Source organism: Platichthys flesus, chromosome 19 (genome assembly GCF_949316205.1).
Source record: "Platichthys flesus chromosome 19, fPlaFle2.1, whole genome shotgun sequence".
In the NCBI taxonomy this organism is placed as follows: domain Eukaryota; kingdom Metazoa; phylum Chordata; class Actinopteri; order Pleuronectiformes; family Pleuronectidae; genus Platichthys; species Platichthys flesus.
The window spans coordinates 5,854,619-5,977,976 of NC_084963.1; the positions used below are offsets into that span (position 1 = coordinate 5,854,619).

General features: G+C 44.1%; 5 protein-coding genes across 7 annotated transcripts; 2 read left to right on the forward strand and 3 right to left on the reverse strand.

The window, feature by feature from the left end:
- The first annotated feature begins 2,432 nt into the window (after positions 1-2,432).
- Positions 2,433-52,733, forward strand: LOC133974613 (matrix metalloproteinase-17-like). The gene is made up of 10 exons (XM_062412246.1): positions 2,433-2,968; positions 21,858-21,990; positions 22,107-22,242; positions 30,931-31,217; positions 40,942-41,118; positions 42,222-42,324; positions 44,709-44,791; positions 45,551-45,703; positions 46,198-46,455; positions 50,799-52,733. The coding sequence occupies exons 1-10, from the start codon at positions 2,831-2,833 to the stop codon at positions 51,122-51,124; spliced, it is 1,794 nt and encodes a 597-aa protein (XP_062268230.1). The 5' UTR covers positions 2,433-2,830; the 3' UTR covers positions 51,125-52,733.
- A 13,244-nt stretch (positions 52,734-65,977) lies between these two features.
- On the forward strand, positions 65,978-68,548 carry LOC133975382 (T-box-containing protein TBX6L-like). The gene is made up of 8 exons (XM_062413310.1): positions 65,978-66,136; positions 66,346-66,448; positions 67,060-67,224; positions 67,318-67,464; positions 67,575-67,651; positions 67,749-67,819; positions 67,952-68,165; positions 68,341-68,548. The coding sequence occupies exons 1-8, from the start codon at positions 66,003-66,005 to the stop codon at positions 68,546-68,548; spliced, it is 1,119 nt and encodes a 372-aa protein (XP_062269294.1). The 5' UTR covers positions 65,978-66,002.
- A 2,841-nt stretch (positions 68,549-71,389) lies between these two features.
- Positions 71,390-81,177, reverse strand: crkl (v-crk avian sarcoma virus CT10 oncogene homolog-like). Its single transcript, XM_062412655.1, has 3 exons — positions 80,106-81,177; positions 79,073-79,547; positions 71,390-73,623 (listed from the first exon to the last, which is right to left on the reverse strand). Exons 1-3 carry the CDS (start codon positions 80,411-80,413, stop codon positions 73,489-73,491), a joined length of 918 nt encoding a protein of 305 aa, XP_062268639.1. The 5' UTR covers positions 80,414-81,177; the 3' UTR covers positions 71,390-73,488.
- Positions 81,178-83,525: 2,348 nt separating this feature from the next.
- si:ch211-222n4.2 (uncharacterized protein LOC101885505 homolog) lies at positions 83,526-87,327 on the reverse strand. Of its 2 annotated transcripts, none has more exons than XM_062412192.1 (7): positions 86,762-87,327; positions 85,778-85,825; positions 85,249-85,366; positions 84,837-85,032; positions 84,654-84,754; positions 84,495-84,554; positions 83,526-84,316 (listed from the first exon to the last, which is right to left on the reverse strand). In XM_062412192.1, exons 1-7 carry the CDS (start codon positions 87,084-87,086, stop codon positions 84,190-84,192), a joined length of 975 nt encoding a protein of 324 aa, XP_062268176.1. In that variant the 5' UTR covers positions 87,087-87,327; the 3' UTR covers positions 83,526-84,189. The 2 variants fall into 2 exon arrangements, with proteins under 2 accessions (XP_062268176.1, XP_062268175.1); XM_062412191.1 differs by having other exon boundaries at positions 84,837-85,035.
- Positions 87,328-88,217: 890 nt separating this feature from the next.
- Positions 88,218-116,953, reverse strand: ulk1b (unc-51 like autophagy activating kinase 1). 2 transcript variants are annotated; one of them, XM_062412516.1, is made up of 27 exons: positions 116,355-116,953; positions 115,329-115,421; positions 114,860-114,901; positions 111,905-111,937; positions 110,567-110,603; positions 109,280-109,453; positions 107,429-107,502; positions 106,942-107,043; positions 106,300-106,358; positions 105,700-105,782; positions 105,287-105,337; positions 97,437-97,528; positions 97,109-97,271; positions 96,741-96,795; positions 96,470-96,556; positions 95,788-95,919; positions 95,548-95,696; positions 94,429-94,688; positions 94,150-94,337; positions 93,664-93,785; positions 93,350-93,475; positions 92,718-92,902; positions 92,248-92,432; positions 91,729-91,847; positions 91,490-91,647; positions 91,209-91,344; positions 88,218-90,982 (listed from the first exon to the last, which is right to left on the reverse strand). In XM_062412516.1, the coding sequence occupies exons 1-27, from the start codon at positions 116,442-116,444 to the stop codon at positions 90,927-90,929; spliced, it is 3,051 nt and encodes a 1,016-aa protein (XP_062268500.1). In that variant the 5' UTR covers positions 116,445-116,953; the 3' UTR covers positions 88,218-90,926. The 2 variants fall into 2 exon arrangements, with proteins under 2 accessions (XP_062268500.1, XP_062268499.1); XM_062412515.1 differs by having other exon boundaries at positions 97,109-97,274.
- Between the last annotated feature and the right edge of the window lie 6,405 nt (positions 116,954-123,358).

A 123,358-nucleotide genomic window follows, 5' to 3' on the forward strand; every position in this document is an offset into this window, starting at 1 on the left:
TGAACCCTTCAGCACTAAGACAACAGTGAGTGAAAAACACACTGTTTATGTTTTTATAGTCGTTCTTCTCAGGACCAATGATGTTTTGTGTTCTTCTCAGATGTTCTGTCAAACATGGAGAAAAGAGGAATGCATCATGGGGGTACAACAAAATAAGCCTCTCTGGTTTAAAAGGGACATTTGGAGTTTCTCTACTTCAGCGACCCAGCTTCTGCTGATTTGTATATTTAATTGAGTACAACGCTTGAAATGCTCATTGCCTAATTTTAATTGAAGGTCTATTATTAGTACAGTATCTTTAGCAGCAGTAGCAAAATTGTGTCCCAGCTTTTCCTTCAAACGCTTCAGATTGACGTCTTTATATTTCCTTAAAGGGCACAAAGAGGATTAAGTATATATCGATGTATGTTATTGAATAAGTGAGGTTTTTTTTGGGAGGGGAAATAGAAAAGTGACCTTTTGCTTTTTGGAGGTTTACATTTTCTCACCAGTGATGCAGTGAAAGAGCCACAGAGACATTTCACTGGAGGATTCATTCAGACACTCAAGACAGATGCTCTCTCTCCTCTCTTTCTCAGTCCTTCCAAGCCGTTAATCTTAATACCTTGTCTCCAATTGGATCAGAAAAAAATATAAACCTTAACAGACAGTTATTGAAGACACACCTCCTCATACATGGTGACTTAATGACTTGTGGTTGCATATTTGTGGCCAGGATGTAAAAAGTAATGCCTGTTTATTGGAACGTGTCACTGAACATGGGACAGTCGCACTTCAGGGACGGAGCTTAATTAATTTATTGATCACCATGTGAGGATTTACATGACTGAGGTTTTAACATTGAAGGCTCAGACGTGTCACTTAAAACAATAGTACAAAGAATCAGAGGGGGCATATGGAAAACATGTATTAAGCATATCAACCTGTCGAAGAAGGATTTAGTCCCAGGACGTGGGACATATAGGGACACAACGCATATCATGTCCACTTTACATGTGTTTTGTGGTAATTGATTTATTTCAAATGTGTGATATAAAAGTCCTTTAACCAGGATCTGTACTATTAACTAAGCCCGAGGCCCCAACTTGTGGGAAGACACAAAAATATCTGAGAGGCTCACGCTATCAAATGGTAATTACCTTATAATTTGCTTCCTATCCATCCATTCACATGCACACAAATACACCACAATGGCAGCATGTTGTTGTCCTTATCATAAGCAGCGATTCGGGCTTCAGAGTGTGTTACCATCGTCCTTTATTAAAGCCAAAGCCACAGGCAAGAGGAAGTTTTGACCTGATGGTTCTGCTGCTGCATGAAAACCAGAAGATCACCAAAGTTATTACAGTTCATCCAACAGGGATCAGGATTCCATTAGTGGAGATATTTCACTCAAAACCTCAGAGTGGAAGACAGGGGAAATCACTGAAGTCAGTGTTTGTCCTCTGGGGACCATGAATATAAACAGGACTGCAATATTTAGCTGTTGGGATATTCCAGTGTAGGACAAGATGGTGACTAATACATTCATTAAACCATTATTATATGTTATGCTGACGTGATGCATGTTCCTTAATTACCTCCACCAACAGGATGACACAAAAACTGCAGGTTATCCCAAAGTCTGAAATCTTGTGTGTGTACTTTCATGTGGCTTGATGGGATTTAAGGGGGCTGTTGGGCCTTGGTGGAGGTGTGTGCTCTTCCGAGTGCCATTCTAGTTTATTTGTTGTTTGTTTGCATAATACATGCACAGTGCACTGTCATGGCTTGGGGGGAACATCAACACCACATTTGATTTTTGCCCCGGGGGCCCCTAAGTGTGTTGCGTGGCACTGGGCCAACTCTTTGGACACAACAGCCACCAACACATGAGAAGTTGTAACGATGGGGATGAGCATGAGGATCAGGTTAAAGTCTAAACTCTGAACTTAAATGAACACAAAACTGTAGCCTGCAGCGAGTCATGAAAAATTCCTTTTTGTTTTAGGGGGAAAATGAAAGATTAATTCATTCAGCTTCACTTTGTATCATTTCTCTTTTTGTTTCAAGTCCGGAAAGCAACAAAAAAAGACCCCCCCCCCCCCAACACACACACACACACAGACACACAGACACACACACACACACACACTAAACACGGACTCTTCTCCTGTTCTCACACAACCATAACAGAGCAACGCTGACAAATCGCGCGTAACGTCTTTGCTCTCAATCCTCCGAGACGTGCAAATTACGCACGACGCGCGTCATGGAGTGTCCGAGGGGGCTGAGTGCGCTTCACACCCCCACCTCCCCACGCTGATTCCTCTTCCTCCTCCTCCCTCCTCCTCCTCCTCCTCCCTACTTTTCCTGAATCACTCTGTCCAAACACACGTTCATCCACTCTCACTCTTTCGGTGTGTGTGGGTGTGTGTGTGCGTCAACGAGCGGTCTCCGCTGCTCGGGACTAAAGCGCACGCAGCAGCTTTAATTTTCCAGTGCACGCTCGCTCGCTCCGCTTCGGGGAGGGAGGAAGGAGGAGAGCTCGGGCTCTTTACAGCACGGATACCACCTCCGATGGACGCCATATAGGAGCAGATAACACTCACATCTTACTGTTTCTTCTCCTGGAGACTGTTACGCATGCGAGTGCAAGTTTCGTGGGGGACAAACTTGCAAACGCGTCCTCGTGCGCCACCGGGCTTGATGTGTTTTACGTGTCTGCGCTCGACAGTGAGGTAGACTGGCACGGCTTTCTTTTTACCGGCGTGGGGTCGAGCCCGTGGATGCAGGTGCCGGGGTCGGTGCGTGAACCCCATCGCAGGATCAGCCGGGACTAGGGGCGACCATGGTTCCTCCAGTTGTTCTGAAGTGGATGAGGAATATGTCTCCGGAGATGCTGCTGCTGCTGGTGCGGATCCTGTGGGTTTTACCTGCGACCGGAGCGGCTCCTGCCATGCGCACAGATCAGCTGGACACCGGGGTGGTAAGTTTCACACCTTCCCCACACGAGTTTTGCTACTTAAATCAGTTTCGGACACGATGGGAAGATAGTTCATCCACTTGGTGTTCCAGCTGGACGCAGGGATGTGCGTCTCTACCCGACCTCTCCATCAGAAAGCGCAGTTTCCCTGACTTTTCGTGCTCGGAGGCGGACTCGACTTGAATGTTAACACCTCCAGTGCACGGCTGAGTCCGGCTGTGCAGGCTGCATGTGACGGTCGAATTTGAACAGGAATCCCTGTAGTGGCTGCAATGCAATAAATGAATAAATGTAAATGTATTTTTGCTCATCGACCTGGTCCACTACTCGGCTGCTGACATTGTATATGCGCTAAGCTGATGAATGGCAAACCAGGCTCAGTCACTTCCATAACAGTGAAACACGCACACCCACACGCACACACACATACACACACACACAAACACACGTTATTGGCTGTTTCCATTTTCTTGGACATGATGCCTGAGGAAGACTTTGCTCCAATATGTCTGTTTAAGACAAGTTTAAACCGTCACTGGGTTTAATATGTGGTGTTGACTGAAAATGAGCAGATGATCCAGGAAGACAGATAGAAAGAGATAGATAGATACATGGATAGATGGATATATTGATAGATGGATATACATATAGATAGATGGATAGATGGATGGATAGATAGACTGATAAATAGATAGATAGATGGATGGATAGATAGACTGATAAATAGATAAGATAGATGGATAGATAGATAGACATGTACTTTGGCAATATGGCCCCAATAATCACGATAATATCTCTCGATATTGATAATTATCACAATAAATGTCATATTGATATTTATTTTTATAGGGTAGAGAAAAATATACTTGATAAACAGCACAAAATTTTACCAATCTGAGGTTGATCAATAATGTTTGACTTTTGTTGTTTCGCAGTTGATAAAATCATATTTTAACAGTCAGTAATGCTTAACATGATGTCAACACTTAAATGGAGTGGAGCTGTGAACATAGTAGTTTTTATCAATGTGATTTTAGTAGTAAACAGTAATAATGAAAAACGTGGCACAGAGAAATCCATTTGAACGATATTGGTGTAAGGCTTTGCAGCGGCTTAAAACCAAAATAATTATTCCAATTAACTGCATCCAAGCAGGAAATGAAGCTGTTAAAAAATAATGTCGCCGGTAGCTTTAATGAGCAAAGCACCTGCAGATAAAATATGTATTAATTAGGCACAACGTCTTAATTAACTGTTTAGCTGTCAACACAAGGTCCTCATTTGCTTGCAGCTCTTCTCCACATTCAGTCACATCCACATCTATCTCTCTTTTTATCTTTTTAACCATCTATCTATCTTTTTATCATTTTATTACTCAACCACTTCCACCGTCTCCCCAGTGGTTGTGTCTCCGGCTGCAGACAGCCACTCATCTCCTCGGTCGTACTTGGGTAGCCACTCGACAGCAGACATGAACAGCCCTCCTGCTTATTGGGGACAGTCACGTGGAGTCGGAGCCTCTGAGTGCACGGAGACGAGCACTGACTCATCTACAGACCTCATCAGGAAGCGGTTACGATGTGCAGGACGTACGCGTGTGGAAGATGACGAGGTGGAAGGGCAAACGTCTGCGGGGCGAGCTGGTGGAGTGTGCAGCACATCGGCTCATTTGAATAACAGGATTATTAGTCAAACACGAGTCAAATCAATGGCTTCAAATGTGAAAACAAAGCGGCCAAATATATATTTGATAGTTTCCATCATCATTTAAGTCTTTTGTGTTTTCGCAGTGGAGATCAACATGTTGGGCGGACGGCTGCCTGTGAGCTGGTGTTTGGTCAGGTGATCCTTAAAGCTGCCTTGATACTATGTCATCCCTTATCAAGCTGTGTGAGAGCGTGTGAGCAAACACGTGGCGTCTTTCCCTCGCAGCAGTTACAGAAGCTGTTTTCAGACGTGCACTGAAGTCTGGGCTTTTGCTTAAATTGTCAGAAGCGGCTGTATGTGAGAACGCAAATGTCCAATTTGTGTAACTTTTCTCACGCGTTATCCAGCATAATTCTCAGTGGGCGAGAACAAATATGAGACTGAAAGAAAACAAATGTCTCCGGATTGGAAAGAGGAGAATCCGGAGCGTTTCCCAATATGGGCCAACTTGGGCGTCAGTGTGCTGTAAACAAAAACACATGATTTCTACCCAGGCACCACTCCTCACCCCAATGTAGCGGACCATTTCCTGTTGGTGTGAACACGTCTGACTCAGACAATCTCCTTTTGCTTTCTTCGTAAATGTAAGTCAAACTTTCGGGCAAAAGGCCCGGAACAAAAAATCCGGACATTTCCCTCTTTCTTGTCTGAAAATGGGCAGAGTAGCGTGGGCCCCTCTGGATTTCTGCTCCTCACCACATGTTGAAATTGTGAATTTAAATTCATGGCTCTCTCTTTCATTCCAGGCTGTACCACTGCTGTCTGTGCTCGGAGCAGTTGGCCACAGTTTTCACTCCATATGACAGGAACCAATACAATAGGCTGCAAAAGGCTTAAAGCTGCAGAGAGCTGCGTCAGATTAGCAGCAGAATCCAACCTCTTACTGGAAATCATTTGATCCTGTGTTCCAATTCATCGCTTTACGCAGGTTTTAACTGATTTGTTTTCACAGCTTCAGTTTGAAAAGTGACAGAGTAGCGAATATCACATTTTCTAAATCAGTTTTGCTTGTCATCTAAATTTAGCCTTTCTTCGAAGCATCTTTCAAACTGCAAATCTGTCTCTGCATTTTTGCAGTTGAGAAGAATGGAATTTGATAGTTGCCCCGACTAATGAGTGTTTTCATTAGTGGCTAACCTGCCAATCATTTACTTGAATAATAATTCCGTAATGGAAAATTGTCACAACCAAGGAGAACTGTATTTTCAGCTCTCCGATTAGACGAGCCAATAAAAGTGTGTGAGTGTGTTTTTGATCAAAAACTTTTTCATAAGGACTCATTATTAAACCACGATCTCATAAAAGGTCACATCAAAGGCAGACGCAGATTTTTTTTTTAGGGTAGTGTTGAAACTGGACGGGCAGACAGCTGAACACCATCGTCCCCTGTGACCCCCCCCGATTGACTTTCAAATAAGACTTCTCCTGCATTAAAGAAATCGCTCTCAGCTGCAGAGAGCAGGTGGATAATTTGTTGTTGATTTGGATTCCCCCCCCCCTCGTCTCAGCCTCGTGGTCATAACACCGACACGTCCGGGACCTAAACCACAAAAACAACTGTCTACCCGTCGAACCGTGTCCTGATCTCCGGCCCCGCTGCTCCCGAGTCCCATCACACTTCAGAGCCGCCGTCCTGCATCTCTTCTCTTCTCCTCTCTCTTGAGCTCATGCGTGCATCCCTATCTTTTTGAACTACTGTAGGCGAAAGTGTAATTAACCGGAGCACAAACTGTAGCACAGCTCTGAGGCTTCCAGTTTTCAGTTTTGCTGTTATCTGGCGCAGCAATTTGCAATTTAAGCATCGGAGGGAGCTGCTACGTCACAGCTACGATGCAATCTGCGCCTTTTTCTGCTCGTTGAATCATTTTACTCCTGATGGCTGTTTTCTGCATCACCAGGGAATGACTTACACTAGATACTTAAAGGATTATTTGCCTTCCGAAGAAGTACTGTGCTTTAGAGTGAGGTGAAGCGATCGGCTGCTGATGTAAAACCCCATAAATACTATTTAATCTTGCAGAAAGTGACCTTGACGAGTGTCTCCATTGCACTTAATCTTTCTTGGTGAGGACAATTTAATTTTGCTTGTGTTTCTAACTGTCGTAGGAAAGAAAACCAGATGAAGAGAGAGGTTCACAAGCGATTGGACGTCTGCAACCGTGGCAGTCTGTTTCTAATCCTCTCCTCATTTTGCTCTACAATTCCTCCAATGAGGAAACCATCTGGTCTTGCGTCCAATGAATTGGAAGAATAAAAAAAAAAGCCTGGTAGTCGCCACCCACCTCCAGCCACTCTCCAGACCTCATAATACTGTCTTCTCAGGCAGCTACAGCCTGGTTCCAATACCACCGCCCCTCATTAGCTCCCTCTTGCCTCTCAGGAGTGCGTATTTTGCCAGTATCCTATTCTATCTCCTCAGTCTTTCAGTCGCCCCACCCTTCAAAAAAATGATAGGAGGCTTTCTTCTACCAGTGCATCACGGTTTCTTCTGATTGCAGCCGGAGGCTCCGGCATAGAAGGGGCTCAAACAGAAAACTGGATGCAGAGTGAAAGTCAAGGGGAAAGATGCAGGGATTGTTCCACTGAAATAAGTAATGACCCAGAAACAGTCAAGAGAAGAAGTGGAGTGAAAAGGGAAGATGATACCTCAGAGCAGCTCGACTCACAGCAGCGTAGTGATTCAGGTGGAGATCTCACAGGCTCCACATTTCTACCCTAATTGTTCTAAGCAGCTGCAGAAGCATGAAAGTTAACTCGTCTTTCTCCTCTTTCTCACATGGTGTCGTACACTTGGCACCCCCATGTGACCTTTCTCGCTGTGGCAGCCTATCACGGAGCTTAGATCCAGGGCATGTCGCGGAGATGGCAGCTCAGCAGCATCGAATATATCACTTTGGAAAGATTGACAGAGAGGACATGAGACAGGGCGGCGCATAATGTACATCTCGCTTTCGGGCTTCTCAGGCAGAGGGAGATGATCTGGAAACCGATGAGTCTTTCAGTCCTCTCTTATCGAATCTGTCGTCGCAGCTTTGCAGGTTACTGAGGAGATTGTCAGACTTTATAAGGTCTTCACCGAAAGAATCAATGAGGATGTTAATGGCTCCTGGTTCTTTATTGGCTGCGAGGGACAGATGTGCAGCGGCAACATTTCTGCTCGATATTTTCAGCCGGATCCCCCCGTCAGAGTTGGTCAATGTGGCCCGGGAAAGGGAAGTCTGGGGCCCCCTGCTTGAGCTGCTCCCCCCGCGACCCGACCCCGGATAAGCGGATGAAAATGAGATGAGAGATTTTCAGCCGGTGACACCAGCAGGTACATTTGGATGAAAACACGATTTTGTTGCTATAGACAGACGAAGGATTTGTGGGTTGGTAACCAGTTTAAGCATGTCCTGGATTCAGGGCCTCCCAGTAACACTCTGGCTGCCCCGGTGCGTTCTTTTCTTTTAATGTCTAAACAACCCAGGTGAGGTTTTCTGATATGTACTCAGGGTAAAAACCTGAACTGATGCTTTGACTCTTCCTGTCTTACAAATATTTCACAATAAACAAATGAACGGACAAGTGTTTTTACTTTGATACAGGAAGTGTTGAAAATGTTTATGTTTGTGACATATTTGACAAACATTCAAACTCATCATAGACCCTGTCTATCTAGAGGAGCAGTGTCTGGGCATGTCTGTGATGTTTCCCACAACAGAGCTGCACGCGATGGTCCTGTTCCATTGGCTTGAGCTGACTTCATCACTGGTGCAGGCCCACTGCAGGGCTCCCCATATAGAAAACCTCAAATCAGCTCCATGTGGACAGTTCTATTTTAGCCCTGGGAGCCCGGCCCCTCGTCGCTGTCTTCAACCAGATCATGGTTTCGGCTGCCGCTGCCGCTCAAAGGCCCGACTACATCTTGTAATTACGGTGGTTTCTGGTGTTGCACTGGCCTGCACGCTGCAGCCTAAAATAATCCACGGCGCTGCCAACTGAACTGCCAATAGACGGATTTAATAGTACGATCAAGAAAACCCCAAAGCAGCAACAAAGCTACTCTGAAATTGCTTGCAGAAATTGGCAGCACTATAATAAATGTGGTTTGTGTGTGTGTGTGTCTGTGTGTGTGTGTGTGTGTGTGTGTGTGTGTTCAAGTCAGTTTCTTCTTCTTTGTGTGTCACTTTAAGATGCATGTATGCAAGAATGCATGTCAGTGAGTGTGGTTGTGCATTACTGGCCACACTGGTGATCTCATAGCTTCTCTAGTATTTGCCATTTCTCAGAAAGTCCCAGCAGACAAGATGATGGCGGTAGGAAAAGAGGGAAGCGGGAGATCGCTTATCATCTTTGGACTCAAGTTCCAGACCGATGTGTGTCCGTGATCCAGTTTCTCTGCAGGTCCGAGTGAAATGAGGAGAACTAGACCAAGAGAGATTGAGTGGGTGGCAGAGACAAGCGTCTCCCCTATCACTGGCAATTAGGTCCACTTTCCTTTGGGTCTGTGTTGATACTCAACTTCTCATCAAGTGAATATAATGAGCTGCTAACCGGCTGCAGGACTTTAAGTAGAACGCACAATCTAGACCGGGTGATATCCTGCAGTCGGGTCAGAGTGAGGGATATAGGACCATGCTTAAAAATAGAGTCAAACACATACAGAGACACATGTGAGCGAGGACATGCATGTGTCTGTGTGTGTGTGTGTGTGTGTATGTATTTTTGCATGTGCAGTGTGGACATGCCAGTTGGCAGCATTCCTCCGCTAACACCACAGAGACATTGTCTTGTTTGTGGGGATCACTATAGCAGCACATGGCAGCGCTGTCGTGAACTTCATACAAGGACAGGACATAAATACACACTCATGGGCAGAATGTATACAGTGTAAAGCTTTGAACTGTGGATGGAAGTCACGGAAATAGAAATCAGCTCTAAGATCTCCGTGTTCAGTCTCAGCTACAGAACATGAGTCTATTATTATTATTATTATTATTATTATTATTATTATTATTAATAATGCAAAAATACAAGTTTGATTGAATTTGACCTGACACAGGTTTAATTAGAATACCAGCACTCCCACTCGATCCATGCAGTCTGAGGAGGTTGAACACTCCACTCGTCTGTGGTGGCTCCTCCGCGGCCTCACACTGTGGAAAGCTAATAGATGAGCCTGCAGACTTGTTGTTGTTGAAGAGTTAGACAGTTGCATGGTTTCGAATTCAAAACACAGCTTTTCCTTATCCGTTATGTTTACCCGCCCTTGGTTTCTCTAGCTTGGATTTCATTGACATTTTCCACATTATTAAAGGTCACTGAGGTTTAAACCAATCTACGTGTGATATTGATTGGCTGTGTTTTAATATGACTAACCTTTTATCTGGATTTCTTAAAGCTCATGCAGTGAAAAACTGCAGAAAACAAGTGGCATTCACCTTGATTGAACTGCAGATTTTCTCTATAAATTCATAAAAGACTTCCTAAAGTGTGAGTGGGGGGGAAACAAAATCCAGCTCAGATGATCAGGAAACATTTGTTCACATAAAAGCGGCAGAAAACTTGATCCTTGTCCTTGGAGTCACCAGGAAGATGATTCCAAACAGATAAATATCCACCGCGATGGTTAGGGGGCTTCCACGTGTGTGTACGCATGTTTGCCGACGTGTTGTTGTGCGTCTGCCTTCTCCTTTAATCCTCAGTATCAGGAGGGCGCTGGGCGAGCTTTATTCGATCCTTGTGTCTGTGGGCTTTGGCTGGATGCCACGCCACATGACCGCCCACAGAGAGAGAGCAACATCAAAGAAGGTTCGGAGGCTCCTTCCCTCAGTGGAGCCGCTGGAACTTAGGGGGACGTTGTAATTGGCCCCATCGGTTTGTTTATCTTTAATCGCTTGCCGAAAAATGTCCCCAAAGTAGCCCACGCTCGTGCATTCAGTCACAAAACATGATCAAACCCGTGCAACCCACACATTAATGTCGGATTTATGTCCTGACATAACCTACAAAGGGGTTCGATTACACGTCTTGTCTTTTTAAAGGATGGATTTTTCCGGGAAGTGGGGAAGAAAAGGCCTTCTGTGCACTTGGGCTCAGTTGCAGTTTTGCTTCTGTGGCTTTGAGTCATTAGCCAGGACGTATCCCTTGTCTCCAGCAATAATACACAGGTTAACTTGGGCACAGCACGGCCGCCTTTGTGCCAAAATGAGTCTCTAGTGCATGTTGTGGGCCTGTGTGAGAGGGAAGTGAGCTGCTGATGGCACAGATTGAGACAATGTTACCCGTGTTGAACAAAACCCCCTCAAACAGTTGTCAGCAGACTCGGCAAAGTAAATAATAAATCAGCCCCAAAAAGGAAAAGTCTGAACAATATGTAGATGCGCCTGTTAACTGTTTTACGAAGGAAAACCCTGAAGCGTGATTAGCAATTGTACAATCTGCATATTTTGCTGATTCATGTTAAATTGAGGGAGCGCTTATGAACACACTCTCTCTAACACACAGGTCGGAAAACACATAAATCATCTTTGATGTGTACATTTTGAGCCTGAACAGTTTATAAACAAACCAGCGGTTAACATACTTGATTAACAAGACTCAGGGGCGGGGTGGGGGGGACGTCCGGCCTCCAGGCTGCTTGTGGCTCACGAGACAGTTTGATCAGGCCCACGAGACAATTTATTAATACTTTAAAAAAGCAACCACTCAGCAATACCTAAAGATTCTCTAAAACAGTAGACTCCCGTGTTTCAGGGTGGTCCCCCGCTGGCTGTGCTCCGCCTGTCAGGTCACGGTCAGGCTGAGGAAAAACACACACTGTTCTGTCAAGAGAAGGAAAGGAGGTGAAGAATGCTCTGTGTTCCAAAAGAGGCTTTTACAAGTCATTACTTCATCATCGAAGTAAGAGACACATCAGTGTGTTTCGATCGTGGGGACGTGCTCGCAGTGATAAAATAAAGGCCAATCTCAAATGTCATTGCAGCAGGAAACATTAAGTGAAGCCGGATGAGTCACTTGGACGGTGATGAAACAGTTAGTCGGTGTTTGGGTTTAGAAAAAACATGTTCTGAGCAGCACAGGGTTACACAGGCAGGTTCTGTGGTTAGTGGGCTAGAAGCTTCTGATTCTGAAACCTCAGAGGATTTGTGAAGGACTCGTGTGGAAGTGAAATTGTTCCCATATACGTCAATTCGTCTTGAGGATCTGACATGTTTTTGTGTGTGGGATCTTTTCAAGCCAATTCACGGCCGGATAAAAGTGAGTATTTGTATTAGAGAGCTGTTTTGATAGCAGCGAGTAGCATCATTTTCATCATCACTACCATCTGACACCAGCCGCCTCTCCAAAGAGAAGCAATTCCAGCCCTTTCATCAGAGGGTTGGTGTGATGTATGGCTTCAATAATTTGAGTATGGCCCTCAAAGGGGGGTTTTAAAAATTGAAATGGCCCTATAAGTACAACGTTCCCCCCCGCTCCTGGTGTCTTATTGCAGTGGATGAAGAATATGTTCTGCAACGTCCAGCTTCAACCCGACTCTCTTCTCCTCTTTCTCCGTGTTCTCTCTGTTTCTGCATGTTTCCTTTCAACCATTAACTTCCTCTCTCTTTCTTCACCCATCTTTTTTATTGCCTCTTTGTATTGCTCTTCCCTCTGCTTCTGTTTCTCGACACCCCCGTCTCTCAACCTTCCTTCCGTGCCGCCTGCAGGAAGAGGAACGGGGTTGTGTCTCAGCTCTCTCTGTACGACCAGCTGTTCCTGTAAGCCCCGGGATTAAATGATTCACTTACAGTCATATTTTAATCCTCGCCGTCACGCTCTCGCACAAACAAACATGCAAATTAGGACCGATTTTTCCTCCCGAGTGTCTCGAAAATGACAGTCGCACCTCGACCTGAATGGGAACCGGGAATGCTGTCAAGTTCCTGCTTAGGAGGGTTTGTAACTGAGTGAAAGGACTCAGGGGGGGGGGAGAAGTGTTAGCCATCAAAAGGCTGCTGGAGCTCTCTAATCACTAAAGAAAGGTGCGTCAATACTTCCTTTCATATCTCCTTAAGCAAAGGGTATGTTGGACCTTCCCTTAGTAAAGGAATTAAGAAATAACGTCCCACCGATCCTTGCAGCAGCAACATTTATTGACCCATGATGCATAATCATGTATCCTGATTGAAGTGCGGTTGGATCGTCTTAGCGCTGCAGGTTTCTTTCCTTTCTCGAGCACCTCACACGCTCCATCAAAGTCAAGAAAAAGTGGATGGGAAAGGAAGTACTTTTTTGGATCATTCAACCACAGCAGGGCGTCAGAAGAAAAGGCTCATCCGTCACGATGCACTGTATCGTTTCATCAAGTCAGACTTGTGTCCCATTACATGCACATTGTATCTGCAGCCGAGCAAAACACTGCCCGTGATTGAGTGTTTCAGCAGGTGGCGCGGGTGCCATCTGCTTGTAGCACAGCGAGCTGGAATCTGAATGATGACTTCTCGTTGTATTCCATCGTTTTTACTTTCGCCTGCGTGAAATCGATGGAAAATAGGTAAATTGTAACTCATTGCAGTCGAAGATAAAGTCTGGTTACACGTTATACCACGATGACACAAGAATCTCAAATGCCAGCCTCTGCAGCTGAAGCAGCAGTTCCTTCCCCCGTTTGGATTGGGCCTATTTAAAGTTTTATTTTCAAGACGACATGTCTCATTTATATATTTTGCATCAGAGCTCCTGCTAAGAAACGAGCTGACACCAGATTTCTCCTCTCATCTCTTTCTGCCTCGCTGCAGACATCCTGATAGCTGCTCCGAGAGGAAACCTGGGCAGTAAACGAAAAGAACACAGAGCACTTTTGTCAACAGAAAGCATGAAAGCAATTCCTCCCTTCTACTCAGTTGATTATATGTTCTGTGCTGTCAACTCCGAGGGATGTAAGTGATCATGGATTGAATTCTTTGTGAAGCCTCCTTTGCGAACGCCTCTGTCACGTCTGTGAAGCGGAGGCAACAATGTGAATCCCCTGGAACAATTATATCAACTTTGCAATAGAGCTAAATATATCAGGATTGTTTAGCGTATAAGTCCAGGTGTGGTTGGAGGTCCATGATAATAAGGCTTATTGTTTTGCTGCATGAAGTAATGACCAGTTTTGAGTGACGTCTACTTAATGGTGAGGGGGCTGTACAGGCTAACTCAGTTCCATGGCCATTAGCCAAAATGAATGATACATGAATCACACATTTGCAAGGAAAAAATTGGGATTTTTGTTTTAACCTCTATTCATTTCAGGGTGTTTCTGTTGAGCGAGTTGTTGTTTTGACCTTTGTGAGGCGACGTTTTGATCCCAAAACCCAAAACAAAGTCTGAAGGCAGAGAGAGAGAGAGAGAGAGAGAGAGAGAGAGAGAGAGAGAGAGAGAGAGAGAGAGAGAGAGAGAGATAGAGAGAGGTCATGTTTTAAAGCAGCGACAGCAGAGGTGAGGGAATTGCATCAGAGCGTATTGGTGAATTCTCGGCCTGGATTAATTCTCCCTCTTTTACCGCCTGCACGGCAATCCAAGCCGGTGTCATTCAGGCTGCATGTCACAGCCAATTTCCCTCTCCTTTCATTCCCCTACAGCCCCCCCACCCCTCTCCCCTTTGATCTCATATGTGTGCACAAATGAGACTAAATCCTTCATTTCTTCGGTAAATTGTGTTTACGCTCAGGATGTGGCATTGGAACGATTTCAGGAGCTTCTCAGTCAAACACACTTCAGTGAGTCTTCACTCCTTGGATCCTACATCATCCCAGTGTAAGGCTTTAAGTAAACCGTCTGCCTGGCAGCAAGGCGCTGATCTAAAATGGGAAAAAAGGCTACCACCGCTTTGAATAGCGATAAGATCTTTGTGCCGACTGCAAACGACCAGAGATGTTCTGATAACATTTCTCCTGGGCGCAGAGCAACATGAGAAGTGGAGGATCGCTTGATGTGAGACATTTTCATCTGTGTGATTTGTGTTTATCGAGTTTTGTGCCATTTAGACGACAAAGAAACGGTTTCAACTGATCCGTGGAAAGAAATCTCTGCTCTATGTAGGCGTGATGATTCTGGTCTGATCTTTATCTGCATTTGCAGATTGTATGGCAGATGGCAGATACCTCATCAGTTGTGAGATTGGAATTGTCAAATAGATCGGAATATTTTTCATTTACAACATTTCAGAGCATGTTTTGTGGTTCTACAGAGACCTGGGGAATATTAGGGATTTGTCTGAGATAACACCTGTAAAGACAAATGTCAGGAATATAAAAACAAAACGGAGAAACTGAAAGAAAACCCAAAAGCGAAGTATTGTCGCGATCTGCTGCCTTTCTGGACGTAAAGTAACTTTTCTTTGGTTATCTTTATTTCTCTATGTCTATATTTCTCTTGAATTGAGCTTTCATAGTCACCGTATTATTGGCCTGAAGAAAAGAGAACCCTGATTGGAAGATTTTAGCAGAATTCGGATGCTATTTAAGAAACTGGGACAGTTTCCGAGAGATAAAATTAGTCCGGTGATAAGATTAAAAACTATTTATTAGGAAGACATTGAAGCTGAGCATTTGTAGCTCTGTGTCTTTTTTGTTTTCCTCAGCAGTCGAGCACTTCTTCTTACGTCCATGGGTGAAAACAAGTGTCTTCATGTTTTTTTGTCAGCTGCCGGGAGGAAAAGAGAAAGTCTCATTCGTAACTGGCATTAATTAATGGACTCGGATGACGGATTCTTTTAATACATCACACACAAGGTCCACTTCTCAGACTCCCTTTCTGTTCCAGCGCTGCCTCACATTCTTCGACCTCATCCTGGAGGTAGGGAGGAACAATGTCAACACTATAACGGACTCCGCTACTTCGTGACCCAGTGAGAGTCACTGGGGTCGCCGGGGTTAAATGTCTCCGTGTGACTCATTTCCTGCCCAACATGAAGGGACTCAGCAGCTGCTCATCGGGACTAAACAGGGAGGTATTGTGGGACGGAGGAGGTCACAGTGTTTATCACACACCGCTTTTGAGAATTGTTGCTGTGGTGGCACCAAGGCGACAGAACTCATCACGTGTGTGTGTGCGTGTGTGTGTGTGTGTGTGTCTGTGTGCGGGTGGCAGCTGTCTTTCTATTTGGAGGTCAAAGTTAAACAACAGTGAACTTTGACCTGTGAGTCTCAGGCGGAGTTGCAGTGAAGCTGGTGGAGAGATGACTTGTCGCCATCTCTGGACCATTTCCCGAGATAAAATCGACCCGAGCCCGACCTGAACGTGGAGGGCGAGGTTTTTTTGTCGGAAGCTGAAAGAAGCCCGATGTTTTCCTCAATTAGCGGCACGGGCAGAGAAACAAGTAGATAGCTCATTGAACATGACTGAAACGTTTCCCAAAACCTTGGGAAAAATTTGATATGTTTGTCCCAACTGGTTCTGACAGGTTTAAGTTGTGTATCTACACTCATACAGAGTTTGTACTTCAATAAAATCTAAGTCTAAAGACCTTGAGTCTATTCTGTTCCCTTCGGCAGTGGATTTATCTGAAACATTGTGGTTTTACTGAAACATTTCCGCAAAAGTCTTATTGTGAAGAAGACCAGATTCTCATGAGCCACTGTAATGAAATATATCTTTTCACTGAAGGCGCTTCTTTTCCTTACCCTCTTTTCCAGGCGAGAGTCAAATCAATGCAGACAGATGTCGGTTTCTTCTCTCCCACATCAAGTTATCACGTACAAGGAAAATTGATCCAATCAACATAACCTCTCACTGACTTATCCTTTGTCAAACTCACGCACCCACACAAGCAGTTGAGAAACACTTTACATTAATCACTGTCCTGTATGTGTGGCTTTCTTCTTCAGAACTCTGTTTTCCTTGGCTTGAACGAGACGCACCGAGTTATTCTCTTCACTAAACGTTGCCATTCAGTCATTCAAACGTTTATTTAATTAGGTAATTTTCTATTCCCGACACTGACGCCTCCCATCTCCAACAAGCCCAATGCTATTCATACACCATACCATAATATACTCCAAGTTCCATACCTTCCTTTAAATACCATCAGCTCTAATGAGGCGAGGAAAGACGTTGGCCTGCCTTGAATCTCTGGACGGACGATTCTGCTCTTTCTACTTCACGATCTCAGTGCATGATCTGGTTCCAGGGACCGGGATGAAGAGATAAATCATCCTTCACGTCCAGATACTGTAACAGACACTGGAAGTTACTCAGATGCTATCGTAGTCCGTGCACGCCTCAGTGATGTGTGAATGTGCGAGTGGGGGAGATGCAGTGTGTGTGTGTGTGTGTGCGAGTGTGTAAGTCGTCCTTGGTGAATTAATGGTCCAACGTGGACATAAATAAATGGCTTGTCTGTGGTTGTAGCATGTGCATGAGATGTGGAAGGATTTTGTGTGTGTGTGTGTGTGTGTGTTTGTGTGTGTTTGAATACTAACTTAATGAGCCATGTCTTGTAGAACAGGGGTGGGGAACCGTTTTCCTATCAAGGGCCATTTTTTATTTTTATAACATCCTTTGCGGACCATATTCAATTATTATCTTGATCGCTGGAACCGTTTTATCAAAAACAACTTGCTCGAACAGAAGCGCTCCACAACGGCAGGTTCAACTTTTTCTAACCATCACAGCTCTCACCACTGAACTCATCTTTGAACTGGGTGTTGAGTGTTCGAAGTCTACCTTTAACTTTTATGTCCTTGAGGCTCATCCTGTTCAGCTGCATGACTCCCACTGTACCGATGCTTTAGATTGACGTTTATCACCACTGCAGGGACGTCCCTACGAACTAGGAGCCGTGGCGTGTCTCTTAGTTCAACGTTTTTGAAGCACGGGTTTAAGGTCCAAGCACATTTAGGTTGTAAATCATTAGAAAGAGAGTAAGAGAACAAACTAAAACTAGACAACTAATTTGGTTAATTTTTGAATTCCAGCAGTAGAGTCCAAGGACAGTCATCAAATAAGAGCCTCTACAATATTGAGTCAATACTTAGTCGGACACTGCAGCTATAAAGCTAAAGTGTCTCGTGCTCCGTGCAGCAGCTTGAGTCTCTGGATTCCTGCTTCCGACAAAATGGCACGTGACCTCTTCAAGGCACTTTCTCTAAATTCTAGCGGAACATGTTTTCTTCCTCGGGAGGAGCCCTGAACTTACCAAGTGATAATAAACAAGGCCCGGTGCGGTCATTTGAGCAGCGTGTCGGCTAAGTGGTAAAGACCCCCTGGGCCTGAGTTGGGACATGAGGTCAAGCCCCCGTGTCAGCGAGCGTTTGACCTGCAGGAGTCACCGAATACTTTGGGTTCAGGGCTTCTGGGCTGCAGCCGAGCCACCGCCCTCACTTCAGTGTGAAAGGAAAACACAACTAGAGGAGACAGTCGGTGTTTGGACGTGGAACTCACAGCAGTACGGTTTTGTGTGTTACTCAATGCAGCCACATTAGTCAATACTTTTTGTCTCTCCACTGAATCACAGCTTGTTTGGAGATTCCTCTCTCCTCTATGTTCTATTCATTTCAGAAGGATAACACACAAATTGTGAATAAATGAACAACAGAGGACCATCCTGTACATTTTATCAGACAGAGGGTGTGAAGTTTGGACTGTGACCTCATTCAATCTGACTTGTATGTACAAATACAGTCCAGGTTAATTCATTCTCGGTAAACTAAGCATATGTCATATTCAAAACAACTTGCCAATATCCATACATGCAGAACACGTCAAGCTATATTGTAACGTGCACAAGTGACCACAGACATTTATTGACACACAAATATCAGGATTGAACTCAGGTAATCATACAGCTTTAGAGTCAATGCACATCTCACATTTGCTCTGTGTGAAATTGCATGTGCAGAAAAAACAATCAATAGTAAAGTGTCTCCTCGACTTTTCTTAAATTATTGTGACTTTACAGAGAATTTCCCCACTTTTGTAGTTTTTGTTTGTAAAAGCCTGTCGTCCTGTTTATTTTGACGGCTTTGTCTCTTCTCTAACTTTCTCTCTCATACTCAAGTCTTCCCGAATAAATAGGGTTAGGGTTAGTACGAGCACATCAAAACGAAAAAAGCTTGATCGTCTTTAGTTCTGCTTACGAGTCTTCACAGGAGAAGTGGACGTTCCAACACAACACGGCACTAGAAACACAGCCGAGAGAACGAGTGAGCACGGTGGCATCAGAGGCTTTTAAAGAAGGGAGCTCTCATTGTGGATTCAGAATGCTAATGTACAGGTGTTGGAAATCAGCTGTAATGCATTCAGAATGCGTGTGTATGTATATATGTATATATACACAGGGGGACCAGAAGTCTGAGACCACTCTCCCATTCGTGGTGAACCGGTTAGACCCCACTGTACATGTGTGTGTGTGTGTTGTGTCAGATTGGGAGAGGATGATGAATGAAGATGAATGCGTTCAACACACAAGACTCTGGCCTGTAGATGGATAAGGACCCCAGGAGAAAGATTAGTTTCTTTCTTTATTTAGACCCGTAACAACTTGATCAATCTTTTGAACCTAAACCCAGTCTCACCTGAACACAGGGACCTCCCTGTACAGGATTTCAAAGAGCTCAGCAGGTTCCTGGACTCGCTCCCTCTGAGCTACGATGTCAGATTTAAATTAGCTGCTGGCTCCACAGAAAAAAAAAAGTTTTATGTGGTGACTTTATGGGCGGTGTGTGAAAACAGGGGGTTGAGGTTGTGTCGACAGCGCAGATGTAATCAATCACTGGCTCGCCTTCCTCCCGGGGAGCGACAACGGGAACTTCCTCTTGTCCTCGAGGACGCATTGGACATTTACACACCGCACACAGATGGGCACACACGTTTCTGGCTTTATTTACAACTTTGGTCTTATTTTCATTATTTATGGTCTTTATAATATCATTCAATGCAGTATTTTCCCAATGTACAGTATTAACCGCCATATTGTACTGTTTTGTCAGTTTAAATATATAATCAATATCAACATTTACTACCTTATACTAACAGGAAATCATACATGTGATACTGGATGTCAATCATACCTCAATTTCACTTCACAAATACACATTTTGTCTTCATGTTCAAAGCTTTTTGAAAGAACAAAACTGAACAACAGTTTTTTATATAGAAATTGAACACTTAACCCACAACACTATAATTATAGATCTTGTATTAACACTGATAATGGCACCATGTTTCTCTCAGTAATTTATATTCCGAATCATCTTAGTCAGTGTAGGTGGAAGATGCATTTAAACCCATATATACAAAAGAACAGAATATTATACCCTTGAAATAAAACAGTAGCTTTAAAATTACATGCTGTGCACATTGCTTTTATTTTCATTGGAGCTGTATCACCCACATCCACTGTTTTGATTTCCAGCCACGAGCAGCGCCTCCATTTCCTTTGTGCATTGCCTTGTGGGGCCATATTTGTTTGCATATTGTCTGGTTCGCAGAAAATTTCATTTTATCACTGTTCCAGCATGGACACAACCTGCTTAGAATTGCTGTGCAGTGAAGGTTTTGAGCACAAAAAACAGATCCAGCATCCGTCACCATTCACTTTCATTCTCTCCTTTAAATAGCTTTGGCTGAGCTGTTTGTTGAAACCTGGATGTTCATGTTTCTTGTTGTGCTTCTCTCAGCCATGTTGGTGAGAACAGTGTGACCACTCATGAGACAAAGATAAGACCTCAGATTGAAATGACCATTTGCTTCAATCTAATTTCACTGGATTATTTTGAGGAGCATTTTACGTGACTCCAGAAAACTGTGTCACCGTTTTTGTTCTTTGTTGATTCAGTCTTTTTAAATTCTCTCACCACTCCCACTTGCCCCTGTCGTTCAGGAAGAGGTTGTTGTTATGGGTCACTTCCCCTCTACACTTGCACTTCTCCCGAGCTGACTGCAGGGATGGCAAAGACAAAGCATGAGATGGCAAATATCAACCAGCAGAGAGCTCACTAAAGCAGAGTCATTCAGTTAATGGGATTTCCCCTGCCTTGTCAATAAAGGAGGGATGCCTGGCCATCGATCAGTTCACCTCTGATGAGCGCCGGTCAAAAACCTATTTACAACCCGCCGTCTCCCATTGGCCGTCAGATCGGGAGGGAGGAGGAGGCTTTAGCGGAGCCGAGACGGATGAAGGGAATAGGGGGAGAGAGAGAAACCAGACAAAAAGAGGGGCCTCGGGAGAGAAAGGGTTAGAAAGAAAAGAGGAGAAGAGCTCAGTGCTCAGGTTGCAGCTCAGATGCTTCCATCCATCAGATCTTATAAGATCTAAAACCAATCAATGCTCTCCGCTGGGCTGCTTTGATTGACAGCAGCTTCACAGGCCCCAGATGGAGACGAGAGCTGCAGCTCTACCTTTTCATATACACAGGGCGTCTGTCTCTGCTGGTGTGTGTGTCCTCATGCATCCACAACATTCTTTCAAATAATCTTGTATCTATTATTTTGAAATCTATACAGTCACCAGTACAGGCCTGAGAGTTATACTTACCTCAACCAAGGAGGTTATGTCTGTGTCTTAATATTTAATGGGATTATTCAAATAAACTACTTTCCATAAAGGTTTATTGGAAGGATGTGGTGTGGGTCACCAGGGGATTGTTGGTATACATCACACACTGAGTGACGTTCCAGTTACTCATCAGATTTTAATCAGGAGACCTGTCAAGACAAGCTGTGATTGGCTCCAGCCCCAGGAGACCCTCACAGGATAAGCTGTATAGATAATATGGACGCATGAATTTTAATCAGGAGCCGGGTATGAACAAATAAATACGTATATATCTATATCTACCATCTATCAGCAGCTGTCTGTGGCTTTGATGAATGCAAATGAGATAAGATGGAGAGAATCAGAGCGTCAGGTACAGGTTGGAAAGAAACTGTTTTCATGGCACAGACGTGTACCTGGGCTCACGGAGGCTGAGACAGGATCAATATATTTTGAACCAGAGACATGATCTCCTATCTATCCATCACTGTCTTTTGCGTCTAGCTTGTTTGCTCAGACGTACACACACACACACACACACACACACACACACAGCTTGAATGCAAACATGTAAGGACACTGAATCCACAGAGCGTAAACACCAACAGGTGTCTCGACCGTCTCAGCGGCTGTGGGATACTTGGAGTCATTGAAATGCCTGCGATGACCCTTGACCTCTGTGTCTGCTGTTTCCCTCTGCAGGACTGGCTGAGCAGGTTTGGCTACCTCCCGCCCCCCGACCCAGTGACTGGTCAGCTGCAGACCAAGGAGGCCCTGACCAAGGCCATCAAAGCCATGCAGAGGTTCGGAGGCCTGAAGGAGACCGGAGTCTTCGGTACGTGGGCTGTGTTTTGTTTGTTTGTTTGGATGGAGGCAAAATGAGTTAGGAATAATCAACTATAACCTCTGTCAGTGAATCAGCCACTTCTCTCCTCTCCCCTCTTTATTTAGACCAAGCCACACAGGGTCTAATGAAAACACCCAGATGTTCTCTGCCAGATGTGTCTGAGGCCGAGGGGACGATGGGCCGCAGGAAACGAAGCCTGATTCCACAGAACAAATGGAATAAAATGCATCTCTCCTGGAGGTAGGAGCCAATAAGACATAAGAAGAAGAATTATTCGGTTGACTTGATGTTTTGTTTCGTACAATTTGTGTGTCAGCTCAGTTTGTTTGAGATTAGCAGTTGATCTCATCAATGCAGGGTCGTTTGCTCAAATCCAAGGTAATCCCAATTTTTCCCCTCCTTCTGTTCTTCCTTCGGTAGATGAGATTAGAGGATTCTTCCTTCAGCTGGAAGTCGGATCAATTCTGGCTCAATAATGTAAAAGTTGTGAGGTGATTGGAGAGAGACTTTGTATAAACAACAGATTCAAAAACACCTCCCATTCATGATTCCTGAACACATCTATGAAAACGTGAATCATCCAAAATAAGACATTTGTTTAAATGATAGAAACTTGGCTACGTGCCGAACTTTCCTCCTCCGTAGTAGAACATGGTGCATAATTGATAAAAATTGCATTTATTGCAGGACTAAACCTTTAATTTGTATAGGTGCTCTTACAAATGTCTTCCCATCGTGCGATGATGTGAGAGACCACAGTATAGTCGTCAGAAAGCCGAGTGGGAGGCAGAGAAACATCGGGTGGTCTGGTCTGATTCAGACGGCACCGGTCCTGATTCAACAATGAGCTGCCATAAGCCGCATGTGGGCCAGTGTTTTGTGTGTGCGCTGAATATGAATGTGTGCATGAAATGAGAAAGGAGGAAAATCAAACACACAACTCTATGGAGCAGCATATGCACATATGCACTCAGGTGTGTGTGTGTGTGTATGAGTGTATGTGTGCACTGCTTCCCTCCTGGTGGGCTTTAACTTTCTTTCTCCTCTTTGTGCTGCTGCCAGTCAGCCGCCACGCTCCTGTCGGCTCCCTCCACTCTGGAATAAGACGGGCTTGTCTTCAGTCCAGTGAAGCACGTTTGTATTCGCAGCACTCCGATTTGTAGAACAGTGCACGGGAGCAGTTGTGGATTATGTTCTAGCTTCAGATCCGGTGAGATTTCCATACAGAGCAGATTTTTCAGGGTAAAAACGCCATAACAAAAACACTCATTTCCTGCAGAGGTTGGCCTCCGCTGTAAATCTCCTGTGTGCTTTCTGTTTCTGTCTCCAGTTGATGTTCCACCACTCGAACACAGCGATTCCCTCCTGCCTGGTTCGGAAAAAAATCGTTTTATTATCCCATATTTCACAGTATCTCGGCTTCATTAGATTATATGGGCCAGTAACAAGGCTGACAGAATGGAGATAATGCGTGGAGGTACTAATGAATCAGATGCAATGTGACAGGCATATTAAATGTGTGCTAATCCGACAGAGAGATCCAAATATTTATATCGCGGAAACACACATTTTGTGTAAATACATCAATTCTAATTATTCTGTTGAGCAGCCAAAACAAAAACAGTCATCAGGGGACTGTCATGTTCAGATCATAGTCAGGTTTATGAGTCTCAGGGCTCAGTGCATCATGGGAGTTGGGCCATTGCATCATCCGAATTCCAAAAAAGAAGTAACCTCACCTCACCTCACGCTCTCTGCTTCCTGCTCACACACATGTTAATCATATCATTACATGCAGAGCGGCTGGAGTGGTCACTTCTTTCATAGAAGGAAGAAAAGATACAAAACCAGACTGGACTTCCAAGTAGTTTAATAATTCTGTTCCCACAGTCGAACTATTAAATGATTTCATGATGATGTGTGGGAGAGTTCGTGGCAAAGGCTGAGCCCTGAATCCTAGTTTAGCTCTGTCCTACCTTTTCTCTTGTTCTGTTAAACACACACACACACACCAACACACACACTGCACCGCACTCAGCCTGTCTGTAAGTGTGTTACAGACACTAACAGCCGAGTTGTGTAACACCCCAGTGTTTGCTCATTATCTCATATTGTTAGCCCATTATCACAGCAGACAGCCCAGACTCATTAGCAGCCCGACTGACAACTCAAAGTGATCGGTGTGGCGCTCAGTGGAGGAGTGGAAAAGATCGGGCGGAGGATGAATAACGATAATGGCGAAGAAAGAAAGTTAACACGCAGGAAGGAGATTGTATCTTTTCCTCCGTGCGTCGGTTTAATCTAATAAAGCAGGTGAGTTTTACACAGTAAAGCCGAATCACAGAATCACCAGCTCTCATCCGTCTCTTTAGGCTCGTACCGTTTCCTCTAATGACATAAATGAAGCGAGAATGAGAAGTTATAATGATCCATGGAAGCAGGTCTTCATTGGCATCAGCCTCTCTGAAATGTGTTTTCATTGTATTAACATTTAAGCTCCGTGGTTTCATGAGACCTTTGCGGTGAAGCAATCGGCGAACCCATTGAGGGTTTGGGGAAAACAGCAGAGCTGCATTTAAAGTGGAATTTGCTTGGAATTAAGAGCATTGAGTAAAACCACAGTCATAACCCAGCAGCGGGGGTCCATCAGAGTCTAATTATAGCCATAGTTCATAGCTGTTTTCGAGCGTTAAGAAATTCCGCTGCTGAATCCGAGGTGTTGTGAGGTTTAGTCGTAGAAGTAGCTCCGGGACAATAAGAAGTAATCACACAGAGCTGCTCACAGGCATGGCAATTTGTTTTTATTCTCTTACTCCTTTGGCCCATGTGGAATAACGGGACATGTATAGTGCTGAGTCTTTATCGGGTTATTTACCGGATAAAGCCAGTTGCTTTTTATAAACTGATAAAAGCAGGTTTTAGTGAAATTAGTTGAATTTATCTTATTTCCAGGCCTTTGCTCTTTTCAGACCTCAGACCAGGCTTGCTTCATCTACAGGGAAACAGAAATATCATCGTTCATAATAGAGAGTTCCACAGCTCCATAACCCTCAATAAAAAAAAATGGCGTGGGAATAAAATTGTTAAGGAAACAGGAACTGCTCTTATTATTTATAATTGCATTTTCCGAAAATACATTCTCGTTAACATGCAGTTCGGATAAGCCGGGGTAATCACATTAGCGCCTGACTCTCTTTGAATGGGCTATTTACTTCTAGTCAGGGAATCGTATATCAATCACAAATCCATGATTGCATCTGAATCTCAGAGAAGTTCAGCCACACAGTTTATTGACGGTCACTGAGTTCAGCTCCTCTTTGCCATTTGAAGTCACCAACCTGTGAAATTGCTTGGTTGGACCTTGAGGCCCTTTTATTTACTGTTAACTCATTACAGCCCATCATTATTTATTTTTTTATCAATTCACCTCACCATCTCAACATCGGTAAAGATCTTTGCACACTAAGTTTGTCCTCAACACTGAGTCTGATGGGTTTTTTTTAAGTTGGCAGTTAACGATAAAATGGAAATCGAGCAGAGATATTGATTTTTGTGGTTGTCTCACTTCTGGAAAAAAGAAAAAGAAAACATTGAGTGAATCGAGAAGCTGTTAGTGACAAGGAGGATTCCTTGCAAAATGATCCCAATGGCGACTGAGTCTGTTTGTAGGATGTCAGCTGTCCACGTCTATAAGCTACTCGCTCTTAGAACTCAGGTTTAAAGGAAATAAGACAAACTCTCTGTGATCCAGTTGATCCCCGATCAGCTTAAACAACTCTCTGCAACACCTTTGATGGCTGTTCCACTGACGGGAGTTTAATGCGTTAACGTGATGGACACACTGTGAGGTCGTATTTATTTACAAGTGAGTTTAAATTTGCTCGTGAGAAGACCATAAGTGTCCAAATCAACTGAGGATGAGTGAAGAGGAAGATGCTGACAGAGACTTGTGGACAGAGGGGAGACTCATGCTGCTCAATTCAGTGTCTTTCACCCACAGCCCCACTGACAGGACGTGCATGCTGCTGTGTGTGTGTGTGTGTGTGTGTGTGTGTGTGTGTGTGTGTGTGTGTTCAAGGAGGTTTTGATAATTCACAGCCTGAGTGTCTGTCAGCAAAATATTTTCAAATATGTGAGTGTGTTTTCGCATACGAGCGTATGAATCACCATCGGCATATGAGCTTTCATTTTGCAGGGTAATCAGCTTATGTCTACAGAGGGTAGCGCAGCACAGGAGGTGAATATTTTGGCATGAGTGTGTGTGTGTGTGTGTGTGAGTGCGTTTCCGTGCACCCGCACTTGTAGCACAGTTTTCGATGTCAGCTCATGTCTCTGTGGAGCAGCAGAGCCACGGGAGGTAAGAGCCTGCTGGGGAGCTGAAGGCGGGGGGGGGGTTCTCTTGATCTCTTTCTCTCCCTCTCTCCATCCCTTTCTCCTCACCTCTCTAATAATGAATCATCACTCGGATCCCACATGGGGAAAAGCTCTGTGAGGAGTATGTGGGGAACTTAAAAGCCAAAACAGGTAAAATGTAATTGTAATTTATGTATGTGTGTGTGTGTGTGTGTTTGTGTCTTCCCACATATCCGATTAAGCTCATGCACAACTTGCATGCCTGCCAACACATACACAAAAGCCCAGTGTGCTCTTAGTCATTCATCAAATGCGAGAGGTAATTGTGTCATGAAATTAAATAGGTCGAGAAAATGAAGTCCCTCTTAATCATCCCTCCGTCTGCACAACTAATTTAAAAGTCGTTTGAATCTTCGGTTGCAGTTTCCCTCCAGCTACAAAACAAAAAAATAGGTTCCAGTCCGGTTTCCTGCTTGTTCCCTCGACTCTGTGCTCTGTCATCGCAGGTGAAATAGTGACCTGAAATATGACTTTGAAATGAAATTGCTCCTTGAGCAGAAATGAAAAACCTTTTATTGCCCGAGAGGAGGTTTGATTTACTGTAACTGTGGCAGATGTGTTGTGGAAACACGGTGTCCATGAATCAGGCCAAACAAAAAGTGGGAACAACTCCGGTTGGCAAAGTGAGATAGTCACTTGGATGGTTTATGATGCAAAAAAATATAAACACACTGAATCAAAATCAAAAGTTTGCATTACATCTTCAGCCTTGAAGGTTTCTCTCATTTCTCCTGTGAATTTAATGTTTTTACAGTTATTCTATGTCAAATGCCGACTTTCATTGCTGATCTGAGAAGTTGTGAGCACTTGGAGATACAGAAAGTTATGGATGTTGCATGAAACGCAACCAGCTCTTTAGACCTGCAACAAAAGACATTCACTTTTTTAAATAAAGTATATTATATACTCCATACACAGTATACATCCCTAACCATGGTATTGTAGCTGTGTAATCCTACACATAATTTAGTCATAGTTGTTCCCCATGACCATTATCTTTACTTAATCTGCCTATGTCTATGCCAAGTGACTTATTCCCCTTCCCCTGTCCCAGTTTTCTCCTCCCTACATTTACAATTTGCAGTCAGCATTAAAATTTCAAAAACAATATATTCCATTTATTATCTTGTGCTTAAAAGAATGAAATTGTAATTAAAGATGGACGCCCTAGAGTGAGTCTCTCTGACCTTCCCACCTGATGGAGCTCAACTGGGCTTCATGCAGCCGGACGAGGCTCTAAACCACACCCACCATGATCATTGCTTGGTTTGTGTAGTTTTTTTTTGAAGGTGACAATGTGCAATTGAGCAATAGCATTCATCTTAGAAAAACAAAAGCTGAAGGCAACTTTGGGTTTAAGAGTAAAATCTCTGCTTGTTGCCAATCGATGAATTTATATGTAATTTTTATCAAGGAAGACATGATGACTCATTCAATATAAAGTGCTAAGATGATGTCTATTGAGGAAAGAACATTCACAAAGTTGTATTCCTTCAAACAGTGAGATCTTCGCCTCCCACATACACTCGCGTGTCCTCAGCATAAAGGCGCAAACTTCCGCTCTTGTCTCTCTCTCTCTCTCCCTCTCTCTCTCTCTCTGCTTCACGAGTCTGCAAGAGAAGACATTTTTAAAAGCTTTTCTAACAAGGAACACATTCTTTGGGTGGGGGTGGATAAGGAAAAGGACACATCAGACACACTGCCGGGGATGGAACTGTGTCTGTGGGATCCCTCATCTCTGAGTGTAGTAGCCTGGAGAAAAGCTGGAACTTAAGGAAACTTGTGATTCTTATGCGATTGTGTGATTCTGCAGTTAGAGCCGTGGAAGACGGAGCCATAGGGAGCTGTCAGAAATATTTCTGAAGTGTCTGTGCTTCTGCCTGCTAGCCCCTCTTGTCTCACCCTCCCTCATGCTACGCCTCTGTTCTCCGACAGGTTTTATCTCCCTTTCCCTGCGTCATTATCGACTCATTGCCTTCTTCGTTTCATTCATTCTCTCCCCGGATATTTCTTCGGGCGATTGGACACGTGCACCGAGTTCCTCCGAAGTGAAATTGCTGGTGTCACCGTGCCGCGCGGCCTCGCTCGGCTGAATTACAACTGGGGCTGTTTGTAGAGGGTGAGCATTAACTTTCAAACCTCTGGGAGCTGGGAGCTGTCAGGGTCGGCACAAGTCCACAGAGCCAACGTCGGTGATGAGAGGCCGGGACTGAAGTGAGATAATCCCTCTGTACTCCCGTTTCAACAAGCTGATGGCACCTCACACTCTTTGGTCTTCTGCTGTGTTTCATTTATCCCCCCCAAAAAAAACTGAGGGTGAGGCTCCAGTCAGAGGAATGAGTCACCAGCTCTCAGCGGGAAGTCCTTAATCAGAAAGATTTCAAGTTTGATTTGAAAGAAATGTCATATACAAATAGTTTGCTTGACAGAAACTTGGCTGGAGGAGGTGGGAACCACAGAGGGCTTTTGTGTTCAGAGTGACAGGGCTTCTCTCTCTGAAGTTATTTGTGACCTGAATGTTGAACGTGATTTGCTCAGACCAAGTTTGACGTCCTGTAGCTGGAGCAGCTTGTCTAAACCAATCAAAAATAATAAGGCTTTTGTGACGTTAATGTTGCGGAGGGAGATTTTCATGAAGGGGGAATGCAGTGGTTCCCAAACTAAGGGTCGGGATCTCCTGTGGGGTCACGAGATGCAGGGACGGGTTATGAGTCAAATTCATATTTTAACCATAATTGCTCCCAAAAAATTTATGAATAGTATTTCAATTAAATCTGAGAAATGCAATAAAAAAAATTCTCATTACCTCCGTCAAAAAGATTATGTTTTGATCAGAGTTTGTTTTATTAGTTAGCAGGATTACGCAAAAAAGTACTCAACCAATGCACATAGTTTTGTTAACTAGCTTGATTCAATATCCTTTGAGAAAATCTGGGTGTAAATCTCTGTTATTTTAGAAGTTATGAGCTGAAAAGTTCGGGCCTCTCGCTTTAATGAACCAGCTTCACATTTTACACCCAAGTCAGTTGGCTCCCCTGTAATGTCCTTTGTTCCAGGTTGAGAACCACTGGGTTTAGAAGATTCTAGTATTCGAATACAATCACATAGTTTGTGCAATATTCTGATCTTTTGCACCAGAAGTTGATTATGATAATGTTTGGGTGTTTTAATTGGAAATAAGAAAAAAACGTGTGGCATTCCTTGAGTGGGAGAGAATTCATTCATAATCCTTTTTATCCAGGATTTACTGAAAAGTCACCTCCCACTCACCTCCCCCCCAGAGACTTCACGCTCCTTGTTGCTCACGCTCCATTTGCCGTTTCGCCCAGTTTTCAAGTGTTTGTTTCCTTTTTCATGCAAATTGCTTCACAAATGAGCAGCACAGGTTGTTTACAGGTTGTCATGACACTTGAGAGCGATGTCAATAAACCCTGTAGTGTAGTAATGTGATGGAAGCTCCCAGAACAACCTTGAACACATACGTTTATTCATTATATACAATAACACATAAGGGTGTTGGTGGAAGAAAGTCATCAGAAAACAGGCATTTCCCTGTATTATCAGTTTTTAATGTAAAGCAACAATCAATAATATATCTGTTCCGATGTTTTGTTCACTTGATATTTTGGTTTTAAGAAGATGCTCCCTCAGTATCCCACTGGTTTCTATCACTTTGTGAGCTCGGTGTGGAGGTGAGGCGAGGCGGCACTCTCCAGGCTCGGAGCCCTGCTTTGCTACAGATGAACACTGATTGAATTTCCATCCTGCAATGGCCAAATTGCTTCTTGTTTTTTGACAAATTTCGCGGGGAGAAAGAAGTCAAGTGCATCACAGAGGAGAAGGAGGAGGAAATGGACGAAGGGTAAAAAGAACTCCTGTCGATTCTCGTCTGAGAGAAATAGCTTGAGAGATGTTGAAATGATGCGAGGACGGAAGAAAATTAAACAAGAAGGTATGAAAAAGGAAAAGACAGTGAAAAAACTGATGAGTTGTTTTCTTGGGAGCTGACGCGGTAATCTCTTCCAATTCGGGTTGTGGCCTCGACTTATCTGCCCAGTGAGCGGCAGGAGCAGCAAAGCATGAAATACAAAAACAGATTCACATAAAATATGCAAACAGTAACTTTGGTTTGTTCATGCAGGTCTGTCCCGGTGGCAAACATGTCTGATCTCTATGCCTTGTGCTTCAATGCAACTCAGAGCTCAGCGTCCTGCCAATACCAACCTCTCCTGAGCTCCTCCTATCATTCTTCTTTTTCCTTTCTCGTCTCTTCACCGTTTCCATGTTCATCTCGGATGTGTCACCCTTGTACTGGGCCGACTCCTTCTCTTCTCTTATCTACTCCCAAATATTTCAACTCTCTTGACCTTTCCTCTCACCAGCAGCTCTCTTCTCTTGTTTTCACGTTGTTCTGTCCTGTCTCCTGTCGTCTCTCTCTCCGTGACCTCCTTCCCTCTTCTCTGTCCTTCTTGAACGGAATATATCCCTTGTCTCTCTCTCCCTCTCTTCTCTCAGAGTGAGGACCTTCCCTAAGGATTCAGCCGGACTGGGCAGGGACACCGTTCGAGCCCTGATGTACTACGCCTTGAAAGTCTGGAGCGACATCGCGCCGCTCAACTTCCACGAGGTGGCCGGCAGCGACGCGGACATTCAGATCGACTTCACCAAGGCCGACCACGACGATGGGTATCCGTTTGACGGGCCGGGGGGCACCGTGGCACATGCGTTCTTCCCCGGGGAGAGGTTCACCGCCGGGGACACGCACTTTGACGACGACGAGGCGTGGACCTTCAGATCGCCAGGTGAGGCACCTTGCTATGAGATCAAGGAAACCAGTTGAGTGTGTGTGAACAAATCTAAAGCATCAATTTGGCTTCACCAGCACAGACTGATAGAAAACAAATTTCCAATGACATTCCTCTGACGGAAAATATATCTCTGACGGAAAATATATATGTGTGTGATTCAGATGATTGTGTACATGCTGACTTTCTGAAATATCTACAAAACAGTGGAAATTGATGGAAGAGCTGCAAAACTCTGGAACATTGTTTTCAAAGCAAAGCTGCTGCTGTGTGTTTGTGATAGAGGCAACAAATATCTGTCTGAACCCGACCATATATATATATTTATTTATATATAAATATAATATTTTATTTTAAAGGTAAGCTGTTGATCAAAAATGTTGGTTGAAAAAAGAAGAGATCGATCAATCAATCTTCTTTATTTTACAAGCCAATAGTTTAAAGCAAATCCCATTAACCTTTAATGTGCAGGCCGAAGTCTCATAACCTTGTCTAATAAACCATATGTGTACAATAAACTATTATTATTAAGTCTGTCTTTATTATAGTTCTGGGCACACAGGCTTGTTTGGCCCATTCTCAGTGTAACACAGTCACCCCCTTTGGGTTGTGGCTAATTGATCCTGCCTCATGTGGCCAAATTTCTTTCATCAAACAGTTTTCAATGAGCCTGATTACACGCAGAGGGAAATCAGCGAGTTAGAAAAGAGGACAGGACGACCGCGGCTCTAAGTGGAATTCAATCAGCTCTGCCAATCGCAGCTCATATTGGAAATATCTGTCATTCTCGGCTCAACAAAACACACTCTGGCTGCTTTTTGGACTCACGTTCACTGGTTCATTAGTCCACTTGTTCGTGCTTTCACTCCCTCAAAATGTGAAATCTATCCCCTCTGCAGACATCATTATTCACTCGCCTCCTCTCTGCACTTTAGCTGAACTGTGCATCTCCTTGAATGAATAATTGTGAATCCAGAGCTTTTACTGTGTGAAAGTGAAATTATAAGCGGCACAACAGGACAGCTTTTACCAAAAAGAGTCCAAATGGGGACATTCTGGTTCTCTGAAGCTCGGCCGTCCTGTCACTTAGCGTCAACCTCATTTTCTCCCGAACCTCATTTAAAAAAAACAAAGGAAGGAGGGAGGTGGCGAGCGGGAAAGGGCGAGAGGAGTGGTGCAAGTCCACTCATCCGGTTGAAATGAGCGGATGGAAGGATCTGGTCATGCTGATTGGATCGTCAGGCAGAGGCTGCCTCAGTCGCGGTCAACCGGATGACAGCATCAATCATCTCCGACTTGCTTTCTTTATTCGTTCCTTCATGCGGATGACTTGACTTTAAATGACATCACTCACTCCTCTGCTCGGCACCTCCATTCATCCCCTTCTTTTTGAACGATGGCTGGACAGAAGAGGAGACGGGACCCGGTGATGAGAGCGGTAGAGGTTGATGTGAGAAATGTTGAAAGTAAAACATTCCTCAAAAGTCAAAAATAAAAGAGGAGGTTGAGCATGAAAGTTCATAGTTGACCCTGGAAACAGCTGTATGACCAAACTTAACTGAGGTTCAGAGGCGTTGAGGCACGGTAGGGAAGCCAGGTAATATCATGGGGCCCCCAAGCTGAGGGGGGGGGGGCCCTGAGAACAGGTGATTGCACTAGTCCACAGCAACAACGATTTGTACAAGAGACTGCAATCACCCCATTGCTGGAAACCCACTATAAGGAGGCCCCGTGCCGCTATAGCGCTCTGCCAAAAGTTCTGTCTTTGTAGAGGTAGATGGTGGTGGAGTCCTTATGTACCACATGGAGCCTGGAGGATTGAAATGAGCGTGAAACAAACATGATAACACAAAGTTGTCACAGCGTCTCTCAGGGCAGAAATGTTTGCACCGGTGCGAATGCCATTTCTCTCCGAGTGAGCAACCCTCCGAGCTGAAAAGGACAGGTCCTGATGAAGTTTTGGGTTGTGCAATAAGACGAGCCTGCCCGGTGCTTTAGGTGAACGGTCGTAATGCATCTGCAGATATTATGTTTTCACCATTTTCCCGTGTGACAGTGACATTCCGGCATGTTTGCCCAACGGTCATCAATAAAGTGTCATTTTCCAAAACATAGTTTATCATCTGCAGCGAGCCTGTGATGATAAATCCCCCCAGAGACGATATGAATACACACAAAACTCGGTCCAAGCCTGTAATGAGAGATCCAATGGTGTATGCCCAGCCGTGTAAGCACTTATTGAAACCCCCCCCCCCTGTGGTCACAATAACAGAGGACCGCGTGCATCATCCATTCCAATGACAGCGATCTCATCCCCACATGCAGATGTTCTATCAAAATGAGTCTCGACCCAGACTAAACTCCTGCGTCCTGAGTTCAGCGGCGGCTCGGGGAGATGGTGATTGTTTTAAAGAAATCAATGCTCTGTCGCGGCAGAAAGAAAAATGGAATCCAGCTCTGACAGGGAATCAGTCACAGGGGAATGACAGCTGCGTTATTGAAGGCTTAATGCTAATTTCATACGCTGCTCGTGAGTGGCTGACGTCTGCATCAGGTCTTTGTTCAACTGAAAATAGAACCAGGACTCTTTGTTACTCTGTGTGCTGTTTACTCCAACCCTCTGCTGAAAAGTCCCCGAAAACCAAGAGATGAAATAAAGTGCTGCCAAAAGGCGTGTGATATGTGGGGTGGCCGTAATTCCACATCTATGACTGTAAGTGCCTCTTTCCAGTCCCGGAGAAAAGAATTGCTCGACTTTGCAGCCCGGTGCCTATTTCTAAGTACATCTCTTTCTGCGACATCCCAAATAACAGGGCTTTTTTCATCTTTCAAAGGTGGAAGAAAACCGAGAGAAATCCAGAAGCAGGCAAGATTTTATTTGGTGAAGCAGCAGCTCAGATACAATCAAGACGGACAAAATATTTTTACAATTACATGCACATTATCTCGTGTAATGCATTGTATGCCACAGCTCAGTTACAGCACATGCACATTACGCAACAATACAGAATCGTCACCAATAGATATATATCGCTGCAAGAAAGTTCTATTCAATAATGTTCCGTTCTAACTTTACACAAAGAGAAGAAATCTCCTGCTTTCTATGTTTTGTTTGGTCATTCTGCTGTCGTGCTCCTTTGGGTGTGAGGTTACATGGTTTCCGTCGTTGCCACTGAACCACGCTGCTTTTCCGACTCATTTTCAAACTTTGAAGTTCAGAAGCTCGTTAACATTTGCGTCACGAACGTTGAGAGTGAACTTCCGAACTCAGAAATCTGCCCAGTTGTTTCTGGGTCAGTGTTGGAGCTCAGGTCAGGTCGTGGAGGGTTCAGCACATATTGTAACAGTGAACCCAGTCCAAACACACACACACACACACACACACACACACACACACACACACACACACACCCCTTTCACCCTGAGAGAAAGGCACACAAACACACACACACACACTAACACACACAGACAGTTAAGGCACTGACAGGGCTGGTAAATACTTTATGGATTTCTGTTTGTCTTTGACACCGATGTGGCGGGCCGGTCCGCCTGAAGGCCAGGACGCCGCTGGGTTTAACTGACGTCCACAAAACAGAAAGATCCAGAGCCCCATGTTGCATGTTGACCTCGTGTTTTAGATTCAACTCCAGCCTGGAAGATGGAGGGTACAGACGGTGTGTGTCTGTGTGTGTGTGTGTCTGTGTGTGTGTCTGTGACGGAGAGGCTGTCTGTCCCAGCTGCTGAGTCTGTGATGGGGCCAGGACCTGCCTGGATCTCCCTCCTTTGTTTTGCGCTGTCGGGCTGTGAACCATATGTCACGGGACAGCGGCTCAATCTGCTCCAATTAGACCTCCGACGGGGGGGGCAGCCGTGGCAGGGCCGGCAGACGATGCTGCCGCTTTACCGGAGTGTGTGTGTGTGTGTGTGTGTGTGTTTGAATAAACGTATGGGGGACAATGGCGCGGGGGGGGCTAACAACAGCTGCAAAGATATAGAATCGGCTAATGGCAGCGGGGGAGCGAAGGAGAAAGGGGTCAGAGGTCAGATCTGTATGACTGTAATTGTTGTGTCATTGTCTGCCTGCCTCCATCATCCAGCGAAACCCAAAACACTGTTGTCACCGAGCTGCAGTTAAATATCACAGCTCCATGTGCTGAAGGTTAATGTGTTTCCATCTGAATCACCACACAGATGTGAGATGTTCCTCTTTTCACAAATCTTAAAAATCGTGAAATCCACATCCTGCACATGAGACTTTATGTTTTTGATCCGTAAAGCACAGGCTGCTATTTTTAACTGGTTCAATCTTCTGAAGACAAAAACAATCCCTCCTCCGTCTTTAATGACCTGGTAGGATCTGCTCTCTTCTTCTGTGGAGTCGAGGGTGAACTTCAGGTTATGTTTCCGTCTGTCTGTCTGTTAATTAGCAGACAAAAAGGATTTCCACGAAACATGGAGGAAGGATTTGTTCCGGGTCAGCGAAGAACCCATTATATTCTGGTCTGGATCCGGATCAGGGTGCAGATTCAAGATGGGTTTTTGTTTCACTTTGTTAACATTAGTTTTTTTTTATATTTTCCGTAGATTTTCATGTATAACAGAATAACTCATAGATCTTGATGAAAAGGAAATGCATGTTTAAGGTGACTGAGGGTGCTGATCTGTGGTTGATTGCTTATCCTTGGTATCCCTGGATGTTGAATCTGAATTTTTTTAACTTTTAACGTTTTGAATTTTTCCTTTAGAATTTGTGAAGATAGAAATACAGAGGTTTCTTAAATTTCAAATCTGCTGAGACAGATTTTCAAACAATCCAGATCTTGTGAATTTGCATGTGGTCTCATTCGGGGGCTGCTGGCGGAGGTGCTCACTCTGCCACTCCATTTCCCGCTGTTGAGTTTCCCTTCTCAGTAAATCTGAGGCTGTTAGACTGACGCACTGAGGCATAGAGGAGGGAAAAAGTTAATTAAACAACTCTTAATTTCTTCATGTCACACTCCGCCGGCTTCACCTCGCTGTTATCTCACAACTCCTTCCCCCGGCGTCTCTCAGGCATTGTTCAGCAAATGTCAGGGTCTGCCTCTGTGCACGGTGTGAGCCTGTCGGACGGGGCGACACAGCTATCGGATCAATCAAGTGTTGGTTCTTTGTAACTTTTTCAAGGTAAACCTGTGAGGTCGGGCCCACAGGGTAAAGAGCCAATGTCGACGCTTCGGCAGATTGCGGACGCTCTGTAATCGTCTTTTAGAAAAATGAACGTTATCAGAACAAATCCGCGGCTGAGTAATTGCCTTGGCTAATTCCCCGGCCCCGGCTCCCGGCGCACTGCTCTCAGCAGGGCCCTGGATCTGGGTCCGCAGAAGGCCATCTCCTAATGTGCACGATGATGCTGAGCAGTGGAATATTAAGCACCACGTTTAGCGGACCAGTTCACCCCACGCTGTGTGATGGATGGTGCTGGTGTCCATTAACCAGCACTGAGAGGTGGAATCTCATTGAGATCAAACAAGCGAAGGCCCGTAAGTGCTGTTTTCTTTTTTCTTTTTTTTTGTCTTTGACAGGCGCCAGATTGCGTCTATTAATTATTATGATCACAGCAATCTGCCTCTGCAAACTGATTACTCTGACTAAAACAAAAGCATCATTAAGCAGGTGAATTTTTCATGATGTTCAGTTTTTTTCTTTCCATGCACGCGCTCCTGTGGTGTGCACGCAGCCTGGTGTGTTTGTTTATCTCTCAGTCAAGATGTGTTCAGCGTCTAATGTGCTTCCAGACTGTATATTATGAATTTGAACAGGTTAAATAAAAACAATAAAGGTGCTCTCACACAAGATTAATGAATCTCCAATCTCGCAACAGAAAGCAGCAGTAAATCAGGAGTCTTTATTATAACTTAAACGTTACTGCTTTGACATTTTCCTCAAGTTCACTGGCTGACTCTACATTTTTTGATTTGAAGACCTATAAAATGAAACTCATGTGAGATCAAGGCACCGACAATGTGCAGAATTTTGGAATTTCTCTCCGGTTTCTTCACATAGTGCATAAAATATGTTGCTACGGGACAAGTCAGGCTCCGGGACCGTGGACAGGACAAATAACCTTGTTCGTCTGTCAATCTCTTTTTTTTCTCTGTGGGTGTAGGAGAATGAGAGAGTGCTGCTACAGCCTCTAAAAGAACAGGGACCATGTGGACAAAGGTAGACTTCAGTCACAATGGGCTGTCATGCTGTTCCATGTTCCTTTATAAGACTTTATTAAAGTGCAATGTCGTTTTTCATTCGTTTCAAACTCCCATCACATCCTGTCTCCTTCCTGGGTTTCACACGACGGCCGACCAGTTAAGCCAACAGAGCAGACGGTAAAATGTTTAAATACATACAGCGAAACAGTGGCTGTTTTGGAAACTTAAAATTTGAACTGTTCGGCCTAAGTTAAACATTAACTTTGGGGAATTTGAGATGAACAAATTTACAGTTTCCCAGCCTATTATTTAGGATATGTAAATTAAAAAGGTGCAAAAAACTACTTGAGATTCTGTAATAGTTACAACAAAAATTCACATCAAGTGCAAAGATGGATTTTTTTCATCTGGCCTCAAAGTCATGTTGCACTTGTCGACCCCCACAACAAATGATGCTTACCTGGAGAACGAGTCTCTGATAACCAAGGTTAGTTCATCACACTGTGGTAGAATCAATGGACACATCTGTAGTGAGTGAACAGCATTCAACCTTTAAGCAAAGATACAGCATGAAGAACATTTTGTTCTTCAAAATTTGATCTCCTGCTAACTAACAGACAAACGCAGATGAAGACCTTGGCCAAGGTAATAACCTTTTGAGGGGACTCACACTAACAAGCCACACTAACTACTTTAGATACATTCTGTGTCAGAAAAAAATGGAAAAAGCTATGAAATACAACTTCAAGTACTGAGTAATTGACAATGAAGGAAGGGCACCAGCACAAGGACAAATTGGTTCTATCATATAATTCTGTGCTTTTCATTATTCTGTCCACCGGTTTATGGATCAATGAGGAGCTCTGGTCAAGGGAAGAAGCAGGTTTTGGTGCCTCGCTGTTTCGAGTGTCCCTCGGTTTGCCTGCTGGAAGGGAGGGTGGAGATAATGTGGATGGAGGAGGTTGTTAATGATGTCGAATGCACACGGCTGCAGCCGGGAGAGGCAGACATTTCAGAGAATGAGCAAGTCGTTGCTGGTGATCTCCGGTGACTCTGATTTTTATTTGTGTTGGTCTTTGTCCCAGTGTGTCGTGGCCCGGTGGGGCTGCAGGTTGGCTGTGGTCCAGGCAGCTTGTCCTCAGCTGGTACATTAATGCCCCCCCCCCCCCCCCCCCCAGCTGAGCCTTAAGAAGAGAATTGAAGTTGTGATCTCAAAGGGAAAGGCCGGTTGAATGATTTCCATTGTGTGTCTGGTCACTGAGTCACCATGTGTCATGTTTGATTCAGTTTTGCTTCTTATCGCTTCACGTCAGGTTTCTTGACTCAGGGAGCGGATGTGTTATGGACGTGGCTTCAGTTGCGCACCTCAGCTTCTTCAAGTGTTTCGGCCTTTTAGTCAACCAGCCTGTAGGGTCCATACAGTCCAAATATCTGTGCAATAGACAGGGCACAGGGGGGTGGAGCAGGTCTTAGGGTGCAGGTGACCATATGTGATGTTGGTGAACCCGCTGGCCCACGTCCACCAACATCTCCCAGTCTTGGGCTTTCTCCAGCTGCTCACTCCTAAAAATAATGTAAGAAAACCTAAAGACTATGTTTTTCTAAATGATTCTGTGATTCTAAAGAGATTTCTCACTCATCCTTCCATCCAATATCAACTCTTCATATCCTTAAATTGTAACGACGGGGCTCCAGCCAAACCCAGAGTCGTGTTACACCCCTGACAGGTCGCCAGCCCATCACAGGGCCAAGTTACAAAGACAAATAAATGTAAATGCAAATTTAGAGTCTCAAATTATTCTAACCCCCGGAAAAAACCAAGGCAGGGAGAATAGGAAAACTCTTCCCCTGGCTGAACAGTTATTCTAACTTAGGTGTAAGAAGCTTGTCAATATCTCACTCATGAAATGAATAATTTATTCTCGAGAACTAATATTTGGAGGTTATGCTGCAGCCTAAAATGCCCAAGTGACTTCTCGTTCCTCATATGAGTTTGAGAATAGTTCTGCAACAAGTTTGCCGGTTAGGAAAACTTCAGGGCTTCCAGGACGAGCTGTGTGAAATGTTTTGAAGTAGCCAGACAGATGATTAGCAAATCTCCAGAGTTTAGAGTTTCTGGTGAATCAAGGCCTTTCGTTCAAATCATCATCACCATGCGATGAAAGCCTTCAGCTTGTTAAGAAGCTAATGGCTCACCGGTGAGTCCTGCAGGACAAATAATGAACCGCTGAACACAAAAGGATTTCAACAGTCTGTCGAGCTACGTGAGTCTGCTCTGTTGCTTTCGGGTTCAACCAGCGAGTTCTCTCTGCTCCCGCTTTGTCCGCAGGCATCACGTCTATTCTGTCTGACGCCCGTGAACCGTAGAGCTGATGACATGGTGCATATTCTGTTGTGAGCCCCTCTTCTCTCTCTCTCTCTCTCTCTCTCTCTCCCTCATTCCTTTTGTTCACCTTTCCTCTCTACTCCGTGTGCTCCTGCAGATTAGAGCTGGCATTGGCCTCCTGCACACCCCAGGTGGGTTCTGTAGTGTGTGTGCAAGGTTAACTGAATGCAGACTTGAGCTAAGCCACCAAGGAACCCTAAGCTAGCTCGGCTCGACATGCCAACTCTTTCTGCAAATCTAAATCTCCTTGCCCCTGGTTTTGTCTTCCTCTGCAAAGCCAGACAAGGAGTTTCTGCTGGTTTTCTCAAATGTGCTTTAATAGCCCAGAGGCTCTTTAGGTGTCTTTCCACTCTCAGGTTTTGATTGGCAGTGCAGGGACTCAGGCAGTATTACCATAGTTATCGCACCACACCACACGTCTAACAGCCCTGAAAGCCCCCTGAGCTGTCATGCCTCTTAATTTGCAGATGAGTTGAGAGAGGATGAAATACCTGAGCAGGGGTTGGACAAGGTCATCTCAGGACACAGACGTAGCTCAGAGGTGATATCAGAGAGTTCAGCCGCAGGGTCAACCCAAGGTTATTCACAGAGAATCTTGCGTATTCTGCATATGTCACAATGTATTAAACAACACGTCTGACCATTTAAATCAGGTTATTAGTGACTGATATTGAGCAGTTTACCCTACACCACCTTTATCTACTATATTACAGCTGAAATAACCACTAAATTACCTCAGTCAATTAAGGAGGTTCGCCTCTGTCAGTTTGCTGGTTAGTTTGCTTTATTCGCAAGATTTCACAAAAACTACTTGGCAGATTTCCAAGAACGGGTCACGTAAAATAACTGTTTTAGTTTTGGCATATATCGAGGATTTTTTGTTTCATTTTCATTTGCACATAGAGGCTCATGTAACTGGTGTGAGGGGGTGAGCATGAGTTCGCCGTGTCCGTGTTAAAAGCAGGTTGAAGTGGGTTCGTGGAGCCAGCTACAGTTTAACAGAAAAGTTTAAACCATTCAGTGACATGAACTTTGACCTTTGGATTGTGCTTTAATGGAGTTTGCCTTATGTTTTATTTTTATTTTCGTCAGTTCATGATCTTTTTGGACATTTACCCATGTGCTCTCTCTCTCTCTCCTTCTCCTCCAGACTCCCATGGCATGGATCTGTTTGCGGTTGCAGTCCATGAGTTCGGTCACGCCATCGGCCTGGTCCACACCTCCGCCATGGAGTCCATCATGAGACCGTACTACCAGGGTCCTGTAGGAGACCCTCTCAAATACGACCTGCCCTATGAGGACAAGGTCCGCGTGTGGCAGCTCTACGGTACGAGGGAACTTACCAGTTTGTGTGTGTGAAGGGTTATTTTCATTTACACCAATGTATCTGCTTTCAGTGTTACAAAAAGCACACACACATTATTACACAGTATTCTAGTGCCTGATTTTTTGGCTGGACCTGAACCCAACAGGTACAGGAACCCGATGCAGTCAATATAAGCTGCACTTAGGTTCTGTGCATGGCCCGACCCCAATTTCAGATATCAATTCAAAGTGATTTGTCCTCACACGGCTTGGGCTCAAGTTTGGTCTTCACTCTCTATCTGTATAAGTACTGGTGTCAAAAACAGCCAAGTGGTTATATAACTATGAAGGAGCTGTGACTTAAAATGGAAGTATGACATTGATCAGAACATTTTCTTGTGTCTCCACCTCCCTTGCCCTTTAAGGAGATATTCATTTCCAACATTATCTGCTGTATGATCTCATTATAAACATGGAACTTACAGTAAATACTGGTTAATTCTGATAGATCGTGAAATAAATCTCTGCTTCTTTTCTGATAAATCCTCTTGTCTGTGTGAAACCCCCGCGGAGACGCACACATCTGCATTCTCTGACACCTCCTCCTCTCCTCCACTGACCATGACTCAAGAGCCTCTGCTGTAATTACGTGTGTGTTCCCGGTGCAGCGGCGGAGGCAGCTGCTCGCCGGTGGCAGCTCAGAATACTGACGATACAGAGACCTCCTCATGCAGGAAGCAGTTGATGAGCTCTGTAGAGCGAGGTTATTGATTTAATGAAATCAGGGATGGAGTTAATTGGGCTTAGCTGTGGCATTTGACCTTTTAACGCCGCGCCCTGATACAGGAACGCGGCGGGGTTGAGAGAAGAGAACGATAAACATGAAGAGAGAGAGAATGAAGTGAGGGAATGAGTGGCGAGGGCGAATGAATTGAATCAAGTTGAGGTGGAGTGAATGGAGGTGAAGTGGAGGTAAAACTGCAGGAGAGGAACCGCACACAGTATTCACTTTGTAATACTGCGGTACAGAAGAGGAAATGAATGACATTGCAAAAGAAGAGAGACACAGAAGGTAACTATGAATCAGCAGAATTTGACTAAATATGTTGTGAATTCTCTTCCCAGGTGTCAGAGACTCGGTGTCCCACACAATCCGACCGGGCGGCACCTCGCAGACGCCTGAGCCTCCCGTCCTCCTCGACCTTCCTGAGAACAGGTCCAACGTTCTGTGAGTAAAAAAAGTCATGCAGATAAAAGTTACTGAACTGTGCTCGCCCTAAAAAGTCCACTCCAGCCTCTTGGACACTCCCTCAGGCTCTAACTCGAGGACCTGGACGTTTGAGCCGAAATCAAACGCAGCGACCCAGTGGCACCGGAGCTGCAGTTTAACAGATGTTTCTGAGGCTTCACTCGCTGCGGATCTCATTCAACACGACACTGCCTGTGCTTCAATGGCCAGAGGAGCGCTGGTGGACCCGTTTAGACCTGAGTGATCCGATCCAAGGTGGTACTTCTCTTTCCGAACTGGATATAAAAGTAATCGATCGTGACCCGGACCCGACAGCAGTGGTCTTTGTGTCCGTACCAAAACCGAGGCCAATGTTTCCCCCGAGTACAGATACATGGGGTGTGAAACTAAGTCGAGTAGAGAGCCCAGCCAAACATGACCAAACCCAACCTCAACCCAGATATCATTTCAAGGTTTTAGGCCAAATCCCTAAAATGAGCCTGGCACCAACAGGGCTGGGGTCGAGGATCCACACCCACAAACCCCCAAGATGCATCAAGGACGCTTTTAAGATCTGATCACTCGGACCACATTTGGAGGTGGTTTGGGACCCGGGGCCTAGTTTTAACATCCGCCCTGTGTGATCGGATCGAAAGTGGTCCAAGCTAAGTACAGGAGCGAATGCGTCCTGATAGCTGGGACACTTTCTTTTGACTCCATAACCTCAAATAAGTCGTGAGCCACATTGAAGAACCGTGAACTCAGTTTCACTATGAACCAAAATTAACTTTACTCTTCTCAGTGTTTCCCAAGTATTGATTTAACATGCTATTTATGTGGACCGATAAATGTTGATTTTCATTTTCTTTGTTCAAGCCAATTTCAAACATGGTCACTTCGAAGAGGGTCAATAAAATCAGCTGTATCTTGGTACCTAAGAGATTTCTCCACACACACACACAACTTAGAGAGTGCTGCTCTATGATGGCTTACGGCTAGTGCACACAAACACACATATACTCCTCGACTGTGCATGTTTACACTGTAATAACAGAGGTTCAGCTGCATCAAATAAGAACGCTCAACTTTTAGTAGGCCTCGCCCAGGTGCTGTTTATTGCAGGGAAACTGTAGTTCACGTCCTTACTGAGATATTTCTATTATTCTGGATTGTTCCCTGTACGTCAGGATGATTAAGTCGTGATTGTATTTTAATTTTCTTACTGTTTTTTACCACTTCCACTGAGAGATGATGTTACAAATCTGGGCAGGAATTCACTACATGTGTTGTAAAGAAGAGCTTCTTGCCTCCTGATATGAAATCATGAGGTGTCAACAAAGCAAATTGGCTCAGTAATTCGGAGCCTGCTCGTCTAATTAGGTAATTCCCTGCAGCAGGTTGGGCGGCTAAGAGGCAGAAGTATTTTTTTATTATCAAGGATAATTAGACTTAATTTTGTCTATCAATGTATTTTGAACGTGCACAAACACGCACACGCTCCCAAACCACCGAGCGCTAACCTTAAAGACGTCCCTCAAGAGGCCCGAGCAAAACAACTTTCTAAACCTGTCTTAATTTGGATTTAAATTAAAGCTTCTTTCCTTTTCTTTCCCTCCTCTCCACGAGGCAACGTTTCTCCCCCTTGTCCACATGTTTTTTCTGCAGGATTACGCAAAAACTACTCAACAGATTGCACAAAACTTTGGGAAAGGGTTTTGATTGGGTCAGGGCAGAACCCATTGATTTTCGAGCTGTTTTGGTTTAAGGGGATCTGTTTTCATTGAGGTGACACAGATATTTCACCTGACTCTTGTTCATGGTGACCGTCACTGTCTGTACGTCGAGTGTCAGAAGATTTTACTGTTTCATTCTTGAGGAAATCCAAGGCAGAGTTGGTTACTTTTTCATTACGATACTCATAACTTGCCTGTATTAAATATTGCCTCATCATGCCACGATGAGAAGCTCTGACCCCTCCTGTGCTGACCACTGAGCAGTGGTGTGGTGCTATTAGAGCTCTGAATAGAGATCTTTGTTGGTGATACAAGGCCTGGCAGCGTCGTGGGGCTAATGGATTCATCATTGACAGGCCGACCACATCGGGGCTTTAAATCAGTGATAAATGCACAGAGGGACTTCACCAGGTCGACTTGGTAGAATCTCATCTTTAGCCTGGTGTCACCGACTCGTGCAGGTATCCAGAAGAAGTGAGAGTGAAATGTGGATAGGTTAAAAGATGTGGGAGAATGTTTCCTCCTCCATCAGCTGCAGAAAACATCATAGTTTGTTGTTGTTTTAAAGTTTAAAGTGTTGAACTGGTTTGACCAAGACGCTCTTCTCCCCTCGTTTCTAATCCTCTTCCCTCTTTCTTCACGTTCTTCCAGGCTGGCGCAAGATGCCCCAGACAGATGCTCCAGTCACTTTGATGCCGTGGCCCAGATACGAGGGGAGGCTTTCTTTTTCAAAGGTACAGCAGCTCAGAGGGAGAAGAGCGGGAGACGCAAAGCTGCAGAGCTGCGTGGGAAAATAATAGATTTTTTAAAAAGAGAGAGAAATTAGCTAAATGAGCGGAAGTAAGATAGCAAGAAGAAAAGAGGAGGAGAGAGAGAGAGAGGAGCTGGGGGCGGGGGGGAGGGGGGGTAGCAGCTGTGCAGACACCCAGCTGAGCCGGTTGAGCCCGGCTAACAGACCCAAAAATTACATCAGGCTTTCATGCCTGCGCCTCTGGAGGGATCCCCCCCCCGAAGCCGTCCACTGAGGACCCAGACGAGCAGCTCGACTCGCAGACGCTCAGCCGCAGTGTGAACAGTGCTGACCTTTTATTGACATTTGGAAAACGTCTCTCATTTAAAAAATCATTCAATGTTCAAGAGATCATTTCTACACTAGCTTTAGTCTTTTCTTTTTTTGTTATTTTCAGCCATCAGGTTTTAGGAGAGGATTTGTTTGAATCGAGGCCAAATCATTGTGTAAAAGTAATGTCATGTTCCAAGTTAATAAAAATAGAGAAAGAATACAAAGAAAGAATACAAATGAGAAGACTGGGAAACAGTCCAGAGCAGGTTAATGTCGATAAGATATTGACACAATACCAGTGACAGCACATTAAATGAATTTTCATCTGCGCTGTTAGGAAATGAACAAAAGATAACCAATAACAATATCTCTGGCCTGCAGCCTGAATATGGCTGCTCCCCCGTACTCACACCCGTACTTCTCCTCGTAGGAAAGTACTTCTGGCGACTAACTCGAGAGAAGCACCTGGTGTCTCTGCGTCCGGCTCAGATCCATCGCTTCTGGAGGGGCCTGCCGACCAACCTGGACGGCGTGGACGCCGTGTACGAGCGACCAGGAGATCACAAGATCGTCTTTTTCAAAGGTACAAAACCATCTGCATTTCCATTATGTTGTCAAATTTCAAGTTGTTCAATAGTGAGAGCGAGAATCTGGAATCATAGAAGCGTCTCTCTCTTGTTCATACTTTGGTACAGACTGTATTTTTAGTGACAGTGCTTTAGGTATATTTTTAAACTGCCGATGACCTCGTGTCTTTCTGAAGAGGCTGTTCCCACCTTCCATACAACGTGACTGGGACTGTGAGAGAAGATTAAACACAGGAGTTATAAACTGAATAAAAAAACACAGGTGCAGGAACAAGGGCACAAGTAGGTGGGAGAGTTTCAACAGTCTTCCAGGCAGAGAACATTCGTGACTGGCTGCAGATCAGAAAATAAGTTTAAACCATTTTAATGTATTATCTTTCCGTCCTTCACTCGTCCTACTGGTCTCTCATCTTTTCACACGTATCATCTCGAGTGGAAAACGCCGCCTGTTATGTTATCTAAGTCGATTTTCCGTGTTCTGCCTCTTCAGGTCTCAAGTACTGGGTGTTCAAAGACAATATCGTGGAGGAAGGTTACCCCCGTCCGATCAGTGACTTTGGTTTGCCGCTGGAAGGCATCGACGCGGCGTTTGTTTGGCTGCACAACGAGAAAACCTACTTCTTCAAGGACAACCAGTACTGGCGCTACGACGACCACCTGCGGCGCATGGACCAGGGCTACCCCAAAGACAGCTCGCTGTGGAAGGGGCTGCCGCTGCACCTGGACGACGCCATCAGGTGGTCGGACGGTGAGTGGACGATTGGGCGGAACACATCTGACCATTTTCCAGCCACTTCACGAGCCACAGTTGAATCTTTAAAGACACTTCCTGTATGGTGCATTCATCCTTTGTTGGTTCAGCTTTTCGTGTTCTCCTCAAAATAAAACCGTCACGCCCATGGGGATCTTTTAACATCATCATCAGGTCAAACTTCTTTGTCCAAAACATACTATTTCTAATAAACAAAAAAGCCTACCATGCTCAAAGAGAGAAGATTCAGGGTTGCTTTCAGTATAAGACTCAAAATACAACAGACTTTCACACCTGGAATACTTTAGACACTCAAGTACAACTTTCTTTATTTACTCGTTTAGGTCTACTTCTGTCACTCCAAGATAACACATTCCACCAGATGAATATATTCCCTATTTCAGTATTTGCTGTGACTCATACAGTTTGTTCTATTTGAGTTTATTTTGGCAATCCCTGTCTGCATCCATGCTCATGCTTTTGTTTGGCATAGCTGCGGTTTCCAGATTAGAGGCACATTTGCATGTGATTGTTTTTTTTCCTTCTTCTGTTTGTGTATTTTTTTTTCCTGATTTGAAAAATATTTTATTTGAAACATTTTTATCAGGCGAACGCGCTCGAACCCTGGAGCGAACCCAGTGTAATCACCGCGTCAAGGTCACAGCGCCTGCTCCCCCGTCAAGCAGCCACACTCATCTGATCACGTGTGCATGTTAATGGAAAGGTCTAACGGGGGGGCAATTGTGTGGCATTTTATTTTCTGTTAGAGTCTCATGACGGTGTGTGTGTTTGTTTGTGTGTGTTACAGTTTTGGCTGGTCCTCACTGTTTCAGAGGCTTGTTTGAGGGCTAACACCTGCTTCTAGGGATATGGTTAGAATTCGGTTTAGCTAGGGTACGGGTTAGGCATTTAGTTTGGATAGTTACGGTTTGGGGAAGGGGTTTCCAAATGCATTGTGCCGATTAGTGTCCTCACTAAGATAGAGGTGCAGAAATCTGTGTGTGTGTACGGAGCTCTGGGTGGTGCTGAGTTTAAAAAATACCCAGAAAAGGAAAAGCAGCCCCTGACTCTTGAAATGTGAGATCAATCTCAGCTGGAGGCAGGTTGTCCCTAATCCCCCCCCACACATCATGTGAATACAAGGAAGCTCTTTCCCTGTCAGGTGTTTAGTGGCCTGGGTTCTGTCTCCTCAGCTTGTAGACTCAGAGGTCTCGCTCCCAGCTCTTTGATGTCGGTACGCACATGCATGAGCGTACATGAGCGTGCATGTGTGTGTGAGAGAGATAGAAGAGGCCAATCGCAAAGTCCCAACCCTGCTGCACCCCCGGCTGTTATCAGCACAGAGCCTGCAAGGGTAAACTTGGAAACCTATATGCACAGGCGCACACATAGGAGGACCATGGGGCCTGGGATCTGGAGCCACATCAAAGCCGGCCCTCTCTGTTTGTCTCAGCAGCTCAGGATGAATATGAAGAGAAAGGAGACAGAGGCGGGGGGGGGGGGGGGGGAGTGATGCGACAGCACGGAGGAGAGACTGCGACACCTCTCGATGAAAGATGAGCAGAGAGATGTGAGGGATACCTGAGGAGAAAGATGGAAAGGACAAGGAAAGGGAAGAGAGGAGATGTGTTAGAAGGATGGATGACTTGACTCAGAGGACGAACAGAGGAATGTAAATAGCTGCTACATCTCTGGAAAAAGGGAGAATACAGATTCACATTTGTCAAAACAAAGTTACGACATCTGATGCCACAAAGTTCGGAAGTGGACGCTGCATTTTTCATATGAGTTTTAAAATAAAAGAGTTTACAAATTTAGACAAGACCTCGGTCCAAAAATCTGGCTGAACTTCCTCTGAACCGAGACAGTCCCCCGGTGGTTTCCACGGTGGCAAAAAAAAAAAAAAGGGACCAGTGAGTAAAACTGACTCCGACAGAAATCTCTCTACAGCCACAGATTTCCCTTCAATCTGTTGTTGTCTTATCTGTGTGTGTGTCAGTGTGTGTGTATGTGTGTGTAGCCACAGCCTTAAATAGCTCATTCCAATTCCATTGTCCAGAAACGAATACAAACAGTGAGCCACAGTCTCAGTCACATGCTCCGTTATAACCTGGATGTTGGGAACTGCTGTAAATTAGGAGTCGGTCCCATACGCCATGTACAGCAGAATACTAACTGGCATATTAATCAAAAACTAACTAGTGCAATAAATGCAGTATTTAACCCCGTTTCCTTTTATTTACCTTTGCAGCAGCAGGCAGGAGATTAGAGATGTTTGGTTCCTGGAATTATTAGACAAAGACAGAGACATACAAAAAAATCCATGATACCTGCACAGTTAATGTAAAGAGCTTAAAGGGATAGTTCACCGGGAATTCACTCATCATCTATTCACCACTATGCAGTTTGAGTCCACAAAACACTTTTGGAGTTTCAGCGCTAAACGGTTTTGCAGTCTAATCCAAATACAATTGGATTATTATCCCCCGAAAAACAAAAGAGCCCTTTGTTTACCTGTTTTCACACATGAGCTCTAGAAAACATCCGTGAAAGCAGCTTTTGTCGACTGCGATTTATCTTTAGCATCAAAAGACAAAACTCTTCTCAAACTGATTCGGGGATTTGTTCAGCAACCTTGACGCCTCCCTTACTTCTGGTCCCCGAGGAAAAGAGGGATGCTGGAGAAGACTGTGTCATTCAGGCCTCTGGGCTCTGTCCTCCAGTAACGATGACAGATGGATACGGAAAACACCAAAAGAGGGAAAAGAGCTTATTTGCAAGAGATTGTCGAGTCAAGTGAGATTTATTCATGCAGCACATTAACAACACCAGTTGAGCCAAATTGCAAAGGGAATAATTACAAGTGTGGAGAAGAATTAATAAGATGGAATGAATATGTTTGCAAGAGAAAAACAGTAAAAGATGAGGTTAGAAAGAAGGAATAAATGTAAACATACCAATGGAAGATATTCAGGAGTGAACTGAATGCTCTGATTGGTCCGTTTTCAATTTGCTCTGATTACATCACCTTTGCTTCTTTCAACACCTTCAACTTGACACCTCGGAAAAAATTGATTTAAGGTCTTTAGACTTTACTGAACTAACACTAGCCCCAACAAAAGGAATGTTATGACTGCAGCTATCACACCGAAGCTATTTCTTCACATGGACTTTGAAGGCTTTGTTCCTGAAACGTGGTATTTCCACAGCGTGCAGTCTTTATCTCCAGATTCTGTCGGAACCTTTTTTTGTATTTCGGTGACACTAATTAACTTAAATACACTACAGTGAAAGGACAGGCGCGGTAGGGGGAGTGTCGGTGCAATTACGGTGTCAAGAACGCCCACCAGGCGTTTCTGTGATCTCGGCTGTCCAACAGAGAGCCGGCAAAGTTACCACACACTCACATGTTTTTAAACCCTTTTATGAATGTGAAACTCATTTGTTGCACTTATTTATTTGTAAAGAATTTGACATTTGTGTCCGTGCAAATAAAACTAGATTTGAATCAATTAAAGCAGCTGCTGTTTTCATGTGGAGAGAAACGAGTCAACCTTTTAGGTCCATCAGGAGGTTTTAGTTTTAAGAATCGTTTTATTAGGAGACTCAAAGGTACATTTGTATCAGAGCACATCAAACAAACAAAGTTACACAATGACAAATACAACCAGAGTCGCAATGATCATTGGGTTCTCATGCCACTAAAGGAATAGAAACCATAATGTCTTCAGTTGAGGGAATGTCTTCAAATTTGGTACCAAAATGCAGTTGAACTCCAGGATGAATTTGATTTCAGTGGTCGAAGGTTGAAGGTCACGTTGACCTCTTGTTGTAAATGCAACGTGTCCCTGGAGGGACTGAGACTGCACTGGTCTGTGGACGCATTCAACTCTTAGCGACATTTGTCAACATCGTTATTGTTAACTTATATCTGCTTTAATTTTCCATTAGATTTTCCGTGATGAATTTTTTTTTTTCAATACACATCCCCGCTGTTATGCATCTTCTGCAATCGCAATCAAATTATTCTCTTTGCATCTCAAGTGTGTGTGTGTGTGTGTGTGTGTGTGTGTGTGTGTGGGTGTGTGTGTGTGGGTGGGTGGGGGTGGGCGGGTGAGGGGGGGTAATAACACTGTGGAAGTGCTTAACATAAACACTTTCTACTCTGGATCAGTGGTTCACGAAATTAAGGCTGTTGATGTTTCTACGTGTTCGGAGCTCGTTGTGTGTTTGAGATGAGAGTAAAGATAATTCTGTTGATAATAAAGAACACACAGACACTAACAACAACCCCCCCCCCCTCTCTCTCTCTCTCCTCTCTCCTCTCTCTCCCCGTGAAGGCTCGTCCTATTTCTTCAAGGGGAAGGAGTACTGGAAAGTTCCGGGCAGTGACATGGAGGTGGAGGCAGGTTACCCCCGCCTCATCGCCAAGGACTGGCTGCTGTGCACGGAGATGCAGTCGGACTCTCCGGACGCGGAGCCCAAGAGCACGGAGACGAGGGTCAACGTGCACCGCCAGCCGGACCACGCGGAGAACGGGTACGAGGTGTGCTCCTGCACCTCGGACTCCGCCTCGCCTTTGGGCGCCCGCTCCTCCCCCTCCCCCCTCTGGCTGCTGCCACCGCTCTGGACGCTCTCGCTGGCCCTCAGCTCCGAACTGCTATGATACCAGAGCACGGGACCAAGTTCCTGAGCCGACTGGTGGAGGGCCAGTGGACACAATCCTACAACTGGAACATTTAGTTCTCATTTTTATCATTCGGCCTCGTAATTGCTCTTGTTTTGTTATTATTTATTTGGCGTGTGGTCGGTAAAGACACCAACCTGCCCACAGCGCTCTATAACTGTTTATTGAAGGAGGAGATAGAAGGACTGTTCTTATAAAGCTCTTTCTCACTAAGTCACATTCACACATTTACACAACATTCTCAGTACAGCACTTTTTCTATACCCCCCCACCATTCAAACTATCGTCACAGCCATCAGGGGCAATTTGTTACCTCGATATCTTGCCCAAGGTCACTTTGGAACACAGACTGCAGGAGCCAGGGATCGAACCTCCTTCTGGTTCGTGGACGACCCACACAAGGGAAATGGATATTGATTACTTCTCATCATGAACATTGATCAATGTCACACACACACACACACACAGATGGATACAAGGTTTCCTGGGTTGTAGGTGAACGACATGCCGACACACAATGCTGCCTATTTTATGAAATGACAGCAGGTGGTTTCACCCAAATGGGCACAACATTAGTTTAAAAGTGCCATAAACATATTATCACACTTCCCTCTGGTGGTATCTCAGCATACAGATGGTTCACGTTATATTTAATAGTTTCTGAAAAACAGTATCAGGATTAGCTCAATGGAGAAAATCTACGCAGACAGACAGATACGGATAAAACAGATAAAATGGAGCAGTACCAATGGAAATCATGGGGGGGCAGTTTTGCCAGTAGATCAAGTGAGACGATCATAGGACACTTGACTCTGTGCTGCCCTCTAGAGGACATATTATGACCACCATGCTAACGTAACAGATGCTTGGAGGTATGTGGGCAGTGAAGGCAGCACAGATCGTCCACAGAACTCGTTGGGATTATTTTTGCAGAAACTAGAACAGAACTTTGTGCATTTGCAGGAAACCACCACAGAGAAGTGAGCTCTTTGGAATAATCTTTATTATTTGAGGGAACTGACCCTTTAATGAACCCCATAATCCACACATATCCATCAGGGTTCAACGTGAGGTGGGAACCAGACTTAAGTGCTTGTGACGGCTCTGGCTCTCGCCGACAGTTTGAAAACTTCTCACTGTGAGAGCGAGAGCGATGCTCGCCACTTCTTCTTCTTCTTCTTCTTCTAAATCCCACAGCGCTGCTCCGCAGTGATGGGCTGCTGCTCATGACTACATTTCCATGGTTTCATTATTTCCTCCTCTGGGTCGGAGGTTTGTCCCTGCTCCTGGTTCTCTAGTATTTTTGTGTCAGATTTCCCTGTTGACTTTTTACATTGCTTGGATCAGGTTATAGAGTTTATAGAGGCTTTTTGTGACTGTTGGACAGTTTCCCTCCTCACCTCTTCTAGTCCTTCTCCAACATGGCGCCCAGATTTATTCTTGCTGTAAAGATATATTTACCTATAGACGGATATATTTGAGTTGAGAGGTGCTGCAGCGGCTGCATAACCAAGTGGGCTGTGTATATTTTAAGCTGTGTTTTCTAATGTAAAATATTTTTGTAGAAAAATAAAAGGATCTGACTTTATCGGCTTAGTGGGGTCACATGAATTTGACTCAGTGTTATTTAAGCGGCTTTCAGACATGCATATTAAAATGTTAGGGTTGGTTTTTCTGAACGTTTTGTGTAAACCCTTTGTAAAATGTCTGCAAAATGTCCGAGGGAGAATACAGCAGGAAAATATCTGGAAATGTTCACAGTGACTGAGTGTTTTGACGTTTCTACTGCATGATCGACGCACATTTACAAAAGAATACAAACATCTCAGGATGAAAAAGGTTTCACAAGCAAGGAAGACGATGAAGATGCCAAATTGTCGAGATTATGAGATTTAAAAGGTTTTAAGGGCAAAAACGTAATTCATACCTCAGGTCCTGCCCTCTGCATATTCTACTCAAGTGCCTGAATGCTCCGGACATTTTCCTGTTGTCTTGAACGCATCTGACTCAGACAATGTGTTCTTCCTATGTAAAACACAGACTCCTGGGATTCAACTAGTCGTTAACCAAATTGTGTCAATCCCACTGCACTAACACACACACACATCCACACATTGAGTGCATGCAAAAATGTGTTACCAAATCCAAAAATATTCACCTGCTCCAATGTGACTATGACAGAGATAAAGATAAACTCATGACAGGCCTGCCGTGTCTTCACACCCACACTTTCTCGAATACACACACACAAGCACACACACTTAAGTAATGCCTCAACTATGCACAGAAACAAATTTGTGCATGTTAGCGCTGCGGCTGCACCCCCCCCACCAAAACGGATGCAGACCCAGAACCCTCACTCTGCTTTGAGGTAGTTTTCAGGTTTAAAGTTTAAAATGTCACAGAGTCACTACTTCTGCCGACAGCAGCAGTTTCCCTTCCCTCACTTGACACAGTCGAGTGGTGTTAATTAACTGGTGCAGCTCAGCAGCCAGCCGGAGGGCACCTGCACCCACAGGCGAGTGCAGGGAGGGGGGGGGGGGGGGGGACTTTCTGGCCCCACGTCCTGTAAGATGTGATACACAGATCGATCAGTTGTGTTTGATTCGGTCATATTGGATGTTCAAAGAACAGGAAACTGGGATTTTAAACACTGGAGATGCTCAAATGGAGGCATCAGACATGGAGCTCCCTCGACAGCTGACACTGTCACAGCTTGAGCCTCCAGATGGGCCGGGCCGAACCAATCAATCACTCCGCAGCTGAACCACTGAAGACTGGAGGAGAGCTGAGGAGCTGCAGTGGGAGGGGTTCTCTGGAAGAGAGCGTTTCGGTAAGAGGAGGAAGACGTGGACTGACAGTGAGTGATCGAAAGAGACAGGGTTAGAAACGGAGAGAGAGGCAAACTGGAAAAGAGTCAGAAGAACAAAAACAGCAAGACGACAAACAGATGTGTGGAGGGGGAACAAATATATATTTAATGTCATCTCTAGACAGCGGCAAGGATAAGAAAGCAATTGAGCCGTACGATCATTAACAACAGAGGAGACAGGAAACAGGTTTCATATGGAGATTGGGCCACTTGTGTTTATTACAAAATGGACTTGTTTTATTGGTGATGATTTAACAAAGTTATATAGGATGTACTGTTCGTTCAGATGGAAGACGAATCTCACTTTCCTCCAGAAGAATAAAGCCTTAATATCCTGAAGTCTGTGCAAGTCAGTCTCGGATGTCAATCATGACATTTCACACTATTTTCTCTTTTAACATGGCTAATTAAAATCAAACTTAAACATACAATATGTTACTTTGGCCCCTAGGGGTCATTGAATCAGTCTTCAGAGGACAAACCCATTCCAAACAGGCAGGTTCAGAACAGCCACTGCACCATTATCTTGAAATGTTCCCTGAGTGAGTTTAGTATCATTCTTCTCGTTGTCAGACCTGTGACAAGGACTCAGTGAAATCAGTAACACGTGAGTTTGCCTCACACAACCAGGTTAGTGCTCTGCAACAATGAATCTGAACCTCTCCCTGTTCGAACCCCACACAGACACCTCCACCTCAGTGTGTCTGGTGCTGGGTTTTCAGACAGAGCCCCGGTCATTGGGGAGAGGAGCAGCTGTTGTGTCTGTCCATTTTGCATTTCGCCTGTCCTCACGCACACACACCTCTGCCCTGAAGGCTTGGAGCCCTGGAGCAGGACCCCCCCCCCCCCCTCCCCACCCCCCTGAAGCTGGCACAGATGCAGAATACACAACGTGGGCCTCTGCATATCTGACAGGGGGCGACACTCGAGCCACAGGAGCTGCTGCGAGGAGACAACATGCTGGAGTGGCTGTTTTTTGAACAATGAAAACACATTGCTGTTTTATAATGTGAAAGAGCAACTGTCAGACTGTAGGAAAAAACAATGAAACCAGCACATGCATGAACACCAGTGGATCTGCTTTCTGGAAATGTGACTTAAAGGGAAGTACAGCGAGTAATAATAGGAGGAGTTTGGTCTAGTTCCTCAACCTGTCAACATTTTACCAAAAGTGAGGTTTGAAATATTCACTGCCGGAACAAATATCCAGCAAAATTCAGCCTGTCTTTCATCTGGATAATGAGAGAAAGTGATATTAAATAACTAATATTTAAGTCGATTTCTGTACATGTTATTTAATTTTCAGCAACTTATCATAAACTTTTTCAAATAAAAATAATCAATCAATCAACTAGTAAATCAATCGAACCCGTTTTACCTTCTTTCATATTCTAATGTTAATGTGCAGAAAAATGAAACCTACTGTTCCATTCACAGCTATTCATTGGTGCTCTGCTGCCCTCTGCTGGTGCTAGGACATACGCATGGTTTTCATCAATCTTATTATATTATTTGAGGAATGAAAAGTAAAGACCGTACCTGAAAAGAAGACATAAGCCTCTAATCTGCTTGGAGCCATGGACGTGCAGGACTGTATTGTTGTCCACAGACTCGTATTCCACATGAAACGAGTCCACAATCAACAAAGAGACTAAATTCATTTTGAAGAAGTTTCAGCAGCTCTCGAATTCCTCCTGAAAGAATCTTGAACAAACAAATTTCACTTCAGAACTTCTGAAATAAACTAATCTCCGCATGAAGCTCTATCTGTTCTCTACCTCCTCGTTTTATTATCCCCCTTTTCCTCTGATGAATTAAAGTCCTTTCAGTTTCCTTCCTTCTAATCTTCAGCCACCACATCCAGACTCAGGAAGTTTTTCTCCTTCATTCAATCCCTCGGTTCCTCCTCCTCCTCCTCATCTTTCATCCTGTCCTCTTCCCGCCCTGTTGTTCTTCTCCTCGTCTCATCTGCTTACCTTTCATCCGCCTCTAATTTTTCATTTGACTCATTTCATTAGTCTCTCTCTCTCTCTCTCTCTCTCTCTCTCTCTCTCTCTCTCTCTCTCTCTCTCTCTCTCTCTCTCTCTCTCTCTCTCTCTCTCTCTCTCTCTCTCTCTCTCTCTCTCTCTCTCTCTCTCAATCAATTCCTTTTCCAAATTTCTTTTCATTTGTCATGCTGTTTGTTGAGGTTCTTTATGTTATATAAAGAGTGTTGGAGGTATGTCTCAAACTGGACCGTGGGTTACTAGTACTCTTTGATAATCAATAACGTACACGGAGGCGAGGTGACTTGTAGGCACGCTTTAGTAGTAGTACAACAACACCCAGGCATCAGCTATCGAACCCAGCACCCGGGGTACCGCAGGCTAATACAGTCGAGCACAGAACACTCGATCAGATACACCACATCCCTCTTTTCCAAGAATGAGATGTGTTGATGCACTTAGCTGAAACAACTTCATTGGCAAAACTGTAATGTGCTCAATATCAAACATTTCCTTGAAATATAGTGCTTACTCAGTATCAACGAGCCACTTCCCAACATCTATGTAAACATATCAGATGAACATGTCTCTCAACAGAACAACCTGCTTTCTTAATAAGCATTCTTTTATAAACATGTCAATAAACATTTATGACAAAAGACTTTCACATTTTGTCTGTTCACTTTCTCTGTTTTTCTTTTCTCTTTTTTTTTTTAAAAAATAAAGTGACACTCATTATCATTAGACCATGAACTAGTCTCTGAACCTGACAGGACGTCTCACCACTCTGCCACTTCTGGTGTGGAATTCCGAACTGTTCACGCTCACAGGCGGCAAAACCTGTGGTGGTGGATCTTGGGGTGACAGGTCAGCAGACTCATGTGTCTCAGAGTGTGTTTCTTCTGGACCTTCACTTAAGTCCGTGTCTCTGAACAGACTCGGATGTATCCTCCTAAGATGTCGTCTGTTCCTCCGTAAAGCCTTTCCTGCTGGAGTCAGCACGTTGTAGGAGCGTGGCTCGGATCTCTGGCCTGTCACTATGGCTGGCTCCCAACCACGTCGTGTCTGCATGTGTACTGTGGTACCTGGGTCCAATGCAGGCAGCGGCTTGGCGTTTTGGTCATAGGATAGACGCTGGCGTGATTGCAAAACCTGTAACCTGCTGTGCATGTGCCGTGGGGTGGACTGCTTTAGCAAAGCACTGGAATATGGAAGCGTGCTGCGCAGAGCTCTTCCCATCAACATCTGTGCAGGTGTCATGTTCAGCCCTGTCACTGGTGTGTTCCTCAGTGACAGCAGTACAAGATGCGGGTCTGTGCCAGTTTGCATTGCTTTTTGTAGTGCATGTTTCACAGTCTTTATAGACCTCTCCGCAAGTCCATTGGACTGCGGATATCCAGGGCTGGAGTGCGTAAGCTTGAATTCCCATGAGGCTGCAAACGACCTCATCTCGTAGCTGGCAAAAGGAACGTGATCACTCACCAGCTCTCTGGGAATCCCGTGCCTGGCGAAAACTGACTTCATTTTCTGGATTACTGTTTGAGCTGTTAAATCGGGCAAGTTCAGCACTTCAGGATATTTTGTCAGATAATCCACTAGCAACAGGTAAGACTGACCTTTCAGATGGAAGATGTCAGCTCCAACTTTCATCCATGGGAGTTCAGGAACTTCATGTGTGATGAGTGGCTCTTTCTGCTGTTGCGGCTGAAACAGCTGGCACTGCTTACATTTCTCCACTGTCATCTCTATGTCCCGTGTCATGCCAGGCCAGTAGAGGGCTATTCTAGCTTTGGCCTTTGTGCGCTGGACACCCTGGTGAGCTATGTGAAGCTTCTCTAAGATAACTTTCCTGAAGCTCTGTGGTATGATTATTCTATCTCCCACCATGATGATGTCATTATGGATGCTGATGTCGTGTCGCAGTGGCCAGTAGCTGTGAAGACTTCTGTCCAGGCTCCGTCTTCTTGCAGGCCAGCCGTTCAGGTGTTTCTCACACACAGCTTGTAATACACTGTCTGCAGCAGAGGCGGATTTCAGCTGGTTGAGTGTCTCCTCACTTAATGCATCTGTGGCCTCCATGGCGTACACAACTTTCTCATCACAGGTGTTCTCGTTCACATTGTCACCATCTTTGCTCGTCGTGGCTCGTGACAGTGCGTCTGCGATATACATGTGTTTGCCTGGGGTGTAAGTGATGTACAAATCGTATCTTTGCAGTTGTAACAACATGCTTTGTAGTCGTGCTGGTGCTTTGTTCAGTGGTTTCTTGACTATGACTTCCAGAGGCTTATGATCTGACTGCACAGTCACTGGTCTGCCAAAGACATACTGATGAAATCTTTTGGCCGCAAAAACAATGGCCAGCAGCTCCTTCTCTATTTGAGCATACCTTTTTTCCGTATCTGTGAGTGCACGCGAGGCATAGGAGAGAGGTTGTCCGTCCTGTAGCAGACATGCACCGAGTCCATCCTTTGATGAGTCTGCTTGCAGTGTGAGCGGCTTTTTGTGGTCGTAGTACCTCAACACTGGTGCCTGTGTGAGAGCAGTTTTCAGAGTCTCCAGCGCTGCATCGTGGTGTGGACACCACTGCCATACTGCGTCTTTCTTGAGCAGCTGTCTGAGCGGCGCTGTCAGTGAGGCCTCATTTGGCACATACTGGGCCAAGAACTTGGTCATTCCCAACAGGCGTAGGAGGCCTTGTTTGTCCACTGGGGGCGGCATGTCGATGATTGCTTTGATCTTTGCATCGTCAGGCCTCTGTCCGGCTGAGGTAATTATGTGTCCCATGTATTTCACTGTGTCAACCTTGTACTGTATTTTGTCCTTGTTAAGCTTCACATTTGCTGCCTTTGCTCTCTCCATCACTTCATGAAGGATTTTGTCATGTTCAAGCTCTGAGGAGGCAGCTATGATCATGTCATCTGCAACGATGTGCACACCTGGGATGTCACCAAAGGTCTCGCAGTTCTTTTGCTGGAACACTTCACTGGCTGACTTAATCCCAAACGGAAGCCTGAGAAAGCGGTATCGGCCCCAAGGTGTATTAAAGGTGCACAGTTTCGAAGATGGCTCGTCCAACTTGATCTGCCAGTAACCATCTTTTTCATCCAGGATGGTGAAGATGTTTTTCCCGGCGAGCTTACTGCGCACATCTTCAGGGGTAGGTATGGAGTAATGCTGGCGTTTGACAGCTTCATTCAGGTTACTAGGGTCCAAACACACCCTTAGTGAGCCATTTTTTTTTTTCGTGACGACGAGACTGTTCACCCATTCAGTTGGCTCGTTCACCGGTTTTATCACCTCTCTCTTCTCCATATCCTGAAGTGTGCGTCTCAGTGAGTCCATGATTGAAAGAGGTATGTTTCTGCAGCCATGAATCACAGGGGGGACAGATGAGTCAACATGTATGTGATGTACTCCAGGAAACTCGCCCAGTCCGGTGAAGACCTCAGCATACTTTTCAATCAGATCCTCTTTGGTGTATGGAGGATTTGATGGCTGTGGGGGTGTCGTTGTCAGTGCTTCAACCCTCTTTACCAACCTCAACTCTGTACATGCTTCACCTCCCAGAATCGCTTTGTCTGCCTGTCCGGTTACATGGAACTCTACAGTGGCTGTGTGTCTCGCGGTTTCACACTGCAGGGATGCAACCCCACATGAAGGCAGGCGGGCTCCACCAAAAGCAATCAATACAGTCTTTGTGGGCCGCAGTCGAATGGGACCTGGTATCTGCTTGAAAATAGACATGGGCAGCACACTTGCATCAGCACCTGTGTCAAGTTTGAATTTTATTGGTACTCCTCGGATGCTGGCTGTTTCAAACCAATTGCCGTTCTTTGTGAGGCTCGCTGCTGTTTTCTCATTGCTGTCTACCATGCCAATATACAAGGAATCCATTTCACTTTCAATGTTGTTCACAGTCTTGAACTTATAGTTGTCACGTTTCTCTGCAACTGCGCGACATACCTTGGAGAAGTGGTTGTTTTTTCCACACTTGTGACACATTGCTCCGTAAGCTGGGCATTGGCGGGGCTCATGCTGTCTCCCACATCTCTGGCAGTTCACTGTCGTCTGCTTCTTGCCCATGTTGAACCTGCTGCTTGTTTGTTTGTGTCTTTTTGTTTTCTCCACAGCATCAATTGGTGCATCATACGTGACTGGGGTCATCTGCATCACCTGTATTTGTGTCTTGGCAAGTTCTGTTGACCTGCATATGTCAATGGCTCTTTGAAGTGTAAGTCCGTTTTCACGGAGTAATCTCTCTTTCAGACGAGGATCATTAATGCTGAACACTAACTTGTCCCTCATCATGTCATCTTCACTTCGGCCGAACTCACAGTCTTTACTTTTCTGACGCAGTTCTGTAATGAATCTGTCCACTGTAATTCCTGATGACATCGCATGAGACCAGAACTGATGTCGTTCAAACACAACATTCTTCAGTGGGCTGCAGTACTCTTTGAATGCCTTGAGAACGTCTTCCACCGTTATGTCATCTTCTTCGGACGGAACAACATGGAGTGTGTTATACACTTCTAATGCTTCATCGCCTATGGTATGAAGTAGGATGGCTATTTTAACCTCCTCCTCTTTCTCTGACGCACCTGAAGCAGTCATGTACAGGCGAAAGCGTTGTTCCCATCTGCGCCAGTTTTCAGCGATATTCCCCGTGAGCATCAGCTGTGACGGTGGTCTGAACTGCTCCATGCTCGCCCCGTAGCCGTCCGGTGTTAGCAGGATGCTAATCTTTTTTCACCTTGCATGTAGTCACTCGGCTCACTCCGTAACTCTGTCTTCTGACACCATGTTGAGGTTCTTTATGTTATATAAAGAGTGTTGGAGGTATGTCTCAAACTGGACCGTGGGTTACTAGTACTCTTTGATAATCAATAACGTACACGGAGGCGAGGTGACTTGTAGGCACGCTTTAGTAGTAGTACAACAACACCCAGGCATCAGCTATCGAACCCAGCACCCGGGGTACCGCAGGCTAATACAGTCGAGCACAGAACACTCGATCAGATACACCACACTGTTCACGCTAAAAGCTCCAAAAAGCCATTATTTGCTTTACATGAAAAATGTCTGAGTGTTGAGATGTCCTTGATCAGGCTGCACTCTCAGCACCAACAGGCAATTTGTTTCCCTCGCACTTGAAATGTTTCTCTATTTTGTATTGTTCCACACACATCTCTCTTGTCTGCTGAAAAAACAGTGATAATGCCTCGTACTTAGTTTTTTTAAGTCATAACCTGCTTTCAGAGATTCACTGAACTCCGAACTTTGCAAATATCCGACTGAGAGCCTTCGGACTCTCTGCGAATTCCCTCCAGCCAGTCTTTTGGTAAGGAGAAGGTCCACAAAACACTTCTGGAGTCTCAGGGGTCAAACAGTGTTGCAGCTAAATCACATGCAATTGAAGTAACTTGGGACTCCTGATGAATGATGAAGGTCGCACACATCGAACATGTGATCATAACAGAATTCATACGTCACATCCTTCTTCTACTTCTCTGGACATTCTGTGGAGGTCGTCTCTAAAGAGAGGAGGCAGGATTTCTGATCAATGCTGCGGCCGGCCACCAGGGGGTGATCAAGATATTCAGGCTTCACTTTTGGGGAGCTGTCACGTTGTCCATCTTTATAACGTATAATGATACAGAGAATTCAAACATATATCAGGGTCAATATGTAATAAACTGAACATTTCAAACATTATTCAATTCAGAATTGATATATTGACTACATTCATTTTCATTAAACACAAACATCACATTTACAAAAGTAAGAATAAATAGTTTCATTCACCTTCATCCATTTCTACACACAATTCTTTTTTGAGCTGGAATAAATTTCACTCATTTATTTATCAAATAAAAGTTGTTCAGAGAAAAAGGCTGAACAAAGATGTAAATACATCTCTATCCTTCTTTGGAAATTACATTATCATCCTAACGCCGGTGAAACAGGATTTTACATTATGTGCAGAAAGGCTAAATTTCCAAGCTCAGCAGACCAGGAGGTGATGATGCATGGAAAGTGCTGTGTCTTCTTAATGCTTTATATATATATATATATATATATATATATATATATATCTTTATTTTCTTCTGAACCTGTTTCTGCTTGTATTGAAAAATGTGTCAATTTGTATATTACTTCATGTTAGTATTATTATTATTCCTTTCAGGTTGATAATTGCTGTGTACTACGCATTAGATAATGTTGGTCAAAGGTCAAGGTCACAGATACCTCATAGGACTATGGAAAGATAAATGTATGTAGACAGATATTGTATTGATTTATGGAGGTATACAACCGTACATATTATCATGAAGGTTTGTTCAATGAATGTGAATATAAGGTATTTATATATGTAAATTTCATTTATTCTATAAATGAATGTTTGAGTGTTCTACTTCTATATTTTTACATTTTGAGCATTTGAAAACTTTTGTACTTTAAACAGTTGCAAATCAAAGCTTTAATAAAACTTAAATACATTTTGGTTTATAAACATTGTTGAGCATTGATCATTATCCAGTTGAAGTTTGTTGAGGAAGTGTAGATCTAACCGAAGCAGCCTACACAACGTCTCTATCAGAGCAGTTACAGATTGTTTTTTGCAGAATCCTGGAGGTGCTTATGTAACAAAGGAGTAAGAATATAAATAATTCACACTTTCCTTTCGGTTTCTAGTCGATCAGGATCCTACTTGAAGTGGTGGAAAGGTCACGAGCAGAGACACATCCCTGAATCACCAGCACCGGGCTCATGCAGCTGCAGCCGAGACCATCTCATTGAAACTGTTGAAACCACAGCACTTCCTGTACAATGACATGTTTTTTTTTTCATGTCAGCAGAACTGACACCTTTGAAAAACAACATGGCTCAGATGCAGTGCAGGAGAAATGCTGCAGAGTGTTGTGCGGTGTGTTAACTGTGATCTGCACTCAAGTACACTGCTGGATTCACTGCAAATACAACGCGGCGCATAAATCACCTTAAACCTAATGTTTAAAAAAATGTTGACAGTGCATTTCTGCATTTACCACTGCAGCAACCCCCCCCCCCCCCCCCCTGCAGCAGCAGCAGATGTGAGTAATGTCTTTTCTGCACGAGCTCGACTCTGTGGAGGAGCTGAGGAGGTGACACATGCCGCAGGTGTGAACAAAACCGAATTCCACGTTCAAGCCCGAAGTTGATTTAAGCCGAGGAGAAATGTTTCAACATGCCTGCAGTCAGAAATGCCTCACACACACACACACACACACACACACACACACACACACACTCCTCTGCTCTCTCTCTCTCTCTCACTGTGCAGTGACATCCAGAGAGAGGTGCATCAGTCTGCTCAGGGCAATGATTCTGTCCAGTTGGTACATCCCAGACACAACTTTACAAAATACACAACTATTCAGGGCGACAATGAGATTTTAGGTTTGATATCTTATCCGGGTTTCAACTAAAAGACGGAAAGTCTCACATCCTCTTATCTGGAAATTTGAAGTAAGCACGACAAAGGTCAGGGAAACAGCGAAAAACAGAAGAACAGGATTCCAAGTCATTCATCACTCTCAGTTTTCCTGATGGATGACAGGACTTTGGTTTGACAGAGCAATAAGGAGCACACAACTCTCTGGAGTTAAACACATTTTGAACGAATGCTCCCGGTGAATATTTAGCTTCAGGATGATGCAGCAGGGAAATTGTGTAACCATGTAAATCACACAAACTGTTGTTCCCTTAATGTGACCGTGGGAACCTTAAGGATATCTCCTCATCTACAGCATGACTGTGAAGAAACTTTGAAACCACACTGTGAGAACAAAATGTCTCCCTGACCTCAATGTGTGTTTCTTGAATTGTATTCGGGGTAATGCATTGTGTGGTCTTAAGAAGTATTGTATCAATTTGTGTGCTGTTCATACAGATAAGATTTGTTGCATTTTTGAGAGCATTATTGGACAATAAAATTTTGAATCTTGAATCCAAGTTTGAAAAACTATAAAAGCAAGGTGCGAATTCGATCCTTCCTGCGTGATTTTATGTCATGAAGGTTTATTTCTGAACACCCACTACGTTTCATTAATCCCCACCCCCCCCGAGGTTTTCACCCTAGTCTGTTTTTGTGTTTTTATATAATGTAAAAGTCCTGAACAGATTTCCACTAAACTTGGAGGAGGGACGGGGCACGGGCCAAAAAGGAACATTGCATTTACCTTTTTTCATACATTTCCCGGAGAATCATTTATGGATCACGATTAAACGAGTCAGGAATATTTAGGGGGCTGATATCGATGATTATTGGACCTTGGCCGTGGTTTCCACTCCAGTACGTGTCGCTCTAGTTCTTTAAAGTCGCTTTGAATCTGTTAAAATTCCACTTTTTACTGCATCATTATTCAGCCTGTTCCAGCTCTTCATTAAATCTAAATGATGTTTACACTGAAGAAGTATTCAAACCCCTGATGACCACTGTGTTTTGTTGTGTCTGCAACATTCCACCCCGGTGCATCATTTATAAACATGTACCCTTCATAGGTCGTGTCTTTGAGAACTTTGAAATATTCATTAGGATTTGAAACCAAACAAAACAAAGGCAATCCTGATTTAAATTAGAACTTTAGCTTTGATTTCTTTTTCTTTCATGTAGGATTCAAGTGACTGGGCTGTAAACTTTGAATCTTTCTCCTCCACGTCCCACAGTTGTGCCCCCCCCCCCCCCCCCCCCCCCCATCTCCTTCCTCCCATCGGCCTTTCATGTGAACGGGCTGCTAACTGCTGGCTCCATCTGAACGCTCGTCCCCCTCCCGGGGCACTTAAGGTAGCATGAAGGGAGGTGTGTGTGTCTGTGGGGGGGGGGGGCATGGGGCCAAATGGCTTCATAGGATTAGTGGCACTGCTCGCCATTGTCAAGGCTAGACCCCGACCACAATCAGCCCTGTAATATCCCGGCTTGTCCTCAATACACAACCTGAAGCTGCCAGGAAGGGACCTGTTTGTCTGCCCCCCCACAGGCACTTTGAAATTCTGCTCAGCCGTCCTTCAACTTGGAGACCAGGGAGACCAGGGAGGGAAGCCTTCATGCTGTCAGGACTGGTCTGTAGGCCGGTGCTGTGATTGTTTGTTGGAGACCGAGCAAAAAGAGGAAGTAGAGAAAATGAAAGATGGATTTTAATGATTAGAGATTTACGTTTTATAATGTAATCTGACATCTCTTCTGGTCATTTTTACGTTCTCTCTGTGATTTCACCCCCAGCGTCCCAGCAGCCAAAGTAAAAAAACAAATAGACACCAACATTTACCCACAATGCCCCAGTTTGGGAACAGAGCGTGTGAACTTCACAACAAAAGGCCCAAACATCAGGTAACACTCTCTTACCTGCCCCCCCACACTCGGTCCATCCTGACGACACCCACCTCGGCTGTTTAGACTCCGCCCTCTCTCTAATAACCAATCAAGTTCAAGGCCCGAACATCTCCAGGATAGAGAGCCCTGATGGATCTGACTTCAGAGGTAGAACTTCTGACAACAAGGCAGCACTTTAGTCTCTGAACCTCAAGGATCCACTGGGAGAACACTGAGAACAGGACATGCAACACTTCTCTGGTGAGTTTACCTCTCAGTATTTGTCTTTTCTGTGTAGATACTGGATCTAGTGATGCACACAAAGAGAGACATTTAATGTAATGCTTTGTTTTGGGGCTGTAGGTCAATTTAATTGAGTCTTGCAAGATGCATTTGGTTATGAAGCATTAAAATAGTATTGGTTTTCCTTAGTTACTTTCTTCCTTAAAAAGGATTTTCTTATTTTTATTATGCATAGAACAATCTGCAATTTCACTGTTTTGAAATAAATACAGAGAATACGTTTTTCTATTCGGATCCCCACAGCACATAATACAATCTGATTGCAGGGAGATATAATCTGGCTGCTTTGTAAGAACTGTTAAGATGTTTATTTCCATTTTGTCCTCAGACTCTAAATCGAACATGAGCGTGCCTCGATCCCCCCCAGCGTCCGACTCATACCAGCAGGGCAGCATCAGGATGGTCCTGGAGAACGCAGATCTCTGGAAGTCCTTCGACCAAATCGGAACAGAGATGATCATCACAAAGCACGGGAGGTAAGATCAGTCCCTTACTGAGCAGGGCATTAAGGATAATTCTAGCTTCTTGATAATATAGTGTTGTATATATGTGAATAGTGTTGCAAAGCAAAGAATTTGTACATGTACTACAATTCCGTGTTCAAGGATCAAAACAATTTGATTCCACTTGCAAAGAAAACATTTGAAACCTTCCCTGACTGAATGGTTTTGTGTATTTGTTGCAGGAGAGTGTTCCCCCACTGCAGCGTCAGCCTGACGGGGCTCCAGCCTTTTGCCAATTACATCGTCATGATGGACATGGTTCCTGTAGACAGCTTCAAATACAAGGTAAACACACATCTGTGTATCATTGCACATCTTTAAATTCAGGGACTCAAAAAGTGTGTGTTTGTGGAGAAGCAGCAGTTTGCTCTGCAGCCAGACTCGGCCCTCCCCACTGTGGGCCGACCCGCCTGCATATCAAAGCCTTTCATTGCTTCCTGTTTGTGCACTCACGGCTGGAGGCCCAATCAATTAGCATCCCTCCTTATTCACGATCGGTGAGTGAGGGGCAGTCGGCCAGCCACAGCCTCCTGCACCAACTGATGTGGCCCATTTGGTCCCAAATACTGCTCTTAGCACACACTTGAAAACAATGAAGTACACTATAAAGGTTTTAAAGTACTGTAGGAGAGCTGTGAATGAGTTTACAAGGGAGGAGACTGGGGAGAAACAGGGATTTTTACGATTTATGTTAAAAAAATCTCATAAAAATCAAGGAGCAGAAAACAAGAGGCTCCCTGAACCTCCTGTGACTGAATACCACAAAGAAGGTTATTGTGATTAATAAGAAAGATAAAAGATAAAGAGAAAAAAGAACCATGTTTCATGAAATTGATTAATCAAGTCTTATCGGTCTCAACACTCACCCTTGCATCCCTCCCCCAATGTCTCTGTAGTGGAAAAAGGATCAGTGGGAGGTCGCAGGGAAGGCAGAGCCCCAGCCCCCGTGTCGGACCTTCATGCACCCGGACTCCCCAGCCACAGGAAGTCACTGGATGAAGCAGTCGCTGTCTTTCCTCAAGGTGAAGCTCACCAACAACACCTTGGACCAGCACGGCCACGTAAGACACCACCCACGCTATATTTAAATAATCACACAATGCTGTTTATCCATCTGCATTTGGCTCACTCTACTCTTCCTTCTCCCTCATCAGATCATCCTGCACTCGATGCATCGCTACTTCCCCAGGTTCCATGTGATACAAGCAGACAGTCCCTACACCGTCCGCTGGGGACCCTTCCAGACCTTCTCCTTCCCTGAGACAAGCTTCACCTCGGTGACGGCTTACCAAAACCCAAAGGTGCAAACCTATCCTCGAAAAACACACAAACGTTTGAGCACATCTGCAACTGGCGGGTCACAGAAATCAGAAACAAAGATTAACAGTGAGGTATCTTCATCTCTTTTAAGATCACCAAATTGAAGATTGACCACAACCCTTTCGCAAAGGGCTTCAGAGAGGGAGGCACCCACTCCCACGGCAAAAGGTAAGAATTCATTTGCATGCACTCGAAAGCAACTCTGTGCTACTTTACACGTTTCTGTGAGTGTAACGCTGAGATTTAAATTTTTATCTCTCCATAGGTGTCGGAATGGAAGCCCTCCTGCAAAGAGAGACAGGCTGGACAGGAAGGCTCTTTGTAGCACATCCCCAGGTACGTTTTGAATCAACCTACGCCAGCAGATACACAGCATGGGGGTATTATCTGGTATTTTCTGTGAGCAGGGATTCAATGCCTCTGACATTTCTGTGAGATACCACATCTAACGTTGTATTTCCCTCTCAGACCTGCAGAGGATGCCCTCCACCTCTCAGTCGGTGCAGGCGGAGAAGGATGAGGCCTCCTTGCAGCCATCACCGAAGGGGGGTCACCTCTCGGCCTGGGCAGTGGAGCAGGACCCGTCGGAGAGGCTCCACGCTGAGCCCCTGGAGCTGCACGAGTACGACTACAGCTGCGAAGAACAGATGGTGCCTGCGTCCGTGGCCCACCAGCACTACAGGTCTGTGTTCAGACACCTAGGATGAGATGAAAATCCAATCAGGCTTAGTGCAGGGAGATCAAATATCAACTGAAATAAAGCAGTAATACAAAAATGTATTAACTCTACAGTCAGGGCAGTTTATGAAACTCACAAAGTATTAAAATTAACCCAGGCATCTCTTTCTTTTCTCCAGATCTGTGGAGTTCGCCAGGTTCCCATTCCCGTCCAACGATGTAGATCCAGCGCACCCCCTCGTCCACCCCCCTCCTCACACACTCTCTACAGTGGAGCACGGAGCCCAGCCACCACACACCTACCACCACCACCATCAGCACCACCACCACCACGGCAACACAGCAGACTGGAGCCAGTACCCCCTCTTCTCGTACTCCTGTTGGTGAACTTTGACCCTTTGCAATGGGGACAGCGTCAATGGAGGACAATGTCACTTAGGCCTTGAAAAGAATGAAGACATGCCTTTATTATGAGCGGACAAGAAACAGATACACAACATGGTGTGTACGAAGTGGACATATGTCCAGGACCTCATGTGTAACCTGGGCAGGAATCAGGGTTTTCTAATATTGAGATATATTTTCCTGCAAACTTGAGCTTCCACAGGCGTCTGTTGTAAATAGATGAACAGTATATAGATGACTGTGTGTTTTAAGACATATATACTGTATATTGAGATGTTTTCAGAAGGGAAATAAGTGAACAATAAAATCTGGAGGTTAAAAGACTGTTGAGGTGCAGAGTCAAACATTAAGAGTTGTACTTTCTTAAAACAAAAATGACACAAATTTAAAACTGAAATTTTAATCAACATCATAACTGTGAAAATGTTTTATTCACATCCCCAAAAAATGGAGATGGAGAACGACCTCCTATCTTCTTCTGTTGTCAAGTGTTAGGATCAGACGGAAGGACACAGCTTCTCTGAGTCATGCTTCCACTGAATACGTTAAAATAAAAATGTCAACATCCGACCGTGAGTCAGAAACCCTTAAACCAATAATTGTTTACAACCATGTCAGCAGCTCTGCAGAAGCTTTATTTAGGCACATCAGCATTGCTTTAGGCTAAATGCTAACTAGCTCTCAGTGAGCAGGTCTTGTGTCAGCCTTGTTTACTTAGCCTGCCAATTATCACTAAATATAGTGAATAGTGCATTTGAGGTTATTGTGCATTATTTCTGCAAATGTTTAATCATGAAACCTAAAATCCTAAATCTGATATTTGAATTATGTTAGACGAAAAGCTGAAGGATCACATGACTTGAATATATGTCATATTTCATAGGAATCCACCCAGTATTTGGTAGGATAGGTGACATTTGATGAGGTATTACAGTGTTAACCAAAGTGGTGGCCCAACCAATGGACTGTCATCACCATCCATAGAACCAGTATGAACCTGCTGAGTGGCAACCATTGTTCCAGTTACCATCAATATCATGTTAATAAGGAACTCGCTCTTCTCTGGAAATTCAAATACAAACAAATAGAACGTCACTCTCTGCCAAGGCCCAGTTTGCATGCACACCATTAAATATCAGTCTCGTATTTATGCCTGTTGAAAAATATTAAAGAAAGTGAAAACATGTCCTAGTTCTGCCCCTTTGTCCAGATCTGTAGCAAAGATTTTATGGGTTTTATGGGTTTCTCCTTCATCCTTCCACCGTTAAGTGGTTCTTAGGGTAATCCTGCTGAGAATCAAACAAACAAACAGAGAGAGGGGAACATAACCTCCTTGGTGGAGGTAATAAAACATGTGTAACCACTAAAGTGTTGTTCTGTAACCCATCAGCTGCTCTGGAATCTACCGGACTGAACCATTATTACACAACAACCTGGGGATGGGTTGAGAAAGGGCGAGACCGTCCTCAAGCGGCGGGTCTGACCTGACACAGCGATGACAGTGGGCGAGTGTGGAGTTACCATCATTGTCTGGCATAGTTTCCCCAGCAGAAGGCCGGAGCGTCTGTGCTGTAAATGTTTTACGAGAGAGGGAGAGGGAGGACATATCTGGGGCACGAGGGGGAGCAGTCACTGCAAAAGACATTTTCTAGAGCACATAATAAGTTTTTAAAGATCAATAAGAAAAGAAATGTAGAAAGAAGTGCATTTCTTCAAAGAGGTCAAGACACAAATGGCGGAGCAGGTTTGGTTTGAGTCACGCAGACATGCTGCCTATAGGGAAGCTTTCAAACCGTGACCCTGTGAGCACACGGTGGCCGTTCCACCCTCCATGTCTTCCTGTGGCAGGCTGGGTCATGTGGGTCACCCACATACAGCAGCTCATCCTGGATTCCTCTCACCACGCTGTGAAATGAATCATCGAGCACAGATGGGGTCAATTAGTGTGCTCGAGCTACAACGGCAGCACCAAAGGGCATGTGAGCATTTGGTCAGGACTTCATCCGGAGCGAACCAGTTCCACGAGATCTATACTAACTCTCAACGATACCATGAAGAGATCTTGTCCCAGAGAGAGGTATATTTTGCAGGCTTGAACCACACTGATAAATACACGTATTCACATTGTTAGCCCGTCTGCTGGAGAGGGGGGGGAATGAGGTGTGTGGATGACATGCTATTCTACAGATGGCTCTGCTGGTTTTGCTGATGAATAAATGTGTTTACCTGGCACAGGCACAGGGACTTATTTCCATACAAAGACAAGCATTATGCCTTATAGAGCATCTCTATCTGTGCCATGGTGCATCCAGTAAACTGTAACATCATCTTGCAGATTCAATTAAATTAAGAGGAGGGTCCCTGCTAGTGGTAAAATCAATATACAGTACAGTTATCTAAAGCTGTTTTGCCAGCACCTGCCTTCGTGTCATTTTTCTCTTTGACGACGCATCTGGAGTCTTCAGTATATGAAGGACACACAACATTTTATCAACACATTTCCTCATACTCATGTTTTTTGTACCTGGTTTTAAGAGCTGAACAAACAGCCGCTGTCGATGCCCGTCTGAAACGTCGCCCTTGAAAAGTTTTCCACTCCCCTCCTCTAGGTCAGCTGACTGTCTTTTAATAGCACTTCATTAAAATTCATTAATTGCTTCCTTTCTCCTGGGCGCAGCCACATATCAAACCCGGAACTGTCAAAAATTAGAGCACAAGCGAGTGTCCTGTGCTCCAGATACACAACCTGTGACACCAAAACACCCCCGACACACACACAATCTCTTATAAAGACAACAAGCACATGGACGACACCACAGCGACTTAAAGAAGTAGACGTAAATTTTATTTACTTGTTCTGTACATAAAGGGTCAATACCAGCACAGGTGTTAACCATGGGAAATATTAACACATGTAAATGGTATAAGAAAATAAAAGGCACAATTTTCAAATCTTAAGTACAAGACAGGCTTTCCTAGAATATGAGAAGAGAGCACAGTAATACTGTTAATGCCATTACAAGGAAACAACTCAGAAGCATGAGAAAAGCGAGTTCACCTCAAGAAAAGGAACTAATCAGGGCATATTGCTTAATTAGTAGATTTCATTATGTCTGATGAGGAAAACCCCCAACACTGGATTGTTTGCACAGACCAGAGGGGATTAAAATAAGAGAAACCTTTATTCAATAAGGAGACGAATGACATTAAGCAGCATTCGGCCGAGCAGAAACATCTCCCCCGGCCAAGAGGTCATGCACAGAGGCAACCAGCAGGCATTTTCCCTTTTGTAAATGTCACCGTAGGTACTTTTTGTTTAATAACATCACTCATTTAAAAACAAAACTAAAAATGCTTGATTTAATAGCCGACTACAGACAAAAATTTGGATACAACTAAAAGCGGCACAGTTACTCAGAGTCATCGGCTGAGTATTGATTTGAACAGAGAGCACTGGGAGGAGGGGGGGGGGGGTACACGTGAGCAAACAATTTTTTTACAGCAGAAATGTAAGGGGTCGGCAATGTTTTCGTAACCGTTCGATCCTCAGCTCCCACTAAACAAACTGAATTGGTTGCAGCACAGTTTGAACTAGTCCGATGGAGTCCGTTTGCATAAAATGAGTAAAAAATTGTGCAGAGACTGAATGTTGAAGGAATAGAGCAGGTTGTAACATCACATTTAATACATAAGGTTAGAGAGGGCGTGGCATGCACTAAAAAGATGCATTTACTATCTGGAAAGAAAAGGCATCTCATCGGCTCGCTGAGACATTTCCACATTTCCTGACCTACGCCACTGACACAGCTTCTCGCTTCAGTAAAAGCCTTTAGTCCCGAGTGCTCATGCTGCGCTTTAAGCTAGCTGCTCTGCACTTCACTGGAGAAAAGTTGGAGTATATCTTCCAGAGCTTGTTGCTGTTGGCACTAAACAAACCTGCTCGTCTATAAGTTTAAAAAGAATGAGAATGGCAGTCAAGTGGTACCAAGTGGGCATGCCAAACAAATAAAAAAAGACCCCCCACAACACATCTTCATGATGTCTCCATTAAAAATAACAATGAACAAAGAAATATTGTTGATCTGGCGGCACAAATAAGGAGCAGATGAGATCACATAATGGCCGCGTCATCTCATCGACAGGAGGATAAATAATCTTGTCAGCCAGACTTGTGCCAGGTTGGATGGGATTATCGGATCTATGATGTCACATTACAACTGCGATCTTCCACATCTGCTGCCCCCCGACTCCAGTCGCACATCACATTCACAACAAGGAACCGTCAACCTGAAAATCCTCGTGGCCAGTAAGTGTGTGATGGTGAAGTTACAAAAGTGACTGATTGTTGATTGTTTAGGGGGAAATAAGGTTCTGACTGGCTGGTTAACTCCTCCTAGCCTCAGTGCTCTCCCAAGTCCGAGTCTTCGTACAAACGTCTCAGCATCTACTAGACAATCGCACACCAACGCTTTCTAAAGTCCCCAAGACTTCAGACATAACAAATACTCACAAATCAAATAAAAACAGTCATGTGATGTAATGTGGTAGATATCTATTGTGAACACCCTCCTACACACATGCACGTATACATACACACACACACACTCACACTCACACTGATGCCCAGTGATCTGGAAATGAAAAGGACACTAATGCGAAAAAACATTGCCCAGCTTGGAACCAAGACATGGGAGAGGGGACGAGGGGGAAGTGGAGTCAGGTTTTTCTAGCTTGGATCCGCTGTCCAAATCTGTAAACAGTCAATAGGCCATTAAATGCAACGGTCGGCAACAAGGGCCGCAATCACGGTACAGCCCCAAGCAGGCAAGCACGCAACCGCGGTGACAATGGCGGGGGAAAAGGGGGCGTCGGCCAGCAGATTTGGGTACACGTCGACACTGGCAAGAGGCTCCAGTGGGAGGTCAGTCACAGTCGTCCGGATTCTGGGGGTCTATGATTTTGACGTGGGTGAATGGGAAGAGGCCTCGTCGTCCGTTCACCTCCCCCTCCCACTGACCGTTTATGTTCATCCGCGTAACCTTGACCAGGTCACCAACCTGAGGGGGAAAGGACAAGAGGGGCGGGGTTACAGGAGGTGCAGTATATGAGTCACAGAGGGAAACATGTACTTAATTCATGCATCACAGTTTAAGTTCTGTCAAGTATCAGTTCCACGTTAACACTTAACAGACGATATGAGTTTTTCAACGGCATTTGTTGCATTGCATGTTAAAACTGTTATATTTATTATAATTAAAATTCTAAATATTTGGTTGAAGTTGTCTTGTCTTTGTATACATTGTTATTTATGAAAGCATTTATGGTCACACTGTATAATAACAAGCCTTCTCTTTGTCATAAGGATTTGATAATGACATCTCATGAATCAGAAATTTTGGTTAAATATATATTCACCCATATTTAGACAAACAGTCTGAGCTTCCCCATCAATGAGAACAACTGATTTACCAAATTCCCTTTTTCAAATTAAGATTTTCTCCACATGCACTTTACGCTCTGGTTTTAGCAGATGACAAGGGACCACAGAGCACCCGCTCAGATGAGTTAGTGACACTGCATGTGACCTCGATCTGTCAAAGCCACGTTCTTCATCAGGATTAAGAGGGCGAAAGTCGCCATCGTGATTGAAACATGTATGTTTAAGGCCCCATTTGTAGCATTAACTTCAAAATGAGGCTTCAAGGACATCCAGTCCTAGACATCATCTGTAACAATAATCCTTTACGCCACTCTGGAATGATAAGAATGCTGCTAAGTCATAAAAGCTGCTGTGAAATCTGCATTTCAAAGAATTACTTCCATTGAATCTGCCAGTTAGAACACTGCCAGTACTTTCAAAACAGACTCAAACAGATCAAATGTATTATGACAACGCAAAAGCTCAGGGTAAAAGAGTTGTGACCAAATCATCTTAAAGTATCATGAATTATGAAAGCAGTAAAAAGCAGAATGCATTCATTTGCTTTGCAATGTACTAAACAACAAGGACACAACCTGATTTCATTTATTGTGGACTGTCTGTCCACAATAAATGAAATCAGGTAGATAAATATTGACTCAGGGCTTCTGCTTATTAAACCCCACAGGCCCCAAAATAGCCACAGTACGAAACTAAAGGGTTTGTGCTGCAAGCCTCAGAGGCTTCTCAGAGGCAGACACGCAGAGAAGAGATAAGATGAGACGTGTTCTCGGTGAAAACTAGAACTGTAAATCAAAAATATCACAGCATATAATATGTTTTCCCCCAAATGGTTGACTTCTAAGGTTTCTGGTGTCTTTCTCCCCTCAGTTCAACTAATGACACTACTCATTGCTGAGTAACTGTGCAGTAACTTAAAAGTCTAGATTTTGAAAACAATCGAGTTGGGCCCTATCCATTAGTTACGCAAAATATGAGATTAGTCATAATGTTCAAAAACAAAATAAGAACCACATTAACAAGTAAAATGAGCAGAAAAGAAGAAATGTGATTAAGTAACAACTTTTTCTCAGAAATCCCAAACAAAGGACGTCACAATACCAGTTATTTGGTCGTCAATGCCAATACCATTGAAATGTCATAATTTTACCGCGTGTGTTCATTCATCTATGAATCAGTCTAAAGTCATAACATGGACAACATGTAGAGACACATCTGAACCCACTGAAACATAGAGGGGGGGAGGGCGGACACTAGCAGTTATATGTTCAAGCCTACCAATGGTAAATCCATTAAAATATGTATGCTGACGTTATCAAATAAACTTCATTCAACCAGGGCAACAGGTGATGGGTGTAAAGTTTATTGCAAACATCCTAGTGGACACGATCATCCCAGAGAGTTTGATGGGTTCATTTCCATGAGGCGAGAGAAACCAAACCAAAAGAAAACTCAATCTTAACAAACGTGTACCTCTTTTAAAACGTTTACTATGACAAAGGTTAACATGTTATTTAAAAGGCGATTCCTTTCCCATTGCCAGAGGAGGAGTCTGCCTTCCCGTCTACCGTGACAACAATGTACAATTAAAGCTTGCTGCTAGTGTCATAATCTTCCTTTAGATTCCTCCTCACTTGTTTTGGGTCTGAGACAGAAGGGCACCAGTCTGAAGCCGTTGCGGCTTCATGGATGTGAACAGCCCCCCTCTTTGTCCACTGGATTAACTAAACCAGTTAAGTTCAGATGCACTTTTCACAACAGCAGCAGCACGTCTGAGGTGCAATAATGTAGGTCTGGAAATGACTGTTGAATAAGAGGCAGCGTGACTCATAATCTCACAGCAGCTATATGCTCACCATCTGGGTGGACATCTTCATTTCCACTCTGCGAGGTGACAGAACAACGTGAATGTTTTTGCAGATGGGAACGCGGACTGGAGATCTGCTAGGCTTGATAAAGGCATTACTGATTGAGAACAAAATACTGAATCAGTTCATATACAGATAATAATCCATGTAATATAGTATTTTGCATATTCTTTTGGGAATGAAAGTTGTGCAGGATGGGGAAGCTGCTTGCGTAGAGTCTTATAACAATTTGTGCAGGTAGAAGATCTAATTAATAATCCTGGAAGAGACCACAGTTTCTGAACGGTCCACAGTTAAACTGTACGATCACACAGAATATCCTAGCACAAGTGCCAAGGAAGGTATGTTTCTATTTGACCTCTCTCTGTCTCTCCGTGTGGAGCTGGTTAAATTAACAATTTGTTATTCTTATTAAATGGAAAGTTCCGTCTCTGCTTAGTGCAGCCGGTGAGAGAAGATGGTTGGTGACAGGCATGCGGAGCGGTGCAGACATTTCTTATTGACCCGTTTAACTCAGTGTCCAGGAGAATCAGGTAAAACGCATCTCCTGTGTTAATTGTCGTCATCAGTTATCGATTTAAGAAAAAGGGGGGAACAAGGAGGAGAGCAGAGACGACAGGAGTTAGTATGTTAGAGGAGGCAGGCTAACCTTTAGCAAGAATACCAGTCACCAGGTTTAATCATGGTCCAAATTTACACTTTCATTCCTGTGCAAGAGTCACAGGGACAAGTATACCACAGTGTGCCTCTTCCTTCAACCACTCACACACTCTCGCTGACGAACAGCAGCAGATCTAGGGTAAGATTATGGAAGCATACTGAATACACTGTATATAACCCATTGTCGTGTGAAAATGTGGACCACGAACAACATTACCATGGACGTTGGGGGAAGGGAAAAACAAGTCTAGCATCTCAACAAGCGTTATTATTAGCGATGCAGTCCGGAAGAAACATTTAGCTGCAGTTTGTCATCTTTGCTCGTGCTGAGCGTCGCTATTGCAGGTAAAAATAACTGCGTATCTGTAACACCTCTGTGGAGTTGCAGAAACACTCACTTCATGCTACACAAAAAGAAATCCAGTAGCATGAGACATCTTAGCCTCTTGCTTCACGTCCCTGTCGAGTGGCCCTTTCCAAATAGAACTATAACTGATCAATTAGGTATTAGGAAGAAGAATCTGATACAAAGTTAAGATGTGTCAGTTACACAGGGTATTTAACATATTAGGATACAGAAGTGTGGGAAAGGGAGGAAACACCAGGGATTTGTAGAAACCTGTCAGTGACATACTGAAATGCAGTTGAGCTATTATAGCCTCAGGTATGGTATCTATGCTAGAGCTCCACACATGCACCTTACTAAATTAAGGTAATGTGAAGAAAACGTGATCCTATAATGTATGCTCCTGAATAATGGTTCATAGATTCAATCTTAAATTGGTCAGAGCATCTTTCAAAATGTCACAATTTCATAGTTTCAGATCACTCAGAGCAAACGACCTCCCAGTAAAAAGACAACATCTGTTTCCTTGTTTCTGTCAAAAATCACCCATGAGAATACTGTGAAAGTACCTGACCAATAAGCAGTAGTACTGTTCAAATCTTAATGATAGCCATCTCTAGCTAAGATACCTTTCATTTTCATGCCTCCCCTGAGGGCATAGCTGCAGCTCGCTCTCTTTTGGGAGCCCCATTATAGCTGTGGAGTGCACGCCGAGCATTAGATCACATGCTTCAACATGTTAGTACAGTCAGGGCAGATTTGTATTAGCCAGAGTGCACTGCTGAGAAATGCCACAGTGCTGCTGCCTGTTTAGCAGCTAGCCGGCTAAGCAGGAAGACAAAGCCACCATGCGCTACAGACAAACAGCCCAACTGGGGATCTAATTGCTTTTCAGAGGAAATCAAGTGACAATATGTGGACAAATCACACTACACCACCAGCTCATTCACCCAACCGTGACTTCTAGTCAAATCAGAGGCCAGAGAATCAGTGTGTAAAAGTGTCCATGAATACTAGTAGCAACATCACCACAACATCAGCCCGTCGTAGGATGACAACGTGCAGCAAAAGAACATGAATCACCTGCAGACAGGGTGTGGTTTCGCTTAAACCCCCAAAATGTCATAATAAACACAAACAGATGAGGTACATTCAGTACAGCCAGCAAGCATTAGCATGAGCGTAGTTTTTGAAGAAGCACCACGACTCATGTTACGACAGTTTCAGATATAGAAACACTGCTGTGGCTGTGGTAGATCTGTGGGCAGCAACGGTGTTTACCCCGATGCTCCTTACGATGTACCGACTACTGCAATTTAAATGGAGGATGCAGTTCAACATTTCAAGAAACTGTGCTGTGTTAAGAGATCATCTGCTAAACGTGTGAAACGGACGATTCCTCATTTCACTTTTTTTGAAGTGTTCGTTGAGGCCTGTCCAAATCTGAGACATTTCTAAAAACAAGGTGAAAATAAAGAATTGCAAAAGAATGATCTTTTCTCATTTGCATACCAATAAAACAAAATTGCATAAGGCATCTACCAACCACGGAGCTATCATGTGGTCAATTAAAGCAGAATCTCTTCATAAAGTGAAATACTTCTGCACTTACAAACATATTCTGTGTTGTAACTTAGAAACTAAAACTGAGGTATTGAATGTTACATTATTGTTGCATGGCTAAGGCTGAGCTGGTCCCCAAATGTCTTTTTGTAAACACTGCAACTGGATTATAAAAACCAGGCCCTGTAGCTTTAAACCAAGTACAGTTATGTCTAAGGCTATTTCCATGGCATTCAGATTTAATCCATGTTGTTACAGTACAAAAGAAAAGCAATACTGGTTACGTGACAAACAATAAGCTGGACTTAGAACACGACCTGTGATCTGCAAATATTATTTTTACAGATAGCGAAATTGTTTACCTAAAGTTAATGCGTTTAAAGCTCAACATTAATCTTGTCTGCAGAATTCACCGATTTCAGCTGCCTTCATGAAGACCAAACAATTTGGTGTTAGCTAAAATACCCTATCTTTTACAAAAACAGCATATTATTAAGCTATAATATTGAACAACCGGTGATTTCCACATGGTCATGGAGCATGGAGGTAGAGAGGACAGAACGACAACAGACAAAAGGCACATTTTAGATCAAACAGAGGGCAAGAATTGAAAATGAGCATTGAAATACCTCTAGAGCAAGTGCTGTCTTATCGTAGGCACATGGCACTCGTCTCTGAGTGGCCTTTGCCATGACAGGGCCGTTCTGCATGGATGGGAGAGGATTGATAATGGCTCCTGTTGTGCCAGGGGGCAACGGCGATGGCGTCTGGGGCTGAGCGTAAGCGTGGACGAGGGCGTGGGATGGCTCAGGGATCCCGTAGCTGTTGGAGTTGCGAGATCCGTGGGAAGGCTGGCCGAGCTGGGATGAGGGTCGTACCACTTTCTCCACGTAGGGCACGGGGATCATTCCGATACGCCCGTCTTTGCTCTTGGCGCTCCACCACTGCTCCTCTGGCTTCTCCAGGATGATAAGGATCTCCCCCTTCTTGAAGGGGAGGTCCTCCGCATCGCTGCCAGTGAAGTCGTACAGAGTCCGCACATACTCCAGGTTCTCGTCCGGGCCGCCCATTGGCTGGATGGGAACACTCACTGTGCTTGGGTACCTGGGGAGATCATGACCAAGGGGCAAAGGAAAGAGACATGATGATTTTATCTAAAGAAGGAGGCCTGTGTCAAGTGGATTTCAGAAAAGCTGTTGGGTGTATGTTCTCCAAGATGGGTTTCCTCTAACATAACCCAGTTTGCCATTAAATGGAGTTTATACAAACTACACTTGCACATGGATGTTTGTGTATGCAGTGAATACAAATGGGTGAGCAGAACGCTTTAATCAGAGCTATGTAATTGTGTCAAATATGGCACATAGACATACAGGAAGGATGCACACTTTTGGCACTAGAGATATACATGCAATATCTGGTTTGAGTTACAGTAACACTACATATGGGTTAATAACACACCAACCAGGGGCTTTGTTTTGTTGGGACACCACAGAGCTCTAATGGAAGCAGTAAACTGGCAGAGCTTGTGACAGATTTGGCAAACTGGGCGCACTGCAGACAGGTTACTGCAGTCTGGCGGAAAGTGGGTCAGTATTAGGAGTTTGGGTATTTGTGTCCTCGTAAAAATGTCGTGAAGGGGGCCCTGGGTGACTTTCATACCTGGAAGCTGGCTCGATCAGGGTGGTGGTGTCCAGGTAGTGGATCTTGTAGAACTCCAGGAGAGCCGGGAGGTGCTCAAACTCCTGGTCGCCGATCTTGAACCTCTTGCTGGGCAACGAGTTGATGATGTAGTGGGACACTTTGGAGTTCTCCGACACCGACAGCACGTAGTCGCCGGGGCAGGTCGACGAGTCCCGGACCAGGAACACCCCGTGCCTCTGTCCTTGCAACCGGGTCTGCGCCTCCTGTCGCGACACGGGCCCGAAATACCAGGCGGACCGGTCGGAGGCATCGAACCGACCGGACATGATTGTGTTCAAGAAAATAATAAGTTAAGTAAGAAAACTAGAGAATAAGTTAAACCGTGTGTCGGTCGATCACCGCCGGGTGGAGGGTTTGGAGGATGGCAGGGCAGGGCATGTGTCGCCCCGGCCGACTGAGAGGGTTTCCCCCGAGTGATTTCTGCACAAACGCCGCCGGCTCCGGAGGGTTTTTAAATAAGCAGAATTACTAAAATAATAAAATACAAAACAACAACAACCTGGTGTTTTTCTAGATGCAGGCGGCGACCGGCTGGTTCCAACTTTGGAGCATAATGTGTCTCCTGTGCTCGGCGGCGAGTGAAGCCCGGCGGAGGAAACTCAACACAGGGCGAAGCAACAAATGATGGCCGAGGCTTCTTCCTCTTTTTTTCGTTCCGAGAAACACGCACCAGCTCCGGTTCCGGTGAATCCTCCGCCTCGCTCGGTTGTCAGTTAGAGGGTGGGGGGAAGCAGGGGTGGCGGGGAGGGAGGGGGGGAGACAAATATAAAAAGATGGCCCCCTCACTTCTTCTTCTACTTCTTCTCCTTCTTCTTCTTTATATCCGCATGTCGCCGGCGGGCAACGCGGCTCGACGGCTCCTCGGTGTCACGGAAACGAACCCGCTCCTCGACTCCTGTGAGGCGGCGCGCGGAGAAAAATGGCGGCTCGCGACCAACACGTCCTCACACAGAAAAGCGATCTGACGGCGGCGACGGCTCGTGTCCCGCGCGTGCATCTCTTCTCCGCCCCCCCTCCTCTTCCTACTCCTCCTCTTCCTCCCCCCCCGCCCCGTTACGTCGCGCCGTGGCTCCCGCGTGCGCCCACCGACAGCAGCCCGCGCGAGGGATCCCCCGGGGGCTTCACGAGACTTTATTTTTTTATATAAATACTTTGACCGTGTTTTCCGCGCGCGCCCCTCACACACAAGCGGCAGCGCGAGAGTACGGGACCCGGAAAATGGCGACGGGAGGGCGGGTCCCGCTTTCCTGATGACGTCATTGACAAGGAGTGGGCGGAACAGAGATGTCAATCATGTTTGCCATGACACAGCGACAGTGACGTCAAGACCGAATCCAGAACGGATCAATTTTAAACAAGAACTGGATCATAAATAAATTAACCGTTATCTCTGCCTTTGTATAACTGTCACCAAAAGCTCAATGAGACAATGTCTGTATAATCTAAAGGAGTCATCAGTGAGCTTTGATCAGTGAGCTTTGATCAACAACAACCAGAACAACGTAAGAATTGTAGTTGTATGTGATTTACTTTATTTACCAGCTGCAGACCTCGCATTATGTTATGTCCTTTTATAGAACACGTGCCATAGACTGTATCATATGGATTTTGGGGGGCTGATAGCAGTCCAAAATAGTTATTAATATAATAGTTTTCCAATACCCATACACATTGTATCATATTTTAGGGTTAGGGAACAATACTCCCATTTAAAATGTAGTTAATCAGTTACCATTTAAGATGTTATGGTTAATGGTGCCCAAGCATAATTCAGAGGTACATTTGACTATATTTACCTTTTGATGATAAATTAGTGTTTGCCAGTAGAAAGTTTTTTAATATTTCCCTATTTCCATTTCCTGTTGCTCTCCAACTTCCCCCCTCCATTCAATCTCATAAAAAGTATTATTTGGCACATGAGCGTGACACATCAATTTGGCGCTCCCCAACCTACCCAGCTCACAGCACAATATGCTGAAAGGGAGAGAGTGAATTAAAATGCAGGGGACAGTGTCTCCAAAGACGCCATCACAAAGAGTAATGCCAAAAAACACAAAACAAAAGACAAAAGCGTTGGAAAACACTGACGACCCTGACAGGCTGTCCAATGAGGTGGGACGACGCCTGCTCATCGATGACAGTAGAATGTACAAAGAGCCAGTTCTGCTTCTCTCGTTGTCAAAGTTTCCGATGACCCTGCCTGATGAGGCTGCAGCTGGCACAGAGCGGCTCTCATCACTGCAACACTGGCTGAATCTTAATAGATTTGCTCCCACTGGGTTTTACTGGCTCGCGCCTGCCAATTCCCACATTTGCACAAAGACACAGTGATGCAACAAATTGGGATGAAAGGGCCTAACAGGACTTTCTCCTCTGCAGACCGATTAGAAAAGTAAAGATACTTACAAACTATTTAACCATGGTTTCAATCCTTTGCTTTGACCAGGTTTTGTGTTATGAGTTAGTTTCCTCAAAGTGATGAAATCAATACATTAGCATACATTGTTTGGACTTATAGATACATTCATTTCTGTCACTTCACCAGATAGACACACTCCATGCAAGAAAGGAAATAAATCAAATTCCTGTGAGGTTTTGGAAATGGTTAAGACAAGTTATGGCAAACCTGTGTGTGACCTGCTGATGATTTGATCTGTTTCTTGTTTATACATAACAGTTATGTCTTAAACCTTTATTTGTATTGTCTGGGCTGGTGCAAAGAATGTCACACAAACTTAAATATAGAGAAGTCAAGCACAACTGTGGCCTAGTGTACATCTGGCTGAGTTCAAATACAAGACTGTACCATGACCATCCACCAGGGTTCCCTGTTCACTCTACTTCAACATTAAAAGACAAAGGAGAAAAATCCGTGCCCTTAAGGAACAGGATTACTGTTTACACTGCTCTGGGTTATTGGCTGGGCTGCTTCCTAAGAAGTGAGTGTTGTAACATTTGAATGCAGCCAGTTGAATCACATCCTTTCTTTAGTACCAGTTGATTACAGCATGATCATTCCATCGAAGTTTGAATAGATGTTTATTCCTAATGGCTCTAGAGATGAAAGATGCAACGTCAGGTTCATTCCAGGAACTAGCCACCGTGCCTGGCTGCATGCGGTTCTTAACCTGCCCCGTACTGTTGCACAAATACGTGCAAAGTTTTGAATCATGTTTTGAAAGTAGGCCAAGTGCTGGTGACTGTTTTTTTTTTTACCACGAGTGAATATTAAGCTGCAGACATTAGTTGTATTGCACACATGGCGTATAGAGAGTTATATAGTAGAGATATTGCACAGAAACCAGCACTAACGTATTTAGTTTCTCATATTCTGGTTTTAAATATAAATCTGTGAGGAAAAACACAGGCACAATGCTGTTTTGTGTTCAGACAATTTATTAGAGTTTTCTATGCTAAGCTTGCTCAGTTCAGTAGCTGGTATGACTGGTGATATCTGCCAAGTCAGGACTTGACACTATTAAAGATACAGTGGTGACCAGTACAAAAACGCCTGACAAATAAGCCTGTGAGTTTGATGTCTCATAAATTAGACATGGAAGCTTTATGCTTTGGTTGTTTGCACTGTTTTAATACTTTTAAGCTGTTTTAAAAGTGACAAGTCATCAGTTCCATACTGGTATTAGGAATACAGTATTTCTGCCACGAATTTGGCAGAATTAGAGCAAATGTGCAGTTAAAACCCAAATAAACCTAAACTTACATCTGACTTAGTGTAATGAGCGGCCATCTGTAAGTCAGATGTAGTCATTGTTTGGTGAAAATGAATAAATAAATACATAAATTATCTCCAGTACAAATCTAGAATTGAGACATTCTTTCTCCTCGTTTGTCTGCAGAACTAAAAGCTTTTTAGTCATTTTGTTTGTCTTTATATTACCTGTAACATACGAGTACATTTCCATATACATAAACTAATTGATCAATCATTGCATCGCTGAAATAGGAAGGTTTGTTTTAGAAGGATCGAGAAAACCCCAGCCCTGAGGATGACGTTGCTGATGCTGTGGTGGTTTTGATCCGGTCAATGCACAGTTCTTTTAAAGCGGTCTCTCTGCACGGCACGAGTTCTCCTCTGTCTTTCTGCGATGGTGGAGCTGAGGCTCTGTTTGAGTGCTGGGAGGACCACGCCAGAGTGGGAGGGTTCAGACCTGGGAGAGGAAATATCCTGTTTATGAATGTATCTCAAAGGGATGGGGACGGTTAGAAGTGGCACTAAAAACGATGTTATAGGGGTTTGAGAAATGTGTTGTATCGAGGGAAATGAATAGAAAAAACCTTTTCTATACAGCAAAATCACAAAACATCGTAGGATGAGAATATACATACATTTTTCCTGGATACGTCTGAAGAGTTAGTTTTGGAAATTTCTTTTCTTCAGATAATTTGCTGAAATGAGATAAATATTAGTCCCAACTGTGGTATTTCTTTTCAAGCTGTACTCTATGTTGGTGATGATGATAGTGGCAATGCTCTTTATCACTTTACCGAGTGCCATCAACGAGGTAGGCCTTGGTCAGAATGTAGTTTTCTGGCGTGATCTTCTTGCTCAAGACAATATCTCTCAGCAGAGACTTCACACGTATAATCTAAGTGAAACATAGTGGTCATGAAATACCAGATTTGTTTTAATTGCACAACACTGGAATATTCTGTCTGATGGGTACTTACTTCCTGAGACTGTAGACTGTTAGCGTTGTAGAGCTGGCGGATGATAACCTCACACTCTTGTATTGTGGGAGCACGCGGCGGATGGGAGGGGCTCCTGTGAATCCGTAGAGGCTGTAATGAAGTGATGAGCCCGCCCCTCACCTCTGGGCCGTGGTCCTGCCGAGTGGATCCCAGAATTGCATTGCCCTCTGCTGTGCTTCTTCCAAGTAGAGTCAGATAATATCAATTCAAACTTTAAGTAATCTACAAACTGTTTTGGATGCCAAGTGGTTATACAGTAAATAAAGCTGTGGGTGGAGACTTATTTGTACGACAAGACCTGATATTTAATATGTTTGTCATGGACCAGGCTCTGACAGGTTTTGAATTCTGCCAAGTTTTATATATTATATTTAGCTGGATGGATATTCACCTTAGTGCCTGGTCCTGTGATAGTCGAGTGTCCTGTAGCTGCTCCTCCAGGTAGAGTCCTGTCTGAGCTTCTCTTCCCTGAGTTAGTGGTCGAACGACGCGTCGACTATGTGTCGGTCCTGGAAGAAAGATGGTCAACTATTGTTAAGAGCTGAGGTCTTAATGTTATTTAAATTTTACCATGCAGGATTTCGCAAAACAACCAGGATTTTCCTATTCTTGCAGTGGCTTTGAAGTGATGATATACTGCGTTGAAATATATATTTTTTACACGGGAGCTATCGCTTTAAGAACTTTGATCCTTTCTGTCCATCTTACAAACTAATTAACATGAGTGTTTTGTTGTAATATTGGATTTAGAGGATTATAGGATTAGCCAAAAGCCACATTCCCTGTTGGGTTATTTTTTTCATCTATAAACTCATTCTCAATTGAATTAATCAAAATATAAAATTACATATACAACCAGAGAGAAATCAAGCTTGTCTGCTTTAATCTCTCCAAGTTCTTTAAGAAGATGTGCGCCTTACCTTTTCTGCTCGACTTGGGAGGTTCCATTATCATCTTATACTGCAACTCTGCAACATCCATAACAAGAGAATTTCAGTGTGTGATGCACCGTGAGCAACAATCATATAAACACAGTCCAAGCAAACTGGGGTTGCAAAGCCAGAAGACTGGGAAGTCTCCTGGTGAGTGGAGATGAATTTATGTAGACCAGCATGAGGCCTGTTCAGTGACGTGACACTGGATCTGTGTTCACCCCCCGCTGAGAGAAACCCTCCAAACCCTGGAGTTGCTATGTGACCACCATACCTGGATTGAATGTCTCTCGTTTCAGCACCTTGTCAGTCGGACGGATCTTTGCCATTAACTTGAATTCATTATACAACAGGCACAGACAACACAGGTAACAGGGTTCATCCCTTGAAAATATGGCAAAGAATGATATGGATTGATGCCCCTGAGGATTGTGTCTCAGTTGTCCATATCACAGCAACTTTCCTCTGGGAATATAAAAGTACATATCTTTCTATTTCTAAACTCCCAGGCTCTTGAACAACCTGCCCGAGGAAATACTACAGACTGAGTCAGCAGCTTCCCGTATTCAGTGTTTTTATTCTTTTGTTATTGTTTTATTACTCAGTTTTTATTTGTTTTATGATTTGATTTGTTTTCTGTGAAACACATTTCAACCATGTTTAGGGAAGTACTAAATAAATAAAGATTTGTTATTATTATAAGTCTCACAAGCCAAATCTGAGCACAAAAACATCTTGAACCATCTTAATTTGCTATATTTTTTAACTTTAAACGTCTCTCTCGTTCTTCCTAACTCCTGTAGCTACTATAGTATTTGTATTATGCAGTTTACTTATATTATAAACATATGAATTATTTATGCTCATTATCCCGAATTATTAGGCTGCACCGTCCAGTGACTTCCTATAAAGTCTCCATTACATCGTACAGGCTGTGGTCCAGGTTCCCTTCCCAACCACCGGTCCCTTCACCTTTATTCTCCCGTCTGAGATACTCGATCTCCGCATGCAGCCTCTCCAGCGTCTCCTTGTGCTGCCGCTGCAGGAACTGGATGTTCTTCTCCAGCGAGACGACGCGGGGGTCCGGGTCGTCTCGCTGGAGAAGACCGGGCAGCTCCTCTGCTCGCCCCGCTCCCTTCTGGACTGACGGGACACCGGGGAGGGGCTGCAGGTGGTGGTGGTGGTGTTGATGGTGGACGTGATGGTTCGCCGCCGGTACATGTCGCAGCTTCCCGGGACGCCCGACCCGGGTCCAGTGCGGCAGGTGGCTCACCGGTGGGAGGCTGTTCCCTGACATGGCGGTGGCTCCCCCCGGCTATAGGATCATGACTTTAACCAAGTTAGCATCCGAGCTAGCATCACAAGCTAACTGTGTTTGCCATTACAACCATGCTCCCAGTGAGGACAAGCTAACGTTACCAGTATCAACCAGCTAGTTAGTTAGCTAGTTAGCTAGTTAGCAGCAGCCTGTTGCTCGTAAACACCTTAATTACCCAGAATGACTTTCGAAGTTCACACGCGCTTCAGTCACGGTCATACAAAACGTTGCCGTGACAACCGGTCGTCCAGTGAGATCGCCCGAGTTCAAGGCAAGTCCCGCCCCCTTCCGTCAGGTCTGGGAGGTCCGTCCACCAATCAAACGTGGTGGAGTGTTTAAATCTAACTATCTGATTAGTGGATGTAGTTTAGGGGCGGTACCCAGTGTCAGGCACAAAACACACTTTAAGGTTCAGAGTGTAAGATATAGGTCAAACGGATCTATCGGCAGAAATTGAATATAAATACACAATAGTGTTGTTTTCACTAGTTTGTGTTAATCATATAAACTTTGCCATTTGTTTTCTTTACCATAGAATGAGCCTGTATATTAAAAAACATTATATCTACATCAGGAGAGGATCCTCTCTAAGGAGGCCGCCATGTTTTTTACAGTAGCCCAAACTGGACAAACTAAACACCTTTGAGAGTGTGTGGATCAATTAAGTTTTATCTCATCTTTGTAAAATCTTTGTGATGTAATGAAAATATTTACAGAAATGTGATTTTGGAGAAATTACAATAAATGTTTTCACAATCTAAAATGGAGGCAAAGAAAACATATTAAATTCGATTATTAAACAGACAAACACATAAACAAATGCAAATGTAACTGAACCTCTTTGATGGGGGTAAGAGGCTTATGTGAACAATGTTAAAACACTGGTATGTTCCCTTAAGTGATCTTTATGTTAAGTCCCATTACAATGGGTTTAGTAGGTCAGCTGCACGATAGACTGAGTAATCTGATTTATTCCAAGACCAAAGCAGCCATGGTGAGTTTGACGATTTCGTCAAATTAAAGTGTCGTATAAAGATTCCTGTAGGACCAAAATAAATCCAAAATCTTCATAACTGAGTTAAAACATCAGCAGAGAAAACTCACATCATCTTAAGACCTGTCCTTTCACTTTATTCATGTTGCAACTCTCAAACAGTGAAGGTTACATCACACGGGGACGCTGAGGTTGTGTCCCACAGCTTTAAACTGCTCTTGTGACAACGTGGAAGAAGGAGGCGTTTTCTTTGGAAATGTGCAGGTGCAATGCTTCTGCCCTCTCTATGCCTGCAGCGTCATTTATACTGTATATATATATACAATAACAACAATAACTTAATTTACAATATGTACAGGAAATACAGAAAAACGGGAAATGAAAACATGAAAATTAAAACATTCAGGTATGTTCTTTGCAGACATACAGAGAGAGTAGGACAGATTATCGTGGGAGTGCACAGAGCAAAGGCTTAATCCTTATGATGGTTACATTTACTTTCACTTTAAACAGCAATCCAAGAGCTGGTAGGGAGTCAGTTACTTGCTCGAGGACACTTCAGCAGAGTGGAAAGGTGCTTGTCCTACTACCTGTTGTTCTCCTATCATTGTATATTTTTTGGCTGCTGCACAAATGATCCTCATGGCAGTTACCAGCCCCTCGTTGTCATTAGGACGGCTGACAGCAATGATTGTAGGGAACAAAAAAAGTGACACATGCATCAGGTTTTTAGAAAAGAGGCCACCACCCTCTGCTACCATCTCTTGAGTCACAGTGTCCTGGCTGAACACAGCATCACGTGTGGAGTCTGTGGATGAGCTGATATATGGAATGTACACTGACAGAAACGATGAATACACACGGAGAATGTTCTCGGTAGAGTCGCGTCAAAGAAAACTTCAGACAAGAGATCTCTGACAACACACAAAAGGCCACAAATCAAATACACCCTTTCCTCAGTTTTCTGCTGCTGCTGCTGCTGCCACACTGGCTTCACCTTCTTTTCTTCAGTCCTCACCACACAAATGATAAAATATGAACTTATTCACCCTCTAAATAAGTGACAAAAGACAACAGGATGATTCACCTCAGGGAAAAGAATGTCGTCCTGGGCCTGGCATACGAAAGGAACCCTCCATTTGTCAGTGGATTTGGTTTTGTATGTAAAAAAAGCAGGAAAAAACCACTTTAATACCTCAAACACGACCACTTCACTTCACTCATGCACGCATGCACACACAGAAACGTCTCCTCCAAAGCAACTCAAGTAGAAGTTGACCTTTCCCATTGGCCCACAGTTCAGGGGAGTTAAGGGGATGTATGGTCGAAGGTCCATATCAGCATTGCACAAATAAAACTAGCACTCCAAATCAACTTGCACTTTTTTAAGAGAAAACCAAACACAATCACAACCCACTAGCTACTCTAAAATAAAACACAGCACTATTGATGCAAATCTTTTTTTTTTGTTTTTCAGTGTAAAGCTAACTTTTCCTTTTCCTTCGATTTGTCCTGAAGAAATCCTCCTACGGTTTCAAAGCTTATCTCTTCGTCAACACTCACACATCTAACACACATCAGCTTCGGACATTAACTCAACTAAAACTGCACTAAAAGTAGGGAAGTAGAAAATCTCTACATGAGCAAAATCTGTCCAGCAATGTCCACAAACTATTCAGCATGTTCCACTCAAGCTACAGTACTTTCACAGTGCAAAAAACATTTAGCCCCCCCGATCAGTCAGTAACTAACATCGGGATAATATTGACGATGTCTCTCTGCTGTCAGCGCTGCATTCAAAGTTGATTATACTTGCGAACTCTCTGACATTATTGACAGATAAAACATAAAAAGACAGAATACAGAATCCGACAGCGACACCTCAACCCCTGATGTATACACCTCCAGTTGCATCAATGTGATTGTGATCAGGGACGCTAACAGACCAGTTTCAGTCCCTCTTGAATTAAAAGCTGTAACGTGCACGGTGCAGGATTTGCTTTGCTCATTTTCTACATGAGGCTTTATTATCCTGTTGTTTTATTCAGGGGATCTTGGTCTTGAGAGAGTATAGAATCAATCAAATGTCAACACAAGTATTTCTATTTTTCTCAAACCAAGTTAGTGAATCAAACATAAAGCAAAAAGTATTTTTTTTGGCAACTGTTTTGTAAAAGTACCTGTACGTGCCTCCGCTCATCGACTGCCACATCGTCTTATTTACATCCCTTCAACTAGTCACAATAAGATTAAAACAAGACAGAACAAACCAAGCAAAGCCAACAAAGGTTATAAGACAAAGAATTGGTGATGAGCATGACTCTCTCCTGGACTTCATCAGCCAACGTCCATCATGTAGGTGCGCAGCAGAACACTGGTCCCTCCCTCCCGCTACTGATCTTATCTACAGATTTACTTATTGCAAATTTGAAGCCTGTAGCCTATATTTACTTCTTACAGCGCTAGGTGTTTATATTTAGTTAAGAGCTGAACGTGGATACTTGGCAATAGTTGCTCCTAAGATGTGTTTACGCCGAGTGAGAGGAATCCAAAAAATACCATCCTGAGTGCCATGAGCACAGTCCTCTCACAGAGACCAGACATTCATTTACAGCGTGAGTGCTCCATGTCCAGCACTGAGCCTGGTTTACTGCTGGGGGGGGGGAAGTCACTGCTGCTGTCCAAACAGACAAAGCCATTCGAAGAGCTGGAGGCTTTGGTGAAAACAGAAGATTTTGTGGAGACTGAAGTATTTGGAAACTGAGATCCATGTCATGATGGACATTTAGTTCGCTGGTGACGCGCACCATGCAGAAGTCCGACTCTCAGACACAGAGTCCCGACTGCAAAGCGGTGAGGCGGCGTTCAATGCACTCCTTACCTGCAAACACACAAAGAAACAGGGAAAGTGTCAATGTCACATCCATAAAAAAACATGCACGTTTGTTGTGTGTGAGCAGCTTCAGCTCTGTTACACCTGCACAGGCGGAAATATCCACTTTAACATCAGAGAAAATGGTGCAGGGATGAATATTTCATGGAAGTTACCGGGAGCTAAGTGGACATGGCCCCTGCTTTGTGTAAGATGAGCCTATGGACATACTTACACTTGCTAACACGGAGGATGTCTTCCTGTTCAGTGAGCAGCAGAGACAAGCCCTCCATTAGCAGCAGAGCTTTGTGGTAGCGAAGGACCGATGCTTCCCCCTGGTGGAACATCTCGTCCAGCGCAGCAGCCTGAACCTGAGAAGAAGCAGCAGCTTGATTTGAGCCTTGATCAGAATAATAATTAGAGAGCACATTCAAGTTCTAACTAACACTAATTATTAACTGGATGCCCAAGGATACAGCGTCTCACTGACTCCTGCTAAGTTTTTCGGAGCTTTACCATCTGCACGGTGTGGCTGAACAGCAGCCGCTCAGCTGTGATGGAGGTGATTTGGTCCATTAGACGGTGCTTCCTGGAAAAGAAGCGCTCCAGACGGGTGCTGAGCGTGCGACAGGATGCCACGCTGGACTTGTACACGTCGTTCAGCCTCCTCACGACTGCGGAAGGACAGAGAATTAAAAACAAATGAGATCCGACACGTGTGACATCTCTCTCTTATCTGAGGAAATGGGTCATACCTTGTTTGACTGTAGCGGATGGGTAGAGTTTGCCCTGTTTCACCTGCTCCATGGCTGTGTGTAAGGCAGTGGACACGAGCTCTGCAGTCTTAAGGTAGAGGACCAGCTGTTCTGCATGACTGGGTACACACACAAACACACACGCATTATACAATGTAAGCTGTGGAACACAATCTCTGCCACCAGCTGTCTTTAAATACATGAATCGAGACCCCTGATCTAAATCTTCCTCTTTCTCTACATTCAAACTCCTCAGGCCACTACTCAGCAGAACAGAAACGTTTCAGCTGATTGAATTTCAGTCTCTATTTGCTGTGGTGCAACTCTGCATTCAGAAAAAAGGTTTCGAGTAGACTCGGCACACATGCTCACTGCCTGCTGAAAATCTCAATGTAGAAATCTTTTTAATAATTTGCTTAGTTACTGTGCAAAGCCAGACGTATCTTTCCCTTCAGAGGGAATTAACAGTATCACTGCCATCAGCACAAAGACTCCCAGCCTGACTTGATGTGGCCTCACCTCCACTCTCGGCTCAGTGAGCTTATCTGATCGGCCACCAGGCTCTGCTGCTGAACGAGGCAGGCCTGAGCAACCTCCAGCTGCTCCCCCACCGTCGCGATACCACGGGCCCCGGCCACCTCCATCAGGCAGCGGGCGAAGTCCAGCGTGAAACGGAGGCTTTGCACCGTGTCCGTGTGCTCCTGCTGCGCTCCGACAGAGGGGGGGGGGGACAATTTCATGGTAGAATTAGAAACGGAGGAAAACAGATGGGGACTATGTCAAACAGTCTGAAGGCATTTGGACTTGAGCTACAGGGGCACCTGAACAACCCCATGCTGTTTTTTATTCTAATATTCTCTCCACACTCACTTTAGAAAAGCTGAACAAACCCCAGATTGGAGTAAAAAAAATCATTACTTCATACATGCTTAGAATAAAAAGTGATTTATCTCTACTTTCCAGAGCTGCGAGTGAAACCTGCTCCTCACCTCCATCAGCGTCTCCTCAGGCAGCTCCGGTGCCTCAAAGGTTACTGGGCCTCCCATGTTGGCTGTGATGGGATCAGTGAAACTGTAGCGAGGACTGGAAGGAGCCTCGAAGCCGTCCAGATAGGTGCCTGTCTGAGGATAGCGGCTCGTGAAGGAGCCTGCGGGGCTGACTGATATGAAGGAGCCTGCAGGAGTCAGAGAAATAGAACCATTAATTTCCATAGCTCTTGAATAAACAGGTAAATCAGCATGCGGACCACAGCTGAGCTGCTTGTGCATTAGCTGCATTAAAATTAATGATCAAGCCACTAAGTTAGATTTTATTTCCATAAATATTCTAATTGGAAAATTGTGTGTTAGGAAAAGCAGTAATTTGGGTTATTACTCCCCGAGTGGAACTAAATCTCTCCACAGCTCATTTAAATCTTGGGTCAGCTGAAAATCAACCCTGGATGTTTTTCACAATCACTTTAATTAAGTTTCACATCATGGAAATTGAAAACAGCAGCTTCCCGGTGCTCCGTGTTGTACGACACGTGGAGCAGAATATTAAAGTTGCTGCTGATGTGTGGTTTGATTCCCAGTTGCTGCAGAGGCAACATTAAAACAAATAACTTGTGTGGATGTGGTACCTGAGTATTTCCTCTGTCGGGAGGGTTGAGGTGGGGTGCTGCAGCTGGGAGGAGAGCCCACAGTGAAAACCACCTGTGCAGGGCTAATGGATCCAGGTGCAAGGCCTACCCCACCACCGGGGGTCACTAGAGGAGAGAGAAGAGGAATGAATAAAAGGTAAAGGTAATATATCATTGAACTCAATGGAGAGTTATAGTTTTTCAGAATAATTATAAGTGTGTACAAGTAAATTGTATTTAATAATCAGACTAAGGGAATAAAAAAGAGAAATCTCACTGCACACAAACCCTGTAAATCAACTAGAGTCACCCACCTGTTATTTCTATGGCTTTGTCAGGGGTCAGGTTCTCCGTGCTGCCTCGTTCACCCCCAGGGCCGCCCGGTCCAAACGCAGCCATCAGCAGCATGTCGGACAGACGGCCGGCACTCTGAGACCTGCACCGGAAAGATGGGGAGGCAACGGAGAACATAGGAGCAAATAAACTAAAAAAAATAATAAAATGAACAAATTGAACCAACAACATCCTTGTTAAATATGTATTATAACCATTTATTAAGCTATTTATTTCATCCCATACTCATGTTTTTTCTAATCCCTGCCTTGAAATAAAACAGATCTGCAGGTTCTATGATAAAATTTGATTCACTTATGCTAGAAATGCTAAAATAACAAATAACCTTTCTAACCCAGTAATGAATGGTTTAAGAATGACGATATATTTCCAGCTCTAAAATAGAAATCCGTTTTAAAATGTGTCTTGTATCTGTAGTTGAACAAAAGCAAAAACAACAAACTAACCTCCCAAAGCTCTTGGGGTCATCGTTCAGTCGGTGGATGACCTGAGTCTGGGCTTGCTGTCCTGGGTCTCTGGGCTCTGACGGGGCAGTCCTGCTGCACGGAGAGCCGAAGACCAGTCCCTGCTGCGTGAGGAAGGTCACCAGGTTCGGGGAGCTGGGAGGTTTGGGGAATTCAAACGGAGGGATGACCTGGGGAGAGACAGTTGAGATATATCAGAGGTCGGATTCGGCTGCTGGATGTGTTCTTCTTGTGCCGTGTATCTCAACGGAGCCGACTGACCCTCGAGGGGGAGCCGAGGATGGTGGGAAGGGGGCTGCGCTGCATCAGCTCGCTCAGTCGGGGGGACGAGTGTAAGGGGCGGACGGTCATCAGGCCCGACGAGGGGCCGACCACCGGGTCCGAGTGCTGCTTCCTGATCTTCTGCCTGGCGCCACCAGTGACGCACTCGGAAAGACAGGGGGCACTGTGGAGCCGAGTTCCCAGTCCTGCCCTCTGCGGATGCTGCTGAGAAGTCGGCCGGGGCTCCCCGTGCTGAGGAGCTGCAACAGAAGGGGGGGCAGAAGGAGGTCAGGATGTATTGATATATACTTTCTTTGTCCTTTTAGATAGAAGGTGGTGTTGCAAACATTTTTTTAAATGTCAGATCAGATCAAGATAACAACAGATCTACAAAGAGATGGCAGAGACAAGTCCTGCCTAACTCTCCCACTGCCCTGCTGGCATGCATGTCCGACAGCTGAGGGGACGACACGGTGTCTGTGTGTGTGGGTGGTTCATCTTCTCAAACAATAATTTCAAAACTACTGACCAAAATCATTTAATTGCTCGTTTTATCCAACAAACACTTCCGAACCTGAAGATATCTGATTCAACCCCTCAGATATGAGGAGCTTAAAGGATTAATCGATGCAAGTTTTCATCAAGTAATCCATTGAGTTCCCAACTTGCTCATCAGGACACCAAAGATGTCCCAAAATAACCCTAACCCTAACCCTAATCTGCAGGGTCAAAAGCTGATAAATGAACCAAGTTCTAAAAGACTTGGGTCCATTTTTCTTTCTGACTTTTATGTTTTTATCTCTTTTTGTGAGAGACTGAAATCTTTTATCCATTCAAGCCTCTAAAAACCCTTCAAATAAAACTGTCCCTGCTGAACTACACAGTAGAAATCCACAGCCCATAACGAGTGGTCACAAGTAGACACGAGGGTAATGCTGAGCTAATCAATTGGTTGGACTCATTGATTCAACACAGCTCCATTACAATAGAGCAAACAAACAAAATGCTCACTAGAGCTTTGTATTCAATACACAGCCCTAGATAAAGTTTTTTGGGGAAAACTGTGTGACCTGCATCTGCGAACGTGATTTTGAGAGTGAACACTCTCCTCTGAGCTACCTTGAGGCGAGAGCTGGAAAGTTCGAGCGCCTCCCAGCGAGAGTCTGCGGGTCGTGGTGACAGTCGCCTGCACGTGTGGTGGTGAAGGTCCGACCCGAGCGAAGCCCAACGAGCTTCCACTGCTGCAGCGCCGCACCGGTGTCGACAACCTGAGGACAACACCTTCATCAGCATTCATTCATTCAGTTCATCTGTATGGTGTGTGTGTGTGTGTGTGTGTGTGTGTGTGTGTGTACAGACCGTGGTGAGCCATCCTGTTTAGTAGATTGCAGATTCTGCTCCATGCGCTGGTAGTTCTGGACCTGAGTGGGGACTGGGATAGGCGATGACTTGCTGTGGTTTCCATAGCTACTTCCAGAGAACTCGCTGGGCCTGTCAGCAACAGTGAGAGGAACAGAGTGTGCCAAGGGAAACTGTCAGACAAGATGAGACACTGTGTGTTTGTGTGGAGGACACAATGTGTGTCCTCCACATTGAAAGGTGTGTGTTTCAATGTGGAGGAGTAAGTGTAACAGTAATCAATGTTACTAGCAATACTGAGTGTTTGTAATGATAACATGATCTTTTAATTAAAGACATTGTAAAATCTTGTATTTTATTATTTTCTGATTTATAATTTTTTTCAACTTTCAATATTTTGCATAATGTGGATTTATGCAGATGAACATTGATCACCGTGTTTATTCTCCACACACAAATCTACCCTAAAATCTAAATAATAATAAATCTAAATAATTAAAAAACACATAGCATAATTTTTTTGATAATTATCCATATTTCTATTTAGTATTTTCTTTCAGCTTGAGTCGACTCATTAGCATAAAATGAGTGTCAGAGAATTTCAAGTATTCCATTCGACCACGTGTTCTAGTTTCTAAACCTGCATGATCAGAAGTGTAGACGTTCAGCTCAGTGCTGTTACCTGACATGACTGGGAGAGCCGCTGTGGGGGGGCGAGTGTGGGGGTGTTTTGACTTGACTGCACAGACCAGCAGAGGCAAGAAGAGAGCTGATTCCAAAGGGCAAAAGAAACAGGAGACACGACGTGACATGTTTGTTAAGGTGCATCGTCTTAAAGGGAAGTATGTTCTCACTTTTAATATAAATCTAATGAATGAATATCAATTCATTTCCCTGTATTCTGTAATAATGTAAAATTGATGGAACTACAGGTGATGGCCAATCCCACTTACCCACTGTTCACCAGGCTGTCCTGCAGCACTTTACTCTCACATGTCAGCTCAGCGGCTGGAAAACCAGAAAAAAACAAATCAAAGAGGAGTCAAAAGTATTATTTCATTTGTATTATACAATTTATTAAATGAATAAGAAACATTCTGAACAAGGTCTGAAAAGAATAAGATTCTAACTGCATCCGCGCATCACTACTCCGCAAAAAGAGCTTATGAAACGCTCTAAATGCCACATAAAGCCAGTCTATAAAAAAATATATAGACTCGAACTTCAAATTCTTCATCCAATGGAGCTGGAGCCAAAGCTGGGACTGTGCACAGCTGTGTTTGACATTTAGGTGGAGATGTCATGAGAACTGTTTTCTTACCGGGGAAGTCAGCCGGCACCATTACAAAGTCATCCGTGTCACAGGAGGAGGAGTTCTTGCTGCTGCAGCCCCCCCCAGACGAGTCCTTGAGGAGAAAACCGGTGGCCTCCTGGGTAGGGGAGGCCAGAGCTTTGGCCCGCAAATGCTGGACCTCAGCAAGAGACTGCTGCAGGGACGGAGAGAATGAAAGAAGCAGATAAACAAAGAAGCACAGAGTGAGAGGAGGACAAACAGGCATTGACTGCACATAGAGAACACACAACTATAAATACGCAGGTACAGACAGAAGAACTACAGAGAGGCAGGGGGTACAACAATAAACACAAACCGGTGGCGAAGCGAGATGAGAGGTGGAGGAGCTGCTACAGGAGCTGGCTGATGCAGAGCTCGGGAAACAGGTCATGGTCACAGCCGGAGTCGCTGTGACAGAAAAAATGCACACAACATATTTGTTAGAAAACTCGAGGAAACAAAAGGTGTGAGAAACTGAACGTAAGCAGAAAGTTTGTTTACAGGACCAGTCTCCAGGTCACTTACCATGACACGTGTATGTGCTGCTAATGGAAATACACTAGGTTTTTATCAGGTGTGATGGAAATCTGGAGATACAAGAGGCTGGAAACAACAAAGTTATCTACGTGTATTTAATAAGGGGCTTTCTGCAGAAAGGATCAACACAGGGAGACCACAAGGATCTCAGAGTGAGGATGAAGAACAGTCAAAAACACAGATCTTATATAGGAGGATTTAGGGCTGTCCTTCTGAACCAATCCAGGAAGGATACATGGGTGGGGGAAGGAGAGGAATCTAAACATTAGCAACTGATTCACATGTGTTTCCTTAGGTGATAAGAAGACATCCACTCCTTCCTTTGATGGGTAATTAAGTAACAAATGGTCTCAACGTATTTCAACACTAACAGTCCCGACCATAAAACAGCTCAAGTCATAAAAGTCTCTTGTCAAGGCTTCAAATGCTTACTATCTAAATACAAAATAGTTTGTCAACCTTGCTTAGTTAATTTTTCTACTACAATTCCCTCCTTTTTGTCATTTTATGACAACATATGAGAATGCACATCTACAGTAAAACATCAAATACATCAATTCACCAGGATTTCAAAATGCATCATCATCATCACTGTAGTGTTAGGCAAACTGCCATTGTCACAGCAATATGCTTCTTTAAATGGGAGGAAGGAGTGATAAAAGCAGATTTAGATAGACAACACAACAACATTACATTCTTCATCACTATCAAAGGGTTCTGGGGAGGAAACCACTCAGGGAGGGGAAACACACCTTATCTTGTCGTCACTGTAGATCTAATTCTAATCATCTGGCAGAACAAACAATAGGGACACAGTTGGCCTTCCCTATAAGGTTCATGGAGGCTAAAGTAACCAAACTGTGAGTATAAAGGTGCCATGTGGGGGAGACATACGTGCGAATAGAAGTGTGGCATGTTCAAACAAGCAACCACTTCCTGTAGCTTCAAAGGAAAACAAATCATCATATCACACAGGATGCTTGAGACCCACAAAACGAACTGTCCTGGGAGATTGGTTTGAATGTTCCAAAAACGAAATTCGTATCTAGAGTCAGTCAGCAGGAGATCGCTGTCATCATTATTAAGAGAACAGTTCCACTACTGCCACTCAGACCCAGCTGACTGAAGAGGTCAGCGTTCCATTTGTCGTCTTCTCGGCGTTGTGTGTATCATGTGATTCTCCGAAGCAACTTATTATAAACAGCTGTACTGGTCAGCACTGCCCCCTCTTCACTGATCTTTTGCTTTAATCATTCATTGTGGGTGCAGCAGGTGGATGTTCTGGTTCTGGGACTCTCTTGCAGTGACTGGCATGAATCCATGTTGTCCTCTCAGCAACCTTCACCGCCGTGTGGGTCGTTAAAAGGATCTGGTACGGTCCTGTCCAGCGTCTGTGTCGCCAGCTTTTCCGCCTTAGGTCTTTTACTACAACCCAGTCGCCTGGCTTCAGGTCATGAAGTGGTCCAGTTGCCGGGGTAGGGAGTGCGTCTTTTACCTCTCATCTGCTGTTGCTCTAAGTTGAAGGTCTTGCAGGTCAGCCGTGGGGGTGGTGGGGTCGACCTGTAAGAGGATGTGTGAAGCAGATAGTGGCTGGCGAGCAGCTGCTTTCGCTGCTGCATCTGCCCTGGCATTTTCCTTGTGATACTGGGTCATTGTTGGAAGTGTGAGCATCACATTTACATACAGCAACCTGTTTGGGGAGGAGGACAGCATCAAGCATCTGAGACACTAGAGCATGATGCGCAATTGGTTTGCCTGATGATGTAAGGAATTCTCTGTGTTTCCAAATCGTGCCAAAATCATGTACTACACCAAATGCATATCTACTGTCAGTGTAGATGTTAACCCTTTTCCCCTTAGCCAATTTGCATGCTTCAATGAGAGCAGTGAGCTCTGCTGCCTGTGCAGACAGGGAAGCAGGGAGAGGTCGTGCAATCAATGTATCATGTGCTGTTACCACAGAGAAACCAACTTGATTTGCTCCTGTGTCTGAATTGCGAGACGCTGATCCATCCACAAACAGTTCAAGGTCTGGATTCTGCAGTGGTGTTTCCTGTAAATCTGGTCTGGGGGAACAAACTTCGGTTATTGTTACTACACAATTATGTTGTTCACCATCTCCTTCTGTTGGAAGAAGAGTAGCTGGGTTAAGAACATTACATCTTTTCACAGTGATGTTAGGCATTTCCAACAGAATAGCATGATAACGGAGCCAGCGTGCAGCAGACAAATGAGATGTCTTTTGTTCCAACAAAATCATAGACACAGCATGTGGTACCAACAGGGTGAGTGGGGAGTACCCCACTAAATCCCTGGATGCCATTACAGCCTTCTCTGCCGCTGCTACAGCTCTGAGACAAGTAGGCAGCCCTGCAGCAACTGGATCAAGTTTTGCTGAGAAAAATGCAACAGGTCTCTGTTTGCCCCCATGTTCCTGGAGGAGAACTGAAGTCATGTAGCCCCCCTTTTCGTCAACAGCCTGTGTGAAAGGTCGGTCAGGGTTGGGTAGCCCTAAAGTCGGAGTCGTTTGTAAGGTCAGTTTCAAGTCAGTGAAAGCTTTCTCCGCGTCATCAGTCCATGTCACTTTGCTATATGCTTGTAAGCCTTTCCCGTGTGCGATTGCGCTAAGGGGCGCCTCGAGGACAGCATAATTAGGAATAAATGATCTACAATAAGAACACATTCCCAGGAATGACATCACTTGTTTCTTTGTGACAGGTTTTGGAATATTTTGAATTGCTAATGCTCTCTTAGGGGAGAGGGATTTGCCCTCTGCTGTGATCACATGCCCTAAAAATGAAACTTGTTCTTTTACAAACTGCAATTTTTTCAGGCTTGCTTTGTGGCCTTGTGCATCTAAATGTTTTAAGAGAGCTACAGTATCTTTTTCACATTGTTCTTTAGTTGGTGCACAAATCATTAAATCGTCAACGTATTGCAAAAGTGCACTTCCTGGTGTTATCTCTAATGAGCTCAAGCTGTCTTTTAGTGCCTGGTTGTAAATGGTAGGTGATTCACAGTAGCCCTGACACAGGCGTGTGAATGTATAACTTTCTCTGTTGAACTCAAATGCAAACCAGTATTGACTGTCTTTATCAATTTGAACGCTAAAAAATGCATTTGCCAGATCAACAACAGAGAACCATTTACTAGCCGGCGGAACTTGGGAAAGGATTGTATAAGGATTTGGAACCGACGGAGCGCGATGCTGTACTGCGGCATTGACAGCTTTCAAATCTTGAACAAATCGCCAATCATCAGGTTGTGATTCATCGCGAACTTTCTTGACCGGAAAAATCGGAGTTCTCACCGGTGAATCCTTGCAAGGAACAATTACACCTGCCTTCAATAGAGAGTTGAAAACTGGCGTAATACCATCGATGGCTTCCTGTCTGAGTGGATATTGTGATTGATGTGGTCTGTAGTCGGATTTTGGTTTGATGACTACAGGTTTCATGTTTCGAATTAAACCCACATCATGATTGCCTTGAGCCCAAAGTGTCTTAGGGACCTCTTTTAGAGCCGGGTGTGTTTCTGAAATGTTGTCTGTGTCATATAAATATGCATGTGCATTCTGAGTGTCTGTGTATGTGTCTGGTACCAGTTGAACAGTTCTGAATGTGTGAACAACAGACGTAAATCGTTTTCTATACACTTTCAAAGCAGAATTATACTGAACCAAAGGATCTGATGTCTTTTCCCAGACGTCAGCATGGACACATTTTTTTATCCACGGTCCCAAGTCTTGCCATTCATCATTTTTGTGTTTTGACAGTGAGACATGTGGATGGGAATCAGGAACGTCATAAAGGGAAGCAACCTCTGAATATCTGTGAAGGAACTGAGAGGGTGACTTATATTCTGGTTTAGATAAAATTACAGAAACAGCACATCTATGTTCATTCCAGAACATGCAACTTAGTGTTAACTTCTCTCTCACACAACTTTCTCTAAACCATCTTTTCTCAAATCCTGAATCTTTCCCTTCGTGTATGTGTGCAATGCAGTGTAAGTCTTCTGGATGCATATAAGTGGTGTCTGTTCCTAGTGTGACTGAATGTGCCTTATCCACTAGATCAGTGTTGATTGAGGTGACAACAGATGAGCAGAGCTTCCATTCATATGCATATAGCAGTGAATCAGCATTATACTTAATGCATGTGTAAATCTGTGGTTGATCCAGATCAGCCGTTCGGACCACTACGACACCTGATGGGGTGGAAATTAAAGAAATGCCCATAAGACACATTACATCTCTTCCCATCAAATTAATTGGACAACATGAGGATAGCAAAAATGAACACTTAAATTTTCCTGTGCCGCTATCACTACATATTAAAGGAGTCGTGAATTTTTCAACCACGGTGCTTCCTGAAGCCCCCACAGATCTAACAAATCGTCCACTCATTTTAGGAGGTGTTTCAAACATATTGCTCTTGATGACTGAATGTGTTGCTCCTGAATCTACAAGGAATGTAATGTCTTTCCCTAGCACTGTGAGTGTGTGCGTTGGCATATGAGCATAAGCATCTGATTGATACTTAACATATGTTTCTATAAGTAATTTGTCTTTCTTTTCTAAAAAATCTTTTACTTCTGTGATAGGTGTTTGTGTTGGTGTGGTGCATTCACCCTCTTGATGTGTGATGTGTTCCTCACGGTCTCGTTCTGTGTCCAAAGATGCTGGTTCCTCCCTCTCCTCCGCCCCCGCCTCGGTTCAATCAGCATTGTAAGGTTGCTGTCTCCCCGGACAATCTTTTGCCCAATGTCCCTTCTCTCCACAGAAAAAACAAATGTTGGGATCATAATTCCGCGTGCGATCTCCCCTTCTTCCTTGAAATCCTCCTCTACTCCGTCCGCGCCCTCGGCCTCTTGAATACCCGCGAGGTGCACCCGCGAACATGGTCAATGTGGCGTGATGCAGATCAGTCTCTCTTTTCTCCTTCTTCCTCTTGTCTCCATCTCTGATTAATTTCTCAGCATGCACTGCATGTGATTCTATCAAGCTGAGTTTTCCAGAGTCCCACTGGATGCATGTGCGTTTTAACAGGTTGGCAACATCAAGTCTTAGGCCGTTGATGAAACTATTTCTCAGGTGGGCTTCCCATGGTGTTATTTCTGCTGCGTTTACATCAGGAGGTGGAGTCAACCCACTGTGAGTGTTGTGAGCTTCAGTTAAGCGAGTCAAGTAGGTGTGAACTGACTCATCTTCTTCTTGCTTACACACTGAAATCTTTGTCATGTCCATCCGCACTGGGAATGCGGCTTCAATTCGTCCACCCAAATTATTAATGGCATTCATATATACAGCATTTCCGGCATTATCCCAGTCTGGATGTACCATTCTAAGGTCTTGTTGTGGATATCCTGCTGCTATTTTTGCCCATCCATTACCCATTTTAGCCATGAGCAATCGTCTCAGTTCAAAGCTTGTGGGGCGGAATTCTCTGCAGAAGACAAGAAGCTCCTCTGCAAACTTCACTCCCCCTGAATTTGATGGGGAAGGGAGATGACTCATTGCTGCTTGGATATCACTGGTTGTCCACGGCCTGTGCACAAGTATGGCATGTCCATCTGGTCCTGCCACTTCAACCATAGGGAGGCACAAAACCTTGTGGGCCGGATCCTGTCCCGGTCCGTATTGTCCCCCTCCTCTGGTGTGAGGTGGAGAAAGGGGTTGCGGGTCTGGAATGTTGTATGGTGGAGGAAGTGGTGGAAGAGGTGGTTGAGGAGGTGGTGGCAAAGGTGGTAGAGGTGGAAGAGGTGGTGGAGCTTGGGCTCCTGCCTGTGGAAAATCCGCTTGCAGTGCAGCTTGGAGTTGTGCAGGTTGTTGTCTTCTTGGCGGGGCAGAGTCGAGGTCGGAATCCTGCATTTTGAAACACTGAGACACTTGTGAGGGTTTATCTGTCTTTACAAATGTTTGTTTTTTGTCCCTACGTTGTGCTTCTTCTAACCACATTCCATATCCCTTCCATTCTGCCTGAAATGTATGTTTCACTCTTTCTTTCTCCTCTAACTTTAGTCTCAACTGTTTCAGCTGCCTCATGCTAAAACTCCCCCCCTCTGGAAACCCACATTCATTCATCCAAACTTTCACCTGGTTTAATGCTGTGTCACCATAGTTCCTTCGCATAAAATTCATATTAGGACTACTCAGATCAGTTCCATCGAATTTTTCTTTACTGTTACTTTTACCCATATTAAAAAAAAAATTATGTTAAGTTTTAGTTATCTTAAATCTTTAATCAATCTCCAAAAACACTTTCGTAAGGAGCAATATAGGAAACGTAATAATATTAATATCCTCAAAACACTTTAGTATCCCCTATATAATAATCAGTAGTAATTTCCTTATAATTACTTGTTCAATTAATTTCTCAATTCGTCTCTTTTTTTTTTTTTTTCTTTTTTTTTTTTTTTTCTAATACACTTTTAAATATCCTGCCTACCCAACATAAATCATAGTGCACTAAAGAAGTTCTCTACATAGCGCGCTTTTTGTTTGAGTTGTCTGACACAATGCAAATACACTCAGTATTATGTCCTCTCTGTGGTTGCAGTCGAAACAACTCCTTAAGGTACCTCGTCAGTCTACCTTCCAGGTTTCTTCTAAACCTTGGTTAAAAATTTACAGGGCTTTCACCTGTCTGGAGGATCCCGTTCCTCTTAGACCAACTTCTCCGTAACACTATGCTTTGCTTGGTATATATTACACTTGAAATCTCAGATTCTCACCAGATAGATCGCAGCGCTGAGACGATCCGGGACTCGGGTCTTTAGTCCCTGCATCTCACCCGTATGGGGAGGTTAAGGTTGGAAACTTTTTTTTTCCAAGATGATCGGTCAACCGTTGACCCGAGTCCAGATCCGTCCAGACGTGCAATCCCACTTCTGACACCAAATTGTGATGGAAATCTGGAGATACAAGAGGCTGGAAACAACAAAGTTATCTACGTGTATTTAATAAGGGGCTTTCTGCAGAAAGGATCAACACAGGGAGACCACAAGGATCTCAGAGTGAGGATGAAGAACAGTCAAAAACACAGATCTTATATAGGAGGATTTAGGGCTGTCCTTCTGAACCAATCCAGGAAGGATACATGGGTGGGGGAAGGAGAGGAATCTGAACATTAGCAACTGATTCACATGTGTTTCCTTAGGTGATAAGAAGACATCCACTCCTTCCTTTGATGGGTAATTAAGTAACAAATGGTCTCAACGTATTTCAACACTAACAGTCCCGACCATAAAACAGCTCAAGTCATAAAAGTCTCTTGTCAAGGCTTCAAATGCTTACTATCTAAATACAAAATAGTTTGTCAACCTTGCTTAGTTAATTTTTCTACTACACAGGTTCATCACTATATGGGTTTATAATGGAATATAATGGCTTTAGTTTATCATATGGGAAATACAATCTCTTCATATAATTTTAAGAATGTATTATTTTGGGTTCCATTCTATTTTGGAAGAGCTTTTAAGTTTTGTAAACTAGCAAGTGTTTTTCCAAGTTCTACGAGAATAACTCCTGGATTTTGAATGATGACGTGTTTTGGGGGGGCTGTTTACTTTAGTGAGAATTATCCAAACCAGGTTCTCTGAGGCATCATTATATTTATTCTTACTTACTCTTTTTTACTGACGAGCTCGCCTCCAGGAAAGGATGAGAGAAGAACTCATCTACAAACAACACAAGAGGAAATGTGATGAGCAGACTCTTGTGGAAAAGGAGAATATATGTAACCAGGAGCACAAGATGCAAGTACAATGATTTCTTGTGCAGACAATCTTAAACACAAACACACAGTGTTCTTCTCTGTGGGCGATGATTCATCATCTAACACTTCTTCATTGAGTGGAAACGTCACATTCACAGGAACATTCCTCACGTCTGTTGCCTGGGTAACTAGATCACTATCCACAAATACATATCCCGACCCGTTTATGGCAGAATGTACGTTTCAGGTTATCGGTGAAAACTCACTGCACCACACGGCTCTATTCATTTGACTGTAGCACCTCTCATTGTGAAGTCCACTCACCAAAGTCCATGCGGTCCTTGTGGCTGCGCTGCAGCAGACCCAGCAGCAGCTGCCTCAGATGACTGGACGTCTCACGGGGGATGCTGCGAACAAATAACACCAGAATTATTGTCTGCTGCTGTGCAGAAGAAAAGAGAATCTCAAGGGGAATCTGTCAAGGTCACAACATACGACAGAAACCTGTGTGTCCTATTGTGTAACCTATTGTGTGTCTGTCCACGTTCCTCAACACAGGAATCTTATGCTTTAGAAAGAGTGGGTGGGGGTGATTTGTTGGAGGCTCATCATCTTCGACAACGTTGTAAACTAACTGCTGTTCAGCTGTTGGAACAGCCCAGCTGGAGTACCCAGCTGGTAGCATCTCTCTAGAAGGTGAGATTTGCAAACTGCACGTCGGGGGTTAGCTCTAAAAAAACAAACTTTGGCCAGAGCTTCACTTTTCGTTGTTTATTTTACTCTGAAGGTGCATTTCAGGAAATGTGCTAATTTCTGATGAGCAAAAAACACAAAACAGCAAACACTGTTTAAGTTCAGTTTTTCCCGGACGTCTACTAAAAAAAAGTATAACCATGTTGTCATGTCAGTGTAACTCTAACTCACTTTGGGCTGAGACTCTTGTTCTTCTCGTAAAACAGCCGCAGGTCCTGAGGGCTGCTGGCCTGCAGATGACCGAGGATAGGAGAGACATAACAATACTGATAAGGATGAGCTCTACTTATGTCACACTCTCTGGCTACTTCACAAAGGCATAATAACAATAATAAAACAACTGAAATAATTCCATATAAAGTAAAAAGAGGGACTAAAGCCACTTTTTAAAAGATATTTACAAAGCAGTAGCACAGTGTCATCCTATAGTCACATGCATTTTATAACCAGTGCGTCTCCATCGCACAGATTCCACAGAGCGTGTTTAAAAATGCCTGTTAACGAGGCAGTGAAAGAAAGTCTCACAGTCAGGAAGCTTCTGAAATGCTGCTGAGCTGGTTACGATATGTTTAGATAAGGTAAGTTTCCGAAAAGTTTCATCTTTCATCTTTCTCAGCATTTGACATGTCACCGGGTCCCTGCTCGTTTCTCACATGATCTGAAGGGAGGAGACAGCTCGGGTGTTTACTCTCAACCGACAGACTGAGGTGACTTCTAACTATCTTCATAAAATCAGAGTCAGTAGATGCTGCATGGAGGAAGATGAAGAAGATGATCTGCAATGCATGCAACCGATGAATCCGACGTGTTTACCTGAAAAGGAGCCTTTCCTGTCAGGCACTGAAACACGATGGTCCCTATACTCCACAGGTCCGCCTTGGCATCATAGTGTTGGGACATAATGACCTCAGGGGCCTGGTGAGGGAAAAACATGAACGTTTAATGAGATGATGGGAAATTTCATAATTACTGCTGGAAGACAACGCTGCATTACTGTTTGTTATGCTGGCCTCTTTTAGAGATGGGTTTCAATTACCAAGGAACTAGAGCTCTGCTGTTTAAGTCTAAGAACACTAAGATAAAAAGTAAAAGCTCAGAAATGACAAAACATCCTTTATTTTTGAACTAATAAAACAGAAACCTTCCCAGCCCATAATGGACCCTGTTAACCTTTGCTATGAATGAACACACAGAAGCCATGAAATCTGAATTTGCTCGGGTTGATCAACCAACTGAAACTTTGACACAGTGATGACTTTGGCTGTTTTTCCTGAATATATAAAAAACAACCCGTGCTTACCATGTACATAGGAGAGCCACAGAGCGTAGCCGCCATCATGTTGGTCTGAAGGTACCGGGCGAAGCCAAAGTCCGCTGCATAGAGGCAGGAGGGAGGGAGGGGGAGGGAGGAAGTGGAGGATAAAGAACAAGCAGAGGCAAAAGATGGATGAGTTAACATTTGGTGCAAGAAGCAAATGCGGCTCTGATCTCGGGGACGGAAACAAATTGATTAAATAAGAGAAACAAATTGAAAAGTCCTTTGTAAAGAAAAACTGCAGATGGCTGCTAAACAAGAGAAAGAGCTCATAGTGCTCTGGAAAAGTATTTTTGTCGATTCTCAGCAGACTGGTCTATTTGTTTTCAACTAGAATGCCACCAGGTCCAGCATAAACCTCAGCCAAGGCCCAACTGTCTCCCTGAATTAAATCACACATCCAGATCTCTGTTCAGTTCATTTGATATAATCCTTCTAAACCAATAGGGCTGAAATCAAACCCTCCTTGCTGGAGGTAAAAATAGAAAATACCTTTTCTAAGAAAAACTGAGCTCACGATAGTGCTCAGAAAAAGTAGTTTTTTTCTGCTTGAGGATCTCAGCTGAATGGATCTCAGAACATAAACATATATATATATATATATATATATATATATATATATATATATATATATATACTCAGAGACTATACCTTCTGATTCTGAGACAAAGGTTACCTAACTTCCTTAAGCACCAGCATGCTGCCTATTAAAAGAGTCAACAAATCCATTCTATTAATCCCCTGCTTCACCAATGATGTGCATGTGTATACCTGCATCTGTGTAAGTACAGCGTGTGTGTGTGTTTTTCCTGCAGCCATAAGGATTATAACACACTGTTGTGACAGCCTCAGACTTCAGTCCCGCTGGGCCACCGACTCTCTCCAGAGGAGAATAAAAGAATTAACATGGTTAAGGATTAGCCGAGTTCCCAAACATCCGAGCAACACACACACACACACGCACACACACGCACACACGCACACACTGTACTTGCACATGACACTTAACTTCCTGGTGATTACCTGCTGTTACACAAACGTCATATTTTGTGCTCAAACAGACACATGCCTCATGTATTGTATCTGTGAATGGGTTTTCTCCCTATAGGTATTTTTCCATTGGTGTGCCGTGTCAGAGCCAGACTCCGAACACCGCCGGAGGAAAATGTAAAAATGATCTGCATCATCTAATAAATTTCCTCTAACAAGATTAGTCTTCTAATCTTAGTGGAATCAATTGCCTTGGGATAAAAAAATCCTTATGGAGGTCCTCTTGCAATAAAACTGCTGTTACGAGCTTTACTGCGCTGGAGGGATTTCCATAAGGAGCCCAGAAAAATTAAATTAGTGTTTGCTCAAGTAGAGGCTCCTGGTGCTTTCCCATTAAATCCCCACGTACACCCACATACTGTCTTCTCACATCGGGAGTGAAGAAGTATTTAAGTTCTTATCGTCTTTACACATTTTAACCATTTTAATCATCAGATTCTACGGATTTAGGGCTAAGATAAGTTAAGATAATGTTGAGAAGCTGCTTGTTTACCTGTTTCTTTGGTGTAATATGTCGATTATTGACTAACTCTAGATGATCATTGACCTTTTATCCATCTATGTAGTTTTCTTTTTACTTGTTTTCTTCCATATGCAGTTTCTTCCACAAAAGGTCAGAATAAAATAAAGTTGCCGCCAATCGGTTTCACCCTGTAGCACTTTGTGACAACCCCAGTGTGTTAAAAGGCAACAACAGAAACAGATGTGCTGTGATACAATGCACATCAACATACGTCATGATTACAGATGTTTTTAAGTACAAGCTCCTCCCACCATCACACCTACCAATCTTGATGCAGGTGTTGGTGGAGTGCGACTTGCGTCCCTGTGGGTACGAGAGCAGGATGTTTTGGGGTTTGAGGTCCCGGTGGATTATTCCCTTGGACTGCAGGACCCTCATGGCCCCTGCAATCTGCTGCAGGAAAACCCGGATGGTGTCCTCACTCAGCGTGCCTTTGGCTGCAGAGGAAACACAAATCAAAACAAAGGTTGGTATATCGGTGGAGGTTTAGTGGGCAGGCTCAATTCTCAAATGACAATATTGTCCTACCTAATCTGCAGCTCAGATTGCAGATCATTTAATTTTACATCTAAACATGTATGTTGAAATATTTGTGTACTTGATGACATCGGCCCAGCGTGACCCCCCTGCTCCCCCCCCCCCCCCCCTCCCTCATATCACAGTGGTGCCACATGGAGCTCCTCCCCTACTCTTGAATTACTTTCTGACTCCACAGAGTTTTAAAAGCCAGGTTCATCCGGGAGAACCTGTAGTTTACTGACCACAGTGGGAAGTGAATCCAAAACCACTTGTAAAAAATGTTTTCTTAGCCAGAGATGGCTGTTATCGGAATAGGAGCTTTATTTAGAGTGTGGGCGGGTACCTGACAGAACAACGTTAGCAGGTCAGAGAACATAAGAGTGTAACTATGTGTCTATTCAGAGTCCAGTGATTTATGAGATGTGGTAAACCTGGGAAAAACTGTTTGTTGACTCATTGGAAAGAGGTGTTGTCTCACCTACTGTCTGTATGATGAATCCAGACACGAGGACACTGGAGGGAAGTTTCTCTGTGAGCTTTATTACACAGTATGTCAAAGTCTATTTTAAGCCTCAGGTACTTAAAGTTCCCGTGGCTGTTTCTGAAACTTAAGATAAACAAGCTGCTTCCTGCGGTCGGACTGGAACAGACAGAGTAGTGATGTGGCTGCCTTTCAGTCTATACTTTACTTTATATACTTTTTGAATTGTTTTGGTATTGGAAGAGAGCCAGACATAGTTGTTTCATGAATTTTTAATATTTAATCTCTAAATATTAATCCACTGCTCCAGTGGTCAAATAGCCCACTAACATGTGTCTTTTGTCTGAAATGTTAATGTCCACTCAAGAAGCTATGTGTCTTATAGCTTCTATTGTTTCCTCCCTATAATCACAGAGAATATTATTTCAAACCTGTTCACCTTGTTTGCGTGAAAACAGAGAGATTCCTTGTCATCAAGTAACAAACATGATATTTCACCAACTGCTTCAATGTGTTTTTCAACTGAACGTGGATGAATTGTTGCTCTTACAGTGTAAGTAGTCCGCGAGGTCCCCCCCATTGCAGTACTGGGATTGGAAAGAGAGGGAGAGAAGAAGGGAGGGGGAAAGGAAGCAGACAGAAAGAAATCACATTAGCAAACACAAGTATTAACGACCCCTGATGTGTAAACACAGGAAATACGTTTCACACGGTCTCTGAGGGGAGCAGAGAGACGGAGGAGAAACTTGACGACTGTGTTACAGATTCATAACCTTGCTCTGATTCCCAGCATCACTGATATGACAGGTGTTTCTCTGAAAGTCATTTCCTTCTCTAACATGCAGAGATAAACTCGAAACAGTGAAGATGGTAATAAACTGTATGAGTTGGAATATAATGCATCGGCTGTTTCTTTCAGGCTGTATTTATATCTGAGTCACACTTCTGTATATTTTATCATTTGCAGCCCATCTCAACTATTGAGTGACATTAAAATGACATGTGACAACGTGTCAATATTATGTCTTTGCAGATGTAAATGTTCTTCCAACAGACCCACAGTATTTACCAAGTGTAACTCAGTTTCACTGGCGTCACGTGATGTTCACTTGCTGTTAATTTTGCTTTTATAACTTTAGAATGTTATGTCCATGGAGCATAACAAAATAAAGAACTTTTCTACCTACAAAGAAATTCCAAACCATTTTCACATTTCCAAGCAGAACATGTCTTCATTGTGAATCTTGGGATATGAAGATGCCTTTGGCTATTGCTGAACGTCATCCGGCTTCACACATCCGTGGCTGCTTGCCAACAACAATGTTTGCATTGTAATGTTTGCAATGCTCACATAATATATATATGTGAGAGTTGTGTCTTAGCATCTTAATGACCAAACTTAATGAAAACACGAACACTTGAACAAACATCAGTGAAATAAGAACTATCTAATAGTTTGGTCCATGTTCCTTCCACTAACATGGAGGAAGCAGGATTTATAACCTACTGCAGCCAGTAAAAGTGGCTTCACTTTAAGAAGTCATCATGTCGTCCATCTTTATATAAATGATCAATATGTAAGCGTAATGGTATTTAAGAAGGCTTGAAAAACAATGTGCAGGAAATAAACAATAAAGTTCCTCAAACTTTACTTAAGAGATTTGTTTAAAAGTATATATTTTTTTAACTCTGGCTCTCCACCAATGAAATGTGGCCAAGGTGAAGAGAACAAAAACCTGCAGCAGCTGAATGGCTGCCTGACGGTCGTTTACCCCCCTTGATGCCTGAGGACACAGCTAATTATAGCCCGGGCCCCGTCAGAACTGCCTGCAAGGGGCTGACAATACAGCTGCTCGGCAAACAAAGACACACATCACAGTGAGCTTACCTCCATTACCAGGTACACAGAGCTGGCAGTTTCCTAAAGAGAGAAAAGAAAAGAGGGGGGGATGTAAACAAACACATGTCAGCGACAGACAAAGAAAGGAACAGGGAGGCTGATCCTGTCCGGGGAAACTAAGCTGCTGGTTTGGAGGAATAAGCAACAGTCTAAAGGGTCGCAGAGAAAAGGAGGATTAAAGAGAGAGAGAGAGAGAATGGTAAAAGAAGAAACACAAGTGAAGCTACTAAGCTGATTAGAATTCTACGTTTGTGAAATTGAAACGATGTCAACATTAATTCAAGAATCAATTTTAATTTCCGGTTTTCTCTAATTTTAAATAACTCAATCAAAAGTACAAATATCATAAGTCACAGTACATTTTTCTAAAGTTTAAGGATTGATTTTTGCTCCTGAGTCACGGTTGTGGTTTTAAACTCAGCAGACAAACACTTTTCAAATCTGAGGCAGATCAGTTATTTGTGTTATACCTCCTCACAGTACTGGCACAATGCAAATATCGATTTGTATATTTGTCTTTTTGTTATATTTCTATTGATGGCGATTGTGTTACGATAGTTATTAATAATGAACAATTAGCTCCATCCCAGACTCAAAGTGAGGCCTGGAGCTTACATTCATTTGCTGACTTTACTGAGCAATTTGACAACAACAACAATAACACAGAGTTCTACATTCTAGCTGAGCCAAAAACAATTAGGGAATCGGAGCAGTTGGCTCGGCTGTCAACAGCATTATCAACACAATGGGTGAATCAGGGAGAAAGGGAGAGTGTGTGAGAGGTGCTTTACTGTAATGTTAACTCGTAAACTCCCACAACGACAACAAAAAAAGCAAAAGGGGCGTGAATTTACAGAACTGATGTAAAAGCAACTCGGATAACATTTGTCATTTACTTTCTTTTACGATCCTCGCTAACCGACACGCCGTCTGAGGCTCGAGGTCTGGGGAACAGACTCCCTCTTATCACATGGTAACAGACGAGTGACGCTCAGACCTCATCTTTTGTTGGATCCACCAGAGGCCAGAGCGTCTCTGTCGTTCCAGCTGAGTCAGGCCTTCTACCAGTTGGTTGTCCTGTTTGTTTTTATAGCAGATGGACGGGGACCAGGTGTATGGTTCCTCCAAGGACCTTCTACCTGCACCATGACTTGCAATAAAATAGTTTGATGCCACTGTGGGTGAATGAAATGCAAATGACCCAATGCACAACAGTGAGAGGCGGCACTCTGTCTATTTTGAGGTGGCAGTTATTTCCTGGTTCAGTGTCCTCAGCGAGGGCTGCACAGGGAAACTGCGTCTCTTAAATAAACATCACATTATCGCCTCTGCCCAGACGATCCAGCTGCTGTTCGCCCTCCTCGCTCAAAACCTGTTTCGAAACAGGAACTTGTCGCACAGCTAGCATGTTGTGGTGCTCAGACGATTACACCAGCGCTCAGAGAAACTCCAGCACAGCCCAATTAGTCAACTCCCTTCTGTACTTCTGAGTCACACTGTGTGAGACAATCAGGGGAACTTTGAAAAGCAAAAGCAAAGTAAAAGCATTTCTCTGGTGTCCACTGCTGGTTTTGGACTCAGTTTCCTCCTGACCTAGTTAAATTGCTGAGTGCTAGCCCCCCCCCCCTTTCCCTCGTCTGGACGTCTACCCTCTTTAGTGCTGAGAGACGACAAACCTGTAATCAGACACCAGTTTAAACCTCAAATGCCCAGAGAGTGACACTGTGACTTGGTATGAAGATTAGAGAGAGGAGTATTCTGGGGTTGTGCTCGAGCAAAGACCTGATTGCAGAGATACTGACGAGGAGCTCTGAGGCAAAGCAGTTAATTCCCTATTAGCCACCTATTCAACAATGTTTAATTAGTCACGACTTCACTGTTCGTGTCTGCGCCTGGTGACTAAGCCCTCTGACGCAAAAGATAACAATAGAGGATGAAACATAAACTTGAATCAATGGAACAAATCTCGGAAAACCTACATTATCTTCTCTCCCCCGGCCTTAAGATGCAGATTTCATACAGGATAAGAGAAATAATTCAATAGCCCAGGAATATTTTAAAAACCATCAGAGTGAGACCAGAAATATCTCTGTTAAAGTATGATAGGAAATACTGAGGCAGTTGGATTGTGTTGACACTGCTGCAACACAAAAACATGTGTTCCCAGCAGGTTTCTCTGAACCTGGATGAGCACAACCTGCTTGTTACGTGTTTTTGGACGAGAAGGCAGAGTCGTGGATTACAAAGACAAAAGAGGCGCCTGGTGAGTTAAGACAGGTATTTATGTGGGGGCTGTGCTATCTTAACAATCGGGAAGGGGGTGCCTCAGTGCGACTGGTAACCAGCAAACAAGCAACAACATCGCTGGGATTGTGGATTCAGGTTGTGTTCTTTTTGGGTTTGCACCTAATCACCTGATCCGAACCCTAAGCACCTGCCTTGTTCCACGAAAAGAGGAGTTAACACACTTGAGAAGAAACGCCTGAGGCAAGCGAAGAGGGGACGACACTACACTTCCCGGAAAGCCCTGATCAAGGAGAGCCGCAGGGACAGGCCACAAAACTGCAGACAGAATGTAAACACGGGGAGGGGGGGGGGGGGGGGGGGATGATGACAGACTCACAACCTGACACAAAGTCTGAGGTACTCGCTGAAACTTTTACAAGGATTCGCTGTAAACGCAGAAAAGCCGAGAGGAAACGTGCTCGAGCAGGAAGCAACAGAGAGAAATGCAGAAGAGCCTCATTTACATGAGTGAAAACAAAACAATTCAAGCTGCGTGAGACAGAAGTGGGTCACATCCAGCAAAACCATCTGCTCCACTCGGAGAGCTCACTGAGGAAACTGGGACAATACAATGTGCCTCGATTAAACGTGTAAACAGATGTGTGTTCAAACGGACATAATCGTTTTTTTGGGGGTGTCGAGTGTGTCGTTAAATACCTGAAAGTCCAGTAACGCCACAATGTTTTCATGTTTCAGCTCCTGCAGGAAGGACAAGCAAAGCCATTGTTGTGCATGCACGTGTTTGAGTTTAACAGAGACGTTCAGTAGCCAGTCAGGCTCCTGTGCTGTTCCTGGGACATTTACTCTCATGATGATATCTCCTTGTTTTCCGAGGAGATAAACATGCAGAGATAATCACTGCTCATATTTCACTCTAGCATCTGGCTGCTCTCCGGGGCTGGACACACAAACGTTAAATGCAAAACAACAAAATATGGTGCTGAGCATTAAACAAGCAACCAAATAAAGTTACAAACACTTTATAACAGTTGGAAAATCCCAATGACCTGAAACATCAGTCAAGGTGAGGATTAACACTGCTCCAGGACACAGACTACTGTCTTATTCTGCCCTGAGTACTTAACTCAGTATTTATTCAATGACAACTTGAAACCAGGGAACTTACCTTGAGTATTTTGATCTCTTTCCCCAGCAGGGACTGGGATTTGGCCAGGTTCTTCTTGTTTATGCATTTTACTGCCACCTCCCAGTCGTGTTTCTAGAAGCACACAATACATGCAAAATCATCGTTCTTGCACGGTTACACTTTGTGAATGAAAACCTGATACCCTGGTAGAAACGTCCACAGCTAGTCAACGTGTCTGAATCGTTTATTGATAAAAGAAACAATGGGTTCTACCACATTTAACATAGAAAGAAATATGAAGTATAAACCTAAAGCACATATTAGCCGACTGATATTGATTGTTGGTCTGTATACGCTTCTCTTCTTAATGAAATGTGGTTCTCACTGAAATCAGACAGGAGGTCTCCACATCAATAGTCAGTTTTTGAAGCATGTGACTCTTTACTTTCATATTCCCAACAATCAATGTGTCATCCTCTCATGTAGATGCAATGTAACTGCAATGCAAATTCCCAGATGAAGCCCCAGAGCAGCTGCAGGCCTGACTCTCTCTCTCTCTCTCTCTCTCTCTCTCTGAAGATGTGACACATGATGATATCAGCGTCTAATCAAGTTACTCTCAACTGTATATTCTTTATTTAGAAGTGTGGGACATGTTTCTTCATGATCTCTGCTGGCCCCAGCCTCAGGCTTTCTGGAAACAAGACATGTCTGCTGGCCTATATTTACATTGTTCACGCTCCTGGACGCGCATCATGTGCATTATACGCCTCTTGAGAAGTAAAAACTCTTTACAAAGTAACAATCCTGCATAAAACGTGTATTTAAAAAGGGGAATTGCAGTATTTTTAGCTTTTAGCTCTTGTTCCTCAGAACATCCTGTCTGGGCTGCCAGGCCTCTTAAGGCCGTGCGATGAAAACAAACAACAGACCGGGGGACGTGAAAGGCGATGCACCATGAACAATGAGCACAGATCACTTCAACCACCTTTAATCTGCTGTGGGTTCACATGTGTTGTGGGATGAATATGAGCTGTTAATGTGGGATAGAGGCTGAACACTGACCTCTCGGTGTCTCCCTTTAAAGACAACAGCGAATGCGCCATGTCCGATCAGGTCCTTGCGACTGAACTCGAATTTCCCCACCGTCTCCATGTCGTGTCTTCTTCTCTAAGACCTGCGGGAGGAACCAGGAGGCCTCGGGTCAGCGGCTCTCTGCGGGCTGAGGAGTGGGCAGCGGCGGCTGCAGCAGCAGGGATGGTCGGCCCCTCTCTCGCTGGCCACGGGCATCGAACCTTCCTCTCTTCTCATGGTCCCCGGAGCTGTGGGCTCCTACCGAGGCCCGGTGCTCGTCTCCATCGGGGACAGCGCAGCCGACGCGGAGTTAGCGAACTTAAAAAGCAGGGAAATGTTGTTTTCTTTAAAAAGATGGAGTCGCTCGCTGGCTGCAGCTGCTGGTGACGCGCCACCTTAACAGAGCTGCGGTTTGTTTACATCCAGGAGCTGCGCGTCCCCGCGGCGCGGCGCGTCCGAGCTGCGACCCCAGCGCAGGACGTCCAGCTGGAAGAAGACGTGACCCGCGATTAGTGACTCACCGCGGCTGTGAGAACGATCCGTGGCCGCAGCTACATGTCACAGGGTCGATTCCCCCCCGAACGCACAGACGGTGGCCTGCCTCCGACGCACTGCGCATGCGCAGCACGGCTACAGCTGGAGGTGTGACGTCAGCCGAGCAGGGCCCTCAGTCACGAAATAAATAATCCTCATAGTCATCATAATACAAGCACATTTCCAAACAATGTTACAAAGTGCTTACAAATAAGAAGCCCAACACCAATAATCAAATTAATAAACGTATTTATTTGTATAGCATCCTTCATACAAGAGTTTCAGCTTACATACAATATAGATTAAAATGATTAAATATATAAAAAACCCATTCATATAAAAGATCAGATTTTAAGTAAAGTAAGAACTTGGTAAAATAACATCTGAAAGAAAAATAAGAACAAATTGGGGGGAGAAATATACGTAAAAACTTTAAAAAAAGAAATTGGTAAAAATTATAAAGGCGTCTGAGGAAATGCAAGATCCGGTTGAAGGCTGGAGTAAAGAGAAATGTTTGAAGTTTTCTTTGAAAGATGTTTACTGAACCAGCTTCTCTGATGTCTGGCAGTAGTCTATTCAACAACGTTGGAGTGTAGTTTATAAACGCTCCATTGAGCTTCCCATTCTAAAGGCCTTTACACATTTAGTTTGGATTAATAATTTTCTTAGAGGAAATAATACCTTACACCCCTGACTGAAGTTGAAATGGTGACCTCACAGTCCTTCTTGATACACTCGCCACTAGATGGAGTGATGGGTATTCACAAAGCTCATTATCATCCCCACAGTCCTCATCATGAGCTGTGGAGGGGACGTGAACAGAGCAAAACATATTTATCTGCTTTGTATAATAGTGTCATTTTGGACCATAAACTTTTATTTGTATGACACTCACCCCTGGGTAGAATAAATAGAAGGAACAGGAAGTGGGTGGTGAAATAGAAGCACTGCATCTTTGGACACAGTTGAGTTAAAGTCAATACAAATGTGAGATTATGGGACAGAAACTAAGAGAGTTGAAGATAATGAGACTGTCAGTCAAACCTGGAGAGAGACATTCGGAGCAGTTGCAAATGGAAGAACATCAAAAAATGGACAGAAGCAACAACGGAGAGAAGACAGTGAAACCTTGAGGGTCTTCATTAGAACATAGTGGCCGACACTTTTTAAATTATGCATGATATTTATCTGGGTTGTTGCAGCAACCTTGATTTTGATTCTGTGTCCAGAGGATGGGGGCAGAAAGCACTGTGTGGTTATGGAGAGATGGAAGAAGAAAGGAAGAGGAAGAGGAAGAGGAAGAGGAAGAGGAGGAGGAGGAGGAGGAAGGAAGGGAAGTACAGGTTCCACATGGAAAAGGATGATATACATATTATCTGTTCTTAACCATCCAATCACAGCCTTCATTATACAACTCACTTACTCATTTTCATTTATCTATCCTTAAGTTCCCTGATTGAAATGCAATGAAGGAAACACTAACAAGAAGAACATAAACCTTTCTCTTTCTATTTGTGTACCATATAGTTGTGTGTACTATTTCTACTCGGAGGGTATTTCATTTCTCTCTTTTCCTTCCTCCTCTACATTGACCAGAGACACGTTGGCCTACTTAGGATTTCTTCCCCCCACCAGGCCCAGCAGCTTTATCTTTTCCTTATTTGTTATTTAAGCAGAAATGTAACTTTACTCTGGTTCACCTGTGATTTCAGTTACTGTTTCTTCACTGAAATTCTCCTTTTTAACTCATTAAATAAACACATCCCTGATCACGAACTTCAACCCGTCATGTTCAGATGATACAATGATGCAATTTAACAGTTTAACCACAAGTGACAATCTGATGTGAATTCACAACACACAGATGTTTGTGATTCTTCTGTTGTTCTGTGCTTTCATGGAAGGAGGAACAAAACATTGACTGACACAAACTTTGAAATAGAAATAAACTTTATCTATGTCTTTGTCAAGAGAGACATTTCTCTTTGCTTACACGTGCGATGAAAGGTACATTAAATAAACAAATTGTAATATTTCCAAATGTCTGATTTCTGCAAACGGTGCGAGGCTGTTGATGTGTGAAGAAGTCCAAGGATTTGTATTCAGCTCCCTCTCTGTATGTTAAATCACCAGAGGAGGGAAGTAGAGGACTGCAGAGTCGTCTGTGCTGAACACTGATATGAAAACATCAAGGAAAACCCAGAAATCTTAAGTCCTTCTTTCAACTTTCTATTTGTGTTATCTCACCCTTTGGATAATAGTTTTCCTTAAAAAAAAACAAAAAAAAAAACAGTCCCTCAGTAAATGTTGTATAATCAGCGACAGTATCACTGAATAAATTACACCTGGAAACAGAGTGGAAAGTTACCTGAACATCTTTTTTCCTCCAAGTTGTGGAGGAACATCCCATTCTCTGCATTCTCTCAGTCGGTCCGATAACAAATTGTCTCCTGCTACTGCACCTGAGCAGATAGGAGGTTCGCTGACAGCCAGTTATTTTATAATGCCGGTGCAGGACTCTCCAACAGCACTGTTTCCCTCTATCATAAATTTAGTCATGGTAGTTTCCCTGAGCCCAGAATCCGGCTACACTCACAGGTCGGCACAATGATGTTCCGCTGACAGGCCGCGGCTGCATTTATTTATGTATACAGGAAAAAAAACACTGATTCAGTTTTTTCACTCTGCTGCTTTTCAGGCGAGTGTTTCAGTTTGTCCCAGAGTTTGACTACACACAGACAGTTTGGCACATTTTTGCTGTGAGCTGCCCACCAGCCACTGTCACAGGTGTCCTCTCTGCAGGGGTTTGCATCGGCTTTTGAATATTTCAGAGGCTCCGTGGCTCCTGCAGAATGATTGATTGGCTCCTCCTGCCCCATATCAGGTCCCTGCTGGTGACAGTTGGTGCAAAGGACGGACTCCACAGCCTGCAGTGTCCTAAAATACATAATAAAAACTACCTTACTACTAAATCACATGTCTTTAACTTCTGTTGTATCTGCTTTAAGACGTTCACTTTCACAATTAGACATGTATTCACACTAACTACTCGTACACACACACACACACACACACACACACACACACACACACACACACACACTTCCTGTTTAGTTCCTGGAACCTTATCCATAGTTTTCTTGTGTAACCTTAACCCTTAACCTTAACCTTAACCTTAACCTTAACCTTAACCTTAACCTTAACCTTAACCTTAACCTTTACCTTTACCTTAACCTAACCTTAGCCTAAACCTATAAACATGTCTTCACCTATAATCTGAATAATTTACCTTATGGGGACTTGGTTTTTGGCCCCAATGTAAACTCATTTAGGTCCCCACAACATGAGTTATACTTGGAACAGACACACGCACACACACACACATACACACACACACACACACACACACACACACACACACACATACACACACAGGCAAGTGTCTCTATAGTTGTGATTACACTAACTGACATAATTTATCCCCTAGGCCCTTACCCTAATCTAACCCTAATTCTAACCCCAACCCTAAATCCAAGTCTTCACTCTCAAACAGCCCATTGCTTTTGTGAGGACCAGACAAAATGTCCTCACAATGTCACATTGTCCTCAAAATGATAATTGAACCAAAATTGGCCCTTATAACTTTAGTTAGTCATGTGCGCGCGAACACACACACATCCACACAAACACACACACACACACACATACACACACACACACACAAACACACACTGGTTCCTCGACTCATCAGATCTAAGGACATAATGACCTGATTTATCTGTGTGCGTGTAATGCATTAAACAACCACTAATGATGACTCAAGGACAGCCATGCATATGATAAAACACTCCACATTAGTTACGGATAGAAAGTAAATTATAATAAAGCTATTATTTTATGTCTCATAGGTTGATGTGTATTGATGTTTTTTAGGTTATGGATGCTTTCTGCATTTGGAATGAAATGAGTGTGGATTGTGTGTTTGCTTTACTTGTTCACACTCACACATACACACATACACACTCATACACACACACAGACACTGAGGAGACTCACATGCACTCTGGAGACCAAAACTTTTCTTAGGCCTAGTTGCAGCTTTTCTTTCTAAAACTGTGAAAGTGACCTGCAGTGATTGAGCCACACTAGGTAAACACTGCAGAACCCTGAAGCCACCGCTGCTGCACAAAGAGCTGTTCACATGTTTAATCAAAGCTTGACTCAACACACAGAACCTCAAAGAGTCAGTTGTCGTGACTGTGGTCGCCTGTTTAGTCAAGGTTTATTTTTATTCAAACAAACCAAGCCACACAAAATCTGACTCAGCACTTTCATTGGGCCCTTGAAAACACGCGCACCAGGTCTGGAGCCGATGACATGAATGTGTCTCGATATAAGTGAGTCACATACAGACAGAGATTTCTCAAAATGACAATAATTGTCAGTCCTCGCAACTGAGAAAGTGTGTTGTTGTGTGTTTGTCCTGTGAACAGTCGACTTCATCTCATCTGTCAAACTCTCTACTTTGACATTCACTTCCCCTTTTTCAGTTAACTTCATACACATTTACTTGTCTTTCCTCACCCTGAATATTTGGAACGATATTACTATCACATTATTTATCATTTTTAATGTGACGCACACATCTCAATCCATCACGATCACCCTTCACCTAGCTAACACTGAGCATTGTGGCCTCGCCCCCTGCACCTCTTCAGTCTCACCTCAACACATTCCCTCTCCACCTGGTGAACACACTGCACAGCTGAATGGTTGCCCGTGTATTTCAAGTCGATGGATCGTTGCAAATGCGGCCATGAAGGTCAAGGTTCGTTCAAACTCATCCCGTGAACTTTAAACACTTGATCAGCATAATAGTTTTGTCTGCTCGCTGCACTGCTATGCTGACCTGTGTGATTCCCGCCGATAGGTCATGCCAGATAATTAAAGTGAGGAGCGGAAGGAAATTCAATACGCTCTATTACAACCACGGGAGCCTTGGACTCGGGGGAGACCTTCGTATTCATAGATGTGACGTAGCGGATAAAGCATCAAGTAGCCTCTGAGTGGCCGTGGACACACAACTGGTTTAATGTGTCAGCGCTGACTTCAGTCGTCTTACACAACAGATCGTTGCGATAACACCGTGGCTGCACAAAGGGGACAACCTGTTAAATGCTTTTTAAACGACTGCTCTGTCTCCACGTCCCCTTGACCTTTTCTCAATCGATGCCTTGACTTTAAGAGCTGCCTGAGCACAGAGATCGCATTAAACACGGCTTTAAACTTGTCATGAATATGACCAGCGAGCCAATGAGAGATTCATCTGGACTAGTGCAGGGCTGTTTGCTTGGGTTTGTTCCTGGGAGAAACTGAAAGTCCTGAGAGATCTGGAATGTTGCTCCTGCTTTTAAAGACTCCAGAGCTAATTTGGCCAGTGTGATAATAACATTAGGTTTAAGTCGAATCCTAAATCCTATAATTTAGGCTTTTTTTTGTAGCTTTAATGTACCTTCATGACATTTGGGTTTCATACCTTCATCTGGGCTTGTTCCATATGCTGCACCCATCCACACATCATCTTCCTCCAGGTGATGTCGCTCATCTCCTGCTCCGTCACTTCCCTGTCACACCAGTTCATTAAAAGTGGAGTCAAAGCTCCTGCTCCAACTCCTTTCAGAACAACCCTTCCCTCCTGCTCTATCCCCTGACGTGTGTGGGCAAGAGTTGAATTCAATATGACCTTTGGTGGAATGTGGCGGCGGAGAGCTGCCAGAGCCCGGACTGACAAGTGGGCCGATGATCGTCTCACCACGCCAGTTTGAAACGGCTCCTTCTCACTCCTGAGTCCTCCCCTACACAACCTTACACCACCATGCATCAGCGAGGAGCTGGACTCGTGACAGCCTCCCTCTCACACACCGACTGTGGGGACAAATGCACTGTGGCGCGGGGACACGCACAATTACATATACAAGCTGTCCATCAGTGGACTGCACAGGTCAGTCCTCCTGCACACACTATTTCATCTGAGGTGATCTGAGAGTTTAATATCTGTCAGCTCAGAGGCCTCTGGTGGGAGATGAAGAAGATGAAGATGTTGTTTCCCGTTCCTCTGATTTCAGTCTATTGAGACAATCCACCAGTCATTTCTACATATTTCTACAGATGTTTACCACATCATTCTATATGTCGTTACAACTGTCAGTTTTTAATTTGTCTGTAAGCTTGCTAAAAACCCAAACTTCACCATCAGAGCTACATCAGTGGTTTTATTGGTTAATTATGAAGGTTGTGTTTTCATCTGTGTTTGTTTGTTCGTCAGGAAAGATTCAAGAACCAGTTACATTTTGACACCGATCTGGATCAGGGGGTGGATCTGTCCTATTAGGGAAACTGAATATTAAATCTATGAGTGTGTGAACTTTGCTGCGGCTTGATTGAATTCAAGGGGACTGTTT

Bases quoted from the DNA above. Each gene is read 5' to 3' on its own strand.
- LOC133974613 (XM_062412246.1), top strand. From the start codon at position 2,831: ATGGTTCCTCCAGTTGTTCTGAAGTGGATGAGGAATATGTCTCCGGAG. The intron at 22,243-30,930 runs GTAGGAGCCAAT...CTCTTCTCTCAG, and splicing joins AAAATGCATCTCTCCTGGAG to AGTGAGGACCTTCCCTAAGG. The intron at 45,704-46,197 runs GTACAAAACCAT...CTGCCTCTTCAG, and splicing joins CAAGATCGTCTTTTTCAAAG to GTCTCAAGTACTGGGTGTTC.
- LOC133975382 (XM_062413310.1), top strand. From the start codon at position 66,003: ATGAGCGTGCCTCGATCCCCCCCAGCGTCCGACTCATACCAGCAGGGC. The intron at 67,465-67,574 runs GTGCAAACCTAT...ATCTCTTTTAAG, and splicing joins CGGCTTACCAAAACCCAAAG to ATCACCAAATTGAAGATTGA. The intron at 67,820-67,951 runs GTACGTTTTGAA...TTTCCCTCTCAG, and splicing joins TCTTTGTAGCACATCCCCAG to ACCTGCAGAGGATGCCCTCC.
- crkl (XM_062412655.1), bottom strand. From the start codon at position 80,413: ATGTCCGGTCGGTTCGATGCCTCCGACCGGTCCGCCTGGTATTTCGGG. The intron at 79,548-80,105 runs GTATGAAAGTCA...TGATCTCCCCAG, and splicing joins CTGATCGAGCCAGCTTCCAG to GTACCCAAGCACAGTGAGTG. The intron at 73,624-79,072 runs GTATTTCAATGC...TTTCCCCCTCAG, and splicing joins AGACAGCACTTGCTCTAGAG to GTTGGTGACCTGGTCAAGGT.
- si:ch211-222n4.2 (XM_062412191.1), bottom strand. From the start codon at position 87,086: ATGTCAGGGAACAGCCTCCCACCGGTGAGCCACCTGCCGCACTGGACC. The intron at 85,826-86,761 runs GTGAAGGGACCG...TGGATGTTGCAG, and splicing joins TCTCAGACGGGAGAATAAAG to AGTTGCAGTATAAGATGATA. The intron at 84,555-84,653 runs GTAAAGTGATAA...ATCTCATTTCAG, and splicing joins TACCTCGTTGATGGCACTCG to CAAATTATCTGAAGAAAAGA.
- ulk1b (XM_062412515.1), bottom strand. From the start codon at position 116,444: ATGGAGACGGTGGGGAAATTCGAGTTCAGTCGCAAGGACCTGATCGGA. The intron at 107,503-109,279 runs GTAGGTGTGATG...GCCTCTATGCAG, and splicing joins CAACACCTGCATCAAGATTG to CGGACTTTGGCTTCGCCCGG. The intron at 95,920-96,469 runs GTAACAGCACTG...TGTTGCTGACAG, and splicing joins GGCTCTCCCAGTCATGTCAG to GCCCAGCGAGTTCTCTGGAA.